General features: G+C 51.2%; 42 protein-coding genes across 42 annotated transcripts; 13 read left to right on the forward strand and 29 right to left on the reverse strand.

Moving 5' to 3' along the window:
- Positions 1-881: 881 nt before the first annotated feature.
- Positions 882-1,752, reverse strand: BJY04DRAFT_196363 (uncharacterized protein). Its single transcript, XM_073712349.1, has one exon. It carries the CDS (start codon positions 1,727-1,729, stop codon positions 1,001-1,003), a length of 729 nt encoding a protein of 242 aa, XP_073567965.1. The 5' UTR covers positions 1,730-1,752; the 3' UTR covers positions 882-1,000.
- A 4,771-nt stretch (positions 1,753-6,523) lies between these two features.
- Positions 6,524-10,763, reverse strand: BJY04DRAFT_221299 (uncharacterized protein; the record flags this gene model as incomplete). The annotated part of the gene is made up of 4 exons (XM_073717073.1): positions 6,524-6,571; positions 6,624-8,123; positions 8,172-9,742; positions 9,794-10,763. 4 exons carry the CDS (start codon positions 10,761-10,763, stop codon positions 6,524-6,526), a joined length of 4,089 nt encoding a protein of 1,362 aa, XP_073567966.1.
- Positions 10,764-10,836: 73 nt separating this feature from the next.
- On the reverse strand, positions 10,837-12,551 carry BJY04DRAFT_114445 (uncharacterized protein). Its single transcript, XM_073708217.1, has 2 exons — positions 11,986-12,551; positions 10,837-11,895 (listed from the first exon to the last, which is right to left on the reverse strand). The coding sequence occupies exons 1-2, from the start codon at positions 12,450-12,452 to the stop codon at positions 11,442-11,444; spliced, it is 921 nt and encodes a 306-aa protein (XP_073567967.1). The 5' UTR covers positions 12,453-12,551; the 3' UTR covers positions 10,837-11,441.
- Positions 12,552-12,853: 302 nt separating this feature from the next.
- On the reverse strand, positions 12,854-13,793 carry BJY04DRAFT_196373 (uncharacterized protein). Its single transcript, XM_073712350.1, has 3 exons — positions 13,442-13,793; positions 13,235-13,375; positions 12,854-13,176 (listed from the first exon to the last, which is right to left on the reverse strand). Exons 1-3 carry the CDS (start codon positions 13,725-13,727, stop codon positions 13,121-13,123), a joined length of 483 nt encoding a protein of 160 aa, XP_073567968.1. The 5' UTR covers positions 13,728-13,793; the 3' UTR covers positions 12,854-13,120.
- A 1,433-nt stretch (positions 13,794-15,226) lies between these two features.
- On the reverse strand, positions 15,227-16,368 carry BJY04DRAFT_229893 (HpcH/HpaI aldolase family protein; the record flags this gene model as incomplete). Its single annotated transcript, XM_073719153.1, has 6 exons — positions 16,238-16,368; positions 16,056-16,176; positions 15,880-16,008; positions 15,602-15,824; positions 15,431-15,547; positions 15,227-15,381 (listed from the first exon to the last, which is right to left on the reverse strand). Exons 1-6 carry the CDS (start codon positions 16,303-16,305, stop codon positions 15,227-15,229), a joined length of 813 nt encoding a protein of 270 aa, XP_073567969.1. The 5' UTR covers positions 16,306-16,368.
- Positions 16,369-16,591: 223 nt separating this feature from the next.
- Positions 16,592-17,743, reverse strand: BJY04DRAFT_229895 (uncharacterized protein; the record flags this gene model as incomplete). The annotated part of the gene is made up of 4 exons (XM_073719154.1): positions 17,649-17,743; positions 17,138-17,592; positions 16,937-17,063; positions 16,592-16,881 (listed from the first exon to the last, which is right to left on the reverse strand). Exons 1-4 carry the CDS (start codon positions 17,722-17,724, stop codon positions 16,592-16,594), a joined length of 948 nt encoding a protein of 315 aa, XP_073567970.1. The 5' UTR covers positions 17,725-17,743.
- Positions 17,744-18,664: 921 nt separating this feature from the next.
- Positions 18,665-22,001, reverse strand: BJY04DRAFT_221303 (ankyrin repeat-containing domain protein; the record flags this gene model as incomplete). The annotated part of the gene is made up of 3 exons (XM_073717074.1): positions 18,665-20,656; positions 21,556-21,714; positions 21,840-22,001. The coding sequence occupies 3 exons, from the start codon at positions 21,999-22,001 to the stop codon at positions 18,665-18,667; spliced, it is 2,313 nt and encodes a 770-aa protein (XP_073567971.1).
- A 265-nt stretch (positions 22,002-22,266) lies between these two features.
- BJY04DRAFT_229897 (Zn(II)2Cys6 transcription factor) lies at positions 22,267-24,405 on the reverse strand (the record flags this gene model as incomplete). The annotated part of the gene is made up of 3 exons (XM_073719155.1): positions 22,267-23,124; positions 23,173-24,080; positions 24,126-24,405. 3 exons carry the CDS (start codon positions 24,403-24,405, stop codon positions 22,267-22,269), a joined length of 2,046 nt encoding a protein of 681 aa, XP_073567972.1.
- A 75-nt stretch (positions 24,406-24,480) lies between these two features.
- On the forward strand, positions 24,481-25,478 carry BJY04DRAFT_221305 (dihydroxy-acid/6-phosphogluconate dehydratase; the record flags this gene model as incomplete). Its single annotated transcript, XM_073717075.1, has 2 exons — positions 24,481-24,546; positions 24,720-25,478. 2 exons carry the CDS (start codon positions 24,481-24,483, stop codon positions 25,476-25,478), a joined length of 825 nt encoding a protein of 274 aa, XP_073567973.1.
- Positions 25,479-25,781: 303 nt separating this feature from the next.
- On the forward strand, positions 25,782-27,418 carry BJY04DRAFT_229898 (alpha-hydroxy acid oxidase; the record flags this gene model as incomplete). Its single annotated transcript, XM_073719156.1, has 8 exons — positions 25,782-25,920; positions 25,979-26,012; positions 26,060-26,397; positions 26,485-26,652; positions 26,720-26,794; positions 26,854-27,107; positions 27,210-27,286; positions 27,343-27,418. Exons 1-8 carry the CDS (start codon positions 25,827-25,829, stop codon positions 27,416-27,418), a joined length of 1,116 nt encoding a protein of 371 aa, XP_073567974.1. The 5' UTR covers positions 25,782-25,826.
- Positions 27,419-27,612: 194 nt separating this feature from the next.
- On the reverse strand, positions 27,613-28,724 carry BJY04DRAFT_229900 (SDR family NAD(P)-dependent oxidoreductase; the record flags this gene model as incomplete). Its single annotated transcript, XM_073719157.1, has 3 exons — positions 27,613-28,270; positions 28,341-28,608; positions 28,661-28,724. 3 exons carry the CDS (start codon positions 28,722-28,724, stop codon positions 27,748-27,750), a joined length of 855 nt encoding a protein of 284 aa, XP_073567975.1. The 3' UTR covers positions 27,613-27,747.
- A 715-nt stretch (positions 28,725-29,439) lies between these two features.
- Positions 29,440-31,255, reverse strand: BJY04DRAFT_229902 (NAD-dependent succinate-semialdehyde dehydrogenase; the record flags this gene model as incomplete). Its single annotated transcript, XM_073719158.1, has 5 exons — positions 29,440-29,563; positions 29,632-29,893; positions 29,969-30,603; positions 30,710-31,079; positions 31,150-31,255. The coding sequence occupies 5 exons, from the start codon at positions 31,253-31,255 to the stop codon at positions 29,440-29,442; spliced, it is 1,497 nt and encodes a 498-aa protein (XP_073567976.1).
- A 278-nt stretch (positions 31,256-31,533) lies between these two features.
- BJY04DRAFT_229905 (putative flavin-containing amine oxidase) lies at positions 31,534-33,451 on the forward strand (the record flags this gene model as incomplete). The annotated part of the gene is made up of 2 exons (XM_073719159.1): positions 31,534-32,274; positions 32,375-33,451. 2 exons carry the CDS (start codon positions 31,534-31,536, stop codon positions 33,449-33,451), a joined length of 1,818 nt encoding a protein of 605 aa, XP_073567977.1.
- A 624-nt stretch (positions 33,452-34,075) lies between these two features.
- On the forward strand, positions 34,076-35,178 carry BJY04DRAFT_209400 (ketopantoate reductase family protein; the record flags this gene model as incomplete). The annotated part of the gene is made up of 2 exons (XM_073714113.1): positions 34,076-34,265; positions 34,334-35,178. The coding sequence occupies 2 exons, from the start codon at positions 34,076-34,078 to the stop codon at positions 35,176-35,178; spliced, it is 1,035 nt and encodes a 344-aa protein (XP_073567978.1).
- Positions 35,179-35,929: 751 nt separating this feature from the next.
- BJY04DRAFT_209401 (class II aldolase/adducin N-terminal) lies at positions 35,930-36,984 on the forward strand (the record flags this gene model as incomplete). The annotated part of the gene is made up of 3 exons (XM_073714114.1): positions 35,930-36,219; positions 36,321-36,846; positions 36,904-36,984. 3 exons carry the CDS (start codon positions 35,930-35,932, stop codon positions 36,982-36,984), a joined length of 897 nt encoding a protein of 298 aa, XP_073567979.1.
- A 237-nt stretch (positions 36,985-37,221) lies between these two features.
- Positions 37,222-39,106, reverse strand: BJY04DRAFT_196381 (transmembrane amino acid transporter protein-domain-containing protein). The gene is made up of 5 exons (XM_073712351.1): positions 38,892-39,106; positions 38,572-38,833; positions 38,331-38,522; positions 37,899-38,284; positions 37,222-37,830 (listed from the first exon to the last, which is right to left on the reverse strand). Exons 1-5 carry the CDS (start codon positions 39,060-39,062, stop codon positions 37,408-37,410), a joined length of 1,434 nt encoding a protein of 477 aa, XP_073567980.1. The 5' UTR covers positions 39,063-39,106; the 3' UTR covers positions 37,222-37,407.
- Positions 39,107-40,023: 917 nt separating this feature from the next.
- BJY04DRAFT_209403 (uncharacterized protein) lies at positions 40,024-42,620 on the reverse strand (the record flags this gene model as incomplete). Its single annotated transcript, XM_073714115.1, has 4 exons — positions 40,024-41,535; positions 41,664-41,939; positions 42,082-42,220; positions 42,271-42,620. 4 exons carry the CDS (start codon positions 42,618-42,620, stop codon positions 40,024-40,026), a joined length of 2,277 nt encoding a protein of 758 aa, XP_073567981.1.
- Positions 42,621-43,874: 1,254 nt separating this feature from the next.
- On the reverse strand, positions 43,875-44,474 carry BJY04DRAFT_221314 (uncharacterized protein; the record flags this gene model as incomplete). The annotated part of the gene is made up of 1 exon (XM_073717076.1): positions 43,875-44,474. The coding sequence occupies one exon, from the start codon at positions 44,472-44,474 to the stop codon at positions 43,875-43,877; it is 600 nt and encodes a 199-aa protein (XP_073567982.1).
- A 351-nt stretch (positions 44,475-44,825) lies between these two features.
- Positions 44,826-47,204, reverse strand: BJY04DRAFT_221315 (ankyrin repeat-containing domain protein; the record flags this gene model as incomplete). The annotated part of the gene is made up of 1 exon (XM_073717077.1): positions 44,826-47,204. The coding sequence occupies one exon, from the start codon at positions 47,202-47,204 to the stop codon at positions 44,826-44,828; it is 2,379 nt and encodes a 792-aa protein (XP_073567983.1).
- Positions 47,205-47,437: 233 nt separating this feature from the next.
- Positions 47,438-48,543, reverse strand: BJY04DRAFT_196390 (alpha/beta hydrolase). Its single transcript, XM_073712352.1, has one exon. The coding sequence runs from the start codon at positions 48,415-48,417 to the stop codon at positions 47,569-47,571; it is 849 nt and encodes a 282-aa protein (XP_073567984.1). The 5' UTR covers positions 48,418-48,543; the 3' UTR covers positions 47,438-47,568.
- Positions 48,544-49,026: 483 nt separating this feature from the next.
- Positions 49,027-50,364, reverse strand: BJY04DRAFT_221317 (acyltransferase 3; the record flags this gene model as incomplete). Its single annotated transcript, XM_073717078.1, has 1 exon — positions 49,027-50,364. The coding sequence occupies one exon, from the start codon at positions 50,362-50,364 to the stop codon at positions 49,027-49,029; it is 1,338 nt and encodes a 445-aa protein (XP_073567985.1).
- Positions 50,365-51,002: 638 nt separating this feature from the next.
- BJY04DRAFT_221318 (glycosyltransferase family 2 protein) lies at positions 51,003-52,586 on the forward strand (the record flags this gene model as incomplete). Its single annotated transcript, XM_073717079.1, has 5 exons — positions 51,003-51,120; positions 51,170-51,414; positions 51,464-51,778; positions 51,833-52,248; positions 52,316-52,586. The coding sequence occupies 5 exons, from the start codon at positions 51,003-51,005 to the stop codon at positions 52,584-52,586; spliced, it is 1,365 nt and encodes a 454-aa protein (XP_073567986.1).
- Positions 52,587-53,223: 637 nt separating this feature from the next.
- BJY04DRAFT_229908 (GMC family oxidoreductase) lies at positions 53,224-55,702 on the reverse strand (the record flags this gene model as incomplete). The annotated part of the gene is made up of 10 exons (XM_073719160.1): positions 53,224-53,355; positions 53,421-53,605; positions 53,664-53,789; positions 53,837-54,122; positions 54,171-54,231; positions 54,283-54,898; positions 54,950-54,993; positions 55,048-55,301; positions 55,354-55,507; positions 55,560-55,702. 10 exons carry the CDS (start codon positions 55,700-55,702, stop codon positions 53,224-53,226), a joined length of 2,001 nt encoding a protein of 666 aa, XP_073567987.1.
- Positions 55,703-57,570: 1,868 nt separating this feature from the next.
- BJY04DRAFT_221320 (uncharacterized protein) lies at positions 57,571-59,647 on the reverse strand (the record flags this gene model as incomplete). Its single annotated transcript, XM_073717080.1, has 3 exons — positions 57,571-57,626; positions 57,679-57,987; positions 58,039-59,647. 3 exons carry the CDS (start codon positions 59,645-59,647, stop codon positions 57,571-57,573), a joined length of 1,974 nt encoding a protein of 657 aa, XP_073567988.1.
- Positions 59,648-60,473: 826 nt separating this feature from the next.
- Positions 60,474-60,989, forward strand: BJY04DRAFT_221321 (uncharacterized protein; the record flags this gene model as incomplete). Its single annotated transcript, XM_073717081.1, has 1 exon — positions 60,474-60,989. One exon carries the CDS (start codon positions 60,474-60,476, stop codon positions 60,987-60,989), a length of 516 nt encoding a protein of 171 aa, XP_073567989.1.
- A 281-nt stretch (positions 60,990-61,270) lies between these two features.
- On the reverse strand, positions 61,271-62,963 carry BJY04DRAFT_114539 (uncharacterized protein). Its single transcript, XM_073708219.1, has 2 exons — positions 62,497-62,963; positions 61,271-62,426 (listed from the first exon to the last, which is right to left on the reverse strand). Exons 1-2 carry the CDS (start codon positions 62,711-62,713, stop codon positions 61,381-61,383), a joined length of 1,263 nt encoding a protein of 420 aa, XP_073567990.1. The 5' UTR covers positions 62,714-62,963; the 3' UTR covers positions 61,271-61,380.
- Positions 62,964-63,134: 171 nt separating this feature from the next.
- BJY04DRAFT_196396 (uncharacterized protein) lies at positions 63,135-66,400 on the reverse strand. Its single transcript, XM_073712353.1, has 2 exons — positions 64,587-66,400; positions 63,135-64,540 (listed from the first exon to the last, which is right to left on the reverse strand). Exons 1-2 carry the CDS (start codon positions 65,651-65,653, stop codon positions 63,262-63,264), a joined length of 2,346 nt encoding a protein of 781 aa, XP_073567991.1. The 5' UTR covers positions 65,654-66,400; the 3' UTR covers positions 63,135-63,261.
- A 411-nt stretch (positions 66,401-66,811) lies between these two features.
- On the reverse strand, positions 66,812-68,028 carry BJY04DRAFT_221324 (uncharacterized protein; the record flags this gene model as incomplete). The annotated part of the gene is made up of 2 exons (XM_073717082.1): positions 66,812-67,566; positions 67,620-68,028. 2 exons carry the CDS (start codon positions 68,026-68,028, stop codon positions 66,812-66,814), a joined length of 1,164 nt encoding a protein of 387 aa, XP_073567992.1.
- Positions 68,029-68,433: 405 nt separating this feature from the next.
- Positions 68,434-69,171, reverse strand: BJY04DRAFT_221325 (kinase-like domain-containing protein; the record flags this gene model as incomplete). The annotated part of the gene is made up of 1 exon (XM_073717083.1): positions 68,434-69,171. One exon carries the CDS (start codon positions 69,169-69,171, stop codon positions 68,434-68,436), a length of 738 nt encoding a protein of 245 aa, XP_073567993.1.
- Positions 69,172-69,954: 783 nt separating this feature from the next.
- Positions 69,955-71,025, reverse strand: BJY04DRAFT_229909 (uncharacterized protein; the record flags this gene model as incomplete). Its single annotated transcript, XM_073719161.1, has 1 exon — positions 69,955-71,025. The coding sequence occupies one exon, from the start codon at positions 71,023-71,025 to the stop codon at positions 69,955-69,957; it is 1,071 nt and encodes a 356-aa protein (XP_073567994.1).
- An 894-nt stretch (positions 71,026-71,919) lies between these two features.
- Positions 71,920-73,985, reverse strand: BJY04DRAFT_221327 (uncharacterized protein; the record flags this gene model as incomplete). Its single annotated transcript, XM_073717084.1, has 4 exons — positions 71,920-72,815; positions 72,905-73,156; positions 73,215-73,410; positions 73,476-73,985. 4 exons carry the CDS (start codon positions 73,983-73,985, stop codon positions 71,920-71,922), a joined length of 1,854 nt encoding a protein of 617 aa, XP_073567995.1.
- Positions 73,986-75,247: 1,262 nt separating this feature from the next.
- BJY04DRAFT_221328 (uncharacterized protein) lies at positions 75,248-78,321 on the forward strand (the record flags this gene model as incomplete). Its single annotated transcript, XM_073717085.1, has 6 exons — positions 75,248-76,820; positions 76,876-77,052; positions 77,103-77,168; positions 77,224-77,271; positions 77,332-77,487; positions 77,540-78,321. The coding sequence occupies 6 exons, from the start codon at positions 75,248-75,250 to the stop codon at positions 78,319-78,321; spliced, it is 2,802 nt and encodes a 933-aa protein (XP_073567996.1).
- Positions 78,322-79,154: 833 nt separating this feature from the next.
- Positions 79,155-81,289, forward strand: BJY04DRAFT_209408 (Zn(II)2Cys6 transcription factor; the record flags this gene model as incomplete). The annotated part of the gene is made up of 6 exons (XM_073714116.1): positions 79,155-79,241; positions 79,298-79,416; positions 79,504-79,553; positions 79,612-80,207; positions 80,270-80,943; positions 81,010-81,289. The coding sequence occupies 6 exons, from the start codon at positions 79,155-79,157 to the stop codon at positions 81,287-81,289; spliced, it is 1,806 nt and encodes a 601-aa protein (XP_073567997.1).
- A 213-nt stretch (positions 81,290-81,502) lies between these two features.
- Positions 81,503-86,593, reverse strand: BJY04DRAFT_209409 (N2227-like protein-domain-containing protein; the record flags this gene model as incomplete). The annotated part of the gene is made up of 9 exons (XM_073714117.1): positions 81,503-81,557; positions 81,624-81,926; positions 82,524-82,709; positions 82,766-82,917; positions 83,169-83,671; positions 83,727-83,862; positions 84,088-84,269; positions 85,326-85,838; positions 85,888-86,593. The coding sequence occupies 9 exons, from the start codon at positions 86,591-86,593 to the stop codon at positions 81,503-81,505; spliced, it is 2,736 nt and encodes a 911-aa protein (XP_073567998.1).
- A 960-nt stretch (positions 86,594-87,553) lies between these two features.
- BJY04DRAFT_114577 (uncharacterized protein) lies at positions 87,554-88,586 on the forward strand. Its single transcript, XM_073708220.1, has one exon. It carries the CDS (start codon positions 87,680-87,682, stop codon positions 88,250-88,252), a length of 573 nt encoding a protein of 190 aa, XP_073567999.1. The 5' UTR covers positions 87,554-87,679; the 3' UTR covers positions 88,253-88,586.
- A 369-nt stretch (positions 88,587-88,955) lies between these two features.
- BJY04DRAFT_209410 (short-chain dehydrogenase) lies at positions 88,956-90,045 on the reverse strand (the record flags this gene model as incomplete). The annotated part of the gene is made up of 2 exons (XM_073714118.1): positions 88,956-89,590; positions 89,661-90,045. The coding sequence occupies 2 exons, from the start codon at positions 90,043-90,045 to the stop codon at positions 88,956-88,958; spliced, it is 1,020 nt and encodes a 339-aa protein (XP_073568000.1).
- A 407-nt stretch (positions 90,046-90,452) lies between these two features.
- On the forward strand, positions 90,453-91,346 carry BJY04DRAFT_221335 (uncharacterized protein; the record flags this gene model as incomplete). The annotated part of the gene is made up of 2 exons (XM_073717086.1): positions 90,453-90,561; positions 90,619-91,346. 2 exons carry the CDS (start codon positions 90,453-90,455, stop codon positions 91,344-91,346), a joined length of 837 nt encoding a protein of 278 aa, XP_073568001.1.
- A 1,298-nt stretch (positions 91,347-92,644) lies between these two features.
- BJY04DRAFT_221336 (FG-GAP repeat domain-containing protein) lies at positions 92,645-94,372 on the reverse strand (the record flags this gene model as incomplete). The annotated part of the gene is made up of 3 exons (XM_073717087.1): positions 92,645-93,708; positions 93,758-94,096; positions 94,159-94,372. 3 exons carry the CDS (start codon positions 94,370-94,372, stop codon positions 92,645-92,647), a joined length of 1,617 nt encoding a protein of 538 aa, XP_073568002.1.
- Positions 94,373-99,103: 4,731 nt separating this feature from the next.
- Positions 99,104-100,983, reverse strand: BJY04DRAFT_221338 (nucleoside phosphorylase domain-containing protein; the record flags this gene model as incomplete). The annotated part of the gene is made up of 2 exons (XM_073717088.1): positions 99,104-99,962; positions 100,019-100,983. The coding sequence occupies 2 exons, from the start codon at positions 100,981-100,983 to the stop codon at positions 99,104-99,106; spliced, it is 1,824 nt and encodes a 607-aa protein (XP_073568003.1).
- A 381-nt stretch (positions 100,984-101,364) lies between these two features.
- On the forward strand, positions 101,365-103,467 carry BJY04DRAFT_209412 (P-loop containing nucleoside triphosphate hydrolase protein; the record flags this gene model as incomplete). Its single annotated transcript, XM_073714119.1, has 5 exons — positions 101,365-101,633; positions 101,673-102,075; positions 102,130-102,387; positions 102,480-103,127; positions 103,162-103,467. The coding sequence occupies 5 exons, from the start codon at positions 101,365-101,367 to the stop codon at positions 103,465-103,467; spliced, it is 1,884 nt and encodes a 627-aa protein (XP_073568004.1).
- Positions 103,468-103,980: 513 nt separating this feature from the next.
- BJY04DRAFT_221340 (uncharacterized protein) lies at positions 103,981-105,117 on the forward strand (the record flags this gene model as incomplete). Its single annotated transcript, XM_073717089.1, has 1 exon — positions 103,981-105,117. The coding sequence occupies one exon, from the start codon at positions 103,981-103,983 to the stop codon at positions 105,115-105,117; it is 1,137 nt and encodes a 378-aa protein (XP_073568005.1).
- Positions 105,118-105,811: 694 nt separating this feature from the next.
- BJY04DRAFT_221341 (uncharacterized protein) lies at positions 105,812-106,672 on the reverse strand (the record flags this gene model as incomplete). Its single annotated transcript, XM_073717090.1, has 1 exon — positions 105,812-106,672. A coding segment is annotated over one exon (861 nt), but the record flags the coding sequence as incomplete, so codon positions are not given.
- Between the last annotated feature and the right edge of the window lie 5 nt (positions 106,673-106,677).

Here is a 106,677-nt window from a genome sequence, read left to right on the forward strand (position 1 = left end):
AGGGCGGCTCATCAAGTGGCTGCGTATCGTTTTTGGCCCCAGATGCCTGAGAAGCTTCCGCTTTGAGAGGCGGAGGCAAAGCGGCGATCTATCGCAAAAAAAAAAAACAAAAACAAAGAAGAAAAAACAGACTGGAAAGAGTTGTCTCTGGCGTACACGTCACTGCTGCTGCTTAGAAGCTCGATAGTTTCCTGGGAGTGTCATCTCTGCCTAGCTTTTTGATGTAATGTTGATGGATATCATGCACAGTTCCTTGGTTTGCTGATTCAGGTATCAGGTAAGGGGTGACCTCTTTAACCTTTTTCAACAGCCAAAGCTTGCAGGCCTGCTCGGTGAATCATGCAATGATAGTTTTAGAGGTGTGTGACCCCATTAACCGATTTACCACATACATAGATAGTCTCCTATGGGATATACTATGGACACCGCATAATTTAGTGGCATTCTCAATCAGCTGCAGAGAACTAAGCAGACCACAAAAGCTGGGAGTTGTAATTTCCAGAAACCATCCATTTTAGACCGTGGGGAGAGATGAATGTGCCAAACAAATTAGACTTACTTGATCTTGTTAGACTGAATGGAGACTGAAAGTAACATAGCAAGAGCGGGTGCATGGTTAAGCAATTAGATAGAAACAGCAATGTGGATCGACTAACTGTGATACTACGTGAAAGTACTCTGTCACACCGCAATCGTCAGAATCATTGTGGGCGGAGACCCTGAACATAGATCCCATTCATATAACCAGAAGATAACTTGAATGTTGACATAGTGAGTGGCAAAAGCAAAAGCTAACCACACATAGATGCTGGTCAAAGAATATCCAGATCAACAGATACTGCAGCCCAAAGAAAGCAAAAACGACAAAGAGAGAATAAGAGGTAGGAGCACTGAGCGGGCCTACTCTAACTCATCCGTCGTTTCTCCATCACTCCACTGGCATACTCAGGATGGGCTCAACAAGGCTTTGGCCCTCAACGCAAGTCCGCTCGGATACCTATCAATATCTGTTCCGTCGAATATTCCGGAGAATGTACCAACAAGAACAGTTCATCTCCACCCCGAAGACAACAACGGTGGGCCAGAATACCAATCCACCATTCCAGGCCAAGGGGCCGGTGTGGTGTATGTGTGCCCCCGATCCCAAAGCAAGCACGATCGGTGCAAGGAAGTTAACCCATCCCATGACCCTCGGAAACACCGGATCAGCACTCTGATCGGCGAAGATTGCCCAAGCAATGGTCCAGAACTGCACCCAGAACAGCGGCCAGGTCAGAAGGAGTGACATCCACATAGCATCGTTGATGAATTGTACCAATTCAGCACTATAGTCACGGAACCCCAATAGGGACATAAAAATAGCCGACATCATCCAGACCCAAACGCCAGCTGTTGCGCTGGCGAGCTGGAGATTTGCAATTGCTGGGTCCACATTTGGAATAAGTCGAATCTGGCTAGTGATTGCAGTCGAGTAGGGAAGGAAGAGGGCCCCGGACACGAAGAGGAATAGAGTCGCAGCTTTAGTGCCTTTCTGATAGGTTGCATAATGCGTCTTGACTTTTTCGGCATCCCACCATGGTCTCGTGGGGGGGATGTTTCTCGAGGTGGCGAGGCCAATTATAAGAAGAACGGCTGAGAGGCAGCCACAGACAGTAATACAGCATAGCCATGTTTTGTTGGTAAGAGTCCTGGCCAGCTTTCTGTTATTGGTTGGGGTAGAAAGCGTCATGATATCAATATGTCAGAGAATAGAACGATATTGTACTATAATCGAGAGCTGCTTGGCTCGGGTCAACCAAGCATTTATAGGCATAGCCAGTGCAAGCCCTTACACATACCAATTCATCGACTGCATCATGCATGTATTACTTGAAATGACCAACAATCAACCCCGGCTGAGATACGGTAAGACCTGGTCGAGAGATATGAGATCTTTCAATTTTGCCACCATATAGAAACGAGGAGAGACATGAAGACGTGAACAGGTAATTTAGGGAGGCATATTGAATTGGTCCAGAGACCACCAATTTGGAAGACTGTTTACAGAAGGGAATTTTGCTTCGCCGTATCCACAGCAGGTTTACGATAGGGCTGGAAAACCTACGTAGGGGATTTCAAGAGATATTGTGACGACCTTGAATCAAAAGCGCAATACTTCTAGCCACTTCGGTGTGATAATTATGGCATGGACTCGAGAGCAAGGGGAATGAGTCCACTCCATGCTCCCTCTTCACCTTCCCTAGCAAGGAGGCCATGGCTGCTTTACTCGCCAGATACTTTTAGCTGCACCTACCTGTTCAACACGTACGTAGACCCAAGATACATGTAGTGGGTCTGTCCTAACGCAGCAATTGGCACGATGAGGCCAAGAAGGGGCTCCAGACTGGCTGTACAAACCAAGATACTCAGATCATGGAAAGCGCGTCCATTCAAGTCAGTAGTAGCCACATGCGCAAGCGCATCATAAGCGGTGAATCATTGTTCTCTGATCTTGGGAATGCGGTAAAGGTTTGAGTTGAGATTTTGTGGATGCCTGGTGTCACCAAAGATGTGGCTTACATTAGATGGTGGCACTGCAGTTAATTTGAATATAGCTGTAAGCCTTCGGCTTCATGAAGCTCAATGAAGTAAAACCTTAACCCCTTGTGCTTGTACTGCTACAGAACGTGCTGTTTGTATGGTATTCAGTAACATTCAGTCCGACAGGCCTTGGGATCAGCGCCAGCGATAGTACGGCCCTCCACAAGAAGCAGGCAGAGACTCCCCAGCTGATGATGATCACCGGTTGAGAGCAATGTCCAAGACAGGCATAACAACTAATCTATCTAGGGTTGACTAGTGTACATCTCACAGAATCTGGAGGCCATTTCTCAATTCTGGCTGAGTTACTTACCAAGGTGCCTTTGTTCACCTTCATGACCCTTCTTTGCATGAAGTAGCTGGCCCACTTGAACTTAATATTAGGTTTTCGTCTGCACGAGATCATGCATTAACCTCAGGATACACAAGATTTCACGCAGCGCTGCTCTTGAAACATGCAGGTAATCCTCTTGGCAGCTGGATTACGCCAATACCTACGTAATCTGTTCAGATGATGTTTCCGAGAAAAGTCAATCTCGATAAATTTTGCTGGTCTAAGATTTGCTACACCGCTACTGATCGATGCAAGGCCTGCTGTAACTTATTGAGATCACCAAAGATTGAAAGACAGGTTTGATCAAGCAACAGACTGTCGTAGCATCATCGGCATAGGCCTAGAACGTGATAACGCGACACAGGGAATTGGGCGGCGGGAGTCAATTTCTCTATCACTACATGACTACTGTTTATATTAAGGGCCCTGTTCTTTCTCCTATACGTGATTTCCATGGCTTTGCCATTCAAGATTTTATCTTTATATGCAGTTTCCTGCAATACCTCACAGCCCAGCCTTAGCTTTCCAGAAACATTCTCTATATTATTCAACGCCTTTATATCTCCTTCATTAGCTCCGCTATCATGGACAGCACGCGCGGCGGCGAGAAAACACTGGAGCTTCTCCGCACCCGTCTTCTAGACGCAGTCCGCAAAGAAGCAATGGTGCTTGTGGCGGAAAAGTTTGGGAGCCCCGAGGATATTGATCGGAATTTCAAATCTTTATTCCAAGCAGAGCTAGGCCCACACGAGATAGCTACTCCGGATCGGACCACGTTCTGCAACGACAAACCGGCCACCTATGATGTGATTGGATACAACCCAAGCAGCTTGAGTATTCCGAAAAGCCCTATCATGAAGTCCATCCGCGACAATCTCGTTGGTGTTTGGAGTATCCTAGAATTCAGCATGGTTGAGACGGCGAATCGGACCCAGAAGATACAGCCGTGGGGACCCACCCTTGATGGCCAGATGATTTTCACTGCGGATGGGTATATGAATGGCCTTGTTGCGATTCCGGGGCAGGCTCCATTTGGAGGCGATGAGCCCTGGACTTCAGGGGCAGCTGAGCTAGCCGAGTCGGCGAGGCGGTCTTGCTCCTACAGTGGGAAGTTCTCCATTGAGCTGACAACCCTTGGACCAGCCTTGCGTTACGACATCGAAATTTGCAACTACCCAGTTTTTCGGGGAATCAACTACCGGGTGTTTATCGACTTCATGAAGAAGACGGATCAGCAACTCTTGGTTACGACGTTGTTCACCGACGTATTGGGTGATGCATCAAAGCAGAAACAGGAGGTTTGGCGGAAGGTATAAGAGCAGCTCACTGCTATCTCTCATGGATGACGGGACGACTATTCAGTCTGTGAACAGGAATTACCATGAAAGCGATATGCATAGTAGTAGATAGGAAAGATGAGATCATTTATGTTGTTGTGATTCAGGCTTCTAAACTGTCACGAGAGCTCGGCTGGATGGCAGCAACTACCGGTAATAACCAGCAGAATAGCAATGTGATCCTCAACAGGAAGCTTACCTTTGCTATTCTGAGCAGTCCGTAGTACTAGTTGAGCCGACACTATACCGCAGACAACACAGCTCGAAAGACGACAGCGAAATAGTAGTACCCAACCAGAAACACAAAATGGTGGGCGCTGCCAGTGTACCCATCCAACACAGTGGGGACAGCGGTACTAATGTCTGAGAGCATATTGGATGGCAGGGAGATATGCGATACAGATGGGAAGGGGGAGGGTGGGATTGGGGAGTTCAGGAGGGAGTCCACTGTGGACAGCAGCGCGGTATAGAAAGAAAACTAACATATTCAGGTGCTTAATAGCAAGGATTACTATACTTCCATCGTGGACCCGCTAGTGCTTCAACCCACTGCCCGCCTAGTAGGGTTAGTAGTGACAGCCGTTTATTTGACCGAATGAACAAAAAACTTATACTTGCTCCGCTCGCTAGCCGACATGCTCGCGACGCTTGCGGGTCTCCCTGCGGTCGCTACAAAAAAACGTACAACAAATGGGATTCGCATGTGGTCAGCCACCATATAATTAACTAGCCGGCAAGTGGGTTTCGCGTGGCCAGAGGTTGCATGGGTGCCGTCCCCTGCAAATAGGTAAACTTCGGGTGAGGCTGCTTTACAGTCGCGCGACTTGGGTAAGATGCGGGTCAATCCATCCACGGATTGAGTAGGTGCGTGATAGACAGAATACGCTGGCCACCAAAATCGAAATCCCCATCTCAATTACGCGGAGCGAGGTGGGGTATAGATCGCAGTGTACGTTTGCCTCTGTAAAGATCCTCGGCCAGATTGCCATTTCTGCTGCACCGACTAGGGATGAATATGAAGGCAAGCTAATTATCATGCCGGATCAGGACGAGCCGACTAGTGCGAAGGAGATTCAGCCGGCTATTGCGGGGTCGCTTAGGCTGACAGAGGATAAGCCTCGTGCGAATGCTACTGGGGAAGAGGCCATAGAGCCGAGCGAGTACATCGACATGTATCATCATCTATAATTGTAGAACGGGAAACCGAAAGCGCTGACACTTGGGGTTGGTGCTAGGAGTAAACAATTGTATACCGTTTCCTGGTGGCATGGGTTCCATAGGCATGTGAGTTCAGGAGGTTGAGGGCTGTTGGGTTTACCTACTAGCAAAGAGAGCCGCTTGAGGGGTGGATCGAGGCTTTTGAGATGTCTGGGAATGCTAGGGTAATTTTCTGATACCCCAATAGATAATGTTATTACTTCATGGTATTGGTATCTCTTCCGGAGCCATCTGGTAACACTAATCAAGGATCAAATCCAAAAATATCATCTGCTTCTGGAGGTTAAGTAAAAGGACAACCATATTGCCACAAACAGCCATGTATCGAGGCCTGTACTCTGGCGGCAGCCAAAGAAAATTATCGCCCTTGTATGTGACCCACTGTCTTCTGATAAATAGCCCATCGAATCGAACGCTCAACCTATCATCTGATCGATGCAGCTTAAGGGTGCCAATATTTGTTCTGAGGATTTGATCGTCATCCGAAAATGAAAGGCTCTCAATTGCAGGGATGTCGTCGAGTGTGTACAAAAACTTCCCGGTCATTGTGTCCCACAGTCGCAGGGAGTTATGCGCCGAGTAAGTCCTGGAGTAGGTCCAGTCGCCACCCGGCCAACCCGATGCAGAGAACAAGAGCTTGCCATCCTTTGTAAAAACAACTCGGCTGGCCATATTGGCGTGGCCCTCGAATGTCTGTAAGCATTGCCCTGTAGCTAGGCTCCAGAGATTGATAGCCTTGTCGTCAAGTTTGCCAGCTTCTGGTTGTCGGGTGAAAACACAGCTCCGCCTCCTTGATCTGTATTTCGATGAATGGTGTGTGTGCACTGGCCGCTGAATAGATCCCAGACCTGGACTGTTTTACTATTCGCCGTGGCCATTCTTTGCCCGTCAGGAGACAAGGTAGCCCGGTCTATTGATCCGGTGCACTCCTTCAACGATGCCATGCATTGCCCATTTGACCGGTCCCATACCTTCTTTGTCTTGTTGTTCACTACTACCACCCGATCTCCCAAGGTCGGGAGTATATATTTGTCATGTTTGTTGGGAATGGTCATTAAACACCTTCCAGCGGACAAATCCCACAGTATTGCACCCTGCCCTTCTAACATTGACAGCAGCGTTTCCCCAGAAGAAAGGAAGAAAAACCAAGACACCTTCCCTTTAGGGACCTTTAGTTGCCGCATAAGATTCCCACTTATAGTATCCCAGATTTGAATGGTGTTTTCATGTTGCGTTGCCATTTTTGTTCCTTCGGGCGATGTAGCAATCCCGCAGTATCCATCATATCGCCGCTCGGCCGCCTCCGAAACTTGCTCAGCTGACACATCCCATATCAGCACGGTATCATCATAAGACCCTGATGCAAGGACACTGTTGCCGTCTTGCAATGGAGGTGCGAAGGTCACTCCAATGACCCAGCTTGTGTGTCCACTCAGTACTCGCAAGAGTGTACCATCGACAGGGTCCCAGAGCCGTACTTCATTCCCGTAATACCAGGCTGCTGATGCCAGCACCTTTCCGTCCATTGAGAACCTAACGTCACTTGCCCAACCATGATTTTGGAGGACCCTTAAGCATTGACCAGTAATGGGGTCCCACAGCCTAACAGTCGCGTCTTCACCTGAGGAAGCTAACATGCTACTATTAGGGGAGAAGGCGATCGCAGTGATTGGCCTCATATGTCCTCTAAGGTTTGAGAGGCTTTGTCCAGTGGACGGGCTCCACAGCTGCACCGTGTTTGCGCCAATTTCTTCCAAACTTGTGCTAGTCTTGTTACCACAGGCCGATGCAAGGATGCTTCCATCATGGGAGAAAGCCAGTGCGCAGATTATCCGAATGTCGGTCTTCATGGTATGTTCACATCTCCCGGTCAGTGAGTCCCATACACGTATGGTTCCATCAATCGATGCAGATGCAAGTGTGTTTGCCCGATGCGGTGCAGGTGAGAAAGCAACCGCAAATATAGGGCCTGTATGCCCTTCAAGCAGATGTATGCACTGTCTGGCAGATGGATCCCACGCCCTGACTGTCTTATCAGCTGATGATGTTGCCAGTGTCTGCCCATTGCATGAGAATGCGAGCTGATAAACTGGCAAAGTGTGTCCCAACAATCGCCCTAGACACTGGCCAGTCACAACATCCCATATGTACACCATCTTGCCACATGCTGCGGCTAGGGTGGCCCCATCCTTGGAAAACTCACAGCTCTTCGTTGCCGGGGATATGGGCCATGAGTCTTCAAATTCCAGCGACAAACCCTCGGCCGTTTCCTCCAGTTGAAGGCTCTCCGGCTCTGTCGCTGGCTGGAAGATGTGTAGACAGTCTCCTGTTAAGGTATCCCAGAGCCGCACTGTGCGACCTGATGTTGAGGCGAGCATCTTGCCATCAGAGGAAAAGGTGAAATACCGAGCGCCATTGAGCTGGCACTCCAGGGTCTGCTGCACAGGGCTCCATTGACTTGAGATTCGAGGTATGGTCGTGAGCCACCGGAGCAGTTGATTCTGAAACCGAACACGTATCAAGCTCTGTGATGGTGCAAATAGCAGAGCGGAAAAATATATCTGCAATGGGGATTTTTCAAGAACAGCCTTATTAGCCTGGCTCAGTCGCCTTGCGTCCCAGGTAAGTTCTTGAAGATGAGAGCAGTCCGAGTCCTAGTTCGGGGATTAGCAACCATGGTATGAAAAACGTAATGTACGCACCTTTGCGAGAGAATCCAAAGAAAGTATTGCACGAATGCCCTCCGGTACTTTGCGCATCCAGCCAAGTACCTCAAGCCAATGGAGTACGTGATCCCGCAAGAAATCATGAACAATGTCATTGTCACTTAGCAGAACATTGCTTCGCTGGATGTGATGGACCCAGAAAAGACACGCATATTGAAGCTCCAACGAGACGCTTCGCTGCAATTGAGTCTCATCAATATCATCTACGGACGCGCCGTAAGTCGCGAGATCATACATGTTCTCTCTGAGGTTTGCTCTCATCAGTCGCAGGCATCCGTGCGCCAAGTCATGATGAGCCTGTGGCTCGTCTACCCAGAAATTCTCGTCTTTACACCTGTCTTTATCAAGCAAGAAATCGCGAAATGAAGGGTGGTGTAGTCGGATTTTTCGAGTGGGGTCATGGGGAATGTCTAGGATCGCATGGAGATTTGTCAACATATAGGTGACGCGCTGCATGCGAAGCTGAAGTAGCTTACACACCGACTCGAGGGGAAGTGGAGACGACAGGAGGACAATAGCCCCAAGTGCTTGTCTAAGCAGACCATAGAGCTTGCTTTGTTCTTGTCTCGTGTAGGCTACGGGGACAGCGCTGCAAAGAACTGAGGTATAGATCTTATTGAGGCTCTCCTCTGGACCACTGCCTGATGATCCCCCTTGCAGAACAGTGTTCAAACGCTCCTCAGCGAATGGGCCTCCTTCGTCGATGAACCGACACGCAGTTGCACACCATATGAAGAGACCACTTGATTTTTCTGTTAGGAGGTCAAGGGTTTTCGAGCCAGGCCACGACGACTCACAGCCTATATGACCGGCTATAAGACGTAGTTCATGCTGTAAATAGATGGAGATATCGTGGCGCAGTGCCTCAGAAGGTAGATGATGTAGAACCAGATTGCAGCGGTTCTCTGCAGGGATACGAAAGAGCTCATGCTCAATAGGAAGGGTCGGTCTGCTCGTGATGAAGACCTTGATTAGATTACACGAGGCGACTTGTGCTTCGCCCAAAATTTGTATAATCATTCGGATATTTCGTTCGTCATCACATTCGTCGAGGGCGTCAAGCACAATGAGATATGGCGGCAGCCTCGACTCGTTACTTAGGTCTGATAACGGCCGAATAACAAGCTGTCGCCATTGATCCGTAAGCGACTGTGAGCCTATGTCCACGCATGCTCCAATCGCTTTGCACATAGGTGACTGAAGTCGCGAAATATAGTTACTGAGCTGCCGGGCAATAGTTGTGACAAATTGTCTGGCATGGCCGGTGTCTCCACCACCCCTTGAGAAGAAGAAACTAGCCCCTAGGCGTTCTTTGTCGTGGTATTGCCGGGTAATTGTACGAGCAATTGTTGATTTTCCGATTCCTGCCCAGCCGTTTAACCAAAAAATGGAAGCTCCATCCTGCCTGTCGGCCCAGTCATTAATTTTCTGGAGAACCTGGGAGCGGGTATTATCAAGGCAAGTGGCCTCATGTTGTCGTTGGTATGAGTTGAATGTCGCCTCTGCAACATATGGTAGCCGGCCGAGAGTTTCTTGCTGATCTGTATCTGTATATCAATAGGTTAGTAAAGGTCATCCGCTGATAAGGTCTCGGCTACCTGGTTCGTCTCTAGAGACTTTATCTGCAGTCCGTATCCTTGCCACAGAAGCTGGCGGTATGACTGCCAGTAACTCCTTTGTGTATGCCGCAGCCGTTGCACTCGCATACGGCTGCCAGTCCTTGTTCTTGTGCGAGTCGGCATAATCGCATATGCCTCGAATAACGATGCAACCAAAAGAGTTCATCAGACCAGCAGCTTCCATCTCAAAACAGAGCACCCCTCCAAGCTCCAAACTAACGTGATCTCGTTCAGTGCCCTTTCGCATCACAAGATTGCCGGACGCAATCGTGCCATAGTGGACTACCGGGTTCTCCCCACGAATACACCGCTGTATGAGTTCCCCTTCGTCGCAATTATTGCTGCAAGTCTCCCCAAGCGAATGCTCGTAGCCGGCCTTGAACAAGACGTCCCGTTCGGGGCCAGGTGACTGGAAGCCTGGTAACTTCTCGAAATAAACGAGGTATTCGTGTAGCCGAGTTTTTCCTCTCAAGTGGCTCGCCTGCAGCTTCGCAACAGCCTCTAGCAGCACCTTAGGTGGAGCGTTTAAATGACCCGTCCGCTCCAGACCATTTGGTGTAGATTTACCAAAGTCATACTGCACAACTCCGCCATGCATCTTTTCAGGGAGACTGACGACAACATCACCAAGGCGGATATCTGCTTTTGCCGATGGGACGCCTCCGCCGATGCCAACAAGGACGGCGAACCGGATTGCTGGATATGAAGATTGGAGGCGCGCGGCGACCGTAGCGGCGGAGTTCGTGCCCATCTGGCCTTTGGGGAGGCAAGCGACCACAACATTATGGTCGCCGATCCGACCGAGGGTGTATATGCTATTTGAGTCGTGGTTATCGAACCCGTCATGGACCTCGTCAAGCATTTCCTGAGCAGCCGCGAGCTCAGTGGGAAGCGCGCAGATCCACCCCACCGTGTATTCTTCCACGGACAGACGCCGCCGTTTCGCCATGGTTTTCCCTAGTGCTTATCGCAGTCAAAGTATTGGAACATTACTGAAGCTTGTCGATGGTCGAATGTGTGCCTATCTCGCTCCTTCGATTCGGTGTCCCGGGCTGAGCGAGGGGCAATTTGGCGCACGTCAGCAAGGCAGACTGCGACTGTGAGGGCGCTAAAGGGCGAAAAAAGCAAAAACACAGCAGGCACAGATCCCACCACTCATATACAGGCGGAACAAGCAACACCCGAAGCCATCATCCTAGAGTCTCTCGCTAGAGGATCCACCCCAACCTTGACAACAGACCTTGTCGGCGCCATCTCACGCGTCGTGCCTCAACTTACAGGTGTTGCAGTTGAAGGTGTCAACCCGCAGGAGTCCATATCTGTGCATGGAGGCGACTCGCTTGTCGTCGTGGAATTCCGTAACTGGCTTCGTAAGACCATTGATCCGGGGTTCGGGGCCGGTAAGGATCTAGGGAAGATTTCGCTGAGAGAGATTGCAGAGTTGGCTGGGAAGTATGCGAAGAAATGAGGTGTCAGTAGTAGACCTCTAGCTGATAGGTAGCTATAATCCCGTTTGACGCCAAAGTATGAAGTGGATGAGTTTCAAACCACAAGCCAGTAATCTGTTCCAGTGAACATAGCACACCCATCCGCAACACGTCCTCGGTGTCCATCATCACCACCCTCATTAGATTGCATAAGTAACAGCCCAATTCATCCCCTTACTCCCTTCCTTCCGCTTATCACCCCCATGCCTAACACACCACCCCTGCCCCGCCATAGTAGGCGTCATCCTCCCAACGCGATCGCTAATAACCCTCGGCGGTACCGGAAACATCCCCTTGCGTTTCTTGATCGGGTTCAGAAGATCGTCAATCTCCCCAGTTAGCCCCCACATCGGACGGAGAATAATGCATAGGGACTCAAGCCGATCGAATTTCCCGAGCGCGTCGAGGACCTCGCCCCACCGTTTCATCGCGCTCGGCGGGGTACCTTCGCCGCAGCGAGGAGATTCAACGGTCACATCCAGGAAAAAACTCAGCGTTGACTGCGACATGTGAGTCGGCATCTCAAGAACTGTCCGTGGATTCTCGAAATAGAAGGTATTCGTCGTATAGAGCATCTCGATGGTTTCAGTGTACCTATTCATTCCAGTCATCAGCGTGCCGAGAGAATCATCAAGCTAAGAAAGAAAGAAAAACTGAGAGAAGGGTAAGGTAAGAAGAACATACACCATCTTACAACTCCTCAACAAGCCCGCAACTCTCCTCTCCCTCATCTGCACTGCCGTCGGTCTTCGCTGAACATCCCAGCTGCCCTTGCCGTCTCTGGGCGAGCAAAGTCGATGATTAATCTCGCACCGGCAGCAAAGCCGTTCTCTATTCTCTTCTAACTCCAGCCTATCCTTCTTGGGGACGGTGCAGAGGAAACTCCTAAATCTGTTCATTCGGCCGCCGACGTAGGCGATGTGGACTGCAGTCGGGAAGGTGAAGATGTAGCTGTAGATGATATTGCGGAGTTCCGGGGGGAGGTGGAAGAGGGGGGATTGGCGTTGTGAGTGAGGGGTTGTTTCTGAAGAGGTGAAATGAAGTTTTTCGGGTGCTCTTCGTGGGGTTTTTTTAGTTTGTTTGGGGGCTGGGGGTGATGTTGTGGTTGTGGCTGTGGTTATTGCGCGTTTGCGTTTTGCTGTGGGTGGCATGCTGTGTGCGTGGCCTAGGTACTTCTTGTGGCGGGTGTTTAGTCTGTGTGCGGATGTAGGACCAGATGTTGATTTTCAAATGTAGTAGAATATAGGACCGTTCTGGGGTTTATATTCAGGACGCAGGACAGGAGGGAGTCGTGGAGGCTGAGCGCGTTGGACGTTTGGAGATGCTGGGGGTGGAGAACAAAGTGCGGGTGGGGCTGGGGCTCAGCGCGCCCCGCTCATAGTAACAATCCTATTGGCTCATCGCTGGATACGAGATACGACTCGGGCCTCGGAGTCCGGAGGCTAGGTGCTCCGTCGGTTTTGATGAGCGCACCACGTACATGGCTTGGGATCTCAGCCTTGAAAGTATATTGAGGCATTTCGGTATGATATAGAAACAGTCAGAGCCTTGTAGTATACTTGAGCCTGCTATTTCTCGTCGGCTTTGTCTTCTCGTGGCCAAACGATTACCGGTTGCGATTATATATTTTTGGTGCGACCACACCAACGCTCGAAACGACAATATAAACAAACCGCCAATTGCTTCTCATTTATACACTGGTAAAGGATCATCTATAACGCTATTGAGACGAACAGGGCATTCATGAATATGAAGAACATTCCAGTTTACACATCCCCCCCAAGGTATATTACGTCGCTGCACTCTGGATAATGCAGCGTCATAATTCGTGAACAGCTCCTTGACCGATGTGTACTGTTTCTGACCGAGATATAGCTGGTTCGTTATGATCAAAAAGAGCCCCAGGTAGAGATCTTATATTGCTAGGACTCACTGCTCGTTGTGACGTGTTTGTACCAGACGCATCCGCTCTCTATATCTCGACCATCGTCCGTCGGCGATGTGCTTGAAGGGACCGGGCTGTGATGAAAGGAGAGTAATGACAACTCTCCGGGGTGTTCCGCACGCGATTGACCTGTGGGATAGAGGATACACTTAGGGCTTAAAACCTCTTCAGATCAGGAGTGGAAGAAGGACATACCAGAAGTCTTCTTTCGTCGTCGTCGATAGCAGCTCACAATACCAAGTATAGCGAGAATAAAGGTTGGAATGGTGATACACATGGTGACGAATGCGATGATTTCCTCTTTGGACCACGTCATTGTATGGAGAAAGCAGAAAAAATGAGATAGAGTAGTGCGGACTGTAGAGTGGTAGGAATAGCAAACGAAATTCAACCCTGTATGCGATTCAGAAAGCCAGGATAAGAGTGGACAGAATGATATAGCCAGGATCAAGTCAAGAAACATGGGCGGTATAAAAGTCATGGCCGGCTCATGCTGGGTTTGGTTTGGCAGCGGCTGCAGCGGTGTAATCCGCTTTTTTCTTCTCGCTTTCTACAGAATGCTTAGACGGGGCGATCCGTGGTGCATTTGCAGGGGTATAGATCTCTAGGAACAGCTGTGGAGAGAATCTAGATGCGGTCGGGCCAGGGCCAGAACATGGGCTACAGCTCGATGGGTTGAGAGTACTTTCCTCACGGACCCTCGCACCGCGATAGGCAACAGCATATGCAACAACGCAACAGCTTCAAGGCAAAAAGGGTTCGTGCTGACATGCATGCGAGGTTTGTTTCGTGGAGGCGGACTTTGTGCCGAGGCCCGCAAGGCTGGGTTTGAGTCCCCTAGTGTGGCGGTGTAGATGCGCCTTGAAGGCCTCGCGCTGCAATTTGAAGAGGTAAATTGACGCGATAGAACTTCGGATTATCTTACTAGTTGCAATGAAAACATCAATGAGTGGGGTGCTCTTAGGATGTTTCATGCCTTTGCCCTGGAATGAGGTGAGGTGGTCCGTATGCTGTCCATACCACGTTCAACAATAGGCCCAATGAAACTTTAACACCTTAGTAAAACAGGATGTGTTAGCAACTCAGTAAGCTGTGCGTAGGCTTGGTGTGTCGCGACATGTACCGTGCTGGGATGAGCCGTAAGGAGAGAAGGTCTGGGGGTGCCGCCGAGCAGGGCGGGCCGGCCCTTCAGAGTCTAGAACACTTATGCAGATCGAGATAAAACGTCACAAAGCCATCATAGCCTGTGCTTTTGAGTAGACGGGCCAGGCCGCCGTAGTTCGCAAGCCCAGCTTTGTACGCCCTGGGAAGGGTTGTCACTGGTCAGGGGGTGAGCTGCAGCATATCAACGCCGCAGCCTCACAAATAGCTTTCATGATGTTTGTGCTTTATCACCTCGATAGCAGAACAATATCGGGGACCCCAGTGCTATCTACGGATACTGTGGTACCTTTTCGGGTGCAATCGATGAGTCTGGCAGGAAGGATGCAGGGGCCTGTGTGTTGATCACCCTAATCTCCCAACATGGCCCACAAGCCACGTGGGAAACAGGGCTATGTTCTAGACCTGGTGTTCCAGACCGAGCCCAGCCTGAATGGCCTGCGGTCTGGCCAGAAAAGACATCTTTTGTTTTTCGAGGCTCTGCTTGATCGCTGGGGATGTGAGGCGCGAATCTAAGGGGAACCAGGACGCTAGCTACGGTTGGGCAGTAGTGGAAGGAACGGTCTGGACTCCGGCACACATCTGCGGTCGCTCTTTTCCCATGTCACGCTGCAGGATAGTGTGGTCCGTAATTTCCTTCACCGACGTCCTTACACGGTATCTTCTCGTGGCTGCGATGGCGTCCTGGGATCAAAATGCCAAGGCTCTGGGTCATTGATTTCGAAGACAACGCACAGGTCAATACTAGTGGGAGAAGCACAACGTGAGATTCCATTTCTGATGGTTGTATATCCTCTAGTCGATCTATATGAGTCAAAGCTAGTACCCATCCCGGGGCTTTCCACCCTCAATCTGCCCGCTGGCGACGCCAAGCTCTCGCAGGAAGCCGCTACCCAATACAGCAACATCCGTGGTAATAGAAACCAAGTCGAATCCCTGTTCCACGCGCTTCTGAGCATCAACGCCATCGGAAGCTAAATATCTGTCAGTAGATGCCCCTGGAAGATTTACGGCGGAACATACAGAAAATAGCGGCCTTCTTGCCCGCGTCGTGTGTGGCCTTCAGGATCCTCTTGATGGCATCCTCATGTTCCTTCCCGCCCCGCTGAACGCCCATCTGCTTGGAGAGGTCGAAGGGACCTATTGACCTGTTAGCAAAACCATTCGCACTCGACAAATATGATATTTACTCACCAATCAGCACGCCATCCAGACCCTCGACGGCGACAATCTTCTCCACATTTTCAACACCAGATCGCGATTCGATCTGCACAAAGACAACGGTGCTCTTATCCGCCTCCGCATCATACTGAGCAGCCGGAACATCGGGGAACGAGTGCAGGGCGAACATCGGGCCGTATCCTCGCGAGCCTTGTGGGGGGTACTTGGTGTATGAGACAATCTTTGCAGCATCCTCCTATACATCACATTAGCTTCAAACACGCACCGCTAAAGGATGCTTTCTATCGTACCGCGGTGTGACACATAGGGGTGACAATTCCATGGGCACCAGCATCAAGAGCACGCTTGATCAGCCACTCCTCTCCCCACGGAACACGAACGAGAGGGCTCGCGCCCTCGGAGGCGACGGCATTATTTAACTACATCTCTTAGTTTCGTCCCCTCAAGAATATCAGCTATGTCAAACCTCGTAATAGTCCTTGTCGGAGATCAGACCATGCTCGGCGTCAACAAGAACCCAGCTAAAGCGGTTTCCGTGCTGTGCTGTTGATCGGAGGATCGTCTTCGCGACGCCAGCGCCGGGGAGTCTGTATGGCCAGATAATCAGTTTCCTGCCTTTCGGATCTGCGAGATTGATCGAGGACCTACGTCAACCAGAAGCCATAGGCTGTTGTGGTCTTCTGCAGGGCAGTCTGGATAGCTGTTTTGATGGACATTATTACGGATGTTGACTTTAATTTTACAAAAAAGAGTTCAGGAGGGAGTTGAGAAGAAGAGAAGAGACAATGACGAGCGGAAGATGGCGGGGTCGGATGGTTCCCCGCAGTGCCTCCTTATTAACAGCCCTCGGCACTTCGGTCTTTCTCCGACTGAACACTCGGTCTAATGCACCCCGAGCTCGGCTATGCACCCCTTTCGGAAACTTATCCGAGATCCTGCATGAATTGCTTCATCTTCGTTCAAATGGGGAATCATTTCATTATAGATTATTGAAGAAGTAGATCAGAATGTCTCGCCTACCAATTCTTCACTGACCTTCCACAGCCGCTCAACCAACTCAGGACCCTTCGCGTACTCCCTAACATCCGTAACCTGACAGTCCGACAGATACGCCCCGTTGTGGTCCTCTAAATCGGGAGACAGCGCAGCGACTAATGTCGTTGCAACACCCTCCTCCTGCGTCTTGGGCTCATCCGCTGCGAATTCGATCCCAGTCTTCTCTCTCGCGACCCTATCCATCTCCGCCCCATCTAGCTCCGGCAGGTGCGAGACGAGTGATGTACCGGGAATATCTGGACGAGAATGTTAGCATATATATGTAAAGCAGAGTGTGCAGAGAAAGCATACAGCCAGGATGCACAGCATACGCTCGAACGCCCTGCTTCTCGAACCGCCGTGCAAGACCCTTCGTGAAAAGGATATTCGCCGTTTTGGACTGCCCGTACGCGGCGAAGCGGTTGTATGTTGCGCCATCCTATTCGTGTCAGTTTATATGGACAAAGCCAAGAGCGGCATAGAACCAAAGAGATGAGAACGGAAATAACATACCGAGAAATTCAAATCCCCAAAATCAACCGGTGCCATCTTATATGCTGCGCTGGTCAAGTTCACAATCCTTCCTCCTCCACCAGCCAAGACAGCGGGCATCAGCAACTTGGTTAATAGAAAATGTCCGAGGTGGTTGATTGCAAACGTCTTTTCGATGCCGTTTTTATTCTGCGCCCATGGAATCGCCATGACGCCTGCATTGTTTATCAAGACATCGATCTTCTCAACCTTTTCGAGGATAGATTTTGCGGCGGCGCGGACGGAGTCGAAATAATCAAGCTCGACTGGGATGAAAATGGATTTGATAGAGGGGTTGATATCCTTGATTGAGTCGATCACTGGTTTGACCTTTGGTTCACTGCGAGCGAGGAGGAGTATAGTGGAGGGATTGGCGTGCGCGAGATGCGTTGCTGTCGACGCGCCTAGGGACTTTTCGCTGGCACCTGTTATAACGACTAGAAAATGATCAGAATCGAGGGTTTAGAACTTGAGGGTGAAAGGAGGTGTATACCAGTTTTACCCTTGAGTGTGCTCCCCCATTCTGATACTACTGTCTTCCCTTCTGTGTGGAAATTAAGTTCTGGCATGTTGTCTCGGATGTTAAGGTTTGTGGATGAGTGTAGGAAGTCCCTTTCAAAACAGCTTTCTGCTTTGCCGGGTGGTAAAGACCTTAAATCCCCCAACGGAGCGTAGGAGATAGTAGGTTTACTGTGGACCCTGCGCATGCGGCTTACACCATCCACTCTCGACAGCCACTGAAAATACCCCGTACTGGGGTTAACGTGTTGCAACTTCAAGTGTGACATCATAATGCTGTCTAGCCCTATAGCTTAGACAGGACTGTGCCTGTGGCATGGCATGCTGCCGGATATAGCGAAGCAACCGGAGATACAGGTGCAGAGTGTGGAGCAGATCCGCCCCTACTCGTGGGTCGAGCATAATCAACTTGCGTTAGCGCGGACCCTTTCAAGACAGTCATTGCATATTCCAAGGTTCTCACTGCTATGATGTAAATAGGGAAAGCCGGGCAAAATGGCATTGTATCAGCTACGCATGTAGCCAACTGGATGCCTCTACAGTTAAAAGAATCCTGGCAGCTCGCATTGCGTCTGTTCACCTCTCCTCGTCCGGGTGATCCGCTCAATTAAGTATACACCAGTCTCTACAGACGGATCAAGACCCTTTCGTTGACTGAATACCGAGCTCTACGTACAATCCAGAGTGACAGGGGCTGTGACACCACGACATCAAGCGTTCTATTTTCCATTAATATATCTCTATTGAGCTCTTGATTGTCCCGTGATGCCTTACGTTCGCCAAGCGGAAATATCAAAGCTTATTGAGCACAGTTCGACAGAGTCTTGATATAACGCAAACAAGCAGAAGGAAAGCAACGACGGTAGCAAAAAATGGTTGGAAAAGTAATGAAAAGAAGCACGATAAATAACATCAAACATGCTCCAAGTTCAAAGTAGGAGACTCTGGGAAGACATCAGGTATTGTCTCAGGGACTGCATCTTCTGCTTGTCAAGTGCGACTCAGCTTCTCCACAATTTCCCTTGATAAAGACGGGAATCGTTGTCTCAGAATATCCAAAGCAGTCATGCCATTCGCATCTTGACGAGTTGGACGGGCCTTCCCAATATCCACCAACAGGTCGATTACGGCAACGTGACCGCCATCAGCAGCCAAGTGCAGTGCAGTTCTTCCCGGGTACACATTGCTTGTGGCCTCGACATCAACGTAGGGGATCAAGATTTCGACGATCTCGACTAATCCATGGCGGACTGCCTCGAAAAACAAGAAGTCACGGGGCATCGCGCCGTTACCATTCGTGAGGGACTCGTTGTAGCGGCGCAACTCGTTGTGATCCTTGAAATGCACAGGGCGCTTGGGGGATAGACCCGTTCCTAGGAACAGACGGACGAACTCAGGTCGATTGCGCGTGACAGCCAACGTCAATGCAGTCTCGTCGAGCGGTGACGTGGTCGTCATCACAAGGCCCTTGGTGTAGAACAGCGCTTTCACCACACGCGGCAAGCCACCCATTACCGCTTTCATCAGGGGTGTCCGGCCTTCCTTGTCGAGGCCGTTGGGGCTGGTACCCCATTTGAGGAGCTCAATTGCGATGTCCTCTTGACCACGTACAATTGCATCAAAAAGAAAACTCGCGCTGCGGCACTCAGTTTGGAGCAGGCGCTTACATTTGGTCAGAGATAGTTGCACCATCTCTATCTTGCTGAGTTTAATGGCATCGGACAGTGCGGGTGTGACGATGTCTGCTGTCAGCTTCGTATTTGGCTCATTGGCTTGCATCATCCTGTCGAGCAGCAACGCTACAATGCTGGGGGACTGAAATTCAACGGCATCGCTTAAGGGGAAGCGTCGTCGGCTGTCGAATGCATTCAGTCGTGTGGTATGTGGTAACAGCAGGCGAATAGCGTCCTCAGACTTGCCCCGAATGGCGATATGCAGTGCAGTGTGACCGTCCTTGTTAAGAGTATCAAAGCTCGAGATCTTTGGAATGAGGAATTTAATCATGTTGATCTGGTCAGTATTAACAGCAGCAATAAGTGGTGTCATGCCGTCGATGTTGCAATCAACATTGACACCTTTGATGTCAGTGTGCAAGCTGTTTTCAAGCTGCGACACATCGCCCGCCGTGCATATTGCCAGTAACAGGAGGTCACGGGTGGTTTGGTCAGATGCTTTGTTCTGTCGGTTCCAGGCTTCAATCAAGGCTTTGGCTGACTGGGATAGGCCTTTGTGAGATGCTTCTTTCAAGATCTCAAGGCCAGCCTTGCCGCTCAGGGTTGCTCCAGCCGTTAAAAGAGATCTAACAGCCTGATAGGGGTCTTTGCCAAACTTCATGAAAGCGTGAAGCGGTGTATTACCATCAGACCCTGCATTCGGATCAGCACCTTGGGAGAGCAAGAAGTTCACTCGCTGGTGAGCACCGGCTCTAATGGCCGAGTACAGAGGGGTCCGACCCGCCTTATTCAACTTGTTGATGTCCAGGCCGAGATCGAGGAGAACTTCAATTTCAAGGATTGAAGTTACGGCAGAGCGGTTTTGCATCTGGCAAGCGTGATGCAGAAACCCGTTGCCTTCGTCGTCAACTTCTTGCAGATTCAATCCCCCTTTGACTAAAGCTCGAGTGCAATAACGAGCCATCGTCACGATAAGCTGGAACATTCCTTCAAAGTCGAGGGGTTGCCACTTGGCACCCCTTGATAGCAGCAATTCAATCGTAGGCAAGTGGTCGTGGAGGGCAGCAACCGCTAACGGTTGGGTCGGATACGCAGAGCTTGGACGATAGATTAACGAAACTCCTGCATCGAGCAAGATATTGATCAATGTGTTATCGCCCTTTCGGCAGGCGCAATAAAGAGGGTCCTTTCCCAACTTCGGATTGTTCTTGAGGGTAGATCCTGTCGCAAGGTAGAGGTTTTGAAGGGTGCTAGTCTCATCATTGGCACAGGCCCATTCGTAGACTCGCTGGAAGCCTTCCGGGGAAAGCTTGTACAGTTAACCGGTAACGATGCGGTGGGCGTCGTTGGACGTTGCCGCCAACCGGGCCTGATCTTTGGGGTTGAGATATCGAACAACCTCGAGGGTTAGTTCCTCAGGAAGACTGAATAAGGGAAAGCTTGCGGTCTTTGAAGTTGCTGCACCCATTTTGATGTTGTTGTTGGTGATGAGCTGGATTTTGAGGGGTGGACGGTGGCAGATATTTATGTTCGTCCAGCGTCGTTTGGTCCAGTGTGTTCATTGTGTTGCGATACAAACGCGTTAACATTTCTTTGTGGCGGGAATAAAGAGTGACGCCCCCGTTTCATTGGCATTGATTGTGCGCTGTGAGCTGGCTGGACCTGACACGGTTACTTCTTCATGACACGTTTGGAGGATAGCGGCTCTGAGTTTCGTCTAATACATATCGAGACACGCAACAGTCAAAGATGTCTACTGAAATCTTCCCTGAACCACACATTGGTGTCACCTGGATACAATACTACAATGTGCATTGTTGGTTATGATATTTGTAAGCCTTCTTTGTGAGCATTTCCCTTAGCACCCATCTCACTGCCATACTTGAAAGGATCAACAGGCTAATCGTGCGGAGGCTCGACGTCTATATTTACTTTAGAACCAATCTATGCGCAGCCTAGAGGACTGCTATATCGGGCTCGAACTGTAAGTCAAATATTCATATATATGCCATTGAAATTCACTACAGACACCTAGTATACACGCCCCTCCAATCTAGAGATGCGCCACAAGTTCAATCTCCAACTCAGCACCCAATGGAAGCTCTGCGACAGCCACACAAGTCCGACACTACATGTGCGCATGAGCCCCATGTATATTCCAATGTAGATGACGATGGCAGGGTAGGGTAGTTAGAGGGACCAACTTACCGGCTGAACACCAACCCCCGGAACGAAAACCTTCGCATACCCCTCATTGAGCTTCGCATAATGCTGCATACTCGAAAGGAAGATGGTAACTTTAACGACTTTACTCAGATCACTTCCGCCTGCGATGAGGACTTGCTCAAGGTTCCGGAGGGCTTGGACCTGAGACATATATAGTTAGCTTACAGACTTTATGTCATGATCAAGACCGGCATTCGGGAAGCATATAGTAAGTGTGTTTATATATATTGGAAGTGAAGTTTGGTAATCGGGCTGGCCTGGCTTACAGTCCTATCCGACGCATCCCCGTCAACAAACTTCCCAGTCTTCGGATCGATACCCAGACTCCCCGAGCAGTAGAGCATGCCGTTGCTGACGATGCCCTGGGACATAAGCGGGCTTGGAGCTGGAGCATTGGGACTCAGAACGGCGACTTTGGTGGAGGGCATTTTGAATGTGGAAAGATTGCGCGAGATGATCCTGGTTATGCAAATGGTAGATATGAACTGTGAATGTGATAGTATACGGTGAGAATATTCAAAGCTTTCCAAGAGCTGCTCGCCGAGTTAAATAAACTCCCTGGAGCGGAGTGGAAAGCTTGTCCACGGGACGGCTTGGGGCAACGGCTTCCTTTCCTGATTGCACCAAAAGAATCTAAATCCTCTCGGGGTAGGCGATAGCGAAGAGTGGCCAAGATAAATATTTCTTACATATTTACGTTAACATAAGAGTGGCATTGGTTCTGGTAGCAATCGTCCTCCAGAGACTCGTCTTCCTGCCTCCCTCCGCCGGCCCCTCTGCCCAAACCTGCTCAAGCAGCGCAATCCCCGGGCTCATCGACCCAATCGCATGGGGCTCCACCTGTGTATACCATTTCCGAAAGCGATCCTGCAGTCGCGTATCAAATGTCTCGCTCGCCGCGATAAATGCCGGCCAATATAGTGGCGATGCCTGCACCTGCCACTCTGCTTTTATCCGTTCCACGGCCTCAATCCGGTCGAGTACGTCTTCGACGTATGGCTTAAGGTATCGATGACCCAGGAGTCTTACGTGTTGTGCAAAGAAGATAATGATGGCTTTATGAAAAGCCCAGGTCATATTTTTGATGATGCCCGCGTTTGCGGCGAGGCGCGAAGTGACTTCTGGCTGCGTGGAGTCGACTGTCCAGTCCATGATGCTGGATTCTAACTCGTCACATCGTTCTGCTAATGGTGAGGGGATGTGGGTGCTTCCGGATGCCGCTCGGGCATCCATCACGGCGTTTATCAGCTTGGTTGTTTTACCAAGGAAGATCAGCAAGCTTTTTGGAATGGCGTAGATGCTCTCATACGCGTCTGCGCGATCTGTGTCGTCGAACCCTACGAATGGCGAAGAGACGAATTCGTCGCCGTGGGCCGTTTCGGCGCTACTGCGGCTAGCAGTACTCTCGTATATTGTTCGTAGGTAGAAGTAGACGCGATGAAGAGCTTTGGCTTTACTTGAGTAGCGCGTCTTCCACTTCGCCGTCTCCGTAATCAACCTATACGCCGCGTCCAGGTGTAGGCCGCAGCTAGCCATATCGCCGGATATTACCTAGCGAGTTAGATTGAGATTGGAGAGAAGGAAAGAAGCAGGACTTACATTAATCGAAATCATCGAAAGCATCGTCGCGAGGAACTCCTTATACTTCGGCCGGGCAGTATGCGTTGATCTGGTGTTGACCGAGTTCTTGAGAAGCGTCATTCCCGTGCCGTGGTAGTGCATCGCTTCTCTCCGCCACTTCAACTCCTCGTCGGTTCGTGACTGCAGTCGGTTGTGCTTCGATAGATAGAATGCGCTAACCGATAATAATGTATTTCGCAGCGCGGCACGAATCTGCGAAGTCGAGCCGTTGACGACCATCTCCCCAGTCCCTTGATACATGCGTGGTAGATGGACAGTCTGCCACGGACTCTTGGGGCTATCTAGCACTGGGAAGAGATGAACAAGCGTGGTCGCATAGTAATGCATCAGAAGCCTTTCATTGCCCGATACATGTTCCGGCGAAAGCGGGCGTGGAACGACCGGACTAAAATTGATCTGCCAGTCGTCGGCGTGATACTGATTGCTGCTGTCCGGCAACCCGAAATCGAGCTGATTCAAGTACTCGAGAGTGAATCCACCGTCCTTTGGCAGTGAGGCAGGGTCGAGGGGTGTTGTGAAACTTTGCATGGCGCATATCTCATCTATTGACATGGCTGCGCTGAGCGCCTCATTGGACTCTGCAACGTCCCCAATTGCCAAAAGGGGGCTACCGTCGTCTGCCTGTCCGTCAAAAGTCGATATTGGCGCGGGTGCAGCCGATGTGCCATCCGCGAGAGGAGATTCCGTAACAACGATGCGGCTGCAATAAGATCTCGACAGATCGAAGACGCCAAATCCGCCTAGCAAGGACAGAGATTCATTCTTGTTGTCTCGATCGGTTAGTTGTCCCGGCCTGACGGCGTCGATGGCGACCAGCGCCTCGTCAATCTGATGCGACCGAGGAACAGTCTCGCATTCACCTGGCCCTGTTACCCCCTGCGTCGCGTAAGAAAGGTAAGGTTTACACTCACTGTTTGGAATCATCCTCCTCCGCCCTGACTCACGCTGATATAGGCCATCGCGGCCGTCATGCGACTCATCGTCGCCATCAAGCCCATTGCCGGTGCCCGGAGGCATCCACTGCAGCCTCATGCCATAACCTGCGCATTCGATCCGTCGCTGACTGCACTGGCGACAGGCGGGCCTCTCCTCGTCACATTTCACCTTGCGGGTGCGACAGGTCCAGCATCCCGTGAAGGTCTTGTTGTGGCGTCGGGGCCGGGTTGCAGAACGGAGGGAGTGGACCGGCATTGGAAATTGCCTCGTGGGAACGAGAGAAGAAGGGTCAAGTGTGCTGAGAGACGGGAAGAGGAAGGCAGGACCGAGATGGAGACTTATGATGGTTGTTTCTTATCTCCAACTGGCTTTGACCGACTCCAATTTGCGGGGAAGGTGGAGTTCACTAAGAGGCTGCTTATCGTCAATCAAAATCAAGGAGAAAGACGCCTCTGCTGGTTGATCTAAAACTAAGTGGCCAGATTTATATGACAGACTTCCACGACTCGGGTGAGCATTTTCCCCGGCTTCTACTCACCCAATATGTGCCGACAAACTAACGTTTGTAGGTCCAGCTAAAGCCTCTCCTCTATCTCGACACATCCACAATAACCGGCGCTACCCTCGGTCAGGTCCTCGCATCCGCAAATCCCATGTCTGTTCCCAGAGACCTAAGCTGCATCCAACCCTTCTCGTCACCCCTCTACCCGGCCTCATCCCTTGTAGTCCTGCGCGGCAACCTCGCTCCCGGCGGCGCAGTAATAAAAGCCAGCGCCTCCAAACATAGAGAGCTACTGCGACACTCCGGGCGCGCCGTCGTGTTCAAGAATTCCGCACACCTCGCCGAGACAATTGACGACCCGGACCTCGACGTCTCACCGGAGGACATTCTCGTGGTCCAAAACATTGGACCTGTGGGGAATCCCGGGATGCCCGAGGCTGGCATGATTCCAATTCCACGGAAGCTAAGCGCAAAGGGCGTCACGGATATAGTTCGCATTTCGGATGGGAGAACGAGTGGAACGGCGGGAGGGACGATCGTTCTGCATGTTTCGCCCGAGGCGGCGGATCCGGAGTCTGTGCTTGGGCTTGTGAGGAGTGGGGATGCTATCGAACTGGATGCTGAACGGGGGGTACTGAATGTTAAGCTTACAGAGGAAGAAATTGCTCGCCGGAAGGAGCTTCGCCGGGCAGAGATTGAGGACAGTGGTACACTTTGGGTTGACAGGGAGAAGACGAGAGGCTATCGGGGGTTGTACATGCGCAGCGTTACGCAGGCGGAATACGGCGCTGATTTTGATTTCCTAAAAGCCAATGGGCCTGCATGATGGAGATCGGGTTTGTTTCTCGGCCGTGCATTGCGTAAAGAATACTTCGAATCAGTATAACACCCTCTACATCGTTGAATGATTTTCAATAGGTCGAGAGTGTCTCCCTACCTGGCAGTAGCAGTTAGTAGCCTCGGCAGATGTCCGTAGCTAATGCATTTACTCCAACAGCTCCGCACAGGGCAGGACATAGCGAGACCCGCCGTTATCAGCAAGGTCGGTCATTTGGAGACATAATTGTCATCACTGCCCGCCGATTTTCTAGTCGATACCTTTGTTCTTTTTTTACGGGATCAGAACGAGCTTGAAGTACACAAGATCAGTTATCAATACGAGCCAGTGATCAAAATGGCCAATCGGAACCGCACCCACGACCAGAAGGTCTACTCAATCCAAGACCTGGAGCACTATGGCTCAGCAAATATGGAGAAGTCCGTCCGAGGTGAACTTGGATCTGAAAGGTCAGACGAAATCTAGCCAGAAACTAACACTGCCTTTAGAATACTACAACGAAGGAGCCATGGACCTGATCACGTCCGTTCCCCCGCAAACATTCCGAGATGCATACTAACGCCGCACAGCCTTCACTCCAACTCCTCCGCTTACGACCGCTACGTGCTGCGCCCACGCGTTCTCAAAAATATCTCGAATCTCGACCCAAGCTCAGAGATCCTCGGGAGTAGGGTAAAATTCCCCTTCGGGTTCTCGCCAACGGCGATGCAGACCCTCGCACACCCGGAAGGCGAGATCGCCACTTCAAAGGCGTGTAATGCGTCCAACACACTAATGGGGCTGTCGAATTACTCCACCATCAGGCTGGAAAGCGTGATCCAGGGCCGCGAAAACACGCCACATGTGATGCAGATGAGTCTACTCAAGAATAAGGCGGCGATGGTACAGATGATTAAGAGAGCTGAAGGTAAGCATTTCGTCCCTAAGTCTTTCCTCATACTGCCAGTATCTGCCACTTTATGTTAGGATGGGATGGTGACCGACAGATAACCAGCTGCGGGATTTAAGGCCCTCTTCGTCACGCTCGACTGTCCCTACCTCGGGCGCCGATTGAATGAGTTCCGAAATAAATTCAGTGTACCCAAGGGGATGGAGTTCCCGAATCTGTTTCCCGGCGTCGATGTTACAAATCTAGAGGACGGCGATGAGACAATGGCCTACGGTATACCCCTCCAGCTGCCCCTTAAGGCTCCTTTTTAGAGTGAAAAGTAACCAAGTTGTCTCAATAGACGACACAATCGAATGGCCCGAAATCATCCCGTTCTTCCGCCGACATACCAACATGCAGATTTGGGCGAAAGGAAGTGAGTAGCACCAGCTCTCCCACCCCTCTATACTCCGCGCAAGCTGAACGGATTTCCAGTCTACACATCGGAAGACGCCCTCCTCGCCATAAAACACGGCTTTAATGGCCTCGTCATTTCAAATCACGGCGGCCGCCAGCTCGACGGCGTTCCATCCTCCCTCGACGTCCTCCGCGAAATCGCGCCCGTCGCTCGCGGAAAAATCTCCATCGCCGTCGACGGAGGCATCCGCCGAGGGACGGATATCTTCAAGGCGATTGCCCTGGGGGCAGACTTTTGCCTTGCGGGAAGGGTTGCACTCTGGGGACTGGCTGTGAGTTTTGCCTTTGCGTACTTTGTTTCTTGCAGTGGGGAGGGGTGCTTAGATTGAAAATTCGCTGCGGCTGTGAGGCTAACAGGACTTTCCTCGCGTCAGTATAACGGCCAGCAAGGTGTACAGCTGGCGCTTGACTTGCTGTATGATGAGTTCAAGACATGTATGGCTCTTTCTGGGTGAGTTGCGTGTTCTTTTTCTTGCCTCATTTTGTCCGGCCTAACAATCCGAGCAGGTGCCGTACAGTTGCGGATATCAAGCGAGAAAATGTCTCACTTCTTTTGCCGGATGGGCGATTACTGAAGTTGTAGATGTCCTTTTCATCTACATACTGCTTGGGGGGTAGGGAGTAGTTAGTAGGCAAGGCATGTTTGGGATAGGAATGTGTAGCCATCGTCTATTACATGATATCTTTGTATTGCGTATTGATAGATGAGAACCAAAGAATATATATCCTCAAGGCTTTTCGCAAAGATCATCAGCATACATCATCGCTTAGACTTGGGTGTCGGGTGACGTTCTATATAGCATGCCAGACATATATATATGAACCTCATTCTTTCGAATGTTTGAGTCAAATACTACTCACTTTGACAGGGCTTTCGAAAGAGATATCAATCTCCTGAGTATTATCTACCCTCTACCTCGTGGCACTTGTAATTCCCCCATCTACCACAATCTTCTGCCCCGTAACATAGCGACTCTGCTCGGACGCCAACCACCCAACCGCCATTGCGACATCCTCACCACCACCCATTGCACCCACAGGTACAGCCCGATTCCTTTTCTCGACAAACCCCTCTAGATCCCCGCCCGCATACTTCTCCGCCAGAACCGTAACCAGCGGTGTATGCATGAGCCCCGGCACCACCACATTGAGTCTCACTCCCTTCTCGGCATATATCACCGCGGTCGCCTTCGTGAATTGGATAACACCAGCCTTGGTGGCGGAGTAAGCTACTTGCGGCTTTCCAATATACCGCAGTCCCGCAATTGACGAGATGTTCACGATTGAGCCACCCGGCGGGGATTGCTGAGTGGTCATGACCGGTAGGATGTGGTGGCAGGTGAGATAGACGGATTTCAGGTTGATGTCTGTTTGAGCGTCCCAGACGGATTCAGTCATTGTGGCCGGGTCGCCTGGCTCGGAGCGGCCGACGTTGCTATTCCATCGCAGAACGTCAGTATAGCGCTATGTGCGATATAGTCCGGGGTCGCAGGAGAAAGACTAACTTTACAAGCACATCAATCCTCCCGTAACGCTCAACACACTCCGCAACCGCCCTTTTGACATCCTCGCTGCGAGTGACATCTGCTTGCGTAACAGTAATGTCCGCTCCGGGTATAAGACCCTGGATCCGCTTCTGCGTTCGCTGTGCGGCGTCGATGTTCACGTCGCATCCATAGACTTTTGCTCCCTGGTAGGCCATCAGCCGTGCAATCGCGGCGCCGTTGCCCCATAGTTCCAGAGAGGGTGAGCCAGATTGGCCGATGCCGGTTACTGAGCATGTTAGAATTGTGAACCATTTAACAAGAGATGATCATGGACCTACAGAACACGACCTTGCCTTCCAGGTCTGGGTAGCTGGCGAACTGTATTTCGTTGGCGGCGGCCATGTTGCGGTGAATTATTGTCTCTTTGAGCAGATTTCAGAGACAAATATGATATTCATTACCTCAACGAACAGTACTTCAGGCTCCTGATAAAAGTAGTCAACTACTCCTCGGAGAAGTATCCGCTTGGCTCGACCTCGACTTGACTCCCCTCAGCCGCGGATGGTCACTGCTTACCCGCGGACTTGCATGGCTATGGAGCGGATGCGTTTTACGGAGCCAAATCAATGGAGACTGTAAGGAGAGAAGTACATACCGAGGGTATAGCTCTGCGCACCTGCATCGGTTGCTCTCGGCATTGCTGATCGGCCCTGCTTCGCTCTTAGTTGCCCGTAGCGGCTGTGGTTGCCCCCCGAGGTCCAGCAGTAGTTAATGGACTGTGTGATTGGATGTCATTTGTTCCGAAGGACAAAAAGAGAAACAAGTCTGGTCTGATTCGCGCGGGCATTGGTTCTTTGAAGGAATTGTCAGGTCTCTGCCAGAGTAGCGGACAGCACCTCCTCAGCTCTTCTAGACATTTGCGTATTGTATCAAGAAGTTAAGATCAATTCGTCATTCCAAGATCCTAGCATTCGACCCCTAATCTAATTCATGTTGCGGGTATATCAACTTCCTGCATCGGTCCAAAAGTCTACAGCAATTGTCTTCTGGAGCAATGTAAGGCGTATTAATAAGGTAGCAGTGGTTAAGCCAAATCATTACCATATGAATAGAGATATTAGAGCGAAGCCCTATGGATAACATGCACGTTTCCTGTAACAACCGTCTTGAGATTCAGATAATCGTCGATACCATATTTACTGCCCTCCCGCCCAAGACCCGAGTGCTTGATTCCACCAAACCTGCAATTCATTAGCAAGCACGGTCACATTGTAGCCATAGCTGGACCATGTATGACAGAGATACTTACGGCGCCGCCGAATCAGACATAACCCCCGTGTTAACCGCAACCATACCAAAGGCGAGCTGCTCCGTCACCCGCGCGACACGACTAATGTCTTGCGAGAAAATGTAGGATGCGAGACCGACATCGCATTTATTTGCGAGATCGATGACCTCGTCCTCGGTGTCGAACGCCGTAAGTGGTGCGATGGGACCGAAGATCTCTTCCCTATTGAGGCGCATAGAGGGAGATAAATTTGTGAGGATTGTAGGTTCGATGAAATTGGGGCCTGTTATTGTTAGCAGCCGCTCACTATTTTTCAAGAAGCCGGTGTAGATGTTAGGGTAGAGTCTTCCAAACGTACCGATATCAGTGCGCCGTCTCCCTCCAGCCTCTACCTTTGCTCCTAACCTCAGAGCATCCGTAATAAGACTTTCCACACGCGCTGCAGCCTCCGCCGTGACTAACGGGCCATGCGTGGTACTTCTATCGAACCCATTTCCTACCTTAAACCCACTCACAACCTCCTTAAGCCTGCGCACAAACTCGGGAAAGATACCTCTAGATACAAAGATCCGATTCGAGCACACACACGTCTGGCCCGAGGACTTGAACTTACTCGCCACCGCACTCGTGACTGCGACGTCAAGGTCCGCGTCGTCAAACACAATGAAAGGCGCATTACCGCCAAGTTCCAGACTGAGTTTTTTCAGCGTATCGCTAGACTGGTTCATAAGGACCTTGCCAACGCGCGTGGACCCTGTGAAGGAGATCTTGCGGACGGTGTTAGAGGAGCACAAAGCCTGTCCAATCTCAGGGGTGTTCTTAAGCGCGGAGATGCTGTTAATCACCCCCGGAGGAACACCAGCGCGTTCGCCGAGGATAAGCAGTGCGTTCGCAGTGAAGGGGGTTTCACCAGCGGTTTTCACCACGGCAGTGCAGCCCGCGGCGAGGGCAGGGCCGAGTTTGCGGGTGATCATGGCGGCCGGGAAGTTCCATCTATCATTGAGGATTTTTGTTAGCTTCGTGTAGATGACATTAGGTTTCTTCAAACTGTCTGTGGCACTATCATATCCCCCTTGTCTGTAGACGGTGTGCAACTCACGGTGTAATCAAGCCCACCACACCCACCGGCTCCTTCAACACACTAACACGAAACCCAGCCTGGGTATGCGGAATAACATCCCCATAAACCCGCGGCGCCTCCTCGGCAAACCACTCAAGAAAACTTGCGGCGAAGAGGACTTCCCCCGCGGCATCGGGACCAGCCTTTCCGTTCTCCCAGGTGATCAGCGTCGCGAGGTCGTCCTTGTTCTCGACAACGAGCTCATACCATCGTCGCAGGATGCGCGAGCGGTCGCGTCCTGTACGGCTGCGCCAGGCTGGAAGGGCTGTGGCGGCGGCTTCTATCGAGGGAGAGACGTCGGTCGCTGTGGATTCGGGACATGTGCCGATTAATGCACCGGTTGCGGGGTCTTTATCGACAGTATCAGTAGACGAGACATATATAGACGGATACAGGTATCGACGAGGAGAATATCATACCGTGCACTTCGAAGCGCTCTCCTGAGGCCGATTCAACCCAGTTGCCATCTATATAGTTCTTGCCGATGAAGAGCGAGGGGTCGTTGAGGGTTGGAGTGTAGGACATTGTCACGGTTGTTCAATCGACCAAATTGATGTGGGTGGCATGACCCGGGATCTTTAATCTTGATTGTGAGTATATACGCGTGGAATTCTGGAGATGGTGAAATGCTGGCAAATTAGGAAGCCCACAGCGAAGCGACTGACCTGTACCAGTCAGCGAATGGGGAAGGCTTCCCCGCACTGGCAAGAGATAAGGAGTTTCTGGTCAAGGTTATAATTATAATGCAAATGGGCATCTTTCTTCCGTCCTATAATAAATTCATCAGTGAACAAGGAGCAAAAATGCCTCAAACCGTTCAGACCGTCGACCTCGCCCACACCTCCGGCCTCTACTACGGCCCTGCCACAATCTCCACGGGAAAAGTCCTGCACATCTCCGGCCAACCAGGCAACACGGTCGACGGAACAGTCCCCCAGGACTACGAATCACAAATCCACCTGTGCTTATTCAACCTCCGCAAACTGATCATCGCTGCGGGCGCCGATATCAAAGACATTGCGAAACTCAACGTGTACATTGTCGACTACGACGCGAACAACCGCAAACATGCCCGCCCCATCCAGCGATTCTTCGGCAAGCATCGCCCAGCGCAGACACTCGTTCCGGTACCAAAACTCGCTGTTCCGGAGTGGTTGATTGAGATTGATGCGGTTGTTGCCCTGCCTCAACACCCGGCCCCGCCTGTGGTCCCTGCTGAAAGGGAGACAGTCGATGTTGTGGTTATCGGTGCGGGCCTCGCGGGCCTGACCGTTGCTCACGAAGTCCTTCGAGCGGGTCTATCATGTATTATTCTGGAAGCGCGCGACCGTGTTGGTGGGAAGACGTGGAGTCTGCCCACGGCCGATGAGAAAGGGACTATCGATGTCGGCGCCGGATGGATCAACGATACCAACCAGAGCCGCATCTATGCGCTGGCAAAGCGGTACGGCGCTGAAGTGATTGTGCAGAATACGACAGGAAATGCCGTAGTTGAGGACTTTGACGGCAGTGTCAAGCCGTTCCCGTATGGCGAGTTACCGGATGTACGTGTCCTTTCTTTGCTTTGGTTCTTTACCCCCTCTGTCTTTCTCTTTCAATAGCCCTCATACGGGAACTACTTAGCATCTCCTGATCACCTTGTAGTTCGGCCCCGGGATTACCAAATCCGTCGCCGACATCCGCGACATGTGCGAAGCAGACTGCCAGGCTATCGACACCTGGCTGCCCAATGACACATCCCTCGACTCACTCACATTCGAAGCATACCTTCGTGCTCGCGGGGCCACAAAAACAGCATTGGGTACAGCCACCGTCTGGACTCGCGCTATGCTCGGCCTAGAACCCAGCGAAGTCTCGGCACTATACTTCCTCAACTACTGCAAATCCGGTGGCGGCTTGCTACAAATGCGTTCCGATCGCAAAGACGGCGGACAGTATCTTCGGATCCGGGGCGGGACGCAGACGTTTGCGAAGGGTCTTGCGTCGTCGCTTCAACCGGGTGTGCTCCGACTAGACAGTCCTGTTCAGACAATCGTTCAAGAGGATGACGGGCGTACCGTCAAGGTCATCTCCAATGGAATTGTCTACTCCGCGCGCAAGGTGATAAGCACGATGCCCGGCCCAGCGCTCAAGAATATATCTTTCCACCCGCCTCTGCCCCCTGTGAAGCGTGCCTGGACAGAGTCCCTGTACTACGGATACTACACGAAAGCAATGATGGAGTTCAAGAATGCCTTTTGGGTAGATCGTGGGTTCTGTGGCCTTGCGCAGTCTTTCATCGGCCCTGCGGGTGTCGTCCGCGACTCTTCGGTCCCTCAGGATAAGCAGTACGTGCTGACATGCTTCATGGGCGGGGACCCTGGTCGCAACTGGGCTGCTCTATCCACTCCTGAGCGAGAGAAGGCGCTTCTCAAGCAGTTAAGTAAGCTCTACGGTATCTCACCTGAGAGTCTGGAAGAACAATTCATTCGTATGACTGCGTACGAGTGGGTGCATGATGAGTTTGCTGGGCTGGGGTGCCCATGTACGAGCTTGCCGCCAGGAGTGCTGGATAGCCTTGGTGGTGATGCGTTGAGAGCTCCGACTGGGAATCTGCATTTTGCGGGCACGGAGACGGCGGGAGAGTGGAAGGGGTATATGGAGGGGGCTGTACGGAGTGGGGAGAGGGCGGCTAGTGAAGTTGTGAAGGATTTGAAGGGACCTGTTACTGCTAGGCTGTAGGTGTAGATGGTAGGCTGGAATTGATATTGATTCATTCTTATGACGCTCCAGTAATAGTGCTTCAGAGTATCCTCAACTCTATGTATTCTAGTATACATCAATAGCATCCCCTGTGAAAACTCTGGTCGCCACTACTGCAAAGCCCAATGGACACCGTCGTGTAGGATTAACGTATAGGGTCATATGTATAGTTAAGATTGTATACGAATAAGAGCCTTAGCGAAATGCACCCTATCGCCCTAGTAGGCAACAAGTACATGTCCGATAGATGTCTTCTCGCCGTCCCCCCGAACAAACCATCCGCAATACGAATACTGAAGACCCGGACGTTGGAGGTTCATCATTTCTCTAAGTAGGGTGCGGGGTCCGAGCAATTACTCCAACTTCGCACCCACATGCCCCGTCCACAAGGAGGCAATCAGTTCCGACTAACATGGAAACCGAGAGCGAGAGCTCGTTAGTGCCCCTCCAACCATTGTTATCTGATCTTCAACCTCAATCTTGGAGATTTATATCCCTACCCCTCTACACCCCGCACGGCTTGAATACTATCACCACGAACAGCCCCCTTCTTGCTACACGTTGCCAGCATTCCATTTGTCACATCTTCGCTTTAGAAACGCAATGCCAAAAGCCAGAATCCTCATCGTAGGCACGGGCGGCATCGGGACCGTCTCCGCCTACTCGCTCGAGCGAGGCGGCGCCGCCGAAGTCACAGCCGTCATGCGCTCCAACTACGAAGCCGCCATTCGAGACGGTATTGATATTGACTCGGTGCAATACGGACAAGTGAAGGCGTGGAGACCAACAGCTAGTAAGTGCCCTCCCAGAGGATAGACAAGGTACGCAACGAGGATAGCAAAAGCTAATTCAAAATCTCAGTCGTAAACGTCGTTCCCAACGTCTCAAAACAAAACCTGCCCCCCTTCGACTACATCGTCGTAACAACCAAGAACATCCCCGACGCACCCCCCTCCGTATCCTCTCTAATCGCCCCCGCCGTCACACCAGGCGTAACAAGCATCGTCCTGTCGCAAAACGGCGTCAACATCGAAAAGCCACTGATCGCTGCATTCCCCACAACACCCCTAATCAGTAGCGTCGTGTACACCGGCGCCACCGAGACCGCCCCTGCAAAGGTCTACCACGACGACGACGAATGCCAGAAGATCGGCGCGTTCGTTAACCCGGCTGTCCCGCAGGAAATCGCTAACGAGAGCGCGAAGCGCTATGTGCAGATTTACAACCCCAAGGGCGAGCTTGAGGTTATGTATAACCCGGACGTGGCGACCGCGCGCTGGCGCAAGATCGCGTATAACGGGTCTATGAACCCCGTTGCGTCAATATTGGGGATGGATACGCCGCGGATGCGGATGACGGTGCATGTTATTGACGATCTCATTGTCCCTATTATCCGTGAAGTGCGCGCTATTGCGGCGGCGAAGGGCGTTACGCTTCAGGAAGAAAAGGAGCTTGTGCATGCGGTGCTGCACCAGGATCCTAATGATACGGCGTTCAAGCCGAGTATGTGTCAGGATTATGAGAAGGGAAATTTGATGGAGATTGAGAATATTCTGGGAGAGCCGCTGCGAGAGGCTGAGGCGTTGGGGGTTCCTGCGCCGACGCTGAGGATTGTGTATGGGATTATGAAGGGGTTGCAGGTGCGGGTTAAGGAGAAGAGGGGGCTTTGGGAGGCGAGGTTTCAGGAGGGAAATTCGTATGTTTAGATAGATTAGAGATATATGTTACTGTATATATGACTTGAAATACGATTTACTCATAGTGGCACTGCTTATGTTTATAGGAGTGTTCGCCGGAGTATACGGCTCCCACTAGGTCTGAAGCTCGCCTCTGCGTTGGTATAGCCACTGGAGGAGGAATAAAGATATTTTTGGTCTTCGCAAGATATGTAGGACAAGCATATTTAAGGCATGCACATGCTAAGTGGAATTAATTGCAGTCGATCTAGGTAAATCCATTGATTACAATAGCAGGGATGATTCGAAGCGAACCAAGGAGTGGGATATTACGTAGCCACAGACAGAGCTTCTATCTGGTAATAGGAGCTCTTGGCGCCAACGGTCTTCGGAGTCACCTTCCCCAAGTTCAAGAAAACTGGCAGTCATTACCGAAGGATGGCGATCCTGCATCCCCACCGGGACGTATCCACTTGACAAGGGGGAAGATCTTCCAGGTCCAGGCAGCGGGTTTAGTATACGATAGGATGGCCGGAATCCGATGCAGTAGGCTACACCGAGAAACGAGGAAGTCAACTGCGATTGACAGCGACCGGCCACGGATCCCAGAGCTTGCTATTGGAAAGGTCGCCACACCAATATTCACATTATCACGCCCTCAAGCCAGAGCAGGCTTGCTTACAAGGGAGATCAAGAAGACAATATCAACATCAGTGCGACACTTCTATCTCATCTCATCTTGATCTCGACCCGTCTTGCACATACCACACCAACCGCCATCATGTCAACCACCACAATCACCGCCACAATGACAGCCCCCTCGGTTGCACCCAACTCAACCGCAAAAGATGGCACCACTCAGTCCCAAGCACACCAACTCGCCGTCGCAACAGGCGGGTACATCTTCCCCGGAATTCCACGCATCGACGACCCCTACAAAAAGCGCCAGTGGCAGCTCGAGCACATGGCAGGGGCATTCCGCGTCTTCGCCCGCAAGGGCTTTACCGAGGGGACAAGCGGGCATATCAGCGTCCGTGATCCGATAGACACGGATACGTTTTGGATTAACCCGTAAGTCCTTATCTCTTCAAGCCGCTTGTTGTGTCGGATATGAAATCCCACCGGCTAAGGTGCGGAATGACACGACGAGCAATACTGATGCTAAGCGATAGAATGGGCAAACACTTCGGCATGCTTAAACCCAGCGACATGGTGCATATTAATGAAGCCGGGCAAGTGATTGGGGGCAATCGAGTCGCTGTTAACAGCGCTGGGTTCGTGATTCATAGCGCGATTCACCGTGCGCGACCGGATATCAATGCTGCGTGCCACATGCATACTGTCAATGGCAAGGCATGGTCTGCGTTTGGGCGGCCCATCGATATCATCAACCAAGATAGTTGCAACTTCTATGGGACGCAGGCTGTGTATAATAATTTCGGGGGCGTGGTTATTGATGAGGAGGAGGGTCAGAGAATCGTCCGGGCGTTGGGGGATAAAGGGAAGGTTATATTCTTGCAGAATCATGGGCTGTTGACTACCGGAGGTACGGTGGATGAGGCAGCGTATCTACTAACTTGTCTGGAGCGGACGTGTGAGGTGCAACTGAAGGTTGAGGCCGCCGCGGCGAACGGGTTGGAGAAGAGGATCATTAGTGACGAGGCGGCCGCATTCACCGCGAAGACAAATGCTGATCCGGTATGCGCACCTATCTCATTACAGTTTACAGGCCTTTCAATGCTCATGACCCGATAGGAAACACTATACACAGAATTCCAGCCCGACTTTGAATATGAAATCTGGTTGTCGAACGGGGAGCTGTGCAAGGGGGAGTAAGTAGCTATGGCTGTCGTGAGCCATACATAGTCGAATCCAGACCACATAATTACACAGATGCCCTGCATGAGACCACGGTGTAGAAACGACCAGCCTACGGCGTGCATGAAACACGAGATAGATGGAGTAGGAGAAGTGCTCGCGCCGTAATACCTGCGGGTCTGCGCGTATAATGGGACAGCCATTCAAAAGGATACTCGCCTTCAGACTATGTAACATGTTGGAGAATATACAGAGGGAACGCAAAGGATCAAGATTCAAACTACCTACATGCTTCACAGGAAGCATTATGTCCAGGAAGGCCAACCCCTCCACTCGCTTCGGAAGAACCCATCCCAGTTATCAAACAAATAAAGCCACACAGATACACTTTCCAAGTCCATTCTCCCATATACTTAGACGGAAGCCGGGAAGCACGCGGGCCTACGAATTCGAATTATCGGCACAAGTCCACGGCGTCGACCCACCCCCTGCCTTGAGGGAATCAATAATCGCCCTTATCGCCCCATATGTACCGGCAATCATAATAAAAGTACCGAAAACAATGATAAAGGTAGCCCAAGAGGCGAGTAGCCTCCATTTCCAGGGGTTTGCTGTTGTCTTGCGCTTGGTCCAGTTATCGTAGAACCACATGCACCCCGTCGGCTGGTAGGCGAGGAAGGCGCCGAGGAGAGCGCCGATGAGCGAGACCAGGTCGTTGAACACGGGGATTCCACTAGCAATTACGTACGCGATAATTGTACAGCCAAATGTGCAGGAGAGCCAGGTTGCCCAATGCGTGATGCTGTTGGAGGTTAGGTGGGCGGAGCCTCGGAGGAGGCGGACGAAGAAGTATTTGCTTGGTAGCTGGACAGAAATTACAGGTCAGCGATGACTGTAGATGCGCAAATAGGGGGATTCCAGTGTAGGCGTACATGAATGACAATTGTCGTTGTCGCCAGAAGGCCCGGTAGAGACAGTCCGTATGCGATTTTCTTGATAAGAGCACCAGCAGATCCTAGAGCAGGTGAGGCAACGAGTGTGCCGCAGTAGTAGTAGACGACAACGCCTACCACCACATAGACCAAGGTCGAGCCAAATTGGCTCACGACAAGAGCCCGGGTGAAGTATCGCGGATCCCGCATCTCAGCAACGAGCGAAAAATACGCTGGTGTAGCGGAGCAGGCGAAGATGAGCGTCGAGACAACGGATACACCCTCCGCGAATGTGGGTTTGTTCATTATCTTGTAGTCTGACGACCATCCTGGTGGTGCTGTCGACGGGCCGCCCTGCACCCCTACAGCTATCGTTACGAGGAGGACTAATCTCAATTAGCGAGACCAAAACCAGGAAGGGATGCAGCATACCAGATGTGGCGATACACCCTAGTCCAACCCAGGCTATCCAGCTGATTCGGCCCAGTGTGCGGATACTGGCAAGAGTGAATCCGGCTACTGCCGCAACCACCACGAATACTGCTGTGCAGGTCCCATGGGATGACACCGCGTTCAAGCCGATTGACAGACCGAGGATACCAGACCCGGCAACGAAGATCCAGTCTTCCTAATTAGCACTCAATTATCTCCGATCGTGGCATCGATCACTCACAAAGACTGAATGCAAGTCCTAGGACTTCTCGTCCGACTCTGCCAAACATCAAACCCCCTGCATCGTCCATGCCGTACACATCTTGGTGGTTCAACTTGAACACCCCGACCATGTAGCTCGTCCAGGTCGCGATGCCTGCAACTGCGCATAGCAAGATGACACCCGGCACGATGCCTACTTTATCAAATGTCGCAGGGACGGAGAGGACCCCAAGTCCGATCTGGGTCTTCAGCATCAGCCCGACAGTTCCTATCCAGCCGACCTGCGTCTGTTAAACTTTGACTCAACAATGGCAAACAGGAGAGGGCATAGCAACTTACCGCACGATAGTTGGGTCCATCTTCAGTAAGTTCGCCAAAGACAGGATCATAGAGCGTCTCATCGGTAGTAACTTTGCCGACCTCAATGTCTGCAACTGCAGCCTGAGACGCTATCTGCACTGCGTTTGGCATGTCAACGCCACCCAGGTCTTTGCGGTCTTTCTCAACCATGGTGCTGATAATGGATAGCTTTCTGTATACCGACGTTTCTTACATCAGAATCGGATGCAGAAAGAAATGACACACGAGAACATGTCATGGTTTTATGATTCCGAGGTGGCGGAAGCACATGACACGAGTTGCAAATCATGCAGTGCCGCTAGCTATCTCAATTTCAACCTCTCAGCGCATATTAAACTAGTCAGCGATTGGTAAAAAGTCACCCGGGGAGATTGGCCCCTTGTGACTGGCTCAGAGCAGCAAGATAAGAATCAGCGGTGGGCCTTGGGCGACCAATCGGTAATTGTATATCTAGGTGAAAGAGAGCAGGCGAGAGCGATATCAGTTCCCGTCCACTGGGCCAAATTCTGGGGTAATTGTGGGGAAGGATATAGCGAAGTGCAAGATAAGACCGTTTGCAATATGGGCCACTCGGCCCAATGCAGATTGTTTCGCTAGATTGTCCAACCGTCAATAATTGAGCTGGATTGCCCTATCTTCATCGCCATGCATGACTGTCCGGTCAGTCCTTCGCCGCTTCAGTTGCACTATCTATTGGGTTTTTCCCTATCTATGTAGGGTTATGGGGGGTGGTGGGGAGGGGGGGTATATTGACTATCAAGAAGATATTATGTGCGAGGTGGACTTGATATATGTTTAGACCCAAGCCGCCCTGCGCATACTTACGGGATGTGCTTCCTCGTGGTCATCTCTGAGGTCCTACCGTCATGGATACCGCTACAATGGCTATATTGTCCAGATCGCCATTTGAGAAAGATGATTGTAGTGGCGTGTGTCAGATATAATGGTGCCAATGACACCGGATTAGCGTGGTAAAGCTTCGCTTGTTCAGGAAAGAAACACTGTATTCGCGACGTGATAAGGACCAAAACCAACAAGGTACATGAAGTAGGGACACGAAGGAGAAGAAATAACGACGTGCCGTATAATTGAAGAGGAAAGGAAATGAACATTAACTGAGAAGTCTCGCTATCTGCGCCAGCCGTCGTCTATCTAGAGCCGTGAGAGGAGTATCGGTTCCATAAAAGCATCCAAGGCCATCGCGCAAGAGACCCTTAATCATTGGACCGGGTGACTGAGCATCAGATGTACCGAGCTTGTCAAAAAGAAAAGCGCAGTATGGTGGGTGTATATCTCGTTCACCGGAGGGCACACGGAGTAACGCGAACCGCCTGTCTTTAGAAACTTGAGGAACGTGGATGGCTGCAGGGATTGGCACGCCTTCCCTCGGCTCTAAAAAGGCCATACGGTGTGAAGACACGTAGATGTTCTCCTTGCATCGTGGGAAAGCTTTGGGTATCGAGACCCTGCATTTCCACAGACGCTCTGACAACGTGGCATTTCCAGGATCCTCAACCCAGCCGTCTGGCCGAGCCCAACCTATGCAGGTTATCAAGTGCAGGAATTTTTTCTTCGATGCCGCTTGTAACAGCTCTGGTAATGGAAGAAAGCGCAGCGGCGCGATCAGACCATCTGCAAGCTTGGTGGACCTAATCCTAGGGAATAGGTGAGATGGATCTAGGCCGGCCAGCCTTGCTAGGGCGGCAAACGCAACCTCAGAAGCCGTAACAAATGCTAGCTCTTTGGTCACCGTCCACTCGACGTAGTTGAAACCGGCTCGCCAGGTAAGACATGCGTAAACCAGCCTCGTGTCTTTGTGTACGGCATGATTGGACTGTCCCCATGCACGTCTGACCCTGTCGACGAAGCCACGCTCGATGACGAGTGGAGTCTTGTAATTGAACAGTTTCAGCATACGTAAAGCAGTCTCGACAATATTTTCCTCTCTGTCTAGGGCACTCAATAGAATAGCCAAATCATGTGCTGATTCCGGCAGTGACAGCCATCCAAACTGAACTTCCACTCCGGTTTGCGCCCGAATTGCAAGGTATTTGCGCCAGTTTTCCCCAGTAATGTCCCCCTCCCCAGCCATGTTCCTTGAATTGTTAGAGGGCGTTGGGGTTGGAGTTATGGTTGGGCTTCGTGAAGGTGATGGTGCATGAAATCTGTCGATTGCTACAATGTCAGCGTCCGATTCGTCCTCCACAGTGGCCTGGTACTTTTTTGACTGTATGGAAGGTGGTAAGGCTTCTGGCTGCGGCTCGGATGTAGCAACATATCCCATTGCAACATCTGGAGGTATGACCAGGAATTCGGGCTTGATCTCGGGCTCCGGACTACTAGCTGCCGAGAGCTGTTCTGCGGTAGCACCAGGAGCCTCCGAAGCAGTTAGAGGTATGTCGAGGTAGCTGTGAGGCGAATGAACGGGCTCAGGCTCGACAAGCTCGATACTGTTGTGGGAAAGCAGACCTGGAAAGTCCGGTCCCGCTGCGGCTCGTAGACTGTCGAGGATATGGTGCTGGAAAATGTCTCTGGCCCAGTCACAGATCAAGTCGACAATCAGAAGCAATTGCAGCGCTGAGTCATGTCGAAGAATTGACCCGTGCCAAAGATCAATGACTCTCTGTAAGGGACGTCAGTTTATCTTGCGAAGGGTACTTACATGCCAAGGTAGAGACCTACTATGCGGCTGCGGTTTGGCACGCAAGCGTACACCCTCCATTCGTCGCCACGATTCGCCAGAAACCATACCATTGGGTCCAGCTGCACTCCAGTAGCTGCTTGGAGACTTCGTTGTAGGCCGAGCATGGCGCGAATGGGAAAGACAGTTTGCCGCTCAATCGATTCAAAGCCGACTGTGTTCTTCTCGGATTTTGCCTCGATAACCAGGAATGGGAAATACAGGTCCATGTCCGCATCTTCACCCAGCACGGTTGATAGAATACTTGGATTCGCTGCCAGCAGTTGTTCCAATTCATGGGTGCGCCCCAGTCCGAGGACCCGGTCTGGCCTGTGGTGGGCGAGCATCTTTTTTTGAATTTCCGGCATTGATCGGTCGACGACTGTGCAGCTTGCTTTGTGGGCAAATACGTTTTGTCGTTCTGGCTGTGGAGCGCTACATCAGCACATCAGAGTGATTTGAATTCCTTCGACGCAATGTACAACTCACCAGTAACTTTGCTCTCACATGCTCTTCGCACTGGCAGAGTAATCTTCTCTGGCGCATGCTTTGCAGCCTCGCTGCCGAAGCCTCGCACGTCGGGACGGCGTGAAAATCCGAAATCCAACGACGATTCCTGCACACATGGCTATCTCTCGAATCAGCCGTGTCTCCGCTACGTTCTATCATGGCACCTACCAGTCCACCTCCATATCAAACCGCTTCAAAACAAGGTGTTCCGTTTTAAGTCTCCACGTTTCCTCGTTGGCAAAGGATGAACGGAGGGAATGTGCCTCGCTAACCAGCATTTCCACGTTGTTTGACATTTTGGATAAATGGATCAACCTCGCGTGGCCGCCAGCCGCGCCACGAGAAGAATACTCATCGTACTGAATCTTCTCCATATCGCGCACGATGCCAAAGATGGAGGTATACTTTGGTGGCCAGTCACGCCGTCGGACTGGGCCTTCGATCGATATGTCATACTTTCGAATGAGGACATGTTGCTCGTTGGGGCGCAGCTTTCTCGACGTGCGTTTAGGCGGCATTCTTTTGAGAGCAGTTGCCGGTCAAGAAAACAATTGCTGATACTAAAGAACTTGAGTCTGTAGGTCAAAAGCTCCGCTCCATTCATCGGGCACGGTCTTTATGTCGGTAGATGATGATTTAGCCGCTACCGCCGTCAGGGCGATGTTTCATGTCGACTGATCGCTTGGGCTCTGGGTGAAAAGAGGGGAATGGTTCCCAAGAGCTGCTAAAAATAACGTGATACTGAATGTGCCGCACGATCCGAACCTAAACCAACGATTGGCTGTGGATTCTTGAACATTCCATCCTGGCCCACCGGGAGGACACCTATCTGGAGGGATTGCATGTCTAGTCTGACTAGTGCCTTCGCCAACACTAGGGTGTCCATCTTATATCGTGATTGGCCCTCAAATGGCCTTGCATCGGTCGCTCGCCAGTTTGAGATGCAGATATTGTGGGATCCCGAGCGTCGGGCCGTCAGTAAAGATATTTAACTATAGACCATCAACGAAGGCAGTGCGTTGTGAAGATACCCAAACAGCCGTATGTCCGGGATTTTCAATCACAATGATAAAAACAACTTTGATCAACAGAACAGAATGATGTCGCAACTGGAGAAAACTGCAAATTGGATTTTGATATCCACGGGGCAGGTGCGATGATCGATCAAGCGTAGGGCAAGAGGTGCAAACCACAAAAGCACTTGCAGTACGCAGACAGTGCTCACTTGGCTCAATGCCACTTGTGAAATGCTGCAGCTCAACTTCGCTGCCCCTCCATCAGGGCAACGTGCACCTCCTACGCCCCCATGGCGCCCTTGGTCTCAGGATCGTTTAGCTTTCGTCCCTATATGAGTATCTCAGAGCAACATTCGCCCAAAAATGAAGAAGAAGCTTGAGCAGGTGAAAGAAGCAAGACAGGCCGCAAGAGGCCTAATGAAGGTTTCAAGGACCTCGGGATGAAAATATATATACCCACCATCTATCTTCAATTTGTTGACAAGCTCATTCAAATCGTAGCTAATGTAAGGTTAAACGAAAAAGCTCCGATCAACAAAGCACCGCTGGTAAGCCCTCTTCTCTCTGTAAAGATCCTTCTGTGCCCGGGCCTGTAATTGTACATTCCTCTCAGAACTGCAGCCACATTCCAACTATTCCTTGGGTCTACAAGAGCATGGGTGGCACGCGTTGACCGTGGTAATCTATCAACAATAGCGCGCGATATCATAGATTGCACCCCTTTATTAAATATGCACAACAAACCAACCTCAATCGCTATAAATAATAAACATCCCCCTCAAAGCTCATAACCGTAGACATGGCCAGCCCACGCGACATATCATCCCACAACCCCCAGATAGCAAAGACCGAGCACTTGAACCACGGTTCCTGTTCGCCGTCGCCATCCTCGTCTTCATCATCATCCTCATGCTTAACCCCCCAATGGGCATTCACAGTCTTGACCCACCACTGATGCCCAAAATGGCTCCAATACTGGTCAAAATACACCGCAGGATCGTCAACTGGATTAACATTTCTCATTCGCCAGACAACATCCTCGTCAATAACTACACAGAAATCCGTACACATTTCAGACTGCGATCTGTCTCGATTTTCGAGGTACGACTGGAAGTGCTTGCGCACGTCGTCCAGTGACAACCCGTCGAAGCGGGTCTGGTCATCCATAATAACCGGTTGATATTCATCCTGGTCATCATGTTTCTTCATATCATCGACAAACAACGCGTTGATAACCTGGAGAATGGTGGGGAAGTGGGTCTCTGATACAGGCGAGTAGGTTGTGCGGTAGATGACGAGACCATATGGGAGGTTGGGTCTGCCCAGCAGAGCGGTCAAGGGGCGAGGGGTCCGCATTTTTGTCGGTTGAGCAGTGAGGGACGAAGGACTTCTGTTGTGTAGGAGAAGATCGAAAACATGAAAAGGGGGAATAGGTCAAACTTAGGGTTGTATCTAGGAAGACTCTGCGCCAAAGCCCCCACTCTAGGTGTTGGTTCATGCTAGCTGTCTATGGTTAAGCAACAAGTATTGATCTAGTCTCTTGACATGTGGATGGGAGTTGCTGGGGGTTGGCTACGGTGCGATTTGCTACAGAAGGAAGCACATTGTTGAAAATGATATTTAGCCCCCGAGTATTAGACCCAAGGGACGAAGTGCTTTTTGGTCTAATCAGCCTAGCATAAGGAGTCTTCAGATAACTGTCCTCGTCTAGCTTCTCGTCCGACATGGAACAGGTATACCACATGGTTCTTTAGCTAAACTGCCTCCATCCTCCCCAGTCAAACCCGTGGCACACTTATCTGCATCTTCAAATCCCCTAAATCGAACCTCAAACTGCTCCCGTACCTTCTCACAGTCGTCCAGTAACAACATGCTCCTCAAAGTATCATTCTGACAGAGCTCATATGCCGACAGACCCGCGTTATTCCTAACATCCGTTCTGGCTCCATGATATAGCAACAACTCAACAATCCTCTTGATGACAGGGTCGAGACAGTCTGCTACCGCAAGCTTGACAGCATACATGAGCGGCGTGTATCCCTCGTCGTCTTGAGCATTGACATCCGCACCATGAAAGAGAAGGACCTCGCAGAGTTCCGCACGGTCAGGTTTTTGGGAATTCTCTAAATTCGACAGGATGTGTAGGAGTGGTGTTTTACCCTTGTTGTCGCGCTCATCGATCCTCGCCCCGGCCTGTATCAGATATTTCCATGCTCTAAGGCTGGTGTCTTCAATATGTAACGCTGTTCGGCCGTGGTTGTCTTTGATGTTGGGATCTGCACCGTGCCTGAGGAGTAGTGCGATGGGAGGGGTTGTTTCCGATTCATCTGCCGAGCCCCAGTGTGATGGTCTTTCGGTGTGGTACTCGCTTAGGACAGTATGGATGGGAGGGATGCCTTTATTATCCTTCGTATCTGGAGAGACACCGTGCTTGAAAAGGAATAGCAAAGCATCTTTATCGAATGAAACTCCGCCAACAGCGTGGTGGATTGCTGTCTGGCCCGTGTTGTCCCGCTCGTAGATATTGGCTCCATTTGCAACAAGTATTTCGACCAGGGCAGCGCATTTTGGATTAACCTGTAGCGCGAGGTGCAAGGCAGTCATGCCATCTTTCTCAATAGCGTGAATATCTGCGCCAGCCTCAATGAGAGCGTTGGCTATGCTTAGCGCGGAAGCGATCTCCTTTTCTTCACTCAAATATGTCGCACAGAGACACAGGAGGGGTGTGTACTGTCTAGAATCCCGGGGGTTTGGAGCTGCACCTGCGCTTAGAAGTTCTTGGACTGCATCTGCCATGTTCTTTATCGTGGCGCAATGCAGTGGCGTAGATCCATCACGGTCAGGCAAGTTTATATCAGCACCATGTTGCAAGAGGAGCTGCAGATCCGATGAGTCGAAGTCGGAATTCACGAGTTCATGCAAGGCTGTCCGCTTGGCGTGTCCCTGTACGTTTACATCAACGCCGTGGTCCAGTAAGGCCTTGAGAGCACGATGCTTCTTGTGCGCGACTGCCATCTGCAGTGGCGGCGCCCGGACCCCCATGGTAGGACTGGACTCATCGTGGCCGGCAACGGCAGCATCGGCCCCCCTGTTCAGCAGACTTCGAACCAAACCATAGTTATCATGAGTAACCGCGATTTGAAGCGCATTTCCCCAATTAATATCAATACTCGAGTCGATAGTGCCACCGTCCGCAGCAATACACACACCAAGCGCGATAAATCCATGTAACAAAGCCGTAACCGCCGCAGTCCTCTTCGAACTAGCTATTGACGACTTCGACAGTTTTTTGCTGTTCCTCTGCTGCCGGTACAAGGCGTAGTGATGCAATGCCGCTCTCCGCCCTACAAGCCTTCTCGAGATATATCGCAATTCAACCGTCTGAAACTCCTTTCGCGGGCTGTTTGTATCCATGTAGATGCGCACCCAGTCTTCCTCTCTAGTCTCGAGAAGATACACCAGGTCGCTCTTTGCACCGAGTTCCACCAGTGCCGCCTCAGCCTCAGTAGACCCGTAATGCCTCGCAACGCCCAGCGGCGTGCGTCCCCAGTCATCAAGCGCATTGAGGTACGCCCCGTTCTGTAAAAGGAAATGCATCATCTCAACCTGGTTCCCAACAGCGGCGGAGTGCAGCATCGTCCACCCCCACTTTCTATTCCGAAAATGAATGTAGTCAAGTAAGAGTTCCACGATGGCTTTCTGGCCGTAGAAGGCAGCCCAATGGATTCCCATTTGGAAAGCGCGACCTATATCTTCTTCGAATTTTTGCGACGCTTTGCAGTCGAAAGCGGCTAATTGGGTTTTATCCAGGTTGGCGTATTTGTTGATATGTGTCAAAATCAAGCCGGGTTGGCCTCGCTGAACGAGGATCTCGAGTCCAGACCGTTGCAGACCTGCACCTGTGAGTTCGTGGTCATCTTTGATAATGGTGTTGAGATACTCTGCGCGAGACAGGCGACGAGTTCTTTGTGTTGCGAGATCTGTGATGGTGCGGCATCCGGCTAGTTTGAGGTTGTAGTAGTCCAGTATTGGAAGGTAGTCTAGAATTTGGAGGATGAGCTCGACAGGAAGATTCGCGAACTTCATCGTGTGGTCTCGGAGTGAGGGCAGAAAGGGAGAAGAGAAAAGGTTCGAGCAGAGGTTAGAATTTTATGCCAGGGTCGCAGCAACAGTGTGTCTGGCCCCCGTGCAGGTGGACGGCTCAGCCGCCGCACAGTCATTGCAGTAGGCACCAAGAGCGCCACCGCTGCCTAGTCCGCCTCTTGGCTTTATCTATCAACGTGGTGACCCTGCAGGAGCTACTTCCCATAAGATCATGTCTTTCTTAACAGCAAAGAGCTGAAGGTTTTCTGATTCACATGCCCCGTCTAGCAACCCCGTCTAGCAAAGCCCAATGGAATATAGTTTTTTGTCTCACTTCTGCCCCCTGTTACTGATGCTACCTGGATTATTAGCCTTTGACTGGGCCTTGCAGAAAGTCAACAATATAGTCAATGCCCTCCGGTTCTTTGATCCAATGGCCATCCCTCTCCGCCCCAACATACTCTTTCCACTCAACATCAGTAAGAACACTTTTGAAAACACCAAACGCCTGTCGACCTAGTGCCACAGAGACCCACTCATCATCAGTGCCATGTCCTAGCAGAACGGGCGTCATGAGGACCTCTAGCTCTTCCCCAGAGCTAAAAGCCCCGTGCTGCTGCTCTCCGACCCCAATCCTCCCAGCACAATAATCTGCTATCGCGCGCAGAACGTCTTCCCTCCCAACTCGCTCAGACCGATCGTCCAACTCTCGAACAGCCCTCTCCATCTCATGCGTAAACGGCAACCACCCACAGAACCCAAAAACACCCCCAAGCCGTCCTTTGACCCTTCCCCTCGCACAAAATAATGCCCACAGAGCCGTCGCCATCCCCTGGCTAATCCCACCAAGATAAACTTTCCGGGAATCACCACCAACAGCCTCAATCTCCCTCTCAATTAACCCCAGAACGTAAGAAACCGACTCCCTCAGCCCGTCAAGCTGACCCTCCTGTCTTTCAGTAATATCTGATATCGAGTAAGCGTCAAACCAAGCACACAGCTCTTCCTGGAATAGTTCGCTCCATCGATCACGCGAGGTAGGGAAGACCCAGCGGAAGTGCGGGAGGGATTCTGGGAGGTTCTTCCCGCTTGATGTGGAAGAGGAGAAGAGTTCTTCGGCGAATTCGGGGCCGTTGCTGCCTCGGCCGTGAAGGAGGATCGCGGTGTGGGTGTGGGTTGTACTTGGGGGATGGATATGTGGGGGCGGGAAGGACATTATTATGGTGGTTTCACTTTGCGGATTGGGTATACAGTGACAATTTGGTGAGATAGACAGCGATGGGGGTTCTAGCTCTGGGGGTGGTGGTGGGAGCGAGCAGAGTTGAAATCGTGGCGGAGCTACAGGTGCGCGCTTAGCTATGTGTCATCCATTGACTGAGCTAACATTGTGTCCAATCATTGTTCCTGGACGTTGCACCATGGAGTGTAACTTACGTACAGGTATTGGAGATGGGATATGCGTCAAAGGACAATTTTATATATTCCTTGATCACCTGCATTTCTTCCATATTGCCTGGTCCCAAGCTTTTCACCTTAACGAATGTAACAGAGATGGAATAGCGAAGACTGCTATCATCCTCAGCGTGGTGGCCCTCACCTGAAGCAGCTCGATACATCAAAAGAAAGCACCCAAGGTCTTGAACTCGCAAACCGAGCGGTAGGCTGATAGAATCCAACCAGACTCTCAATCTAGCATAACTCGACGCCGGCCATTGCGTGCTTTGCGGCACGTCTCCAGATGCTCCGAAAGACCAAAGTCAGCGCCAGAGGAATCAGGTGTCAAGCTACACCTTCCATAACAATCCCCTCCACCCTCCATCCTCAATCAATCAACCTTTTCAACCACCCCCTTCCTTTCCAGAAACCTCTCCTCCACCCGATCAACAACCGCAAAACACCTAACAAGCACCGCATTCAACACCTCCGCCCCAACAAGCACAATCCCCGCAATAGCCACGCCGGACCCAACCCAAGCCCCCCAAAACGCCCCCGGCAACTCCCCAGCCCGATGATCCTCCGGATACTCCTGCCCCGCAAGCGCTCTAAAAATCCCATCGCGGAACGGCTCTCGCCAGATATTAAACGCGAGAATATGCAAGATGTAGATCCCCAGATGCAGACGTCCGAGATACTGCAGCGGGGCAGTGAGGAACGGCCGCTGGAAGAGTCTGTTGTTTGCAATTGCGTATACGAATGCTACAGCGCCGATGGCTTGCCATGTGAAGCGCTGGTCGACGTAGATGTTGTATCTGGTCCAGTGTCGGGTTCTAATCGGGTCCAGGAAGGCGTATTCGGGTGGCAGAGAGCCTTCGCCGTTTAGGCAGAGGAAGTAGAGGCCGATTAGGAGTGAGGGGTAGCTGAGGAGGTTTGTGTGTGTTGATTTTGGTTTTGGATGGGGGATTGATGGTGTGGTTGAGTGGGATGCAGTTTTCGTGGGTGTAGATGTTGGTGTCGGAGAGCTAGAGGTAAGCTCGGCGAGATGGACCCCAGAGATAAAGCTGAACGTATCCCAGTTGCCGTACCAGAGATGGAAGCACGAAATAGCGGTAAGAATGCATAGACGGGCGTCTCGGCGGAATGGCGATAGAGCAAGGATTGCCAGAAAGACCGCATACGACCCGCGGAACTCGAGCGACATTGTCCATACCTGGTCGTTCAGCCCTCTGTTCCAGAGAAAGTCGACGATGTTCATGTTATCAGCGACATAACCGACAGCATTCGTCGTGTGTATCCATAGGATTGTCCAGATTGAGGCGCCAGGCGGGTAGGTGATCCAGTGCTGCCCGAGGAAATTGAGGTTGAAGAAGAATACCAGCTCACACAGAACAGCGAGGATTATGACAGGGATATAGAGGCGAATTGGCCGGCGGAAGATCGCTCTTCGTACACGAAGTAGGAATTCGAATGTCCTGCCGGTGTCTCGAACCTTGAGTAGACCAAGCGACAGGGAGTATCCTGAGAGGACCATGAACAAGGGAACCATAGAATGGCTCGCCCAGAGCAGGCGAAACGGCGGCAGCTGAATCCATAGCCTGTTCTCCTCTGGCGGGCTGTCCCAGAACGAACGCTCGTGATCGTTGATGAAGCCTTTGAAGTAGTGGTTGAATGCGACCAGGAAAGCGGCCATGCCCTTGAGGCCGTCGACCCAGAGGACTCGCGCCATGTCGCAGAATACGTGGTGAACTGGATCGATTTCGCTGTCGAAGATTCTTAAACCTGGCCCACGATTCGGACGCCGAAAAGCTAGCTTGTTGACTGACGAATAGATGATCTGATCTGATATGTCGTGTGCAAGGACATGGATAGTCCCACGATCAACAAGGCCAGAACCAAGCTATTGGGCGCCACCACGGCGAGGGAACCGATCTCGGCCAATACCGAGATGCTGGGTGGTTTGCATCTCGTCAAAAAATCTTAGAACAAGGAACTCGATCGATCTACGTCTCCACTGCCGCGAAATTATTGGGCCCGGTGGGTGATTTGCATGAAGGAAATCGGTAGCCGTGCCGATCACGCCAACACCGAGCTGAGCCGATGCCCCTTGTTGGCACCCAACACGGCGGATCATTGCTTATCATGAGCTTTACTTGCTAGCGGTGAGGATGGAGGGGCTGAATGCACCAAGATCTGGCGCTCAAGGCGTGTTGTGACTGGTCCCGACGGAGTGACATCAGTCCAGATCCCTACGGCATCGGCATCTGTTGTCGCGGAGGATAAATTCCCGGCAAAGGCCCCTGCAAGGTCGACCGAGTTTGCGAATGCAATTGCAGAACTGTCTGGCTGCACTCATTACGCGGCAAAATGGCAGAGAAGACTAAAGTCTCCGCGACTCCGGGCTTCCACCACACCAGCAAGCTGTATGATATTTTGGAGTACAACTGGGTTGTATTCCCATTGACCCATCTGGCCACATATTTCTGTATGTCGCATGAATACATATCGCCGGATATTTGCTAATTCCGAGATAGTGCTCCGCGAACTAGTCAAAGTCACAGGGTACTATGCCCTGGTCACCCAGGATGATGCATGGGAAACCAGCACCACCATCCATTTCGTCATGAACATCTTCTTCCTTATCGCTCAGTTTCCTCCCTATGCTTCTGTATGGGGAATGTGCCTCCCCTTACGACCCCGTGAGAACAAGGAGAACCCGAAATCAAGAACCTTCAAGACGTTGAGGGTTTGCCTTGTTACCAAGGGGACAAATTTCGATGTAAGTCTAGCGTTCGCCCAACTGGCAAGGCCATACTGATAGTATGTAGACGGTGATAAAGTCAACAAAGCATTGGGACAACCTCCAACACCCCCAGATCCAGTTCCACGCCCTGGTCGACAGCGGCAACGGGTCCAAGTTTGAAGGACACCTGCCCTCGTACATCAACATCGATGACGTGCCAGACTCATTCGAGGTCAAAAACGCAAAATACAAAGCTCGGGCCCTCGAATTCTTCCGGCGCAAGCACAACCTCACCAAAGAAGACTGGGTCTTGCATCTAGACGAGGAATCCGAAATCGACGACTACGTGATCGAGACCTGCCTGGACTTCATCGAGCGCGGGAACGCCCAGGTCGGCATGGTATACTACCCCCTCGCCGAAACCCAGTTAAAAGTAATCACTAACATACAACAGGGCACAATCTACTACAACGGCGCCAGCCACTGGGACAACGCCCTCCTCTCCACTGCTGAAGCGCTGCGCATCGCCGAAGACTTCGGCCGCTTCCAACTCCCTGTTCGACTCTTCAACCGCCCGCAACTCGGCTGGATGCACGGCTCCTGGATCCTGATCAACGGCGAGGTAGAAAACAAAGTAACGTGGGACACGGCCTGCGTAGCCGAGGACTTCTGGTTCGCGTACCAGGCCGCGGCGCTCGGGTACAAGTTTGGGTGGCTGCATGCGATTGTGCGCGAGCAGCCGCCTTGCACGATCAGCGACTTCTTCAAGCAGCGCCGGCGCTGGTATACGGGGATTTTGTCGATTGAGAGCGTTATTGTCAAGTTTATGCTTGTTTCGTCGCTTGTGGGGGTTGCTTGTTTCTTTTTCTAGTATGTCTCCCCTACTTAGGTTCCGAGGTTGCTTTCTTGAATTAAATGGTGCTAACGGATGATACAGTCCTATTTTTGGAATGTTTGGGTACCGCGTTAAGTTGCCCCCGTGGTACTTCTCTTGGGTTCTGTGGAATGATACGACGCATATTCATGCGGCGCTGTTTTCTTCGATTATTCAGGATATGACGATGACGGATATCTCGTGGGTGGATGTGGCGGTCCATGCGGGCAAGACTGTTGTTCTCTCGCCGGTCATTCACTTCATGCAGACTGCAGCGCTGGTTTCTTCGGTTTTCTCGCCGTCGAGAGGGTTTAATGTTATTAATAAGATATAAGACTCAGCAGCACGGGGTGGGGATATTGTTAGGAGTTCTGGATGACGAGCATATGGGTGGTGTAGTTAGATACGAATAAACAAGAAAATATATTTCGTGACCTGAGTTTCTAATTTCCACCATCTATCGCCGGGAGAGTGTCTTTCTAAAGCAGGGTTGATGGATATAATTCCGAATATATATAACCGGGGGAGTGTAAACATCAAGACCGGTGAGGACCCACCAGTACATAAAAGTAGATTGTGAACAAGCTTCAGAATCCTATATCAGATGACTTAGATCTGATGTAACCAGTCCAACTCGCGCAGGAGTGCTGCTTTGAGCCGAGTCCCTCGAGCCAATATCTCGACAGCATTCGATAGTCTGAGACTTAGGGATCGGCTGTAAATCGCCCTACTAGATAGACACTCTGGTGTCATGGAACCGTTTTGCTCGTGCCGTGCTCTTTTAGACGGCTAGGTGAGCTGGTTTCAACAATATGGGATTCCTCCAAGGCAATATGAAACTTGCTGACACGGGTGAAGAACGAAGATGGCTATTTCATTCTGACAGTATAGAATAGTCCGCATGGATAGCATCGAACATCATAGCAGGCAAAGGCAAAGTCACAGACACATCAACCAGAGACTGCGCATTCTCACAGCCTGGAGAGATTAACAAATTCCCCCGGAGCATGATACTCGGGAACCTCCATCTTCAGCGCATCGCCAGAGTACCCAAGATCCTCAGCGACAAGGACAGCGCATTTCTCGCCGATGAGCAGGGCAGTCTGCGACAGCATTAGCATCCATTCTCTCTCAAAGCTCAGCATCCAAAGACGGGGACGATACGTACGCTGAAAGTATTACACCCAACATTATCCGGACAGATCGACAGATCGCAGACCTTGAGTCCCTTGACGCCGTGGACGTTCAACCGCTCATCCACGACGCCGCCGTGCGGCGCGATGTTGCTACCTTCGCGGGGCGCCATGCTGCATGTTCCGAGGGAGTGCCAGGTTGTTTCGACGTGGCGTTGGACTGGATTGTTAGTACGGGTATACCGGGATAAACGACTGTGATAAGGGTAAGGGCTTACCCCATTTCTCGACATGCTCGATATCCTCCTTGGAGTACTCGAGGTGGCTGCGCTCTTCCCACTTGTTGGAGTTGAGGCTTGTGGCGACGGCTTCTTTGCCGGGTTCGAGGGGATGGGACCAGGATCCTAGTATCTCGGTCAGACAAACCAAAGTATTAAGGCATGGTACTTACCGTGTTGAATACCAGCGGAAAGATGGTTCGGTCCGGCGTATGCCTTGGTCGTGGCAAGGTCGAGGTCTTGGGAGCGGACAGGGGAGTTGTACGCGAAGTGAGGGTGCATGCTTGTCACTTCACCAGCATACGAGCTCATGCGACGGGCAGTCTCACGAGACTTAATATATCCCCACACCATAGCGGCCATGTCGCGCTTGTCGTTCATAAACCCGGCGTCGAAATCAGGGACCGCATAGGGGTCAGCGGAGGTGATATGGGTTGAGCCACGTGAGAATGGGTATTCCTGATTCAGTTAGCATAATCCAAGAACATTTGTGGAGTAGGTACAAACCAAGAAATGGAACATAGTAAAGAACTTCCCCGGCGGCATAAGCATATGGTCACCGAACCATCTATTCCCACATCAGCACTGCACCCCAAATGCAATAAATTAGCCAACTCACCCCGAAATCACCGAATAATGCATCACCGGCTTATCCGGTTTATTCTTAAAATACGACTCCCACCCATCAACAAAGTCCGGCGTCGGCCACTTCTTGAACTCCTCCAACTCCCTCTCCGTCGGCCTTATCTTAACGCCCGCATCAATCCCATTCGTCGCCAACGGCCCCGTCCCCTTGATATTCCACTCCTGGAACACCCTCTTCTGCACCTTCGGATCACCCCTCAGGAAGTCATCAAACGTCTCAACATCCGGCTTGGCCCGGTACGTCGAGAACGTTAGATAATGGTCCTGGAAGTTCTTCCCGACGCCGGGGAGGTGCACGAGGGGTTTTACGCCGGCGCGGCGGAGTTTCTCCGTGTCTCCGATTCCGGAGCGCTGCAGGATGAGCGGGGAGCTGAGGGTGCCGCCGCTGACGATGATTTGTTTGCGGGCGCGGAAGATGCGGCGGGGAGGGTCGTTGCCGCCGAGCGGTTTCGTTGGGACGGTTTGCACGCCGACGGCGCGGCCGTTTTCGATGATGATCTTTTCGACCTTCGTGTTGCATTGCAGGTGCAGGTTGGAGTGTTTGGCGCGCGTGCTGTGGATGTAGGCGTGGGCGGCGTCGCTGCGGCGGCCTGTTGTAAAGAGTTAGTGGTATATATCAGAGTGGAAGCGGAAGGGCTTACCAGTGTCACGGTTGATCCACTTGAGCCAGTGCTCAGCTCCGTGGCTAGGGTAATGTTAGATACCTAGGTGGCTATAAGACGTGGGGTGATAACCATACCCAGTCTTCAAGTCCTGCAGGTCATCGGTGACAGGAATACCTTGCGACTCGGCGGCTTTGAGGAAGTCCTGAGCGATAGGGTAGGTATGGTTGCCGAAGGAGACCTTGATGGGTCCTTCAAAGCCGTGGAGCTCAGGATTGTTACAGGCGCGTTGGTACGTTTCATGCTTCTTCATGAGGGGGAGCAGCTCCTCTGTGGTCCAGCCTTTGGCTTGGAAGTCGTCGTAGTCGGAGGCTGAGGCACGGGTGTACATCTGGGTGTTTTAGTATCAGATACATATTGAGTAGAGAGAGTGCAGGGCATACCATGAAGTTGATTGAGCTACCACCACCGAGAATGTTCGCACAGGGCACAATAGCCTGACGGCCATCGAGATGCTCCGATGGGCGAGAGTGGTAGAAAGAAGCGGTCTTGGAGTCGAGCTTCATGTTGATGGGGTAGATGCCAGGACGGTAGACCCTGTCTAGAGTGAGCATCAATTTGCGTAGCTGTGCTCCGAGGTGGGAGTTACCATGGATTGTTGAGATTGTTCTCTCCAGCCTCAATCACAAGCACCGACAGGTTGTGATCGAGGTTGGCGAGACGGCCAGCAGGGACACATCCCGAACTGCCGCCTCCACAGATGATGATGTCGACCTCCTCAGGGATGGTCATGATGAAGGATTGTACAATCTGAGACTGGAGATTCCCTTTTGCTGATTGTTCCAAGAGAAACCCAGAGCAGGCCCTGGTTCAGGGGCATGTATCGTGACTGCGGAAGTCCTTTATATGCCCGGCTGTTCCCCGCTCTTCATATATGGTCGTATGAACTATCCTCTCTGTGCACCATTCACGACCACTGCTGCTCAAGCTCCTATGCTTCCCCGCGCAAGGTGAGGAGATTGCGGGGGTACGTCCGACGACTGGATCTATCAACACATCTAGACCTCACCTTCACCCCGCGTTTCCAACGGGTTGAACGTAAATCCCCGCATATCTCAAGTACTAGCGTGTCTTGTATGCAGCTATAGCATAGGAATGCGGAGAAAGAAACCTAATTGAGAGAGCTACACGGGACTAGGGATAGGTTATTGGCTCCAGGCGGTCTTTATCCGCGCAGCCCATCGAGCAGAATTGGAGATATCTCCAAGGTTCTCCTCATTGTGAGCGTTCTCCACATACGCTGGGTGGCTATGCTGTTGGTGAGGAAGAAGATAGCTCCTAGGACCAGTGAGAGCGATTCCTCCGACCCAAGGACTAATCAGTAACAAAGCCCCCATACCGAGACGGTTCCTCCCTGTATAATGCAAGACATCCATGGTTGATTACTCAAGTAGCGACATTCCTCAGTCCAACAGCGGGCAAGAACAAAATGGTTTTTCAAACCGTTCCCTAGGCCGCCGGATGCGATGCAGTAAGAGTACGCTTGATACGCACTGAGATTGAATCAGCGCAACGCAACAGGTGGAGAATTACCTGACACGGTAGAGTTCAATGCGGGGGTATGATAAGCACACAGCGTTACAGGCAGGGGTTAGACTTTGAGGCAGTCCGGTCCAAGCGCCACCACGTCTGGGCGTCTTACTTGCCCGGATATTCTTGGAACTCGGCTGGGAGAGGGTGGCTGTCGACTGGAGGGTATTGCTGCTCACTGGTATTGTCCTAATGTATATGAAGACTATGACACTGATTCTACTCAGTACTGGAGAAGCCCGTAGAAGGTATAACAATGAAAATAACTACAAGCATCCGCTATCATTGTAAAGGAAAAGCCGAAGGATTCGGCCGGATATCAGCGGGGCCCCGCGTGGATTTGCGGGGTTAGACTTTCATGATCGACTGGGCGACCTTATTGGGTACCTGATCCCTGCCTTTACATGGCCTGCTCCAGTGTACTTAATGACCTACGTCACCGTACATCAAGACTATGCAGTAGCTGGCTCAACACGGACTTGCCGGATGCTCGGCCATTTCTCCTCATCAACCTCCAGCCAGTAACATCGTGCAATGCCAGCAGCTCCTCCGGTAGACCGAGCTCTAGAGTATCCGGCCTTGCATCGTCCATCTGGACCTTTGCTATGGTGGAAGGCCCTCTGAATCCTGCTTCCTGAGATAGCCGGGTCATTTCTACCAATGGCCGAACGGATGATAATCGCCTACCTGTCATCTGTGTTGGGGCTTGTCCAAATCGAGAGCGCGAAGCTCACCAGTCTTATTGCGCAGGGAAGCTGTTTGAGCTAGTCAATGCTTTTCAGGTTTTGCTCTACTTGAGTTACGGAGACGGTCATGCCTTGCCCCGACCGATAACCGCTGGGTAGAGTCTGGCACAACTGGGCACTACCCAGAAGCATCAACACCTCAGTAAGGATAGATATCCAACCTCGACTCATTGGATATTGAGTAGCAAAGAGCCACTGAGCTGTGGTACCTCATAGCGGAGGATTGCGTCCATTGTATGAGCCATAACAGTTAACGCTTTAGGTAATCCGAACTCCTCACCTCTGACCAGCTGGATCCCCGCAATAGATTATATCATGGGGATATTATGTACAATCCTCATCTGCTTCACGGTCTGGTTTTCTATAGTGGGCCGCGTCGGCTAGGTCCATCATACCTAGTTACTGCCCCCTCCGACACTACCGCAGACACACCTCCCTCCCTCCTTGCCTGCTGTCTCTGTTCCTCTCCCACCTTCTTCCTTTCCAGCTGTTCTCGTACCCGGCGCTCCCCCTCCTCCAGTTCCAGACGCACCTGTTCCCGAAACACCCACTGGCTGAGAGAATGAAAAAGCCCGCTAGTGGTATCTCTCAAAATTACACGAATCGCCAACCCGAATCCATGACGCGAAAACGACACACCGCAAGATGGGTGACGCCCGCCATTCGAGAAGATGTTTCTTGTATACGCGATTCGATCGAGACCCGGGTAGAGATCTAGACTGTGGACTTCTGGGGCGCACACTACGACTGTTAGAAAGAGGGCTCCGAAACAGGGGGAAAAGGGTTCTTTACTCGGCTGGCTCTTCTTGTCTTGATACATAAACGAGACCTTCAATTCGAGCTTTTCTGCCAGTTTCTTGCCCGACTTCATAAGGATCTCCACAACCTCGATGTCCTCGTCAAGGCTCGGCTGGGCAGGCTGCGGATGGCTAACGAGCCAATGAGCACATAGCTCCGGTGCAGAGGTGATATTCCATCTTCCGCCGGTAACTCTCAGACGGTCCGCCGCGTTAGTAAAAAAGGCCGGACAGAGGGTGCGGAGATGAAGATTGAGATAGTGAATCCTCTCAATCTGTATGAATTCGGTGCAGAAGTGGAGGACCGTGTCTTTCAGGATTCGCCCCGAAGATGCAGGATGGAGACTGAAACTTCGTGCTGAACCGAGCGGAATATACCCATCCTGCGAGGAAAGCGTCGTGATGTTCACCCTCCGTACGCTACGCGCAGCCAGCGAGGAGTTCAGAAACTCGAACCACCATTTGCCCAGGTGGTGCGGGTTCAGTAGTTCAATCGAATTGTGGAATGCTATGCTCTTCACTTCACGGCCGAGGATATCTCCCGGCGTGGGTGAAGTGCTCACTGTGTTATGATGGGCGTCTGAGAGGGCTAATCTCACAATCTCGTACAGAGCTCCCTCATTGGTTTCGTTGAGTTGCCTCATTATCGCGCGGTTCTCTGTACCTGTGAGCAGGAAGAGGTTGGAAAAACCGGCAAACTGGATGTGATCAGCCTGTTGGAGAATTTGTCCGATGGGCTTCCCGGTTTCGATGATAGAGTCTATCTTGTTCTGTAATCCACTGCTGATCTTGGATGGTATCGGCCAGTCTCCTAAGAGCACTGGCATAATGAACGAAGGGATCATGATGTGTGCTGCCGGCCCGATGTGGCTCAGAATATTGCGAATGAGATGGACATGGTACAAGTGCAGCGTCTTCGCATCGACGATCAACTGTTCCTGGTTCCGCATTTCTTGCATATTTCCAGCTCCTTCGGCGTTCAGAAGATAGTCCCAGTAATGCCGCATCAAAGACTCTACTTTTGGCATGTGAGATGGATGCTCCGACGCGATTGTCGGGTGAAATGAACTTTCGTCCCACATGACTGCCCTGACAATGCTTAGCCTGGCGGATTGCTCAGTCAACTGTGTCAAAGCTCTCTCAGCCGCTTGCACATCATTCATATTCCCCAGGTTCAAGACGCAGTGATTCAGCATCGGAAACGCTTTCTGGATCCTATTTAGCCCCTGAACGGGAACTAGCACAAACATCCCTCGCCTTGCACTGAGAGTTCCGAGGACGACATCGAGGACCTTTACTCGCCAGTTCCAGGAGACCGTCCAGATATCCCGACAGTCTAAGATGAGGTTCGTCAGCGTTACAAGGGAGAAAAACGGGGTCTCAATGGCGTGTGCGAGCAGGCAGTCCCCAATAACCTGGTCAATGATATCTGCAAAGATAAACTGGGGGAGGGAGAGGAGGAGATTTGCGGAGGTTTCGGTTGGCGGACCAACTTGCTGCAGGGATTTGGCGGCGCGCTTGGGCGTAAACGGGACATCGCCTTTGATGAGTTGTTTTCCATATGCGACTGGGTCGTAGTTCTTTCTGTCTCTGTTTTGAAACATTGTGTAGGTAGTCAGAGGTAGGGTAAGGGATGATGGGGGTGTTCGGAGCTGGACAGCACCAAACAAAAGGGGGGGGTCGATGCGAAGCGAGACTAGCGTCCTCTCAGCCACTTCCTTTTCTCTTTACTCTCCACGATGGTCGGTGTATACCAGGATGGGCATCGGCTGTAATATAAGCCATTCGACGTGCCTGAAAGCTACAGGACATAGTGTTGTGCTGGCCCCGTGCTTGATAGATGGTCTTGGTATGCCGGCACTACCCACTGGCACCGTACACAAGGTCAGGTAGATCTTTCTTAACGGTAGTACAATAGAAGCGTAGAAACAGACAGTCACTGTGTAGTATCCAGAACAGTACATATTCTGCACACATTAGTGGTGGTCTGTCCTTCCCATCGGCAACTTCCCCTAGGCGGTTCATGCGCAGGAGGGGAACTGGATATCCAATATGCCAGAGCAGATATCCATATCGTAACAGCTCGCCTCCCTAACAGAGCAACCGGCCCCATTATGCATATTTAATAACATACTGGGGAAAGCAGGTATAACTATACTATACTCACGCCTTTAGGGCTTAGAGGTTGTCGACATATGCGCACGGCATACAGTAAGTATCAACATCCCAATAACAGCAGCATATTAAAATCACAGACTTGCCAATTACCTACTGAAAGGCTGTCTATGAGAATGACTGGTAACGACCCCCAGGCAGATTTGGCAAGCACGCGGAGTTGACTTCCGGGCAACATGGCTACCTAGCGTGCAAAGTCCTTGCTATCGTCTGTACAAGCCACCACATAACCACGCCTTAACCAGCTTCGCCAAGATGGGTATCAAAATGCTGTCGCCCAGTCCGCAGTTGATGGATACTGAAGACGAAATAGGCCGCCTTGTCGACATCTGCATGAACCTCCCCACGGACCCGGCCTCGATCTTCATAAGCCTGCGAGGAATCGGCCAGGATCCTAACTCCCTCCTAGTGACGACGATTCGTCTCCAACCGTTCAACCAGACCTTCGTGATAATCCCATCCGGGCCTCAAGAGGGGAGGAAAACGTTGTTGACACCTGGTCACCGCCACGTTGAAACAATCCTGAAGACCATCCTCGAGAACCCACGCATCCCAAATCTCTTCTTCGACGTGCGAGCCGCCTGCACAGTACTAAGGCAGAGGCACCAGATCCCTCTAGCCGGCGTGATCGACATCCAACTCCTCGAACGCGGGACGCGACACGAACACGATAGACAAGCCCCAGTAAAATCCCTGCCGAAATGCGTGGCATTTGGATCCGGCGTCGATCGAGAAGAACTGGAGTCATGGGTGGCAGCAAAGCGGAGGTGACAACAGTTATTCTCCCAGGGAATTCTGTCGGCTCGCGGTGGAGCATTGCCGTCTACTGGTGAGATCGTCGCGTACTGCTCGCTGGACGTGCAATTTCTTCTGCAGATGTGGGATACGTATACCGGGGCATTGGATCAAGGGTTGAAAGACAAAGTCGAGGTTGATACACGAGAGCGAGTTACTTGCTGCTCACTGCCTGGGTCCATTGCATGCCCAGTTGATGATCATCTAGGGCCAGGGTCGCGGAGTGAAGAGGAGGCGGAGGGTTGGCAGTTAGCTTGGGGTGTTCGATAACCTGTGATTTCTGATCTGGTTTCGATTCCTGTCGTACCTATGCATGATCTCGTTATATTTTGCTTAAATAGTGATACCCCTGTCTACTCATCATCGACTACTTCCCCTTCTTACTGACTGCATCCGCCATCTTCTTCTCCTTCCACCCAGCCGCAATAGCATCCCACTCCCTCACCTCATTCTCCCTCAAATCCCCCGGAAAGAACGTCCCCAGCATACTCCTCCCCAGTTTCTCATACCTCCTCTCCACCTCCATCAACGCCGCCATAACCTTCACCTCCCCGACAACCTCCTTGAACACCAATGGCACCCCATAAGCCTCGGGCCTCCTCTTCCACCCAGCGACAAAGATATTCTGCAACATCCCAATCCCCCCCACCGCAATAAGATACCACGACGCCCCAGCCCCATTCGCCGTAATCAGCAACGCAACCCACGCAACCCCCAACACAATCGTCGCCAGCTGCGCCCCAATCGTAATACTCGGCGAATCAATCTTACTAAACCCCGTCGCCAAATCCTCCAGATCAAGCCCGTGCTCGTTGCCGAGTATCGCAATCGCATGCTGCGCGCCGTTGCCGCGGGTGAGCACAAAGCTCTTCTTACTCCGACTGTCTAGTCTGCGACACGCCCATTTCTCCACCTTCCATTGATTCAACGCCCCCGTCACATAGCAGAGAATCGTCGCAGACCCGGTTATCATCATAACCCCCCACTCCCCCTCAACCCCCAACGGGATCGCCGCAATCCCCAACTGCAAGACCGTCGTCGCAAGCCCACTCCAAAACAACAAATCCCTTCCCGGCACACCCGCTCTCTTCGTCGAACTCGGCTCCCAGATACTAACCACCAACCCAGCCTGGTTGGGACGGGGGACTTTGATTCCGCTATCAGGATACTGCTCATTCTCTCTCGCCTGATCGAATTTCCAGCGTGCGTCGATCAGCGACGCTGTCTTTTCGGCGACGGCAGACCCCATCCAGGACTCGTAGTCGCGCATCATGCGGCCCAGGATCCACGAGTTGTTGCCGCGCACGTAGCCGTTTTTGCCGTTGATCAGCGAGCACGCGGTGTCGGCGTCGGGCATGAGGCGGTATTCGCCGAGGGCGGAGCAGATGGAGGAGGTGGCGTAGGAGACCCATCCTTTTACGACATTTTGTTAGTATCGCGTTGATTGTGGGGTGTGGGAAGGGGAAAAGAAAGGGGTGCTTACCGAATGAGAATGCCACGGGTGTGATCCAGCCGCCTGCTAGCTGGGCGAGAGCTCTCGCGACGATGTCGCCGCCGATGAGGAGGAGGATGGTGAAGGCGTAGTTCGAAGGCGTGGTCCATTCATCGCGGAAGGCGTTTGTTGTTCCTGAGGGGTCGAAGTCGCGTGGTTGGAGGGGTGGTAGGTTCGGGATGGAAATGGCCGCGAGGGTGGGAGCCATGGTTATGGTGGTGGGTTGAGGCTCCCCTCGACAGCGATTTGCGTAGGTGGGGAAATACAAGAAGGAATTCAGGAACAGCGGCGCAAGGGGCGTGAGCAGCTTAAATCAACGGTCTTTGGACTTTGACATTTGACCCTGGTGGGTCGAGCTGAGAGACGCGGCTGATGATCTCCACAGGACTGAAAACATCACAACAGGGGGCTAGAGAGAGAAAGGCAAAATTAGGCTGCTGAGAAAATCGGAGCTGCAGCAGCTGAATGACTTCGACTCACGCTAGAGACGCATGACGGTAATTAGTTTACAGCATGGGGTATCGCCCTGTAAGGATCAAGAGTGGCTGGCTGAGGAGAGCCACTACCTGAAATCAGCGTGATTGGGCAACTCGCTTAGCAAGGGGATTGGGCTGTCATTCAGAAACCGTGCCGGGTTTGAATTCCATGCGGGACTACCTAGTCTCTGATTTGTGGATATCAAGATCAACAGCCTTGCTAAGCTCAAAAGGACAAAAGGTTCAACAATCCCAGCCTCCCGTTACCACTAAACTTCAACTAAATGACCAGCCACCCAGTCGTCCTCGGCAGAAGATCAGCCTCTACAGTATCAACCCACTCTGGCGGCGTATCCTGCACCCAAACGGTCGCAATCGATTCGTGCAACACAGTATAAACCCCGTCTCTAGGGCCAGCCTTGACTGCCGCTACAACGGCCGACGTTCGTGCCCTGGGCTGAGGGATCTGTGCCAGGATCACGGCGTATGTCTCCCAGGTACTCCATTCCGCGCGATTCTCCGACGGAAGTTGCACGATGAACCACTCGTCGTTCGTGTCGGTACGCTGGATCGCGCAGCCCCGTTCCACCGCGGCGAAAGAGGGCTTGCCGTGATTGAACTTGATTAGGAAGCCGTGGTAATGAACGAGCAGACCCAATTGCCCATGGAAGGGTCGAAAGGACGACTCTGCGTCTCCAGAGTCATCGTCTGGGAGGAGATCGGCCGTTCGCATGTTCAGCAGAGATCTGGGAGCCCAGCGGTATCCGCGCGCCTCCAGACGGTCGTAGTTGTTGAAGATTACCGCCGTCTGGAAGCGACCGAGGCGTTTGAGGAACCGTGCCATTCGCTCTTTGCCCGAGTACGCGTCGGGCTTGGAGTCAATTTTCTGGAACTCTTCCACCGGAATATCTACGATTGTGGCAAGGCAGATGATTTCATCGGCGAGACGGGAGGTCTTTCGCTCAGACATAGCCATGGCAAGGGGTGCATAAAGAATCCATTTGTCGTCCTCATTCTTCAACCTCTTGAACCCGTCTTCAAGGAATGTGTACTGGTCTATAAGACGGGAGTTGGCCGAAGTTGGAAAACCGAGATGGATTCCCTGTGCTTCTAGGGTCTTTTCGTATGCCTGGAGCCTGGATTTGATGTCTTTTATCTCCACCGGCCGGTCGCTGAATTGGAACCAAAGCGCATCAGGAAGGAATCCCTCTTGATGGGTCCAAAGCCTTTTCAGCCAGTTGGACAAGTATATGCGAGCGGTGATCTCGAGCGGAGGGGCGTCAGAGGGGATTTTCTGCAGCCAGTCATCAAGCACAAGCACGGCTTTAGCATGGGAGTACACATGGCGCATGCTGGCAATGGCTTTGTCTTTGCGCGTTTTGTCAGCGACCGGCACGCATAGTGTGTCCATCCAGAAGCCGACGCCGTCACTGAGGCTTGGGTTTGACGGAACCTCCTTCCGGCCGTCCCAGGTGATTTTCTCAACAAGGCGTTGTATCTTATCAAGTTGGCATTCAGGGAGCGCATTGGCATTTGGATTGCCCTTGCTATCGGCCCACCTATTGAAAGTCAGCTTGCGTTAGGCGCGTACTGGAGCAGACATACACGTGTGATATTGCAACGTATGCTGGTTGTCTCTTTCCCTGGAAGTGATATTCCACGGACCACAAGTTCCGCCAGCCTTTATTCCACAACGCAATTGGAATGGCGTCCTTGTCAATAATTCTTTGAATAGCATCAACCCAGTCCTTTTGCCCCCGTTCTGGCCCCAATTGCCCTCCGTAAGTGATGTCTTCGCGACAACAGTCCTTGTGATAAGGGGCACCAGTATGCGTCGTGACATACATGTCGGCGTCGTAGTCATACATGCAATGCGACTTGACACAATTGGCGTGATGATCTAGCTCCTCCGGGTCAAGGCCATCGTAGCCGGCTAGATAGTAATGGCCATCGATTGGCAGCTGGTTCATGGTCGTTGTCACTTCGGCAATGCAGGCCTTCGATTGTAGGCGTCTAGTTAGAATCCTGGACCGTGCGACCTTGGGCCATGGTGAGATGCCATCGACTCTCACATCACAGACTTTAATCGCAGCCCGGCGAAGGGTGAATGACACAGCAATAATCGTTGTCGAAATTTCGTCTCGCACCGGCCATGGACGCGGTTTCTCTTGGTTAAGCGGCATCGTATCTCCATCGTGCTCGGCACAGAACCTGTCAAGCACGCCTGCTACAGTTTCGAACATTTCCTCCAGGACATTCCATGTTTTGTGCAGGTTTCCTTTCTTTTTAATTCCCGCCTCCCATTTCACAAGAAGACTTGGTAGGTCACAGGTGTCGACAATCCGCGCCTTGGTTTTGCCTCGATCCTTGAGAAAATCTTCGGTACATGCAGTCACCCCGCCCAGCTTCAACACATCGATAATCAATCCAAAAAAGAGCCATGTTTGAAAGAACTGCTCCACTTCCTGGTCGGTCCCTTTGTTCTTGAACCCGTCTTCATCAAGGTAATCGTCTTTCAGTCTATCGTCGCCGCCACGGAGTTGGACTTCTGTCCAATTGCGGCGCGCGGGAAAACCAAGAAAGCCCTTGTTATCGTACCAAGCCGAAGTAGGGGCCTCGTAGGGCGCGACAATGAAATGCTTCGCACCGGCTGGGAGAGGGAGATGCTCCATTACGCGGCAGTTCTTGGTTGGTTTTCGGATTCGGAAGATGAAGACGTCTGACCAGGAATCCCGACAAGGACCTGGGTTGATATATGAGGATATCCGGTCATCGCTTGGAAAACTGGCTCAGGCCTGTGATTCGCGTGTTCAGCTGTCCGGGAGATCGGTGCTTGGGTATCCCGACTCGATGTGTGGCTGGCTGATGCGGGGAACTATGCTTCGCTCACTGGACGATGAACACGAGTTTGGTTGCACAACCAGAAGACATTTTCAATGACAAGACGATACCATGCAAGACAGAAACAATACAGTGTCGTCAGGTTGATAGGGGTCTGTATCAAGATTCGAGGCGTCAATGCCTCAGAAAAGTCCCATTGCGGGATTCTATGCATGTCGTGTACGAAACGGGTGGAAAAATCTGGAAAAGCATAGAAAGAAATCTGGCCAGGATAAAACTTCGGACAAATGGTGTGCTATGAATGCTCGCCGCTACTGGTCATGCTTTTAACGAGGTCTTCACAGACTTACTACGCCAACTCATGCTCCTACCAACCCTCAACCTGATCTAGCTTTCTCTCATCATATCAGCTATTAAACTATGGATATCAGTCCTCAAGGCCGGAAGGTTCTACCCTGTCTTTTATTACAGCAACCTAGATACTTAGTATTATCTAACAGTCAACTTATTAATAACTTCACTAGTTATTCCTTTTCTATTAGACCTATTACAATACCTACTAATAGAAGCTAAAGTGGCACTAATATATATTTAACTTATTTACTCTACTTTTTAAACAGTACCTGAAAATAATTTAGCTATTAAGAATATTTATAAGTGGTTTAGGGAGAACATGATTAAGGCAAACAACCTAAACTACAAGGGTTAGAAGACTAGTATCTGGTGGATCTTAGTATGAAATCATGTAAGGTTTTCCTTAACTTATACCAGCAATTAACTGCTAACTAATTTATAGGCTTTTAAGCCTGTTTATACTCCCCTAAAGAAAAGGCCGCGCTGCTAGTGTGGCCCAATCTCGAGCATTTCGAAAGGCCTGTACGCCTTGGCGACCCACGTATCCTTGAGAAACCACTTCGAATTCAAGCAAGACAGCATAAAAGAAATATTTGTTATAAGTCCCCAAGCGTTTTGTATAACATGCAATACCCCTACAGCTGATTGGTTGCACAGTCAGGACTATGAACGGCTACCATACTTTCAAGAAACTCTTCTTCCGAATCCGATAGCTCTGGGCGCTCCATCGGCATCTTTCCCTTTCCCTCTTCTCTGATTGATTCGTCTGCATTGCAATATTGGACGACACTTTCAAGACTTTTATCGATGTCGTTAAGGCATTGTAAATCGCCATCCAGCATGGCATTTTTTGCATTTTGTTCCCGCGAGTCCAAAGCAGCGCGCTCAGTCTGTATTTCCTTCAGTTCAGCAAGATACCTTCCTTCAAGGAGGTCTTTGTTGCGCTTAAGTTCTTCAATCGCCATGTTCAGCTCTCTGCGAACCATGGAGACCCTCATTGAACGGTGAGAGTCGTTTAAAGCCTCAAGAAAAAGCTGTGCGTTTTCGGCCAGACGCTCTACACCAACGGCAGTCTTTTGAAGTCGGTGGACAGCAGAGTGCCTCAGTTCACGCAGGTGGTTAAACAACTCGTCTCGTGGCTTCTTCGTGCTAACCGGTTCATTAAAATACTGGGGTAGAAGTTTAGTCCACTCGGTGAGTTCCACAGCCTCGGAGCAGTCCCAGCCATTTTTTGCCAAAAGCTGAGGGAATTTCTTCTGGGCATATGCGAAACAGCCTTCTTCAACCAATCTCTGTATACTTGTCGTAATGATATGTTGACTGCGGTAGTGTATGTAGACTGGATAGAGAGAAGGCACCGGAGTACTTGTACCAATCATTGCCGCCGAGACTGAGACTAAATTTAGCAGATTTCACCGAGCTATCTTGCGTGGGAGTACTTACCATCAAATTTTCTATGTTCCTCATTGGCTAGTTGTGTTTGCGCTTCAGCTGTGACTGCTCTTGAAACTTCCCTTTCCGAAATTTTCCTTACTGCATTCGCTTCGTCTCTCGCGGCCTCCGCTTCCGATGCTTCTCGCTCGGCGCTCTGGGCAGGTGACACTTCAAACAGCTCAGGAAATCGGATCTTAGCCCTCAGGTTCGAGTGGAAAACCTGGTCAACAAGAAGCTTTTTGGCGACATTACATGTGCGATCGATACTATATTCCCGGAGAATATCTGTGAGGGCAGGCTGGTTCTGTTGGATCAAGCTCTTGATGTTCTTTCGCTTCCGGACAAGGGAGTTGGAACCATGAAAGATATGCTGGCAGGCTAGGTAAACAAGCCTCTCATCAGGGTCGCTCTGCACCATCTTGAGGGCTGGAAGTTGGGTCTAGAAGTGTGGAGAAAGAAGCAAGGAACATTTATATAAGGGCCAGAATGGCCAGCTTCCGCAAACGGCCAACAAGCTCCTGGAATATCCGCTTTCGTTCTTTTCTCGAGATCTGAACGCCATTCGAACAAACAAACTAGTATACTAGCACTTTTCAAGACTAATCTATCGGCTTTGATATCTATAACAAAGCCATGGCTTCCTCGGTTTATCATCACTGCCCCAAATGCAGTGGCAGCAGGGCTTACCCGCCTAGGGATAAATATTCAAGGCAAGCGCAAGCAAGGAAATGACGAAGGAGACCCGGTAGATGCAATTCAAGCCGTCCAGTCGACACTCATTACCCGCCGACATGAGTACGATTCGCCTTGTCTGGGCATTTCCCTACAGCTTCCCCTTTGTCCAACGTCCCATAACAAAAGTGGCAGCAATACCAGCCGCGAGTACAGAAACCAATATCGCAGTGTCCAATCGGAAGTGACGGGGATTAAGAGACAGGAGAACCGCCCACGCTCGACCTTGGTAGTTTAGAGGCGCTTGGTCAAATGACTCCAGCGCGGCAAGCAAACACCGCGCGTCTCGAAAACCATTGGTCCAACACGCGTCGATAATCGATCCCAGCCAAAGCCCATCAGTGCTCGGCAGTGCAGAGCGCCGTGGCAATGAAGCTCGACTCTCATCGATAGGGCTCTCCGCGAACAGGTCAAACTCGCAGCGTTGCCCGGTGATTACTTCGTACATGACGGCACCAACTTGGCCTAGGTCGGTTCCAACCCTGTATCCGTCGTCGTCAGCGAGCTCCATGTCCGTATCAAGTGGGAGTATTGTTGCTTCGCTGAAGTCGCAGAGTTGGAGGGACAAATCGGCGTCGAGCAGAAGGCTACGCGTGGCAATGTCCGCAACCAGAATACGTCTATCATGCAGCTGTATCAAAGCGCGGGCTATCTGCTGGAACCAGGCGATTTGCAGCTCGCGTGGTGGTGTTGGGTTCTTCTCTAGATACGCGCGGAGATCTCCATTTTCCAGGTATGCGAGGTGTATGGCGTTTGGGTGCAGGTCTACACACGGGACAATGTGACTGATTTCATTCCAATCGAGGTCTACGAACAAAGAGGAGGCCATGATAGAAATTGAATTCGAAATGAACAACAGAAAACAGTGAAAGGAGAAAGCGAGAAACAACGGCGGGAAAAACCTTCAGCCGGTCACGGGGATCATGTGCCTTTTGTAGCCTCAGGCATCAGCCTTCCAGTGATGCACAATATCCTCGAGCAGTCATTGAGACCATGATTGCACTCTGGTCTGAGACACTAGTATAGCAAAGTCAGAGAGACCTTAGCAGGGTGAATTATCCTTTTCTTTTTCAATACCTGGCCACGGACCCAAAATCATCTAAACGTTCGCATTATATATTTCTGGCTGACCACCCGATTTCTGACATAGCACAACTGACTCTTAAAACAGGCCGTGTCAGCAATACCTAAGTATTGCTCCATGCATGTTGGAGCCTATCAAGAAACCCTTTACAGCATATCTAGTACGGAGGCAGCTGCGGAACACATATGGCAAAGCCTAAGTGCAATACTCTCATCAGTGAGACATGATTTGGGTGCTGGATTGACTATCCATGGCACTAGACTATTGTAGATTTCTTGTTTTCCCTTTCTTATGAGATTCCGAGTCTAGGTACGCCATTTCACGCCTAACAGTGAGGGCTTTTCCGCAAGGATGCCTTGATACGAGCCAAGAATCCCCTGTCACATTTCTGTCGGAAGTATACAAGCCTGCAATATAACAGCATCATATCATATCACTATACACGAAGCAAAAGCCGTTTTGAAACTATATACAAGTTCTCACGCTGACACAGCCAAGCATCCCCATCACCCAGCCCCCCTGAACAGCCTAACAAACGTCCAGACTAGCATCGCCCGAAATATCCCAGGTAATGTTCTCACCACAAGGACTCTCCCTCACACTGGTCCCACTAACCTCAAGAGTAACCGAGATATCGCGGTTATTGTCAAACTCATCCCTTGCCGCAAGCCGCACCTCCCCACCGCCAGAAACACTGCCACCCAGGATCGAAACCCCGTAGCAGTTCTCCAGCAGGATCGAGTTATTCTCCGTGTCCGAGATATCAACATTCCCAATCTCCACACCCCCAGACTCCGAAACACAGAAGATTCCACGCCCTCCACCACGAGCAATCACATTCTCAACAAAGACATTCGTCTCGTAGCTGCCATCCGCAAGACGCCCATTCGCATTCGCCATGCGGAACGTGGCATACCCGGTGCCAGTCGCAACATTATCCCCGTCCACGGTACCAACCTGCGCGTTCGTGGTAGTCTGCAAAAGCAACCCACACTCGCCAACATCACGCGCAATAACCGAGTTAATCGTCAACCCATCAATATTCCACGTCTCCACGGCATGGCTCCCCGCGCCCGTAACCGTAATCACATCCATCGAGACATCGCGATTCGCCGCCTCATCGCGCTCAAACCGAATCCCCAATCCTCCGCTCAGATTCAAGTTAATCTGGCCCAGCGCGAGCCCCGTAACGCCGTAGAAGCGCAGGCCAAAGTATGGCGCACCGGTCATGGTCAGGTAGGGGATCTGCGCGCCCTCGGTGTTCAGGGACTCGATTGCGCCGTGGCCGGCGGCGTAGCCGACGTCGATGGTGCCGCAGCCTTCGAAGATCTTGCCGCTGTCGATGTGGATGACGCTGTCGCCGATGGAGCCGTCGGCGAGCACGGCGACGCGCTGGCCTGAGCTGATCCCGTCGAGGGCGGAGGTGATTGCGGCGTAGTAGTCGGAGCCCGAGTAGACTTCGCCGCCGCCGACGGTTGCGGTGTAGGAGCCGTCAGAGCCGTCGACGATGCCGTCGGGGGTGCCGGAGCCGCATTGGGCGGAGGCTGTGGCGGCGAGTGCCAGCACTGCCGTGGGGAGGAGGGAGCGTGAGGAGACCATTTTGAGATGTATAGTGCTGTAATGAGGTATGAGCGTGTGCTGGAGAGCTCACGAGAAGTCATGAAGAAAAGACAGGTTATATACTGCATGCTCGGTGTTTATCCCACACGCCAAGTGTCCATGAAACCGTTGGCAGCGCAGATCACCACTCCTGGAGCGAATTACGCCTCCAATCAGCTCCAGAACAGCAGTTTAACCGAGCCAAGTGCAACACGGGTTCGGGGATTTCCTCTTTCTGAATAAATTCTCCGCCTGTCAGGGTCTTGGCCCTGGGCGGTTTAATATCTTCGTCACGCTGCAGACGCCTCTTGAGACAGGGTTTCCCCATATTTGGAACAGGGGTCCTTCCTTGCTTGTGAGGTTGTCCGTCGCATCGCTGCTTTCTTCAGAAAGGGATAAGCTCCGCTTCGGGCTATTGTTAGTATCTTCAGGAGGGTTATAGGAACGAACTGTTCGTGCTTTCGGGGTGGTTTCGCCCGGTGGATCGTCGCTGTACGTCATGGAGGATGTGGAGACTCCGAAGGGGGTTGTTGGACCTCTGCGCAGTGATGCAAAAAGCCTTCTCTACACTGGTGTTTTCGAAGTGAGAGAAGATGTTGAGAGGCGCCGTGCCCTTGGCCGTGATTGAAGTTAATGGCGTAGCCGCTCTACATGTTTCAGGTACACTAAGTTGTGCCTGTGTCAAGGGTTTCAGAGTGCGGCTCGTAGTGTGCCCAGGGAAATCCGAAATGATTTGGCGAGGCCTCCTGTGCTATTTTCGGGGTCGTGATAGTAGATGAGTGTATTCTGTTCCGTCCCTACGGAGAGAAGTGTATGTTCAACACTTATTAATTGGTCCTTGACACTACTGACCAGAGAGCAACGCACATTGAGTTATTATGAACGTGGAAATGGTCACTCATCATCGCTCCAAGTCCTTCCACGATGATGCCCTTCTGAGATCTCCCCACGAGAGTATGCTTGCATCTCTCTCGAATACAGCCCAACCGTGTCCTCAACCGAAAACTCACCAACCTCCGTCTCAACCCCATCCAACTCCACCGGCACAAATACCTTATTCGCTTCATGAAAGGCCCGATGTACTTGACTTGTAGTAGTCGGACTAGTGACAAGAACCTTCATAACGACTGGCAGGTCGGCATCGGCAACCAAATCCAAAACAGCACGTAGCGCGTAGTAGAAGTCGTCTCTGCGTTCGCGAGTCTCATAAACGTCCACCCCATCAATCACGCAGATTAGTATTCTGCCCTCGAGCTGCCAGACCAGGTTTGTGAAAACGTCATGGAGTGCGTGGAGGTCGGAGTCTCGAACGCCCTGTATTAAATAAGGAGTTAAGAAGGCAAGATCGAGCTTAGCAGAGTCCAGAAGATGAGCGATAAGAGCTCTGAGCAAGCCGGTGCCGCCGCAATTGGGATCACCGCGTCTAGTATTCTGGTCGCAGAAGAAAGAGATGACGATGACAGGCGATTGTAGCTTGAATAAGCGACATAGGACAGCACTAACAAAGGATGTGACTGATGTGTCACCATCAAAATCTGACTCGGCGTTGCCGTGGACGAGAAGCTCCCTTGAAGATGAAGCAGTCATCCAGCCTTCGACCTGTGGGCATCGTACAAGCCAAGCCGCTTTGTCTTTTAGGTCTGGATCCATCAGGGCGCGGTTGCCAAGATAGTAACTTATATCGTCTTCATCAATATCAACAGGATGGTTGAGAGCGTTGATAAGTGTTGATACATGGACCTGCGGGTGTTTCTTGCCCTTAGGGATATTTCTGAGGAGCTCAATCATCTCTATACATTGCAAGCAATGTTAAACAGGAACGGGATCTCCAAATTGTGGATTAAGGAACGCCATGTGCGTGAAGTATGGGAGAACTAACCTTCCTGGCCCCTGTCGTAATCACGAAAAACCCCCAACATGCCATTGTACATTGCTACTAGCTCCAGTCTTATATCCACCGCGCTTTCGATGAGTGTATCCTGTTTCTGCTCCACCGCATGGGTTGTAGCCTGATGCTTTTTGTTTGCCTCGTGAGCGAGGTGTTGCGATGCCGTACTTATCTCTGCTACTCGGTCGAGAAGTGCACTTTGGTACTCTTTGCCTCTGGCAATTGCTGAGCCGAAACGGCGGCCTTGGGAAAAGGCCTTTGTTAGCTCAATGATGGAACAGGTGTAGATGAGATACGATACCAGATGAGCTTCGATAAAACGCAATCATAGCTTCAACGGCAGCAACAATGCTGACGGTCAGCGCAAGAGCGGCCTGCTCCACGCGTTGGGAGCCACGGTAGATGTATAAACAATGATCTATGTCGTGCACTCTGGTGTCCAAGGTACGCATGGCCTCATTCAGTTCCATTGTAACCTGCGTTGACTGCCTAGCAGCCTGCGAGTAGGGGTAAAGATTAGTACCATCACTAGTGAGGCATGCTTAGGGTAGAGTAGAGGCACCGTAAGGATGAGGCTCAAGATAGCACCGATAGGCGCTGTCCATGTCCCCGAAGGAATAGCAGCAACATATGGCTCGACAAACCTGCTCTTCTTGGTGATCGTGCGAAATACTTGCCGGACCTTACCCGATCTACCTGTCGGGTTGGTGTAGAGCTCCTGCGCCTTCACGGCAATGGCGAGGACTCCCGCCCAGGTTGTTTCGGTCCGGACATCCCATTTCGGATCGAGCTCTGAGTCCATAGTGGGCAATCGTGTCAAGGCTTGAGTGAGATACGCCTGTTCTGGCAAGAAATGCTTGTCGGTGCCTAGCGCTTTCTGAGCAGCTGCGTCGACTGGCCCAGCCTGTCCTACTTCTGGAGTAGGCATCGGTATAAGAGCCCTATGGGTATATCGCCTTATCGGAGGGTAGTAGACTAAATCATCATTGGCAAATCCTCCATGTATAGTGGGCAGGCGATTGTCAATGAAATCGACTGCTGGTTCATGGAGCTTGATCCGTTTGCCATCCATGGTTCTGGGAGGTTGTCAGCAAACTTGCGAGAAGGCCATTTTCAGCCTCTCGGATAGACGAATATCAGTCAGCGGGGAATGGTCTTACTTTCTGCAGGTAAGATCATGAACACGTCGACTGGTAGCACAGAATGTGCATTGATCCAATCCTGCCGTCTTTGCGACGAACACGCTGTCCAAAGGCGGGCCGGCACGACAGTCAGATTCATTTTCCTTGGTGAAAGGTTACGAATAAACTGATTTGTTTTCCCTGCATTTTTCACGGCAAATGAATCTATGGCAATGGCGCTGTGTATTCCAACTTGCCTGGCTTCCAGCAAAGAGCACTAAATATTCGTCTCTGGAAAGGCTCCAGCCCTGTAAGCTCCCTTGCCAAGGGAAGTTACTGTCTCAATGATACTCAACGGAGCACCTGGATTACGCGCTCATAATGATTCTCACCCAAATGTCAGCCATGAGCGTGGGCGCTTGGGGCCATAGCGATCAAGGCTATGGTATCCATAATCTTACTTGCAGGGCAGTGTGTCTGTCATATCGTCAGTGTAACATTCGATATTATCACTAAGTGTTCCTAGTGGTCGAAACCCTCCTTAGCCTCGCCAAAGGCCACTTGTTTCCAGCACTGGATTTTCAAAACAGGTAAGCTGTCACCACGTTTGGACTAATGACCTCGGGGGCAAGGACCAGGGTCCATGGTATTTGGAGGTAGTTCCGCGATTTTCCTAGCGAATAGCGACGTAGCTGTGGTGGGCAGCCTGAATGGCCACTTACACTGTCACAAGACCGAACTCGACCAAATATATGCGATCTGTGCCCGGAGCGTGGCCCTTCAAACCATCGATATCTGTCACTAATCTTGTTAGACTATCGGCCTTTAAACATCAGCTTGCCAGTCCGACACAAGAATGACCAACCCGTCGCAGAACAGTGAAGTGGACGCGGGCGGTGCACAGGCCAAAAACAGTGAAACAAAGGGTGTCCTTCCCGATGGGCCAGAAGCGAACAGTACTATAGAGGCAGCATCGGAGTTAGCAGTGGCGGAGAATGAGCATGTGTCAAAGGAAGCCGCAGTCCATCCAGAGCATGACGGTGAGAAGGGCGACACCATTGTCGGCACACTTGATGAAGATTCAATCCCCAGAAAAGGTCTGGAACTAGAAAAGCAGACGAGCGGTAGCGATGATTCACCATGAACCGGCGATTCCTCTGAATGTTCATCGTGTCGACAAAACCAACGAGGCACGATACCTCCTAGTGCACAAATGGAGACGATTTCCAGAGGGCTACGGCAACTGGCGGAATATATGGAATCTATCGAGCAAAGGATACGGAATTTGGAGGGCCGCCTGAAGGTTACGCGCAAGGGAAAGAGCGACCCTACCACGAAAAAGAGAACTCGTGATAAGTTTACGTATGATAACAAAGGCCCCGCAATTTTGAAGCTCAACTGTGTGGGATGGGCAGACTTTCAGTCAGCAGCTCTTCAGGAACAGGTGTACGTTATCGATGTGTTGATAGAGGAGCCGGTCATCATTCGCAAGGCCTCGCAACGACGGCAGTCAATCGTGGTATCAGCCCCCGATCCAGCAACCTTGTCACCAGCCGATCCAGGCGAGGTTATATCCATTCTTCCAGTCGATTCTGTAAACACAAAGGAACCGGTGCTGCACCCGTTCAAGATGAAGAAGCCCGTGCCCGAGCGAATCCGTATCAATTCAAATTCCATCCTGCGGATCCTTGACCGATTAAAAAACAGCCCAGTCCTAGCTTCCCGGGAAGGAACGCAGTCAGTCATCATGTTCAGACCATTTCGCACGCTCGTGCATTTCGAACAAGACATAAGAGCTTGGCATGACGATCTCAAGGTGCGCTGGGACGACAATGCAACACGGGCTGCACACGCAGAGAGTCCTAAGAATGATCAAGAAGACATTGATGTTGACTCATCCCACCTCGCCTTCCAAGAATTAGGATTCCTTGTGGAGTTTTTCGATACTTTTATTTCACCTCAGCTTCAGTATGTCCGGAGCAATAACTGCCAGCGCATTGTCTTCCATGATCTTTGGTATCTGTTCAATCCTGGCGACATCGTCGTAACCTCGGCAAGCGCTCATCAAGCCTTTCAGGTGCACAACGTGGCTGGTCCAATCCATCGACCAACCATTGTGGATGACAAATCATCAATAGCAAATGAACAGTTACCTGTGAGCTCTCTCAGGGTGTCCATTGTTCACATAGGCTATGATGGTCTTATGCTGGGTCCCGTGAGGCATTCCTTTAGGATCTATGCATACCAAGGTGAAAGGGAGATCTCTTCGTTGCCAATACACCCTATTCGGTGTGCTAGAGGCGGAATTATTGGCAGCACCTTGATTGAAAAAAAAAGGCTATTTCTGAAACTTTGTGCTGTTCGGAACATGCATTGCACGGGAACTGCGGTCCAGACCTTGAATGAGATTGACAGCCAGGTAGTCGTCGATATTGCTGAAGGGATAGTGCAGAATAAGGACTGGACACCTGAGATTCAGCCTCTTGTCGGAAGCCGCGGCGACACCATGTATGATCATGTTCTCGACACAGATGACCAGCAATATGCATCATGCGTGCCTGAATGCTGCGAGAACGAGGCAACCCATCCTGACTACTATATAGACGGGTGGCGATGTGACTACTTCGTTTTACAAGGAAACTCAGACAGACGGCACTCATTGCCTTCGCTTGCTGTATCAGAACGCGAGCTGTCTGACATAACCGACGACAATTTCCCTAGTGATGAAGAGTTGATGACCATGTCGTCTCAAGTTTTTGCATTTGTACTACGCAGTCGCAGATGGGGTTAGTTTCTCCTTTTACAACTCCAGAATTATTACCCCGTCTTAACATTCCCTAGAAATTCTCGATATTGCCACGCTGCGAGAAGTGACCCATCCTGAAGAGGACCCCTTCGATCTCTTGGTGTTGCCAGACGGGCATAAGGACATGGTCCAGTCGTTGATTAAACAACATTTTCACGAAAAAGATGTAACATCTGACGCTGTCAGTCAGATGGATCTGATCCAAGGAAAAGGTGAGCAATGTTTTACCACGCACATTTTGTATATCAATATCTCATGCCAGCCACAGGAAAGGGCTTGATTATTCTCCTTCACGGCGTACCAGGTGTCGGGAAGACCTCAACGGCAGGTGAGCATGCCCATGTACGACACTTTCCTAGGTATACTTACCTGTCGTGACTTAGAATGCGTGGCGGAATCATTTCGGAAACCCTTGTTTCCGATTACGTGTGGTTAGTTAACATTATATCTGAACCCCAGCGCCTTAGTGCTGATACCCCCCTCCATTCCAGGTGACCTGGGCACGACAGCAGCCGAAGTTGAAAGGTCACTAGAAACCAACTTCAACCTTGCCAATCGATGGGGTTGCATTCTTCTTCTAGACGAAGCGGATGTTTTTCTCCAGTCTCGCAGCAAACAAGATTTTCAACGCAACAGCCTTGTGTCTGGTGAGTTTACTTTTCCAGAGCCTTGAGAAACTCACACACTTATTCGATTTAGTCTTCCTACGTGTCCTCGAGTACTATGCAGGGATACTGTTTCTCACCACCAATCGCGTCGGAACCTTTGATGAAGCTTTCATATCCCGCATTCACGTCATGCTCTACTATCCACCACTGCAAGAAGAACCGACAGTCCAGATCTGGAAAATGCACATCAAACGAGCGCAGAAGCGACAGATTGTTATACCGAGCGAAAAGGAAGGGGAGAGCGCGACCAAGCGGGCTCTCTTCGACGTTCGTAAAAGAGACATTGTTTCATTCGCGAGGAATCACTTTCGAGAAAACGAAAAGGCACCATGGAATGGACGTCAAATCCGTAACGCTTTCCAAACCGCCATTGCCATCGCGCAGCACGGGGCTCGAGGTCCTGGCTCCTCGGACGCAACGCTCAACGCCCCCGTCATTTTGGATCACAAACCATTCCAAATTGTTGCCAATGCATCGAAGGCCTTCAAGAGTTACTTAAGCGAGGTATATCACGGCGCTGATGATGCTAAACGAGCGCATAACTCGCAGCTACGATCCGATGACTGGGGGACGCCAGAGACCCCGAACCTTATGAATACCAGACACGCTCAGCAGCCACGGTATCAGGATCTGCGTCTTCCGCATTATTCTGGCTCCAGTTATAGTGGCTCGCAGGCTAGGCGACACCGGAAGGAAGATAGGCACCGCGATAGTCGTCCAGATTCTCCTTCTCCGTTGTCGAAGAAGTCCAAGGACGCTGAGAGGAACCGGAAAGATGACACTTCCAGCGATGAAGACAGTGACGGCCGTTGAATCATGTATACCAAAGCACTTTATATTTTGTGACCTCGCAATAATGTAATCGTACTGCGTAGGTGCTGTCGATAGAAGAAGTCTGCGTCGTGAGGGTCTCCGTCCATGGGCTCAGAGAGGGGGGGGCGCTTTACTGTGATTCTCTGCTTACACTTGATAGGTACCTAGGGTGCGAATATATATAATGTTGATAGTGGCAAGCGGAAGGATGCAGTATGCGAGCCGGGCGCTGCGAGAACAGTATGATATCCCAAGACAATGCTATGAGACAGCAGAAATAGATCGCACCAGCAATAATACAGTTTATACACAGGCAATTGATCTTCATGGAGCGTGCCGTGTACATACTCGCTCGGGATCTTTCACACCCGAAATCCTGGCTGTAGCTGAACCATCATCGTTAGCCCTAAGCAATTAAAACCGCCGCGAACACAGAGAAAGCGGAACAACTCAAGCCCCGATCCATGCCAAATTTCTATACCTGAATGGCGTCCGAATCCGGAAATGTCGGCGAGTCTTGTTCTTTCAGGCCGAGGCCGACGAGTCTCGAGACAGTTTGACAGTAGTCTCCCGCTGAGTAAGCGGAAGTACAGCGGAGGATCTGCCAGTATGGCTCATATTATTGGCTGATAGCCTACAGCTAATGATCTGGAGCTCTTGGCATGTGGGGGTTTGTCAGTTTGATCAATTTCTCAGCGGTGCACCGGAGTTGCCGGCTTTAGCCTATCCGCGCCTGTGATTCCTCGACTCCAGAGTCATAGAGAAGGGGACTGCCATGGGTCATCCCAGCCGCAGGATTCGTCTTCTCAATTCTTATAATTACATGTCTAGGTATGGTGGTGGAAACCAAGCCGCCGGGCGACGGTCGGTCCAAGCGTCGGCGACGCGTCTACGCGTGCGACTCGTGTTACAAGAAAAAGGTACATGACTCTGTGCTTGTGCTGTAGGATACACAACTGACTCATACTTTACATAGATCAAGTGCGACGGTGCGTCGCCGAAATGTGATTGGTGCCGCCACCATGATATTGCTTGCGTCTACACCCGCAACCAGGATTCCACTCACACTCTGCCTTCTCAGCCTGCTAGAACTCCGTATGTGAAGCTAAGATTTGTCAATTCCGTCTTCGGGCCGAAACCCCCGGGCTTGAATGATGACTGCAGCTGCTGATCTATGTCTAGGAATGAGGGTAGTCCATCTGTATCAGGCACTAGTACACCAAGAGATCATGGTCTGTTGTTCTTTCTCTACTACTTGCTATCACAAGTTCACGACGCTGATTTTGCCAGATTCGAGGCATTCCAAATCTGATGGCTCACCATACCCTACCCCCGGCCCACAGCCCGTCGCGCCAGTAGGGTTCGGCAGCAACATGTGTTTCGCAGGGCAGTCGCTAGGAAGTATCGGCGGCTTCAACGGCTTGCCTGTATTTTCAGAGGGTGGCATTGAATGGATTAAACAGAGAACAGGTGAAGATGTCTCATTAGATCAATACCGCACAGGTGCCCTGGGTTATGCCGCCAGCCATCCTGTAGATGTTCCATCCGAAGAACCGCCCATTCTGCCTGAGCTCTACACCCTCCGCGCCCTGGTGGCAAAGTTCAAGACGTCTATTTACTTCCAGATGTTTCCAGTCATCAACTCCACATGCTTTGACTACACTATCCTTGCCGCATACGGCAACGAAGTCTCGGATATCTCGCCCTGCATCCCGAGCGCGAAGGCGTGCGTCTTCGGGTTCATGGCTTTGACGTCATTCCTAGCAGGGTCTTCACAAGAGGGCGCCATCATGAATATGGACAAGTATTGCCGTGCGGCGCAGGATCTACTCCCAGAGGTCTATCAGTCGGTCACCTTGGACGGCCTCCAGGCGATACTCATGTTGGTACGCTGCTACTTTAGATTACTCCAGACACTCGTAAAAGTATCTGACTAACCCGGACGCAGTGCTTCTGCTTCCAAGCAATCTCCGCCGACATCCTCAAAGTCGAACTGCATCTCTCATCCGCAGCCCGCTACATCTTCCACCTGAAAGGCAACATGTACCCCAAATCAAGGCAAGGCGACGTCCTCGGAATGAGCACCCACGTCAGAAACCTCTTCTGGACAGCCTATCTCCTCGACAAAATCATGACTCTTCGAATGGGTCTCCAGCCCATCTTCGACCCTCCAAACTGCGACCTCACGCTCCCCGAACTCCGCCAAGCAGACGGAAAGAGCAATACTGACAACAGAGCCTTCCACACATTCATCCGCCTCTGCATCGTCCAAGCCGATATATACCGCAATCTGTACTCCATCTCAGCAATGCAAAAGAGCGACGCAGACTTGCTAGGCAGTATCCGTACCCTTGATACCATGCTCGAGGAATGGCACTCCTCCGTGCCGACCTTCTCCCGGGACCCAGATAGCGAGGAGACGATGGCGGACTTTCTCTTCGAGATGCAGTATCACTACTGCATGTCTGCAATTCACCAAACGAGTAGCCGGTGTCGAGCATGGGCCTTGAACCAAGATACCCGCGCAGCGGGATCGAGTCTTGCTATCAGTATTGCGTCAAGCCGGTCATTGCTGTTCAAGTTCTTGGACGCGAAGCCGCATCTTATGGGGCATTATCTCATGTACACACCCCACATACCCACAACCTGATCTGTCTAAACCTGCATCTGCTGACAAATACTAACTAGGTTCTGTCTCCCCGAACTAACAGTCTCAGCTATCCATCTCTTCTCCAGCATTCTAATGTGTCCCCTCGATACGCGCAGCGAACAGGATCTGAACCTCATGCGACGTACGCTGACGCACGTTGAGAAACATCTGTGGCAGCAAGCCCCTGCGTCGTTTACGTCGCAAGTTCGCCTTGCAGAGCGGTTCATGGGGGATTTGCAGCGGCTCGCCGAGTGTGCGGTGAGGAAAGCGAACCGGGAGAAGTGGGATAGTTCAGATGTTGTCATGTATGCATTATAGTTATAGATGGCTAAAGGTGGATATAATATGCGGGGATAGAGAGATAGAGTGGGTTAGACGTTTGGACTGCTTTCAGGGTTTATTCTGTTTGTAAGGGTTGATTTGGCGAAGATAGATGCTGTGTATATTTTGAATACGAGATTTCTTCCCTCTCTGTGCTGAATGTCCATTGCCAGCTTCCAGATCCATATCCCTAGCTATACACACCCACCCTCAAAAATTCTCCAACCGAAACACCCCATACGACGGCTCCTCATACGGATGCGCCCTGCACAATCGTCATTAGCTCTCACCTATCCCTTTCCTCCAATGTATGAGCAGAAAGAAAACACACCTCTTCAAAGCCTCAACCGCCCTCCTCGCAACATCCTCCCCAACACACAGTGTCTCGACCCTCAACTCCTCGATCTTCTCTAGCTCCCCCACAGCCCCAACATGCGGATTCGCCGCGTCACCAGGCCGGAACTGACCCGTCCCAGAGGTAACCCAGCAGCATTCGGTGTAGTTTCCGGGTCCAGGGTACTTTCCGGCGCCGGCGGCGAAGATGGCGGATTTGACGGATTCGAGGGCGGGTGGGGGGACGTGGAAGATTAGTTTGAATTTTGTGAGCGTGGGGGGTGTCATTGTGGATTTTTTGCTGGCATGAAGGGATTCAGAGGATGGGTGGATTGGTTGTTGTGGCGTGTTGTACAAAGGGTGGTTGATGGAAAGGTTATCGGGGAGGTGGTGTGAGGGGTCAAGGTTGAGCCCCGCTTTTTAAGGTGCGGACCTTCTTCTAAACTCCTTGGGTCCGACCCGACGATGTGGTTGAACGAAGGTTCTGCTTACTACTACGTACTCTACAGGAAATCCTGACATCTGAGGACACATGCGACGTCGTGCCATACCCGAAGCCCCCTGACCAGGTCTTTCAGCCAGGATACTCCGTATTTGCCTCACCAGTCTAGCACAACCATGGTATCATGACAGTCTCGTTTTACTCGGTGGAACGCAACCAGCACTCTCGGACATGGCATTCTCAGCGTCACACTTTAATTCTATTCCTTCCCCGTTGCACAAGCTAGTCGGATAAGCCAGCAACCTCAAATCTTCATGTATGCTGATGACTTCGTCCACGATCTCACTACTCGTCGGTAATACCCTAGAGAACTGGGACAGCCATCACAAACTATCCATGTCCAATAGTCGCCCCGCACCAAGGGAGAAGCAAAACCCCGGGAATCAATACACATACCGAAATCTCCCATTCAACCCCTCTCCCTCAGGAACACCCATGCGCCTCTCCTCAAACCGCCCCATCGCATCCTTACGAGCTCTATCCGCCCTTCCATTTCTTCGTCCATACACGACCCTCAGAATAATTGCAACGACCATAGCCGCCGAATTAGTCGCTACAAGTGTGATCTTCGCAGGAAGGTATCTGTTGATGAATCATATTAGCCACTCGTCTGATACCGCAAATAGAGGGCGAGTCACCCCGGCGCATCCCTTGCCTGAAACGTCTGCGGCGAAATGATATTGGCAACACTAAAACCCGCAGAGATAAGCGCACAGCCTGTGATTTTGCCGGTGTAGCCTTTGAAGTTCGCGCCGGTCCAGGCGTAGATCAGTATCAGTGGCGCAACGGTCTAGCATTGCCACCAGTCAGCGAAGTACACTATACCGACAAAAGGTGAAGCTAGAGATGGAAAAAAAGATATAAACCCACCGCATTAACCAAGTAAACCCCCACCAACGTCCCCGCTTTATTCCCCTCCGGCAAGAAACTCATAAGACAAGACCCCACAAGTGTCGGAACAAGCATGGCCACAATCGCCAGCCAGCGCTGAACGCCCCTCACGATGGCAACAGTCGAGAGCATTGTAGCGACAATACTCACGACCCCAGAAGGCATATTCAGCAGCGCGCTCTCCTTCGACGTATATCCGAACCCCTTGATTAAGGTTGACGAGAACTGCGTTATCAGTGCCGAGGGCATGGTGATTAGGATGGTAAGGAGGAGGAGGAGCCAGGTGTGTGTGTCTGCTAAGGTTGTCATAATCAGCTTCGGTTGGAAAGTTTTGTTGCCGAGACCGCTGGAGTCAGTCTCAAGGCGCTGCAGAATGCGGTCCTTTTCCTTTGCGGAGAGAAATCTTGCACTTTCAGGGGAAACGGGGAGGCAGAAGAGGACGAGGAGCGCGACGAGGATGTTGACGATTCCAACGACGAGAAACATGATTCGCCACCCAGCGAGGGAGAGAGATGGTGGTGCGTGCTGCGCGCCGAAGGAGATCAGGCCGCCTAGTATCTGCCCAGCTCCGAGACCACAGTACCAGAGGCCGAAGCGCGGGGCTGATTCGGTGCGGGTGTACCACATGCTCGTGTAGAGGGTTAGAGAGGGCGCTGATGGCGGATATCAGGAGTCGTTCGACAGGGAGAGTACTAGGGGGGGTAATACCAATAACAGCCTCGGTCATTCCAAGCAGGATCCGTAATGCCAGGATATCCCTGTACCGCTGTGCCGCGGCGGAGCAGCAGAGTATTACGCCCCAAAGGAAGATATTGCATCCTAGAACCTTTGTGATGGGGTATTTCTGGAGAAGATATCCTATATTCATTAGACTTGTCCTCTCTTGCGGGGAAGACAGTCTACCTTGCGGGATTTCGGCAACAGCATAAGCAATGAAAAACCCCGTTCCAAGCCACGCGAAGTCGTTGCCGGACATGCCCAGGTCTGGCTGGAGTTTCATCACGTTTGCGTACTGAGTCGGTCAGTTGATCTGGATTTGAAGAAAATACCTACACGAGGGGCCACCTACATTGAGCACGACCTTGTCAAGGAACTGCAGGAAATAAGCGGCAAACATGATGGGGAGGATTCGCCAGTCGATGCGTCGCAGCAGCGACTGATCAGATATCTGGACATCTTCCTGGGTATGATCCGGAACAGGGGAGTCTTCGGTTAGGGTAGGTGTTGTCTTCTGGACTTGAGTAGCCATGTCTGCTTCGACTCATGAGAACAGAGGTTGAAGCGGGGACGTGAGCAAAGGTAGCGCAGAAGCAGAAATAACTGATGATGAGGCTGGTGCAGTACATCGGCCTATAAGATTCCACATATGATCCGCAAGAATGCAGGGATGTTGATCTTTTACTCAGAATAGCTAACTATTGGTGGTCTAGTCGGTGTGTCGAACTTCAAACCCAGTGAACGGTACCTCTAAGTTTGATAGTTTGGGCTGCACAGATATATGAGTCTTATGTTGCGCATATACCCATACCCATCTACACCAAGGCAACCGGAGTACATACGGTGGCGCGTAAGAGGCGGCTTGGCCAATCTCAGTCTGAACAGCTCAACTCATAACGACGCAATAATCGACGGGCAAAACGCACGGAGCCATTGCATTTGCGAATCATAATCCACTCAACACTGAATGCCCGAAGAATCCTCACACACCAAGCCGACAGTCCACCCTCGAATTCAACCTTGGGAAGTCCTCAAGCCCCCACTTCTTTGCAAGTCGCTATTTCATCCGTCAATCCAGATGATATTCGTTTGCCCGGTAGCTGGAATAGACGGCACCATGCCAAGGGGTACCAGATCAGCAAGGCCCATAAGGAACCTCTGTAATAAATATCGTGTCGTGGGTCGCAAAGACCTAAAATCTCAACCGGATCGTTTTTCTCATGGTCTATTAGCTGGATTTCACAATGGCATCTCCGACACGGCGCTGAGCGCAAGAGCGACAGAAGTACCAGGTATGAATGATCTTTAGCCCGATCTTGTAGGTAGAGCACACCACACTGGTACGGTGCTCGCCTTCCGGTTCAACTGTGGGATAATGCCAGGTTAAGATAAAACTCCCCCACCATAGAGTGCCGCAATCAGCCGCGTTGCTTTCAATTCGGTCTATCTGTATGGATACCCCTCGAATGGAGCTGATGTCACGGTTGATTCATGTTACAAGTTTCTATCGCTTCGTCGCCATCCAGAACTGAGCATCATAGGCGTTCCGACTCAATCCTCTGGCGTTTTGCGCGTACGGAATGTACATACTTCTCACCTTGCCGCCCAGTCCCTCTCCGGCCGTTGGTGTGCCACATATGCCTTCTGTCCAGCTTTCCTCAACCTCAAATTCAAAACCAAGTGTTTCGCTGAGCAGAATGATTTCATCCACAGACAGCTGTAAGAATGGGCCGGTCCCGTATAATAGCGGTCCGAGGTTGATCCATACGCCTCCAGGCTTCAGCAGTCTGTGGATGTTTTCTAGATACGACATAAGGTTCCGAGCAGTGTCGATGAAGAACAATGACACCAGTACGTCGTAGCTCCCCGACTCCGATTCCGGGAAGAGCGTGGTAAAGTCGCCTTCAGCCATAACGACTCTCGACGCTTCTGGGGTCCAATCTGGGAACGACACGCCACGCTGCATGTCGGCTGTTGTCGCGTGGTGTGACCACCAGTCGATGTATGGATGATAGGAAAGGCTGTTGGGCGCAGAAATTTGCGCAGCATATCGGTGGGCCAAGTTCATGTAGTACGACCATTCGTTAATCGTCACCTCAAAGCCTGCGGTACATTAGTATAACATCTAACCTGCCGCGAAATGCAAACATACCTCCTAGAGCATCAATCTCGTACCCCAACCTCCCAGCACCCGCACCAGGCGCAAGCACCCTCAACGGCTTCTCCTCAGTCCTCTCCATCCCTCCCAAAATATTCAAAATACAACCCAACGCATCCTCCCTCTCAAACCTCCCCTCCTCCGACCAATCACGGATGAAATGCTTCATCGCCTGCACCACACTCGTCCGATCAGCCACCCTCTTCTCCTTCTCCGCCTCAGCAATAAACTCATCCAACTCGCTCTGCTCGACCCCATAAAACTCCATCCCAAAGCGCACGATATCCCTCGCAATGACATCATTATCCTCGAAAAGATGTTCGACGGTATTAATCTTCTTCGTATACCCAACGACCTTCTCAATTGTTTTCTTCTGAGCCTTGGAAACATGCTTATACAGATCCCGCAAGCGCTTCACCTCCGCGAAATTACGCTCTTTATACCGACTGAATCCGTAAAGCGCATTGAGGAGGCGGTATCGAGGATGGTTCTTGTCCCAAGTTCCTGTTTTCCTGTCGAGGCGTTTTTGAAGGCGGGTGTATTCTTCTTCCTGCCGGGGGCTCGGAGTGTCGAGTTCTGTGATGTTTGCGACGATGACTTGGGTTATTTCGTTTGGGGGTCCCTGGGAGTCGGCTAGTTGGACGACTTGGGCGATTGAGGTGCCGAATAGGAGGGGGAGGAGGAGGTTGGAGAGATGCATGGTGTGGTGTGATATACAAGGGGAAAGTCGAACCAATTTGGGGCGATTGGCGCAGAAAAAGAAGGGTGGTATCGCGGCTACCAAGGTCCTCGTCCGCAGGGTCCTTGCCAAGCTACTCTGCCAAGATTTTGGAGTTGGAGATTCCGCCTGCAGTGCAATGCTTTCGAGCCTTGTTGTGTTAGTGGTGTTCCTGGGCTATTTAATGAAGAGCTGGATACTGTACATCTTGCCTGGAGTAGTCTCTATGGTCCCTGATTGCTTTTATTGCTCGTGGTTGGGGCTGTTCTCCAATTAACCGTTAGGATGAAGGGGTGGGGATATATATTCGCATTAGGGCTTGGACCGGAAAAGGATGACGGCTCAATCTGAACCAAAGACAATGTTGAAAGGGACGGAGAATATACTCTTCGACTTCTCAACTTTACCTGATGTTAATCTTGGGTCATCGATCATACAGAGACCTAACTTATCTTCCGGGTTATCAGTGTCTAAAGACAAGGACATAACCCTAAATAGTTATTCGAACTCCGCTTAACATGAAGCCTAAACCCTAAGTCGCGTTGGAACTACTTCGGTTACAGCCAGTTTTATTGGGAAAGAGCCTGTTTTTGATCATGCCTACGAGGACCTTTGTAATCCTATGACAAAAGGATTTTTGGACAACAACAAAGGGACAACCTCTCGAATGGGAGGATATGTTTTGGCTACTAATCCTCGATTGGACTTGTTACTGACTGGACAAAGAAGGCATTGTCCTCCAGTCAAAGGATATGCCTCGTCTTTCAGCGCCTGCATAAGAGACATAGGGCTTGTCTCAAGACTCAACGATGGATAAAGAGCGAGGATAATAAGTGAATCAAACACAGTAAAACCAGTGTGTCTCGGAGTCCTCCGTGTTTCCACCGAAAGGACTATCCCGACTCATGCTTGCCTTTGTCCTGCAATGTTTATAAACTTGCCTGATGTCAGGACCCTCCAACATCAATCAGCAACTCCCTTCACATCCTCTCATCAAAACTTCACATTCTAAGGTCAAACCCATACTAAACAGCCTGATTATTCCTTGACTGATCAAAGATATCCAAAATGTCTCAATCAAAGACCAAGACCGCGTATGAGAAACCCACGCCCTGCGAGTATCCAGGAAAACAGTGCAAAACCTGCGCCGCCATGTTACGGGACCGCACAGTAACCGGGATTTATCAGGAATACAAACTCTTCAACACCAAGGACAACCACACCTACTACCTCACAACAGACAGATCCTGCGACCCGACCGTATTCGCGGAGCAAGACCGCAAGCTCATCGTTGTCCCCTTCATGAAGCGGATCCGCGAAACCCTCGACAACAGGTTCAAAAAGGGCGAACTATCCCGGAAAGTGTTTATCAGATGGCAGCTCGTTACTCTTCCCAAGAACCCAGCGTCAAACAATGACCTGTTCCGCCTCCATATCATGCTCGATTTTCCGAAGAAGCAGAACATGGACGAGAAGTACCTGCAGGAGCTACTGGCACACAGGTATGGGATTCCCGGTACGTGGAAGGTGGAGCAGGCAAAGAGCGACCCCATGCAGTCTCGCCTGCAATTTCTCAAGATCTCACAGATCACTGACAAGGTGCCACCCGATGTGCTGGATCTCGATAAGCTGCTGGCTTGAGGCGGGAGAGTGAAACGTCCCACAGGTATTGTACCGCTCCCGACCCCGCGAAGAGTCTCTGATATTACTATTAGACCCTGTTTATGAAGATGGTTGTTGGCTTTGGGATGGAGCTGGATTCGGACTTCAGGACATCTGTGAATTGCTTTTCGGCCTAGGGTCTGCTATTCAGGCACGGTTCAATCCGAGCCTGACTGAAACGAAAAAATACAGAAATACTAATGTTCTTCTTTTCGCGATGATTCATTCAGGTAGCCTGCCAGGATACTGAGGTTTGATTGCCTATATCACGACGTTCTTACTAGCCTAGCCCAAATGTTACAGTTATATGTCCCTCTGCCCCTATCCCCCGGGATATAATGGAACACGGAATAAGCACTTGACTGCAACGCCGTAGAATTCTGTAGTATCTGTTATTATAGAAAGCTCTTTTGACTACAGCAGAGCTCACTCACTATACAACTGAGGCAGACGCGGAAGACGACACGCCGCCTACCATTAGCGAAATCACCATCCAGAGGGGGAATCGTTACATTGAGGAGACATACGACCTTGACTAGGGGCCATCAGATTCAGTATTATATCTACGTCGCCCCGACAATACAGAATAAAAATATCTCCATGGTATGTAGGAAGATTAAATATCTACTATCTAATTCAGTAATCCAATAGTTTGTCCTTGCACCTCCTAAAGTAGCACCGCCTACTCATCGTCCACCCCAATCATAGCGAGACTATCCTTCCAAAGCCTCCTCGCACTCTCCCTATCCTCAACCCATGGAGCATACCCCCTCGGATGCACCATGGGATCATCCCCCTCGGCGCGTCCGCTAACAGTGCAATCCTCAAAATACCCGCCGCCCTTCCCCTCCAGCTCGGGGTGCAGCGCAACAAGCACAATCGTCGCAGCCCCCTGCGCGGCAGACTTGATAAACTGCTTGCCACCAGGAAAAGAGGTATAGAGCTCCAGCATGTCCGGGTGTAAATACTGGACAATATTCGTAGTCGCCATGCCAGGCTGCACGGAGTACGCTTGCACACCTCCGGATCCATAGCGGCGGGTGATTTCGTTGGAGAAATAAATGTTCGCGGTCTTGGACGCCCCGTAGCCTCGGAACGGAGTGTAGTCCGACGTCAGCTTGTAGTCGGATGTATCCAGGGGGGACAGACGGTGGCCCCCGGATGTGATGTTCACCACCCTAGCGCAGACGGAGGGTGTTGCAGACGCAAGTAGAGCGGGCTTGAGAATATGGAAAAGCTGGAAGTGGGCGAGGTGGTTTATCCCGAATTGGGATTCGTGGTTGTCCTTCGTGAGGGTGTAGGGGGGCATCATGATTCCTTCGTCCGGGAGTTAGTGTTTACAAGTAGCATAACTGGAGGAGGGACAGCAAATCAACGTGACTCGTACCGGCGTTGTTGATCAGAACATTCACCCGCCCATTACTCCTCTCTAAAATCTCCAGTGCGCCTCTGCGAACACTGTCAAGGGAGTCGAGCTCGATATGGATGAAGACGACTTTTCCGGGGCGGCCATCGTCAACGAGGGCTTTTGCTACCTCTGTGCCTTTCTTGAGGTCGCGGCCCGTGATGTAGAGGTCCCCGCCGGTAGCATGTATCGCGCGTGCAGTCTCATATCCAAGGCCCGATGTTCCGCCTGTGATGACGAAGACTTTATCCTCAAGCTTTCCATCGAGGTCTAGGTCACGGACAATACGAAGGGCTGTGGGTCGTGCATCGTCGGGGCCGTTGAGGGAGTCGTGCCCCTTGGCATAGGGTGCGAAGTCGAATGCCATTCTGAAATGGAGCAGTGGAAAATTACGGTGATAACGCTGTGTTGATGGTTAAGATGATAGGCAGAGTATGATGGCAGATTCATTCGGATGGCAGGGCAGAGACCTTTTATATCCAACTCTCGACCACAATCTACCGCACATGTAAACTCCGATGAGACCTTGGCCGCAGCATACCTGAATCGTGCATATTGTGTTTATATTCAACGACTCCACTTCGGGGGAGATTTCTCATGGCCATTGGCTGAAACAACGAACAGGGGTGTCAGCCAGCTGCAGCCGGGGTTGGCGCAGGATGCGACCTAAGATCCCCTAAGGTCAGCCCTGAAGACGCCGACTAATATCCTAAAGCCGCCACCTAATCCCCTCCCGCTTCAACTCCGATTTCTGTCTAGGAACATCCACCAACCATGCAGTCCCAGTCCAGCGCCCCTGTGGCCGAGGCTGACGACTGGAGTGGAATCACCTCTCGAGAAGAGAGAAAGAGGAGACAAAATCGCCTCAATCAACGCGCGCACCGTAAGCCTCTCTCCTCCGGGATGCACTTCTTGGTTATATTCCACTGACCACGAGCAGGGTTGCGCAGGCATGCGCAGAGGTTTGAACCAGCCCACTCGCTGCCATCTGTAGCTCCTGTCGACATTGTGAACACCCAGACACCTACCACAGATCTGCCTGTCACCGTTGTGGTCACCACACACCCCCACTTACGGGCTCGCCAAAAGGCCCTAGATCTCCTCCGGCGGGTGTCCGCAAGTCCACAGCTAAACCTCATCCGACCCTCAGACCTCCCGGGCGTAACGAGACTAAACGCACTCAACGCTCTAATCCAGAACGCTGGGGCTCTGCACATCCCCATCGAGCTATTGAACTCTGACGATGGCATATCACTATTCAACATGCCAGGTCCCGGGGCAGTACCACCGATGAGGGGCACAGACGAGCAGCTCCCACTCCACATCCGACCAACGGCCCTTCAGCGATCGGTAACGCATCATCCATGGTTGGATATTCTGCCTTTTCCTGGTGTCAGAGATAGAATCTTGTTAGGGCTGCAGGCCAGGGTATTAGACGAGGATCAGATATGTGTGGAGTTCAGCTGCGATTTGCTAAGTCTTGAGAAGGACGATACATCGTCGCTGCTTATTTGGGGTGCACCGTGGGATGCAAGGGCTTGGGAGTTCAGTGCAAAGCTCCTCGAGCGTTGGGCGGGTCTTTTGAGTGCGTGTCCTGAAATTATCCAGTCGACGAATTATTGGAGAGGACAACGAGGGGAGAGAATGATAGAGTACGGGTCTAAATAATGTGTTCAGCAATCATAATACCTACTTCTTTTGCGCCGCCGCTTAGTGAGTCTGGTGACGTTTTGTCTCAACTGCGGCATTCAGTTGAGATCACTATCTTCTGAAAATCAGGGTTGATGATCTTATGGGCTGGAGTGGTCTAGCAGCAAAGAAATTCGCTAGCCGACGAATTACACGCCATCTCTGGCGAAAGGCGTCGCCTGGAATACTGAGTTCCCATTCATCTACTTTAACTCGACGTTGGAATGTAGTTCTGACGGCAGATATATACTCGGGTAAGCCAGGAGTAAGTCATGCTCGTGCCCTTCAGACCACCATTCTGTTCTATTAGTCTCTCTCCCTCCTTCTCCCTCTGTATCTGTTTTGAGCGGACTCTTCATGGAGGAATAAATCAAATGAAGAACTGAGATCTTTGAGGTCTGATTTCTAAATGTACTGAGGATCAAGTCACTATTTCTGCTTCAGAATCTGTATGATTCCTGAGGCATCTCGGAATCTATACTATTTATATATAGGAAAGAGCAGTCGTGCTCTAATTATCCTCTGAATCTGCACAAATCGCTGTACTTGAATTGAGCATGTGGTCGATAGTTGGAGACTAGCTTGGGTACCCAAGTGTTTTTTTCTGAATCACGTCTGGCTTTGCACTATTTATCTAGGCATGGGTTGATCCTGCCGTCATTGAAAATGAAAACAAAAGACTAAATCTCCTTTCGTGATGGCTGTTTAGAGACTCCAAGTGTGATGCAAGTGGGTTTTCGGGATAACAGATATCTAAATAAATGTACTGAGATCCTCCTATTCATCTTAGCAAGTGTCAGTAATGATAAAGTCTGGGACCATCCCAAATCTCCGTAGGCATGTGCCCCTGTATCTCTCTGTAATATGACACTGCAGCTTCACAGCCTTCCCCAATCGTCTGTATGCTGTGATTATCCTTTGATCTGATAAACACCCTGCGCCTTGCCATCAAGGACATCTCTGACATAGCTTTCGAAAGTAAGAAACTCAAAGCCGGGATACAACTGCTTTCCATCTAAGTATCACAGACATTCTGCTTAAGCGGGGGTATTCCCCCCCGGAATACCCCAGGTTTTTAGGCTTGAAAACATCCGATGCATTGTTTACTGAGGCTCGGTGGGTGGAAATATCAAAAGAACCGGATGAGGAAGTCAAACTAGAAACACGTGTATAAAATTGGATGTGCTGTGCTGGAATAATGACCAGCAAGCACTTTCCAGACTCGATCTCTGGTAATTCACACCGTAGCGGGAGAGACAAGTAGATATGTTTCAATACTAATCAAGGTCGTATGTCTCCTCAAAGTAACCATTCCCGCTCTCTATAGTAATCTCTGAGATGGTAGGAATCGTGTCTTCCTCGCTATCGTCCTCCTCCGTGCTGTCTTTAGCGGCAACCTCGCTCGCTATCTTGTCATACAAGAAGAACTTCTCCCTATTTGCTTCCACAATGGGAGCAATAGCTTCGACTGCCTCGCCATCCTGGAATGCAAAGTCGTCGGAAATAAGCGGGCTTGGTTCCGGCAGCACCGGAAGGCCTTCATCGTCGTCATCGTCACCCTCGTCACCAGTTTCCTGGTTGCTGGTGTCCGGGGAGTCACTGCTATCTGAGTTATTGCTGTCCGAGTTGCTGTCCGAGTTGCTGTCCGAGTTGCTGTCCGAGTTGCTGTCCGAGTTGCTGTCCGAACTATTGTTATCAGAGCTGTCGCTGGTGTCATTGCTTTCATTGTCCTCGTCATCATCACCAACATCAGTATTGTCAGGGCTGCTGTTATCCGGGCTGTCACTGGCTTGCTCATTCTCCTCTCCCTCATCAGCTTCATCAGGACTGCTGTCATCTGGACCATCGCTGGTTTGATCATTCTCGGTAATTTCATCTGAGCTTTCACTGTCGCTTGTGCTGTCGTCGCTCTCATCGATATCATCATCTGTCTGGGCCTCGTCTATTCCCCCGTTCGCTGCACATATATTGAGATTGGCGTCCACAGTAGTAGCCTCCACGTTGACATTCAGATAATCGTCCTTGCCATCGCCGTTCAAATCAGCGAATAGAATCTGGTTCTGGCCGCCCATCCCAATAATGCCCACCCCAACCCATGTAGGGATGTTCTGTTGAGCATTGAGATCGCCTGTGTTCAACCAAGCCTCAACCACCCCACCATCCTTGACCACAAGGTAGTCATCACGGCCATCGCCATTAATGTCACCGAACTGCACGAAGTCGCCTGGTTCCCCAACCCCATTGGCTATTCTACCGATTGGATTGAACTTGGACCCATCACCCAAGTAGGCGTCAACCTGTCCACCATCCCAGACGACCAGATAGTCAGTGAGGCCGTCCCCTGCGTGTGTGTCAGCATTGAAACCAATCTGCTCAAACAAAAGTCATACCATTGGCATCAGCAAAGCGCACTTTCGACCCAGCAGCGCCAACCCCGGATGCAATCACGCCGATTTCTTGGAAACTATTACCCTGACCCTCCCTAGCATTCCCAGTATTCCTCCACGCTTTGACACCTCCACTCTCATACAAGACAAGATAGTCTTCAAGCCCATCCCCATCAAGATCAGCAAATCTCACCTTCGTCCCATCCTCCCCGGTGGCGGGCATGATCTGCCCGATATTTTCCCAGTTGCGACCGAGACCGGCATCGGGAAGATTGCCCGTATTGCGCCAGGTGATTGCAGCGCCGTCATTGCTTATTAGGATGATATCCTCTTTGCCGTCGCCTATAGAAGTTAGTATCGACTTCAGTGACCAGGATTTCGAGACATGTCCTTGTCCGACCTACCGTCTATATCACCGATCCACATAGTTGCGACAGCGAAGTCCCCCGGGACATTGACGAGGAGTTCTTGGGCGACAGTGCCCAAGTCTTGCCAATGAGGCTCGGTGCAGCTACCATCATCTTGACGAGCGAGGAGTTTATGGCTGAGTAAGGGCGCGGACAATGCTGACCTTGCAAGAAGGCAGCCCGCTGTCAAGCTGGTTTTGACGAAACGCATTGCGAACGGGGCGCTCGGTTTCGTGGCAGGTCGAATGAAAGTATATTCAGAAAGTGAAGGAATCTGTAACAAATGCAAGCAGGTTCTGACAGAACTTGAGGAGCCTACCGCAATGAGGTAGTGGTGGATTGGACTTGCTTCGACCGGCAGAAAGGACTCATTTATAGAAGGGCCCGTCTCGCTCTTAATCCATGTCAAGGAGCCTGCTCAAAAACCCATATTGGCTTAGAGCATGTAAGGGCAAGCGCTTGGTAATCCACATGGATAGGGACCACCCCTAAGGCCGACTGAACCCTAGCTAGGGCGCCCCTCCACGGGAGCTTTATTTAGTATGAAAGCACCGACCGGACCGTGGAAATGATAAGCACCGTGTCTGCTCTGATTCCCCGCATGCGCAGTTGAGGCAGTGGTTTGGGATATGATTCAGGCCTCCCAAGAAGGGTCCCTTGAGGCATCGACCCATGTTTGCGACGGGGGGCCGAAGTTTGGCTGGCCAGCGCCGCAGGCGAAGTAAAAATAAGGTTAACTCTAGGCAGTCCAGTGATATAAGTCAAAGTGCTGAGACACGCCCCTCCCCGGCGTGCTTACGTTGGCTGCCGTGCAATCCTCACGGGCGGGTCTGGCGGCCTTACCCCCAGACCATTTGAAGAATGCCAAAGGGTTCAACATCCAATGTGGCCTTACATTGGAAATACGGGAGGCTCTTTCCATTGGAAGAGAAAGAAGGTATCGTATTTTGGAATTGACCGGCCCAATGCTGAGCCACATATTCGCACGCAAGGCGTCTTTCTCAAATAACATGGCTTGAGGTCAACTGCGATCTAGATCAAGTTCTATTAATATTCGTAGAGATCTCTAACTATGTCCTGCGGCCTTGCCGGAGGCGCAGGCCTTGTCTCCAGGCCGCCTGCGCCGGCCTAAGATGATATCTGAAGGGTATCAGTGCACCTTTGCGCGGTGTCCAAAAGGCCATACTGAACCGAGGGCGCAAAAATTTGGATATATAAGGAGAGATAGTAAACGAAAGCTGCGTTAACCCCGTTCAAGACTCACTATCCCATCATCCTCCTCCCCTTGCCATCCAAGAATGCATTTTTTGAACTCTCTACTTGCCATTGCCGGCATCGGCTGTTTCTTCATCCCGGCCGTGGCCCAAGCAACAGAAGAGCAGATCTCCGCACTGCGTGCAAGCGACCTCTTTGAACTCGCACCCGATGGCGTGGACGCCGGTTGCTTTGGTCGGGACCTCGATACTATGGTCCAGGAAGCTGCCCGGCTCGCTTCAATCGCCATCCAGGCCTTAGAGCCCTTCACCCAGGATAAATCACATTCGGCCTCTGGCGAAACACGCCGTTTGGGATTCTTAGCAGCGGACATGTTTGGGATCCAGCCAGAGTTCCCATTCCAGTACTTTGGCTCTAAGTTCACATTCGGTGCTGATGCCAGAAGTATCTTGACGTGGGCTAGAGGTAAGTCATGCTCCTGCCGTTCAGACCACCGCCGTTCTTCCCTTCTCTCTACCTGTCTCTCTCTCTCTCTCTCTCTCTCTCTGCAAGCTCACCCTGACTTGCTCTTACTAGGTAACTACACTATGGTCCTTAACAGGCTCCTCAGCGGCAGCCGGGAAGATGGTGGAAAGTTGATGTGCGGAGACCTTGACCTTCAGTTTGTTCAGACCTACAGAGATGTAGGATACAATGGAAAGGGCGCCGACATGGAGGTTAGCAAACGTACAGACCCCATAACTCCAGGACGCGGACACGAATGACAGCTGACATGGACCCAGGATTCTGGTATTCAGCGTACTGGTCCGAAAGGAACGCGAAAGGTGTACTCCAAGTTGGGGAAGGAAAAGGAACCATCACCGTGGCACCGAGAAAGATAAGAACCGAGGACAACCCAAACGCCGACGAGCGGATGAAGCACTGTGCCAACGGCGTGTATGCTTCGACCTTCCGCAAATCACACTTGGTGATCCTTTGTGATCGCGTCTGGGACGACCCGACCCTCGAAGCGCTTTATGCTGAGCAGGAATCGTGGCCGAAGGGCAAGGAGATCAATAGTTTTATGAATGTTGGCGCGGTGTTCTTACACGAGATGATGCATTATATCAGTCCACAGAGTAAGTACCCTACGTGCTTCATTCTGCTCCGTTGAAGGTTAATGCTAACACTATTGCCCGGAAGTTGTTGATCAGATTGTGGAAGGCGACATCGTTGCCTATGGATACCGGAATGCTCTGGTCATTAGTAACCGCAAACTATCTTTGTATAATGCAGACAACTATCGTGTGTTTGCGTTGGCTGCGTACTTGGACAAAGTCACATGGGATACAAGAGGGAGTAAGCAGTGAACGAGTGCTGCTATTATCGTTTTCGGGTTTGGTGCTTGGTCCGTCTTCGATTATATCTAGGGCATAGAGGTGGCGGGATATACAGCCTCACTGTTGGTGTAAACTGTAATAGCGGCCTTCCTCCCCCAAAGAACATATTTAGAACCTGAATCTGGAACAGAACTAGCAATAGAAGGAAGTGCTGAGTATGATCGGCAAGATCAATACAGAGTGGTAGTATACTTCCATGACTATACGACCTATGTACCTTGGGTTGCATGTTCAGAACATATAATGAGGCATCACGTAAAAAGAGTGTAGGGTGTCTAACAGTCCAGGTGAGACCTCAAGTCCTGAAGCCAGTCGGTGCGAATAAAAGGCTTTAAGAAGCCTTGGGACAGATTAACGAGTATATTATTTACAATGATCTATAGTTGTCGAGTAGTAATCAAGCCTACAAAGGGGGATCGGATCAAAATAGGACCTATCGTCTGGAAGAGTGGTTGGATGATAGTCAGAACCAATCCTATCCATGGTGAGAGACGTGGTCTTAGATCAATAATGTCAGTTCCAGATCCAGATCCCATCGTCCGACACGTTCAAATGAAAGCTTTCCTCAGTTGGTGTCTACCGTACGGTCTTAGCTTCTCTACCGCTAAGCGGAATGTGCGGACTGTATCAATGCTTCTCAAACAGCTAATCTATAGCCTTCTGGTTAGATATGATCAGAAATTTGGTTCCCACCTTAAGCAGAATCATTCATTTCCTGATATAAAAACGAACTTGCGTTGGTATGACTTAGCCTCATCTCAGCCTGGCCTCATGGTCCAAATCAAGTGACGGTGAGGCCTTTTCCCAATACAAGGCACGCGCCAACAGATCCCTGCACAGGCCTGCACCTTGCATAGGTAGGCCAGTCACTGCGCCGCAAGACCGTTGCACTGCCAGCTCATCTCGATTCTCCTCGCTCCAGTGTCATTTCTTCTCTCTGCTTGATCGACCATCTCTATCCTTCCACAGAAATCTCTTTCAGCTGGCTTCTGCCCCGATAGAGCTAACCCTACACCACGAGGCTATGACGAGAGAGTGCCGTGTCACTGCCTGAAGCAGCATCTTTCGCAATCAACCCTAGACGTCCATGCCTCCAGCCCCGACATATTTCCCTGCCTCCGATGCGGAAACCAAAAGCTCTCGGTTCCGTAAAGAGAACCATCTTCGAAGATTGCACGCAAGCCGCGGAGGAAAGTCAACGCCCAAACAAGTACCTATGTCTCCGCAAGGAACTCCAGCGATCGGGGCGGCCGCATCTCGACCACTTGATTCCCATGCGCTTTTACTCCCACAAAAGCTTCAAAACCAACAGCCTTCGAATAAATCATGTTGACTGTGATGTTTATTTTTTCATTGCCTTGTTAAATGCTGCGAGCGATCTGTCCCTGGCTTCGGGCTTCCGCACAAACGCCGAACTCACGTCCCACAATGAACGATACCACCCCGATATTCCAAGCTTACCTTGACCAAATAAAGTGGTGGCCCCTCGGCAGACTGTACGAAAGATATTGGAGTGCACTACCTGCCATGGGTTGTTTTCGAGAGAGAACGACTTCGACGATCATATAAAGTCACATCAAGGAGTGATGCCGTTTTGCTGTTCGAAGTGCGGTAGATGCTATACACGGAGGAGCGATCTGAAGAGGCATGAGATGAGGACGCATAGGACAATCCATGAGAGGAGGCGGAGGTAGCAGGCGTTATTGGACTATGTATTTTGGAATGACTCGATCTGTGCAGCTACTACTACGACTACTAAGCACGCTGAGCAAGGTCCGACGACTGCTATCCCATATCTACAAAGCGATTTGACTTTGATGTTGCTCATGTATTGGCTAGCGGTCCGATGATCACTTCACACTGGGGCACAGTGACAGCGCTGACGCGACATCGTTTCACTAAGCCGCTGGGACTGGCATCGCTTCACCCAGTTCTCGCGCTCAGCTCTTATTTTGACAGGGGGCTGAAACTATTCTCTGATCGGTGCATTGTGGACCCTTCCGATAACTAGAAACTCCGCGATATTGGAGATACTGACAATATAGATCATGCGTATCAGCCTACAGAATGAGTCGGGATGGTATTTGTGGCATTGATGCATAATGGGATATCTGCTCTTTCAAGGGACCGGAAAGGCTATTTCTGGGCTTGTTTGGTGCGTGCTTGGAAATCGTGTAGTCCAAACCTTAGGATACTCGAATCTTTACATAATCATTGTAACTGGTTTCTCCATTGTTAGATCTAGCCGGTCAGACAGAACAGAACGGCCCGGACGTATAACTAGCGGCCCGTATACTCACATAAGGGATTCCGCCAACACAGCTTCCTCGGCAACCCAGTCATGTATATTATCGGCAGGAATCTGGTTGTATTTGAGCGTGTACCCTCTCTCGCCATCGGGTTTGCGTGCGTCTACGTTTGGGGTTCGGTTGCGCCGGCCGGATGTGATGCACACTCGCCGAGGGAAGCATTTCTGTTGCCTGGTGATACAGAGGAGAGTAGCCAACCATGATAATCTTCACGGTTCGACCAGGCTTAACTTGGATTGCCTTTAGTATTTCCAAGAGCGAGAGCGTGAGGCTGAGGTGTTTGACGGCCAGAACAAAAAAGAATTTACCAATATCGTCAAGGGCTTGCGGTATCATGCCTGATAGTAATTCTTGCAAGTTGATCGTGGTGTCTGAATGGTTAAAAGATCCCCCAAGCTGCTCGGCAAGACAATGGACGATGTCGTGCTCCGTCAATGGGTCCGCAAATGCTGGAGATAGGATCCAATGAATAGGTTGACTTTGGGATTTGAGTAAAGATATGACCTCGAAGGCAAGGTCGTCTGCCCGAGGCTCAGCACTGGGACCTTGGGGCTCCAGAACAAGGACATCAGAGCTGCGCGTTTCTGCCCATTCTTTGAGCGCCGCGATCAAAGGGGTCGTATCGGAGGGCACATCGTTCCAAAGCCCACGGCGCTCTGCATATGACTCTGCCTTTTTGAGAATATCCGTCGCGGACCGAGGCATTCGTGGTGCTTGCAGAGCAGAACAAAGTGAGGGCTTGACATCGATCAATTGACCTGAAGGTACTGCAACAGGGGATTTGATGATGTCTTCGAGCCTTTGAAGGGGTCTGGCAGGATGACGCGGTAGACGATCAGACTGGCCATCCGATGCTGACGCCCTTCCATTGGGGGGTTCAGAGGCATTACTGGCCTCACTACTTTCGCATATGGTTTAGCACTGTCTTTGTTTGAATGGATTCCAGATACTCACGTATAATCGAGAGCTACAGGTGCAATATGCCCGAAAGGACCATATGCCCTAATATCGATCAAAAGAAGTTTGGGGTACGCGGCCGCCGTCGCAGCAGCATACTCCTGCCAAACTTTCGACTTGTGTGAGTCGCTGTAGTCGCAAATTCCACGAATGACCAGACAGGGTAGAACGTTGAGTATCCCGGCCGCCTCCATCTCAAGGCAAAGGATATTGTACTTCTTGGCTAGCTGATCGCGCAGCACGGCGTCTTTGACTACCTTGTTGCCTGAGCCTATCAGCCCGTAGTGGATGTAGGGGTGATTAGTTCCCCTTGGGGTCCTGGGGACCTGGCAGTTCACCTGGCCGTCACACGTCGCGTCTGATGTGTCATGTACGCAATTCGGCTGGAACAGCAGATCATTCACCCTCCCGGGAAAAGAATAGGCTGGTTTGAGTCGACTGATGATCTCCACAAACTCCCTAAGTGGGTTGCTTGCAAGATGCGGGTTTGATCTCAGACTACTGATCCCCCCGAGCAAGACGCGTGGAGGCCTCTGCAAAGATCCTGTCTCCACAAAGCAAACATCTGGAGTTGACTTGCCCATATCATGCTGCACAACACCAGAGCGAGTCCCAATTGGAAGGCTCACAACCACATCTCTGAGGCGAATATCCTCCTTCCCTGGTATACCGCCCGCAATCCCAACTAATAAACAGAACTCAAGCTCAGGGAAGCTCATTCTTATCTGTGATGCGGCACTTGCTGCGGAGTTTGTGCCGTACTCGCTGGCAGGAAGGCAGGTCGCGGCAATGTTATGTCCACCCATTGTCCCCAACGTGTAGCTGTTTGAGTCGTGGCGCGATACGCGCAGCGGCGGGTGCACCGAGTCGAGAAGACATCGGACCGCCAGGAGCTCTTTATCTAAAGCGCAAATAATGCCCATAGTATAATATGATGCGGTGTAGGGGGTGCAGTTCGGCATGGGGACAGTAAAAGAGGGCTGTCGTGTGCGGTCGGCGAGCGCTGGGCAGTCAGGCAGGAGGGTTGAAGGGCAGTCGGGCTTATCTTCTCCGGTAGGTAGGTACCTAAGTTGAGGGTCAGAATCATCTAGATCGGGTTCCAAAGGGTGAGGAATCTCCCTAGTCGTACTCGACGCTTTTCGCAACATAAAAAACAATGCTCGGTCCACAAGTGATGGATATTCAAATGGTGGAAACTGCCTCATGTGGGTGTCTACCCCGCCAGCTTTGCTTTTTTTCATGCGAGGCTGGCGCTTATTCTGCCTCGTCATCTCTTTCATTGAATCATCGCACCTCTGACATCGAATGCCACGGATTTGAGAAGCCACTCGGCTCAAGCTCCAATGTCTCTCCCCGCAAAGCAAAAGTCGCATTTTTCGAGCCCCGATCGGCACAGCAAGGCGACAAAGCCATCGATCGATGAACTTGGAACCGCAATCATTCATCGCGTGGAATGCAATCTCCAAAAAGATCATGCCGATCACCCAGACCAGAGAGATTTCTACGACACCCCTCGCCTGTTTTCCGGCGACAGCAAGGCCAGCGAGCTAAGAGGAGAACGCCGGGTCACATCTGAAGATAATGACGAGGGTCCAGTCATATGGATGAGAGTGTACAGTTGTGAAAAATATCATAACCTGATTGCAGATAGATTTGACGCTCTCGAGGCTCCTCATCATCCGACAGATCGCATGATCGCACGGTATTTCCATGTGCTCAGATCTCGCGGCCCTGAGGCACAGCCGGTATCCGAAGAAATCATTTTCGAAGATGAGGAACTTCAAGAGGAGATCAGGTCAATAACGGATATCGAGACGGATCGCATCACTACTATAAACAGAGGTGATCTACACAATGCTGTCATCGACCGATTATACACTCAATTGCGTCGTGGCCGAGAGACTTTTGACACGGAGGATCCCCGTTTGCCTACGTTACTGCGGATAGTCGATCTGGCATTTCAGCAGGAATTTCTGGCGGCGGACAGCCTCATCTCCCGCGGCTGCGTGACAAGAAGACATCTACCCAAACTCTTCCGACCCGGCGAAGTCGTAGTGAGTGTTGAAGTGCATCCTAGAGCATATGTCGTCGATCGCTGGCCGGAATAGCGCGGCAGTGGATCACTTGTTTTGCCATGTAGTACCGTTTCCTTTGATGGCCAGTTCTACCGAGAGGCAAAAGCCATCATTCTCAACTGGGAGTACGGAGACCACGAAGTTGATATCACCGAGCTTGGTGCTTATCCGCTGGACTTCAACCTCGAGATGCGAGCTCGACTACTTCGGCGAGGGAGCATATTCTGGCAATTTCGGGGTCGCCATTTCGTATCTTACTCGCCTGGACGCCCTGCCCTTCAGGCGCAGACCGTGAGTATAGCCCCATCAGCTCGAATCCCAGAGTGAAGTTAATCACCAACTAGTCCAAGGCGCGCTACATGATTGATGCCACAACCTACCAGCATGTTCATTCCACATCGGAAGTGACAGGCCGTGACTATCTGCCGGAAGAAATCCCAACTGCTGACACTGTCCCAGACGAACTGTTTCAGCTGCAGCTACCAGCGACCGTCCCGGGATTTGGCTTCCATGATAAAAAATGGATAAGTCTATCCGTTGAGGGAATTCGAGAAATCGAATGGAATGCGGAGGCGTTCAAACATCTTGTGCTGAAAAGCACAAAAAAGGAGCTGATTGAAGCGCTCGTCGCAAAACACACTGCAGCCAGTGGCTCCAGCGACGTCATAGAGGGCAAAGGAAATGGCCTCATTATGCTTCTTCACGGGGGTCCGGGGACGGGCAAGACACTCACGGCGGAATCGGTTGCGGAACTTACTCGAAAGCCTCTCTATCGAGTCACATGCGGAGATATCGGCACGAATGCAGAAGATGTCGAGCGGTACCTCGAGTCTGTCCTGTACCTTGGAACAGTATGGCAGTGCGTTGTTCTTCTCGACGAGGCCGACGTGTTTTTGGAGGAGCGAACACAACAGGACCATCAGCGGAACGCCCTCGTCTCGGTGTTTCTTCGCGTGCTGGAATATTACTCTGGTATTCTCGTCCTCACGTCGAACCGCATCGGGACATTTGACGAGGCCTTCAAGTCGCGCGTCCAGCTAACACCATTACCCCCAACTAGATGAGAGCAGCCGTCGTCGGATCTGGTCAAACTTTATTACAAGGCTGCAGGACACGAACTCCAATACCAAGGCGGACCAGATCCTGGAAAATATTGATCAACTGGCGAAATTCAAGCTAAATGGGCGTGAGATAAGAAACAGCATTCGAACTGCGACATTGCTTGCGGAGTTCCGAGGCGAGCGACTGGAGTTTAAGCATCTTGTAGACGTGATTGACATTTCGAACGAGTTTGAGCAGTACTTGCAGGATGTCCATGGGCACACGGCGTCGGAATGGGCTATGTCGCAGAGGGTTCGGAAAGATGAGTAGGGTAGATGAATGCAGTGTGGCAATATTGTTGCGGCCAAGATGTAGGAACACGATGGATTTTCAATTTCAGATATGCACTTGATCGCAAACCTCGATGCCACTGTGGAGGTTGAACAAAGGTGCATGATCATCGGGTGGCAACCACGCCTTCATCCCATGTCTTCTTCCTTCCCATCTCTCTTTCCTTCTATGTCTCCTTCCAACCGCAATGGTATTTACGAGTGAGGTGGGTGTTAAGGGTTAGACTATGTCAGTGTCCGCACTACTTGCCCTGTTTAGGGCCATTTCTAGCTTATTGAAGGACTTGGTATGCCGCTAGAAAAATACGATGACTGGATCACCAGCATATCTAACTGCGCCACAATTAGGTAGAACAACGTGAGTGGCTTATCACTATGCTTACATCTCAGCTGCCTTCTACCCCTCTTTCTATCCAACTCACTTGATCCTCATCGTGGTTGCCGCGAAGATCCTCAAGGATAGCTCAACTGTCTCTATTTAACAGCCTGGAATATGGACCAACAACTAGTCTTTCCGACAAGACAGGGTAAATCACGCGACCTGTGTGTAAAACGCACACTATCCCAGGATTGTACCGGGATATTTGAGCCTGGACAGCCGGCAGCAAAGCTCCAGTGCCTTCGGAAGGACTCCCGTCGACAGTCCGCCCAGCCGTGCCTAAGCACTCTGATGAGAGCTAACGCCTCTCATCGCCACCGTCTGGAACGAGCACCGGCCCCGGCACAGAACCATGTCGACAACAACCAGGGCACACTACCAGATAATACTACACTGACGTCACAACCGCAACTCGAGCAGTCTTTACTGCCGCGGAAAATAGAGGTGCTCCCAAGCAGTTCACACATGAACATCCAGCAACGGCAGGTAGTGATGCCGGTGGCAACCCCTCAGATGGGGAGTCAGATAAACCGCACCCCACAAGAGCAGTTCTTGATAGAGCGACAACAAATTCTGGCCGAGCAAGGTAATCTGTACGATAGCCAGGTCACACCACAGCAATTTGCTCAACTGCAGGCAAATATGCACGCTCAACAGTATATTAAAAACTACCGACAGCAGATGATGCAGCAGCACATGATGAACCAGCAGATGTTCAACCAGCAGCAGAACGCTCAGGCTCAGAAGCAAAAATTTGCAATCCCGCAGGCATATCAGGCTAAATCAATGCACGCACAGCTTGCTCAAATGTACCAGGTGCAACATCAACAGCAGCAACAGCAGCGCCGGCTACAGAACCAGCAGCCTACACAGCCTCAGCAAGGAAAAGTGCTCCAGGGCGGTCCCCAGACGAACACCCAGCAACGGCAGGTGTCAATGGCAGCTGCTCAGGCCAGTCGTGGTAGAATTCCGAAAAATATGCAGGCAATGAGCATGGAGCCTAGAACAAACGCAACTCAACGATATACGGGCCTTTTCCAACAGCGACTTGCAAGACTACGGCAGGATATGGCCAGTCGGTTAATGCCGCAGTACGGACCACCAGCTCGGTACCCACCTCAGGTTGTGAAGGAATATGGCATTGGACTTGAACAAGTTGCCAAGGGCTTTGTGCAAGATGTCATGCGGCGGGACCGTGCCGAGATCGCTGCTCATCGACAGCGACGGGAGTCGGGAACAATCAGCTTTTAGACGAGCGGTGACACACTAGCGATATAAATTGAATGCGGAAAAAAAATAAAAAAAAAACCGACAAATAGTTACAACAATTGCCTTCGAAGCTTATGGGAAATGGCCTGTAAGATTCTGTTTTTGCATATCCGTTACCATGGACACGTGCAAGGTATGCGTTGATTCTCATATGCTTAGAACGGGCAGGTAATTGGCGTTGGAAAATGCAAGCCTTTGAAGGGGAAGCCAAAGGCGCACCAGTCTGTAGGTAAAGTATCTACCCTTATCCAATCCGTTGTACAGTGCGATTGTTCAGGTCACTTGGCCGACCCTGTTACACATACACAGACAGTCATCTTCAGCCTGGCACACGAATGCGCCAAATAATTTGTGCAATTCTACGGGGTGCCAACTACCTGTGAGCACCATCTGCTTTAGAAGCGACTCAATTTCTTCAAAAGCTTCTGTGAAGGCAGAATGGAAAGATACAGAGATTCAATACTGGAACTTTACCTATACCATCTCCTACTCTATTGCGGTGACTTTAACAACAGTGACCAACTACAAGCATTGCAAGTAACTCAGATATGCATGATGCATGATCGCTGATAATGACAGACATTGGCTGCCGCAGTACCACGGGAAGTCCTTTAGATTCTGAGAAAGACCAACAATAGACTCGATTATTCTTTGCCATAGATATGTCGCTATTTGCTTATTCAGGTGGCGGAGGTTCGACAATCATGTCCTCCCGCAAACCCGATAAAAGATCTATGAACTCCATTTCGTCGTCTTCCTCTTCTTCACCAACGGATCTCCCATTCTTTGAATCAAGTTCCTCAGGTTCTTCCTCCGGCTCCTCCTCAGGCTCTTCCTCCGGCTCCTCCTCAGGCTCTTCCTCAGGCTCCTCCTCAGGCTCTTCCTCCGGCTCTTCCTCAGGCTCCTCCTCAGGTTCTTCCTCCGGCTCCTCCTCAGGCTCTTCCTCAGGCTCTTCCTCCGGCTCTTCCTCAGGCTCCTCCTCAGGTTCTTCCTCCGGCTCCTCCTCAGGCTCTTCCTCCGGCTCCTCCTCAGGCTCTTCCTCCGGCTCCTCCTCAGGTTCTTCCTCAGGTTCTTCCTCAGGTTCTTCCTCAGGTTCTTCCTCAGGTTCTTCCTCAGGTTCTTCCTCAGACTCTTCCTCAGGTTCTTCCTCAGGTTCTTCCTCAGGTTCTTCCTCAGGTTCTTCCACCGGTTCTTCCTCAGGTTCTTCCTCAGGCTCCTCCTCAGGTTCCTCCCTAGGTTCCTCTCCTTTATCTTCTCCCTGGTCGTCTTCCTGGTCGTCTTCCTGGTCGTCTTCCTGGTCGTCTTCCTGGTCGTCTTCCTGGTCGTCTTCCTGGTTGTCTCCCTGGTCGTCTTCCTGGTCTTTCTGGTCTTCCTGCTGGTCTTCCTGGTCTTCCTGGTCTTCCTGGTCTTCCTGGTCGTCTTGCTGGTCTTCCTGGTCTTCCTGGTCGTCTCCCTGGTTGTCTCCCTGGTCTTCTTCCTGGTCGTCTTGCTGGTCGTCTCCCTGGTTATCTCTCTGGTCGTCTCCCTGGTCGTCTCCCTGGT

The sequence above is a fragment of the Aspergillus karnatakaensis genome, assembly GCF_047715665.1.
Source record: "Aspergillus karnatakaensis strain CBS 102800 unplaced genomic scaffold BJY04scaffold_48, whole genome shotgun sequence".
Lineage (NCBI taxonomy): Eukaryota > Fungi > Ascomycota > Eurotiomycetes > Eurotiales > Aspergillaceae > Aspergillus > Aspergillus karnatakaensis.

Bases quoted from the DNA above. Each gene is read 5' to 3' on its own strand.
- BJY04DRAFT_196363 (XM_073712349.1), bottom strand. From the start codon at position 1,729: ATGACGCTTTCTACCCCAACCAATAACAGAAAGCTGGCCAGGACTCTT.
- BJY04DRAFT_114445 (XM_073708217.1), bottom strand. From the start codon at position 12,452: ATGCCACCCACAGCAAAACGCAAACGCGCAATAACCACAGCCACAACC. The intron at 11,896-11,985 runs GTATGTTCTTCT...TGGAATGAATAG, and splicing joins TTGAGGAGTTGTAAGATGGT to GTACACTGAAACCATCGAGA.
- BJY04DRAFT_196373 (XM_073712350.1), bottom strand. From the start codon at position 13,727: ATGACTTTTATACCGCCCATGTTTCTTGACTTGATCCTGGCTATATCA. The intron at 13,376-13,441 runs GTATGTCCTTCT...TCTATCCCACAG, and splicing joins ACGACGAAAGAAGACTTCTG to GTCAATCGCGTGCGGAACAC. The intron at 13,177-13,234 runs GTGAGTCCTAGC...ATAACGAACCAG, and splicing joins CAAACACGTCACAACGAGCA to CTATATCTCGGTCAGAAACA.
- BJY04DRAFT_196381 (XM_073712351.1), bottom strand. From the start codon at position 39,062: ATGGTTGAGAAAGACCGCAAAGACCTGGGTGGCGTTGACATGCCAAAC. The intron at 38,834-38,891 runs GTAAGTTGCTAT...TAACAGACGCAG, and splicing joins ATGGACCCAACTATCGTGCG to GTCGGCTGGATAGGAACTGT. The intron at 37,831-37,898 runs GTACGCCTACAC...ATTTCTGTCCAG, and splicing joins CAACGACAATTGTCATTCAT to CTACCAAGCAAATACTTCTT.
- BJY04DRAFT_196390 (XM_073712352.1), bottom strand. From the start codon at position 48,417: ATGTCCTTCCCGCCCCCACATATCCATCCCCCAAGTACAACCCACACC.
- BJY04DRAFT_114539 (XM_073708219.1), bottom strand. From the start codon at position 62,713: ATGGCTCCCACCCTCGCGGCCATTTCCATCCCGAACCTACCACCCCTC. The intron at 62,427-62,496 runs GTAAGCACCCCT...ATGTCGTAAAAG, and splicing joins ACCCGTGGCATTCTCATTCG to GATGGGTCTCCTACGCCACC.
- BJY04DRAFT_196396 (XM_073712353.1), bottom strand. From the start codon at position 65,653: ATGGAGCATCTCCCTCTCCCAGCCGGTGCGAAGCATTTCATTGTCGCG. The intron at 64,541-64,586 runs GTATGTCTGCTC...GACTTTCAATAG, and splicing joins TACGTTGCAATATCACACGT to GTGGGCCGATAGCAAGGGCA.
- BJY04DRAFT_114577 (XM_073708220.1), top strand. From the start codon at position 87,680: ATGTCTCAATCAAAGACCAAGACCGCGTATGAGAAACCCACGCCCTGC.